The 144,179-nt window shown below is 40.9% G+C and overlaps 3 protein-coding genes and 19 non-coding genes across 22 annotated transcripts; 20 read left to right on the forward strand and 2 right to left on the reverse strand.

Annotated features, from left to right (window-relative positions):
• Window positions 1-37,874: 37,874 nt before the first annotated feature.
• Window positions 37,875-37,946, forward strand: trnaa-ugc (transfer RNA alanine (anticodon UGC)). Its single transcript has one exon. It is a non-coding gene; the product is annotated as a tRNA-Ala (tRNA).
• A 385-nt stretch (window positions 37,947-38,331) lies between these two features.
• Window positions 38,332-38,413, forward strand: trnas-aga (transfer RNA serine (anticodon AGA)). The gene has a single exon. It is a non-coding gene; the product is annotated as a tRNA-Ser (tRNA).
• Window positions 38,414-38,864: 451 nt separating this feature from the next.
• Window positions 38,865-38,936, forward strand: trnaa-ugc (transfer RNA alanine (anticodon UGC)). The gene has a single exon. It is a non-coding gene; the product is annotated as a tRNA-Ala (tRNA).
• Window positions 38,937-39,481: 545 nt separating this feature from the next.
• Window positions 39,482-39,563, forward strand: trnas-aga (transfer RNA serine (anticodon AGA)). The gene has a single exon. It is a non-coding gene; the product is annotated as a tRNA-Ser (tRNA).
• A 2,733-nt stretch (window positions 39,564-42,296) lies between these two features.
• On the forward strand, window positions 42,297-42,368 carry trnag-ucc (transfer RNA glycine (anticodon UCC)). Its single transcript has one exon. It is a non-coding gene; the product is annotated as a tRNA-Gly (tRNA).
• Window positions 42,369-43,512: 1,144 nt separating this feature from the next.
• trnas-aga (transfer RNA serine (anticodon AGA)) lies at window positions 43,513-43,594 on the forward strand. The gene has a single exon. It is a non-coding gene; the product is annotated as a tRNA-Ser (tRNA).
• A 396-nt stretch (window positions 43,595-43,990) lies between these two features.
• Window positions 43,991-44,072, forward strand: trnas-aga (transfer RNA serine (anticodon AGA)). The gene has a single exon. It is a non-coding gene; the product is annotated as a tRNA-Ser (tRNA).
• Window positions 44,073-44,466: 394 nt separating this feature from the next.
• trnag-ucc (transfer RNA glycine (anticodon UCC)) lies at window positions 44,467-44,538 on the forward strand. Its single transcript has one exon. It is a non-coding gene; the product is annotated as a tRNA-Gly (tRNA).
• A 544-nt stretch (window positions 44,539-45,082) lies between these two features.
• trnag-ucc (transfer RNA glycine (anticodon UCC)) lies at window positions 45,083-45,154 on the forward strand. The gene has a single exon. It is a non-coding gene; the product is annotated as a tRNA-Gly (tRNA).
• An 878-nt stretch (window positions 45,155-46,032) lies between these two features.
• Window positions 46,033-46,104, forward strand: trnag-ucc (transfer RNA glycine (anticodon UCC)). The gene has a single exon. It is a non-coding gene; the product is annotated as a tRNA-Gly (tRNA).
• Window positions 46,105-48,427: 2,323 nt separating this feature from the next.
• Window positions 48,428-48,509, forward strand: trnas-aga (transfer RNA serine (anticodon AGA)). Its single transcript has one exon. It is a non-coding gene; the product is annotated as a tRNA-Ser (tRNA).
• A 531-nt stretch (window positions 48,510-49,040) lies between these two features.
• On the forward strand, window positions 49,041-49,112 carry trnaa-cgc (transfer RNA alanine (anticodon CGC)). Its single transcript has one exon. It is a non-coding gene; the product is annotated as a tRNA-Ala (tRNA).
• Window positions 49,113-50,517: 1,405 nt separating this feature from the next.
• On the forward strand, window positions 50,518-50,589 carry trnaa-ugc (transfer RNA alanine (anticodon UGC)). The gene has a single exon. It is a non-coding gene; the product is annotated as a tRNA-Ala (tRNA).
• Window positions 50,590-51,032: 443 nt separating this feature from the next.
• trnas-aga (transfer RNA serine (anticodon AGA)) lies at window positions 51,033-51,114 on the forward strand. Its single transcript has one exon. It is a non-coding gene; the product is annotated as a tRNA-Ser (tRNA).
• A 406-nt stretch (window positions 51,115-51,520) lies between these two features.
• Window positions 51,521-51,592, forward strand: trnag-ucc (transfer RNA glycine (anticodon UCC)). The gene has a single exon. It is a non-coding gene; the product is annotated as a tRNA-Gly (tRNA).
• Window positions 51,593-53,664: 2,072 nt separating this feature from the next.
• trnaa-ugc (transfer RNA alanine (anticodon UGC)) lies at window positions 53,665-53,736 on the forward strand. Its single transcript has one exon. It is a non-coding gene; the product is annotated as a tRNA-Ala (tRNA).
• A 2,447-nt stretch (window positions 53,737-56,183) lies between these two features.
• Window positions 56,184-62,619, reverse strand: map3k8 (mitogen-activated protein kinase kinase kinase 8). The gene is made up of 8 exons (XM_062441499.1): window positions 62,536-62,619; window positions 61,487-61,852; window positions 61,186-61,356; window positions 60,034-60,295; window positions 59,021-59,127; window positions 57,951-58,103; window positions 57,174-57,420; window positions 56,184-57,053 (listed from the first exon to the last, which is right to left on the reverse strand). The coding sequence occupies exons 2-8, from the start codon at window positions 61,823-61,825 to the stop codon at window positions 56,929-56,931; spliced, it is 1,404 nt and encodes a 467-aa protein (XP_062297483.1). The 5' UTR covers window positions 61,826-61,852; window positions 62,536-62,619; the 3' UTR covers window positions 56,184-56,928.
• A 2,086-nt stretch (window positions 62,620-64,705) lies between these two features.
• mtpap (mitochondrial poly(A) polymerase) lies at window positions 64,706-77,238 on the forward strand. The gene is made up of 9 exons (XM_062441665.1): window positions 64,706-64,867; window positions 66,428-66,594; window positions 66,678-66,911; window positions 66,999-67,223; window positions 69,899-70,110; window positions 72,117-72,343; window positions 73,252-73,344; window positions 73,458-73,531; window positions 76,428-77,238. The coding sequence occupies exons 1-9, from the start codon at window positions 64,717-64,719 to the stop codon at window positions 76,746-76,748; spliced, it is 1,704 nt and encodes a 567-aa protein (XP_062297649.1). The 5' UTR covers window positions 64,706-64,716; the 3' UTR covers window positions 76,749-77,238.
• Window positions 77,239-78,170: 932 nt separating this feature from the next.
• Window positions 78,171-78,242, forward strand: trnag-ucc (transfer RNA glycine (anticodon UCC)). Its single transcript has one exon. It is a non-coding gene; the product is annotated as a tRNA-Gly (tRNA).
• A 42,935-nt stretch (window positions 78,243-121,177) lies between these two features.
• jcada (junctional cadherin 5 associated a) lies at window positions 121,178-132,514 on the forward strand. The gene is made up of 4 exons (XM_062441579.1): window positions 121,178-121,702; window positions 123,773-124,726; window positions 125,691-129,301; window positions 130,212-132,514. Exons 1-4 carry the CDS (start codon window positions 121,326-121,328, stop codon window positions 130,244-130,246), a joined length of 4,977 nt encoding a protein of 1,658 aa, XP_062297563.1. The 5' UTR covers window positions 121,178-121,325; the 3' UTR covers window positions 130,247-132,514.
• A 3,609-nt stretch (window positions 132,515-136,123) lies between these two features.
• trnag-ucc (transfer RNA glycine (anticodon UCC)) lies at window positions 136,124-136,195 on the reverse strand. Its single transcript has one exon. It is a non-coding gene; the product is annotated as a tRNA-Gly (tRNA).
• A 1,723-nt stretch (window positions 136,196-137,918) lies between these two features.
• On the forward strand, window positions 137,919-138,000 carry trnas-aga (transfer RNA serine (anticodon AGA)). Its single transcript has one exon. It is a non-coding gene; the product is annotated as a tRNA-Ser (tRNA).
• Window positions 138,001-144,179: the final 6,179 nt, after the last annotated feature.

Raw genomic sequence — 144,179 nt, forward strand, 5'->3', positions numbered from 1 at the left:
GAGGGGGTGAGCAGGGGTGATAAATTTAGAACGGTGCTTTCCCACTCCATCAGCGCCAGCCCAGATCAATCAAATGAAGAAAGTGAGAAGTGGCGGTCATGAGAGGCCAGGTGCAGTGGTGGATAGAGTCAAAATGAAAAGAGAGTGAAGATGACCTAAAAAGCAACAGCAATGAAAATGTTTCTGCTTGACCTCAAAATGACTTACAGTATTTTGGAGTCAATGTCCAGAGCCATGGCTAGTTTTTCATTATCCTAATTCAATTAGTACAGTCACCACTCACACCCTTAAGTGCTGAAATGATAACCTGATATAGAGAAAAACAATCATTGAGAAATGTTATGAACAATTTTCTGGTTTTAGTCATATGATGCGAGTCATTTGGTGGCTAGAGCTTTCACAAGTGTCACAATAAGCTTGTTTTTCTGTGACAGATGAATGTAATACTGTGAGGGTTTTTTTTCTAATCAAACTAAAAAGTAAATCTATCAAAAAGATAGAACTCTTGCCCACTTCGGGTATTCATTTAGAAAAATTAAGCCATTACTCATCTAAATGGTTGCAATTGCTATAATGAGTTGTAGTCCACCATCAGACATCATACAGTACATAATGCCCATATCAAGCAACACTACAGTTTAGCGTGTGAGCACGCTAGTATTTGTTATTTAACACTAAACACAAAGTACACCAGAAGCTGAAGGGAATATCATCAGTTTTGCAGGCACCCAGTCAAAAAACCAAAGTATTGAACAATACTTGATAGAAATTTAACAAATAGTTGCTGGGACATTTCAGTAAAAGACAAAAACATCAACCTGCTGCTGGTAGAAGAGGAAAAGTCAGGGGGATTACCAAAGTCACTACGATTTATCCTTTACAATTCAGCAATTCATCCAATAGTTGTTTAGATATTTCACTCTGAACCAAAGTGCTGGACTAATTGACAGAGCCATCCATAGAGCCATGCGGCTAAAAAAGAAACTGGTCAAATATTTTGCAGCTGAGGCCAAGATATCCTGACTTTAAGTCCCTAAAATGAGCTGAGCTTCAACAAACTAGATCCTAAAATGTAAATGTAATAGCATCTTTGGTTAGATCTACCCTTCCTGATATATTCCCATTATTTTCAATACCCTCAGTTGGTAAAAATGTGTAGTGTGCAAGCCCAGACTGAGATAATCCCGATGACATCATTAGGGATGTCTTATCAGACTTACAATACTATACAACTCTTGTCACAGGCTGTATAGCACCATTTAAGGACGTGGAAAGGTTTTTGATAGCATGCAATATCTCAAAATAGACCTCCAAAATAGACCTCTGCAGCTCTGTTGGCCCAAATCAGCTGTCAGCCAAATTATCCCTCCAATATATACACTAACTGGCTACACCATAAGCTGTGGACCACTTACAGACAAAGATGGTTCTATAAAACCTGAAGCTACTTGTTGGAATCATCTTGGATGGCAAGCTTACCTTTGACACCACCACTGATTTACTGTTTAAAAAGGCTATGATAAAGATAAAATACTTTCATTATTGAGTCAGTTCTGATAAGTTCAACTGAGTTTGAAAACAAAAACCTACTGAGAAAATTGGTGAATGTGTGCTGTAAAGTCACTAGTGTAAATTTAGAAGATCATTGACACTTGCATTCAGTCAGAGAGACAACTAAAGAGGTTAGAGCTGGTACTAACATGTTGTCTTTTATTCTATCAACTATTGCCTTTTAAAACCAGCTGTGGATTAGACTGGTTACCTTCTTTCTGACTGCTTTGTCTTTTGGGAACAAGTGATGATAAGGGGGTCATTGGTATTAACCTGTGTACTTGTATTGTTGTTTTTATCCAGTGCTGTACATTTCTGCATTTATTATTTACTGACTGCTGTCAGTAAGTCAAATTGCTCCTAAGGAACAATCAAGCTTTACTCTACCATATATAAATGCATGACTGAAGTTATAACAGATAGTGGGAACCAGATCAGGCCAACATGGAGGTAGCAGCAAAGTTCAGTAGAGATGCTAGATTGTCATCGTAAAAACAACAACATTTGATCTAACAACTCACCATCTTACTTACAGAGTGATAAAAAAACGGATATGAAAATACTTAAAACAGTCAGTTCAACATGTAGACAAAAGTCTCATTCATTATGTTGATAACACATTTGAGGTTCAAAAGCACAGTGAGGGACAACACCGGACAGATGGAGAGGAAGGAAGGGAATGGTACATGCACAAAGACCTAATGATAAGGACGGGGCTCCGATTCAGCTGGCCACTGAACAAAGGACACAGTGGGAAAAGGAGAGGACACTGGGACGCTGCCAGTCACGCAGAAGACGGTAGAGGTAGACAGAGAGGGCAACGTAGAGCTTTTCCATCAAATGATTGCTTAGTGGATGGCAATCTATTAAAGATATAGGCTACAGAGTCATTAGAGTAACTGGCATGTACTCACCATCATAAGGGACAAACACTGAACTCCACATTGGCTTCATGGCAAACAGCACCATCTAGTGTTGACAATGAGGTACAACCACAGTATTTACTATGGCTTCTGCTCTGCTTTATGGACTGTGTAGGTCTAAACACCACCTCATTCCTCAAGATATTTTGCCAACTGATTTGTTTAAGGCTGTGTGAAAAGGCAAGAAACTATAAATTGGTGTGTGTTTTTCCTTATCTGGTTTAGAAAGCAGGCCCAGGCACAGGGCCAAGCTGTGAGGTTTTTCAGAAGGGGAAAGGCAGTGCTTTGTATTTTGAATAAGCTTTGAAAGTGACAGATTTCAACCACTCCAGAGCTAATTAACAACAGATAAACTTTACTTCTTGCAAAGCCAGCACAGAAATGTCAGCACAAATGTGATTTCAATTTAGGCCTTGTTAGGCGAGAGCTGAATGTTGATCACCAGCATGCTCCGACCACACTGTAGTGTCAGCACAACAGAGACAACTGAGGGCAAAAGCTTGCCTCCTGTTTTCCATAAACAGCTGCAGCTAGACCACAACAGTGTCCTGGGATGCAGGAAAAACTGGAAATATTTGTACTATTAAACCCTTTCCTTGCCTTGCTTTGATGGAGGTCAGCCATGCAGTCAAAGTCACACTCAGTAGTTTTGGTTAGAGGGATTATTCATATAACATGCAGTAGGGCTCAACAATAAATCACAATTTTATTGAAACTACAATATGGCCTACTGCAATTGTTAAAGAGGTGCAATATCTTTTAAAAGGCGAAATGTGTTAAAACACCATTTTAAATTAAGGGTTAGGGTTAGGGTTTTTCTGCAGAGAAAACAGCCAGCACATCATATTAGAGCATCTTTGTTTAGTCCAGATCACTGCAAAATCACAACATAATCATTTTAATATGGTTTTCAATGAAAATAGGAATAATAATGTAAAAATGATCATTCCCTCTATCATAATTGCAATATCAGTCAAAATAATCACAGTTAGATATTTTGTCAGAATCCTCCAGCCCTGTCGTGCACAGCACTCACACCCATGAAGTGGATGGCGCCTGAGACAACAGAACACACCAGACTGGGCCTGTTCAGCCCTGAAACCATCTAGCAGCATGTGACGCCATTCACACGGAGCACCGAGCATGAACCACCAACGCCAATTAAACTGAGACACAATAAAAGTCTGTTTAAAGTGTTAGGAAAAGAAACAACAGATGGGGAGAAAAGCAGCAACGACAGAAAGAACAGGTTGGAGAGTGAAACAAGCAAGAACAACTGTTTATTTAAAACTAATCAATCTCATCATTACCATTATCTTTTAGATTACTATCATGAAAATTACTGTCTGAAAAGAAATTCTGATGCAAAAATTATATAATTACATGAAAAAAAGGAAAAATTGTGCATGTGATGATACAGACAAGAGACACTTGTCATTGTTCTATTATGTTTTTCACTTCACACATCTAATCAACAACAGAGTCTCCAAAGTCTATCAGCAATCATGATATTCTGATTTTCATGTCTCTTAACAAATCAAAATGAAAGTATTGGGTTCTCCCAATCTTGGCAAGGCAACACCCAATCCATGTCCTTTCCCTTTTCCTATCATTTAGATTTATCGGATCCATCTTGCTGTTACAGGTGACCTCAGCCTATGGTATTGCCTCAGAAATTTCACGAAAATAAATTAAAGCAAAACACATGAGTAAGTTTAGGTTTTAGGATCACAAGAACACAGCATGTTCTGCTGCAACCTCAAAAGTTGTGAGGGGCTTCCAATCATAAAAGCCTGTCCATAAAAGTGAAACAATTGAGGTTGTTCTGTTAATCACATCTTGAGTAGCATAGGCAATTGGCACCCAAAGCAGCACTCAAAAACTTGACTTTCATGCTCTTTCACTTGCCATTAGTACCCCAACAAAGTTGATTCAACCAAGCTGTGCTCTCCCTGAAGTGCATGGTAAGCAGCCAGATGTGCCGGTGGTTTTCATCAAAGTTTTTCTTCTTGCTAAAAGACCCCACAAACTCCTCTTTGCACCCTTGATGCTGTGCACATTAGGCCCACACACACACACACACACACAAAAGGTAAAACCTTGGAGGGAGGAAATGTTTGCCCATGAGTACCTTTTAGTGCAGCACGAAACACAAGATTTCAAGGTGTCAATCAGTTTCCACAAATAGAGAGCACAACAGCAGATAAGAGCTTCAGAGAGGGCAGATAAAGAGGTGATGGGGTGAAAGAAATAAGAAAAAGAAATGAAAAGTAAAATGTGATAAAATGCAATCTAGAGAGTGAAGAAAGATAAAAAGATAAGACAATAAGAGGTGTACTTTTATTGGAAGCTGTGTTCATATAGCAGGCACCCTATCTTGACAGCACACATCGACGACAGCTCCGGCTCCACCATTCCCTCCATCCATCCATCCCCCGCTGCTATCAGCCTTTCCATTCTTCTCTCCACCATCCTACACTGCCATGACCTACATGTCTACTCAACAGCAGCAAAATCTCTGTTACACAAACCAGACTCCCTTTTCCATCAAAGCCCGCCGCCTAGGCTCCCAGCAGATAACTAGGCTTTCAAAGCTCATTAATGAGCGGATATGTGCACCACGGAAAGCAATGAGAGCCAGCACAGCTCAAGACAAAATGGGAAATACAAATCAGGGAGTGAGAATGAGAAATTAGATGATGGACCAGAGGAGAAACACAAGATAAAACAGTGCACTGTACCTTTCATAGCTCCGCTTCCTATTTGCCGAATAGATGATCTCCACAATGACTCAATATCCACAGTCAGAACACTTAAGAAATAGCAGGAGAGCAGAAAGAGATAACAAGAACATAGTAGAGAAGCAGAAGACAGAGACAGAGTGGGACTGCCAGAGGGTAGGACTGGAGTCACAACTGGACTGGAAACGACTGGCTCACCAGTAACCACGGCCCACAAAACCACAGGGTGGGTTTGGCGGTGACATGAGCGTTGGACTGTTTAGGCAACAGGACAAATGCTGTTAGAGAGTCAGCTTGGCATCTGAGAGTCACCAGGATCCCAGCCAATCTTTTATCATCATGAAGGAGACGTGCACCTGGAATGTGTCTGACAGTATTAACGGACGTTATGACCACCAATGAATACTGTAGAAATGGGAACCAACGGTCATTTGTCCCTTAATGAGCTCCAAAGAGGGATGAGGATTAAGGGTGGGAGGGATGTTGGACCGAGTCACCCAGCAGAGATAGGAAGAATCTCTTTTTGTTCCTTCCAGCTGCCCTGATGAGTCAAACAGAGGGGCAGTAAACCAGAAAAGGCAACAGCTCAGAGGCAGAGGGAACAACTTTCCCACATGGCTGAAGACCAACGGACATAACTGACAAACGTAGACACAAACTTGATTCCTAGGTATGCTGTATCACTGAGGGGTAGGGGAGGTCAGAGTTCAAGACTTCAGACATAGGACTTCAAGGCTGACTAAAACAACTTCTGACATTGAAAAAATAACTTTAAAGTGCATACAAGGAACATAGAGTCCTGTGACCTGAATAAGTAATTTCCTTTAAAAAAACCTTTAAGCAACATCGATATCTGGAGGCAAACTATTGACACAAAAGGCTTACAGGAGAAGGGGGTAATGCTGTCAATTTCATAATGTTAAACCTTTGTACGAAAAATTTCCAAGGTTTCAAGGTTTTATCAGCATGGAAGAACCTATAAAACTTCTTTTAGACAATGGGACATTAAAGCTCTCCACTAAAATACTAAAAGCAGCACCAATTAAATTCAAATAGTAGTTCCTCAAGGTAGGATGACCCAATGCAACTATTAAAAAGGCTGGAGAAGATCTTCTGCCTTACTTGCGGCCTTCAAATTCAGTTGCAATTTACAAAACACATTAAACTTTTGACCACTAGGGGGCAGCTGAACAAGCTGGAAGTTAGCAACAACTTAACCCTGAAACCATGTTTAGCAGATAGTTGCTTACTTCGTCTGACACTTGCTGCTTGGCTGGCAGCGATCAGTGCGTCCAGAGTTTGCTCACTTAAAAACCAGCTGCCTGCTAATGAGAGCAGTGAGACTGAACCAAAACTGTAAAGTTGCACGCTGTAAAATCAAAACAATGAGTTGGAAGACACTTTAAAGCTCTACACAGCTGGGGGACTGCAGAGTCAGGGGATATAACACTGCAAGTGGTGCTCTGTCACATTAAACATCGTATGTGATCAATTGGTAATAACAAATATATTGATTAGTGCAGCTTTGAAGGCATGGATGTAAACAATGCAGGTTTCAAAATGTTTAAGTTGTCAAATGTTATGACGGAAATGCATTCAACACATTTGCTAAACCTGAAGGGTACACACTGCATTTTGGCGAGTAACACACAATGTAAACATTCATTTTGTTTGTTTACGAGAAAACTCCACATGGCGCCTTTAAATGACCAACATCTACTAGATGTGGCGGTAAACAGACCAAAATCAGTTCAATTTTTTTATGAGCATTTCAGTCAAGTGATTATTGTGTGAGAAAAACGTGCAAACAGAACAGAGACGTTTATCGCCTCAATCAGACTAAGCCGACCAACGGTCCCAAGAGGAGAGCTGCCCGAGGTAAGCCAGAACAGAGTGAATGTGTCAGGCACAAGTAAAGGGGCCAAAGAAGTATCTAGGTAAGTATCTGTTTTATCAATCACTCCATATTTACACACAGTATGTGGGTTTGCTTTGGTCAGTATGACTAATATCCTTTACAACTTTTTCATGCTGACATATAAAGTCATGTTTATAAGTTTTCTGTCTTGCCTAATCAGGTTTTTACATGAAATGCTTTCAGTAAATCAAATTAATAACAGATACACTGCTATTGCTGATGAGATGAGAAGTATTCAGCAGCTCTGCAAGGTCTCAAGGTTATTTCACACGAGTACACACAAACATATGTGCACATAGATACAGCACACGCACTCCCACACACATCCCAGGCATCCTGCACGAATATTTTCCTATAAAAGGCCAACCGTTCACTCCAGCATGGCACCAGACCAAGGCCAGACCACCAGACCAATGATGAGCAGCACCAGGTGTAGGTGTGTGTTCATGTGAGTTTCTCAGAGTTACCCTGTCAGATGTTGGCACTTCATGATGACTCCCTCTTTAACTCATCACCCACATCTGATAAGTGCTAACTGGTTAGGCATGAAGGGGTTTGACAGCACCTGGTACCATCTGATGAAATCAACCACTCAGTGACGTAAGGGTCTCTTGTTTCAATCAGGCATGTGTCAAACATTATGCTGCAGATATTTTCATTGGATGAGTAAATCCTTGCTGAGTACCAAATGGGTGAGGTTTCCTTTCCTAGTACAGGACTAACAGCAACAGGCTGTCAATCAGATGCAATTATGTAAACTGAATTTCAAATATTTGTATTGAAACAACCAGTACAAGTTATTTTCAACCTCTATTTGATTCAAGCCTGCTGTCACTGCGAGTATCCTGTTTCAACATGAGTCATGAGTCCTCTCAGAAGAGCAACAAGGTTCATCAGGAGCCAATGAACCCATCACCAACACAAAAACACACTCCAGTGTAAGATTGATGAGGTAAATGCCTAAAATTGTCCAGAACGCCCAGTTGATGCACGGCACACATATGTTTCTAATTTATCAAGGGGACACTGTGGGTGGATTTTGTTTATTTGTCTCAGAGGTGTGTCAGTTTATGTAGAATTTCTGGAGGAACTCAGGAGGATTACAATGTGGGCAAACAGCAGGATCCTGTAAGAAGCTCATCAGTAGAGATTACTCTGATAAACTGTTTATACGTTTGGGCTTTAAAAGGATCCGTTTTAACCCAAAAATGCAGGAAATTGCGGTATTTTTCATTTAATAGTGTCTGCTGATCTTCTTGTCAGACCGTGTACAGCTGCAACATCGTCCTCCAATGAGTTGAGACAGCCTGAATGTAGCCTGTGAGGCAAAACAATGTCCACAGAGCGCACAGTGATATAGGTAAAGGCAACCAAAATGAACATGTTAACATTTTAATCAACTCAGATCTTCAATGGTGGCTGGACAGTATAAGGACACTGTTTGGAGAGATTAACTGTTTGACCATATAAAACCAGTGGTTCTCAACCTGACACAAGAAGATTAGTGTAAATCATTGGGTGACTCAAAACATTATTATTTGGACTCATCTCTAAGTTTTGAAATACTGGAAACTTTCAACTTTTGGGGAAATGGCTTCAGATGAAATTATCTGTAAATGTAAAAAGAAGCACTAAACACTTCTGTCAATGAGACATTACATCTGTTTTAGGGGTCAAAACAGATGCAGGCAGCTCACAACTGGGACAGCTCTGTTCACACAACTACTGTGTGTATGATAGTCAAACAAAGAAGTCAGTTTGTTACCTTTGATGGAGGTTTAGAAAAGGACAACTTGGGTAATAATTTCTCTCTTCACCTTTTCTTTGACTTACCTGGAGGTTTGTTTAAACAATCCTACCACCAGAAAATAATGTTGATATAAAACCATGGAGGCCAAGGTTTTTACATGAATTTCTTTTTACATCTGCACATGGAAACTCATGTACCGTGAAGGTTAGGGATTGGCACTAAACATAAATCGGGCTCTCGTCCCCTATGAGCATAAAGGATACTGAACTATGGTACCACTTGTGTTTTTTGGCCCTTCTGAATTATTTTTAGGGATGCTGCTGTGTTCCCACGACAACGTATAATATTATTATTACTACAAGAATAATGGCCACAACTACAAAAATAAGACCTAAGCTGTAATAAACTAGAATGATCCAGTTATTATACTTTAAAAAGAACCCTACAGGTGTTTTCAATAAAAACTCTGCAGCTGGAAATTACATGAGGTCACTTGACTACATATACAGGACTAATAGAATTAATTAATGTGTCATTTGCCCCACCCTATGCAAGTAACAGGAGAATGAGGGAGATATCAATCAAACACACAGTCTGTACATGTCTACACAGTCCTGAGAAGAAGTCTTATGAGCCCAAACAAAGGGAATAACCCATTTAGATTTACAATGACCTTCTAACCCACCACTCCCTCTCTTTCATAAATCCCAATATTATGATTGTTTTGAGTATAAAACGCTTAAAAATTCAGACATTCCTATCTAACTCATGTCTACTCAGCTGAGGATAAAAACTATGAGAAGCATTGATGGAGAATCTGGCATCGGAGCTGTTGAAGTAAGAATAAACATGTTGGCGAGTCGATCAAAGTCCATCAGGGTCTCTGCAACAGCACTCAGCGATCTCTACCACTCACTGACACAATTAGGCCACTCAAGCATCTGTGTGTGTGTGTGTGTGTGTGTTCGGGGTGTGTATGTGTGCGTACTTGGCAACACACTACCTATTGTGTCAACACAACAGCTGCTGAGGCCTAATCTTTCTACCATCTACAAAGACATAAAACGCAAACAGCGGAAAGTTTGTCCATCAGTGCCAGTGAGGGGGTGTCGGATTATCTATATTAGCGTGCCTGCAATAATGTTACCTCTGCTTTGGAATGACCTGCAACAGATAACACACACTCAGCCCAACGTCACACAACTTCATCAACAAATATAAGGCGGGACATGAGATATGGCGCTATAAATTCTAACCGGCCGATGTGATTTACATCGCTCAGGTATCCACGTAGAAGAGGAAGAATGTCAGCTCTCTCTGCGGAGGGGAGGGGTTGTTGTTCGTGCGCTCCAGATTCTCCTGAGCTCAGAGGAAGGCAGGGAGGGAAGAAACCGACGGAGGAGACCGGCTAATTGCCAACAATAAAAAAACAAACACGCTGCTGGTTCCAGTTCCTTCAGGTTGTTAAAGACTAACAGACCTTTAGAAAAGCAGGGAGAGAAATGTGGAAGTCTTCTGGCAGGAGATTCCTCCCCTCGGACGAAGAACTAGACACAGCTAACAAGGGCTTGAAGGTTAAGTAGATTTACAAATGACCACTGAGATGCTACTAAATGATTGGAGAAATACTTCTGGATTTTGGAAAATGCAGTTATTTCTTGCGAATAATTAGTAAGTAAAGGGAGTTAGAGTCAGGAGTTGATCAGCTTAGCTTAGTTTAAAGACTGGAAGCAGTTGAAACCACTAGCCTGGCTCTGTCCAAACCTCAAAAATACGCCTTTAAATACTTCTAAAGTTCACATATGTTTAACCCATACACATACCATGTTACAACAATCATTTGTTGGGTTTTCGGGAAAAAAAGCCATCTATCTATTTCTCTTGAGGTACAATCTCACAGTGACAACCAGAACGATGTCTGAATATCTGAGATTTTTTTGGCCATTTTACAAACACTGAGGTTGGACTAATAACTATTTAATACAACTATCTTCAAAAGACTTAACGCTCTGAGGTTCTATCATTAGATCATAAAAATATACAACCCCTACTTAAATACTACATGTTAAAATGAAGCCATGAATTTATGTGAACATTTGCAAAACTAATACAACCAAAACCGCACTAAACACTTGAGGTAAAAGCTATTTGTAAATAAGAAATAATGGAATGTCAAAAGCTATAATATCTATAACCACAAAAAAACCAAACATACACAAACCAAACAAGAAGTTGTTACTATGGTGAGGAGTGTTAACTTTGGCTTTGCACAGCCAGGGTCTGTTGTTGATTCACCTAATCATAGCTGCACATGATGTCATTGACAAATGGTTACCACTGACTGGTGGATGTGAACCAGCAAAACAGAGTGAGGCCTTGTAAGGGTCAGCTAATGTCTGACTGACCCCAGGAAAGGCAGGACATGAGTGTGTGTGTGTGAGTGTGTGTGTGTGTGTGTGTGTGTGTGTGTGTGTGTGTGTGTGTGTGTGTGTGTGTGTGTGTGTGTGTGTGTGTGTGTGTGTGTGTGTGTGTGTGTGTGTGTGTGCACGAAGAAAAACACTGATAGCTTCTCTTCCTACTGCTTGCAGTCAGTGATGCACATCCTCATGGCTTTCTTCTGTTGCTTAAACTACCACGAAACCTTAAAGAACCCTCAAATAACAGTTTGATTTTATTAAAGAAACAACATCAGCTGGACACACTGATGTACTCACAAGATGACTGTCGATACAGAAGAGTTCAACTTCCTCTAGTGTCCGCACCTCTGAAATCAAAAAATCATCGATCTGGAAGTGTGAACCAAGCTTCAAATGCCAACAAATGAAATTGACAACAGTGCAGCATCACCTCTGTGAGCTACATCCATCTACATCCACTGTTCAGTTCAGTCGCTCTGCAGCCCTGTTGCAAAACACTAGTGACCAGAATGTATCAAACATATGCCAACAGCACCTCAGGAGTGTTATTAACACATGCACACACACACAAACACACTGGCGCTGCACCATCACGTTACTTTGATAGTTATCAGCCAACATAAACTTCCCCCTTTTGTCTTTTTACATGCAAAAAAGGAGTGCTACACCAGGTCTGCAGCTAACAAAAATGTTCATTATCCATTCATCTTTTGATTATTTTCTCAGTTAATTGTTTGGTCTATAAAATGTCAGAAAAACAGCGAAAGATACCATCACTGTTTGCTTAAGCCAGAGCTTAAACTGCTGATATGTCCGAAAATCCAAAAAAGTTTACTCATATGACAGAAAATAAGTACAACTCCATCATTAGAAAGCTGGAAACAATGCAGTGTTTATGTTCACAGTGTTTTTTTTAATTATTATTTAATAATATATCAAAATATTTTCTGTAGATCATCCAATTTATTCAATTGATTAATGTAGCCTCTTCATACTCAATTTGGGTCTTTACAGACTTCATAAACAAACTGAAACAATGATTTTTTTAACAGTGTTCTTGTTTCGACACCAGAATAATGTTAAAAACAACTTGTTTATAGAACAGAAGGGAGCTGAGCCCTTCCCTAAATTCAATGAATGAATGAGGGGTGTAATCCAAATGTTTTCAAAAGGTCATCATTGAGAAACTTCTTTATCAAAGCAAAATCAGAGCAGTCACAGATGTATTTGAGGAGAATGTTCCAGAGGGGAGGGGACAGCTATGGAAAAGGCCACCACGGGTCTGCTGCTTGTGCCTCATTGGCGTAAATATCAAAATCTCCAATATACATGCTTGACATTTGTGTTGCATACTACCACTGCTGGCCTTAGACAAATAACCTCCATCATAGACAAGTCTAAACTGTTGAGTTTCCATAGTCCACACCTTAGACCACAAAACACCACAGATGCTCTTAAAGTAGCTATTATGTGTGTATGTATTTTATGCGTAGAGAAGGAAACTGGAGGTAATGCACGAGTTTGTTTTCACAAAGCAGTGATCTGGAACACAATATGGGTGCAGTTCCAAAAAGGACACAGAGCCACTAAAAAACTTGCCGTTCCAGGCGAATGGGCTCGGTTTCTCTGCACTGTTTGTTCACAGAAGTACCAAAGAGCGCACACACATTTACAAAGTCTTTTGATTATGACATTTTGAGGATTTTATTCATGAGTTCATTGGAGATTGATTTACTAGCGGCGAACAAAAGAGGTGGGGTTGTATTGAGGATTATAGGCCTATAAATCATTCCTGTTTTGCATGTTTTTGCCTTTAAAGTCATGGCAACCAAGCCCACCCAAACCATTCCTCCAACATGTGTCAGCTAATCAACTAACAGTGATCGACAAAAAAACACAGAACACATGCAAAAAGACCTCCGTTCCCCCCATGTTCTCCATCTATGTTACAGGTGGAGCCTCATTTCATCACCAGCACCGAGCCATGTCTCCCACCGGGGGGAGTCTCAACGAGCATATGCTTCCAATAGCTTCTCGATCCCCTCCCCACCCCCCACCCCTCCTCTGAGGGGGTCTGTGGGAGGCAGCGGACCCATCTGAAGCCCAAGCCCCAGCTCTCCGGACCGGGCCCCCCAAAACAATGATGTAACACCCAACAGGCTTATGTAACTAACCTCTGCTGGCAGTTTCCTCACTCTGAAACACAGAGCGTGCAGACCCTGGGAGCACTCACACCAGAGGGGAGCACTGTGTGTACACGCACTGTGACTGAACTAGCACGCACATACAACGACACAGTGGAGTGTTAACCTCATCTCAGTCAAGTCACCCAATATTACATCCATCCAACCATGCAGATAGATGAGCTTTATTTTTCCATTTTGGCTTCCAACCTGGACTTTGTTTTTAATGCTCACAGCATTACAATATTCATTTAAAATGACATTTAAAATGTTCGTCAGCAACAGTGTCCCTCCTTAATAATCTGCAGGCTTCACTGTGAATAGAACCATATTCTAACAAAAGGAATCATCCCTCAGTAACTTTAGACAGCATGTTTCTCTAGATTATCCACAGTATCCCTGGAATTGTTTCTGAAAGAGTTGCTGCTAATGGAAGTTTTAAATGGAATTTTGGGGCTGGAGGTGGAAATCCCAGGGACAAATAACACTAAAACTACCTGCAGGGTTATACACCAGTGGTGTTTATTGCAGATATATCAGCATTAGCATATATGTTTGCAGATAAGAAACAAGACAGTGAAGTTGAAAAGTGCCTAAAGATATGTGTGAGGTAGAAACAACCTCACCACAGACAGTTACACACAGTTTGACCACCAGAGAGCACTGACAATTTTAGTTTCTAGCTGTAAAGTGCCCTGCTCAGTGCACATATTGGTCATTAAAAATCACAAATATCAATAACAGAATTTGCTTCAAAACACCAGCATTGGTTGGGATTATTATTTATGATTTGGGTGAACTGACCCTTTAATAGATTCAAAGGCAAATACATGGTAGCCGCATGTGCAAAGTAGAGTTCGTCTTCCACCGATGTCCGCATGAACCCCTGTGCATACACTAAAATAGCAAAGTGGAGTTCTGTGTACTGTATACGTGCTGTACTCTCCATCCTGGGTCCTATTCTTCTTAACACCATTTCCTTTTTTGGGCTTTTTCTCATCACTCAAATACAAACAAATAAAGGATATCTGGAGCACTTTGGTAGCCAAGTGGTTACCGCGCATGCCACGTAATCGCAACATCCCTGGTTAGACTCTGGCAAGCAATCTCTATTGCATGTTATTCCTCTCTCTCTCCCTCTCTCTCTCTCTCTCTCATTTGGCCTCTATGCCATCTACTTTCAAATAAAAGCAAAAATGCCCAAAATCATAATATTAAAAATAACATAACATAAAATAAAGGAGCTCTTCTTCCTGTCATGAAGTTGCCATCACGTTTTTCTAGTGAGCATGTGTGTATACCGTGTAATTCTGCAGATAGGAAGTATACACAAAGCTTACCATTGTTAGAAAAAGGTGCACACTGCAACAAGCCAAACATACATTCTTATCATCCTAAAATGCAAAAAAGACAAAGAACACAACAGATGATCCCTACTATCACCAACCTTTTGACTCTACATCACTTTCTCTTTCACATCTTTACATTTAAAACATCACACATACGACAAGTCGCCGAACAAGCAACAGGCTCTGTGTGTGGCTGCAGGTATGCTGCTACTTGCACCACCAAAATGTCAAATCATCCTCCTAAAAAAAGACAACTGGTAATCTGAAAGTAAAAACTGATAAAACAATAATTAATGTTTGTCTTGTGATGCTTTGATACCACACACACACACACACAGTGACTAGTATAAGCTTCCTATGGTGAAGACAAGACATCTGATTAGAGATGAGCACCGTGAGCCAGCGGTCTGCTGAAGCGGAGATAATGTGCACCCACAGCTTAAAGTCATCACTGCACAGCTAAATCACCACAGACAATTACGAAAATCCAACAACAGCGCACAGGTTGGGTGCATAATCATCACTTTGATCCCACACCCTTGGGATCATCCATTATTATATCTCTGCACAGAAGAATACAGACACTAATCACCAACAACAGCATATCACAGGATACTGCTCTCAAAGGATGATGATGATAAGCGGTTTCCCCACAAGGAATGTTTTAGATACCTTGTTCCTTGTTTTGCAGCTAGGCTCGGGCCATGTGGGACTCGAGGTCAAGTTGATATGCTGATCTTCGACTAGGAAAAGGAAATGTGCGTGTTTTCACTAAAACTGCAGCGAAAACAGACATGTGACATTTGAGGGACAAAAGCTACCCAAGCACATTTTATAAGCCTGAAACTTTTAAGTAGTGTTAAGAAAGTGTCAAAACACTGTGCCGAATGTTGTTCGGCTGAATAATTTCCCATTGAGAACTACTGAAAGTTGTGAAAACACATCAAGACCTGATCCACCACGGTAAAACACATTACCAAGAGCAAGAGCAAGTGAATAGGCCTGACCAATCTCAAGTCATGCCTCTCTCTACCTATTAAAATGATCAAGCACCAGGTACTCAAGTGTTGTCACAATCCCTCTGGGTTGGCTGACCTTACATCTTGAAGGTTTTGGTGGAGGGGCATGGCCGCTAATTAACTTCCTTAATGCACTTCCAAGTGTGGAAAAAAAAACATAGAGGTAGCTTTCCAAATTACCCACAGGTTATTTATTTTGGCAGGTTATAAGCACCAGACAAGAAGGAAAGGAAAACACTTGGACAGCACCATGTGTATATGTGTGTGGGTGTGTTTGCATGTGGTTTGCAATATAATTGGACAAATGATGTATTTACTTAAGTTCTCCGTTTTTTGGCTTACAGTTACACTGACTAACTGTACAAACTTTCAGCGCAATGATGTTTTTGTCATAAACTATTTTCTTTTAAAGATACAGATTAATTTAGGCAAGGGGGCATTTTGCACTGTAAGCCAAACTCCATAAGAAAAATTCTCATTTTAAGATGTTTATCTTACCATCATGAGCACAAAACTAGCAGACGGTAACTTGAGACATTTAAGGAGTCATGGATGTCTTGTGGTATATTCGGCTGGCAGATGGTCTTCCAAGCTGCAATTTACTTTAGAATAACCTCTATGTCAGCATTTGTTTAAAGATGTAATGACAGCCGACTATTGCGCGCTGAAGTAGACAAAACAGAAGGAATTACGTGCGTATCAAACATTAAAGTTGACATTCTAAATCAAAAGCAATGCATGCTGTGTTGGAATAGAGGCCGAAATGAAGACAATATGCAACTGATTGATAATCAACCTCAAACTGGGTTTTACTCCCTACGTATATTTAGCGGTGAGCATTGCAACATTTAAATACCACATTTTTCAACGAGGTTTGGCATTAAATCCTCTCTCTACCTTGGCGCACACCCATGTCCTCTCTGCTGTATTGGATGTCATGTACAGTGTAACATAATATATATCTGGCGCCTTCACCTTAGTTCAGAGATAATAAAACTGTCTATTGTGACCCTGAGTCTCTAGTTTCACAAGACGTCTAAACGTGGACTCATTGATCCACCTTTTACTTTTCTGATGGAGGTGATGTAAAACCAGCCTGATATGGATAGCCTTCACCTGTCGGGAGGAGGATGGCCTCACCTGGATGAACACATTGACTAAATGTTTAAAGCGTTTAACAGTTCAATACCAGACTTAACGTGCGTAAAGGCAGCACATAACCACTGTAGAGTTTCCTCACGCATTAAAACACGCTTCCTCAGTGAGGTCAAAATGTTTTGCTGCAGGTTTTTGGGGTTGACAAACTTTTAAAACCCCGCGGAACTTGCCTTGCACCATTGATTCAATGCTTTAGCCTTCTCCCTCCGGTAAAAAAGCAGCGTGAACTTGGATCATTACGCACAAACATTCAGTCACAGTTCACTCACCTGCGGTCAAACAGCTCCAGCGAGGATCCTGCGGGGCCAGTAACGAGCAACCGAACACCAACTCATGTAATATCCCGCAGACACGCAGACACACATCCAAGCACGCATGCACACACGCACATACGCACACCCCACTGTCATTCACAGCGACCCGCCGCCTGCTGTAAACTTCTTCACTTCTGTCAAGTTCACTGCTGTTACTCAACTGACTGCCGGTCTGAGCTTTCATATTTAAAGTCTCATCGACTGACCGGTAGTACAGACTTCCTTCAGGAACTGCTGACATTCTGCTGACTTGTATTTTGAAGACAGTACAGGTCTGTTTGTTCTAGTGGCTTTTATATAGCATAATTTATAATGATAATTTACATGTGTATTTCCACTTGTACCACATACTCACACTTAATTGTCAAATTTAAACTATCTATATTGTAACTGTTATTTCCCATCCTATCTTATTTTATCTTATCTTGTCTTGCCTTGTCTTGTCTTGTCTTGTCTTGTCTTGTCTTGTCTTGTCTTGTCTTGTCTTGTCTTGTCTTCACTAAAACAAAATTACACCAAAGTCTAAATACGAAATTCTGAGTATTAATAAAACTGGCTACAAAATAAAGCTTATTTTTCAACTCACTTTGTAGCCATTAAATCTACTCTGCATTTCTCACAGTACAACGTTTACAAAATGTTATGTAACTTCCTTTAACTAAGTATGTGAATAAACATAATTCAATGACTTGCGATTAATATGAGTGTGAATGATGTCCACAGTTGTCCTGATAAAGTGTTCAACATCTTTTTCTCCAGTGACTCGTTCTAGGCTTTTATTTTGAAGGCAAGATCGCATTACCATTGATCTTCATAGTCTGATTGCACTGGTCTCACTTGACTCAGCTGTTTCCCTCTTAAAGGAGCAGCCTCCTCTCTGTTCAACTCCCACTGTATTCACCTGCGGGGTCAGATGAGCCTGAGCCAGCATCATCTCTCCTACACCTCTACACCTGTGCACACTTTGTTCTTTACATGATACCCAAATGTCCTGCAGGGCCTCTTTTTTTCTGCAGTAGGTGTCCATTGAAAGTGTAGGTTTCTCCTCCTCCATCTATTAAATACTCTCCAGCCTGACAGTCGTCTCTCTGTTAAGCATGCATGGATGCAACACACATTTAAAGTGTTTTTCCTGCGGTGAGTTATGGGGTCAGCCTCAGTGCAGCGGACAATCCATTTCCAGCATGCTCTAATGGTTAACAGTCCACATATCCTGTCCATTAAAAACCAGCCCAGATAAACATTCAATTTGACCACAGTTATAGTTGCTCCCATCTCTATGGCTCCACAACTGAATAGGCTTGTAAAATGCAAAATGCTGGAAGTGAATAGATCATCCTCTGTTGCTGTCAAGCCCTATTGAAAGAGAGGATACATTATTAGGAGGTTTTATGGCATGGTTTTCCGTCATATGTGAGTCACTGAGAAGAAAAAGGTAACCATGTGACTGTTTGACTGACTTGTCACCTCTGCTCTTTGTTCACATTGCCTCTTTTGAATAGTCTCCGCAGCGGCGAGTTTCGAGGCATGTTGCTAAGGGAAACAGGCCAATGGCAAACAAATGATCCTTCGTCCGCAGTCAGAATAGTCGATGAGGCTGTAGTGAACATGAAACTCAACAGCAGTCATATGGGAAACACAAAGGAGGAGTTCTGAGGAGAGGGGTAGCTGTAGGTTGACAACAAGGCCTACATATTTCAGTCCGTCCCTTATCCACGAATTCTAAGTTATGCAAGCATTGCGGATGCAAATGTATTCCCTATCTTGGCGTCTCAATCGTGTGTTAACCGTGAAAGATAAAGGATGCTTTGTTTACAAAAGAGGAATCTCATACACAATGCTTTTGTTGCTGCTGAACTGCTACCAAATACCTTAAACAATGCTGGAAAGGATGGCAGTTATGTTGTAGAATAGTGAATTCCATAAATTCCACTGACTAAGATATGGATGTTGTAAATCAGGCACAGAGAAGGCAGACAGGCAGACGTACCTCAGACTGCCAACTGACCTTCTGCTGTTAGTTTCTTACTTTTCTCTGAGTACAAATAAACTAGAAAACTTCCTAATGATGAACACCCTGCACTGTATATAACAAGGCAGAATGAAAAATTAGACAAAAACATCAACCTCCTACCCTTTGGAAAGAATCTGTAATATGTCTTCTCACACTGGTACCTATACAGAGTCTCTGCATGAATGTATTAAGTTAGATAGTTTGTATATATTTTCATTTATGGGGGGGCATCTTATGACTTTGATTTGCTACAGTAGAGAGATGAAAGGAAATGTGGGAGAGAAAGATGCACCAAAAAGGCCCTGGCCAGATTGGAACTGGGGTTATTGCAGTTCATAGACAGCATCTTAACTTCTTAGCTGATGAGTTTGTGTTTAGTTAAAAGAAATAGTGGCAAAGTGAAAGAAGAAGTGCATCATGTTGTTTACAGTTAAGAAAGAAACAAGATAAAAACAGGAAAAAATGGTTCAACTTCTTCTATCACATGAGGTCATGTGACAGAGACATGTGGCAGACAACCGATTCAACCAGCACCTACATTAGCAATGCTAGCACTGAAACTGTCTAGATAATAGACCGAAATGTTACACCACAATGTCCTGGCTCTGTTCAAAGTTTCAAAAAATCACACTGACATTTGTAACATGACATTCGTCTATGGGCGAGTCATGAGACCATGGTTAGTTCATGGTTGGTACAGAAATTTCAGATCTAACAGATGTCACATCTGTAACCAACAGCAGTGCTGTGTGCCCAGAGGTTTAGATGTTGTCTGAACAGCAGAGATTACAGCTAGAGAGTTTTTAAAAAATGACTGTTGCGGTGGATATTATTCTAAGGAACAAATTCAAGTTATGATAGCCTATGTGCCATGCTGGTAAATGTCCATGGGAGTTTATTATGTGCAAACAAAATAATCGTTTAACTTAGGCTCTGTTTTCTATGCTTTGCTAAAAAGCTTCCTTTCACATATCATTTGATACATTGTTAACAGAAAAATATTGATTGGCGAAGCTGTAAGTTTCTCCCCCTTTTTTCCTATATTTAGTCTTTTGGGGGACTTTTTTCTTATCTGAATCAGGGGTCTAAGGGCAGAGAGTGGTGTATGTTGTATGGATTGTAAAGTCCTCTGATGCAAACTTGTGATTTTGAACTATATATCTCAGTGCTCCAGCAGGTTTTGAAACAGTGAACGCAAAACATTTTTTACAGCAAGTCATATGAGGTTACAACTTTCTTATCCCACCCCCCTTGTGGCATATTATATTTCCAGCCAACAGATTTATGTGGGGTTGTGAATGTACGTGCACTTAATATCCTTGCAGGACCCATGGTCGATATTTAGTTAAATATCCGTTAATGGTTTCTTGGAATTGGATGAAGACCAGTAATACTAATTTCACTTTCTTGACTCTGGGAAAGCGTATCATGAGATCCCTATTGTTGTTCTAATTGCCAGTCCACTGGTCTGACAGAAATACAGTCTGTTATGCACTCTAAACAGGACCAGCTTCTCCAGCACTTCAGGACTGATTTGATGGCGGTTCCATTTGGCGCTTGACGCACGAGTAACACATGTGGCTCCAGTAGGCCTTTGAGGGCTGTGACGTTGCACACATGGGTTATGCATCTGCTGAAAAGTGCGGACAACCACAGGGTTCTCAGCATCATACGAAACAGAGACGAGCTGAGTGAAAGTCATCTGAAAAACATCATCAAATCATCATTGAAAGGCACAGTTGTGTCAAAGTAGAAGAATTAAGAGTCTGACTAGGATGGTAATGTCTCCACTGAAGATTTCCATTTGATGCATCAATCACTTTAACCTTTACTTTCAAGGGTTATTGGACAATTAAAGTGCTTGCAAGTTTATTCATGTAGCGTTTTATAGGGGGAGGACAGACTCAATACTCAAAGATATCAAAAGTTTGAAGCCTCTCTAGTCAGCTCTACAAGCTACCATTTTATTACATCCAACAGTGGGATGTGAATTATATGATCGGATGCAGTGAACAATGATTTGCTATTCCCAGAGCCTTACTAACAACAGGGCTAAAAATATAATGCTTTTCCTGAGGGGGTCTTTAGAGGAAATACCATAGGGTCATGTAAGTCAAAATGTTAACAAATACCATATCTACCTATGCCTGTGAGATAAAATACCGTGTGTCATTTGGGCTTGAGGTTGGCACCAGTGGGAAGTTCATGGAGTGGGCAAAATAGAAAGGGTTTATCCTCTGGGGACAATACATATGCTCAGAAAGTTTCATTGTAATCTGTCGCTCAAAGTCTGATATTCCTTGTGTACTAGTGGAAAGGTGGTGGAGGTCATGGCACTGGTTGTATAGCGGATGAAGTGTTGACGTAAATGAAATTTGAACTGTTGGAAAATGCTATGATAAAGGTTACAGACTTGCTGAGGGCCTTTGTCTGGGGAGCACGAGTGTACATAACGTATTTCATGGCAGTCTTACCATACGATATTGCTCTGGACTGATCGACCAACCCATGCTTAGGCCCCACTGCTAGCAGGAAAAAGTAGCCTTTCTAACAGTTTTGCCAGATGGTCCATCCGTCATGTCTCAGAACTGCACTCCAACCAAAGACTTATAATTTTAAACTGTAATGCCTTAATTTTATCCATCTAAAGATCCCCTGCGGACATGTATTTAAACATATATAAAAATACTCTGCTTGGATCCAAAATGTGCATCTTGATATGTTTTTTAAACCACAAGAAATGTAGAATTGCCATATTATAACCCTTAAATGGCATCCACTCCTTCTGCCTCATTAAAAACTAATTTTGTTTCAGACGTTTAACTGTTGGATACAAGATGTCTCCTACTTCACTGTAAAGTCAATACTCAGTGTTTGTGCATTGGAGGCTTCAAGTTCATCACAATTGTGTGAGTTGTTTATTGGACCAGGATTGGCGTCCAAACTAGTTGTAATGTCACAAATTTTGCTCAGAGGCCGACCCCTTAAAACCAAGAGTTCAAACATCCAACTGTAGGAACAAGAAGAAAAACATATTGTTGAGTGGAGGGGGGCTTTAACCATTGTCAGTAGTGCATTACACAACAGCTTTCTGTTTTTTATTCAAGGAAAGGACTGTTTTATTGAATCATAGAAGTTCATTCTTGAGATTTATGAACAGTATATGTAAATCAAATAATGTTAGATCAAAGGTCCACTAGTAAATAGAGCTTTCAAGCATGAGTGTTTTAAGTTTTTTTTTACATACATTCACTGTACACATGGTGGACTGAGCTCTACAGAGAAAAAATGAACTTAATGAAATGATCTTGTAGCTTTGCAAGAGACATGTTGTCCACATCCAGACTGTTTGTTGGTAGATAAAAAAGTTTACGAGCTTTAGCTGTAAAGCAGGCAGTACGTTTATCTGGTTCCTTTGGCACAAAGATGCTGAAGAGATAAAAAAAAAACCTATTATCACCCTTTGCAGAGGTTAGAACAACGCTGTGCAAACTCTCCCTGGATGATGCATCTACTACTACACCATACAATCAACACAATCACACTGGTGGTGAATATGGAAAAACAACAAAGTTATTTATTTGTCTGACACTTTGTTTGAAGCAAGTTCTTCATGCCTGAATTGCAAATAGCCCTGCTTTGTTCATTTCTTTTGTTCCCAGTCTTGCATCGCATTCAGTGAGATCGCATGTCTTTGTTGAACATACTGATGTTTGGGAGGATATAGGGCAATAGGCGAGCTGGTTTTGCGTGGGTCTGCCTCATTGCTGCATGCCAAATGAGTATGCATTCTTAGAGGGCATTTAACTGTGCCGCTCCGCCCGCTCGTCAACTCCGTGACTAGTATAAGCCCCAGTAATGAGGTCAAACTAGCAGTCTACTCTGGCAGCTCCAGATACACTAACAAGACCTCTTTTATCCCATTGTTCTTCGTATTTCAGGACAGACTGGGCCTGGACTCTGATGATGTTGTAATCATGTTTGTTTCCTGCAGAGCTGATATTTCAGATCCCTCGCCATTAAGTTTAATAGCATTTTTGCATTGTCAATTCTGAGCGGCAACGTCTTTTTGTGTTTCCTGATGAGAAAGATGCGATGCGTGCAGGAAAGTGCTCATCAAAGTGAAACAGAAACTTTCTTCACAATTCATGTGTCTAATAATGTATTTCATCAGCCTCAAAGCAGGAAAACTCGCCTGCTTGAAAATTGCAGAGTTGTCAACAATACGCCATTTAAATGCTTAGAGAATTCACCCACATCTAAATCTTGTGTTTTAATTACAGTGGATGCCCAAGATAGCCAAATGAGATGTTATTCAAGGCCAACAAGGGTCTCTAATGAGTATAATTTTGGACGTCAGAAACGCTGTAATTGTTCAGCTCTTTGCCTGGATTTGAACTCTGTCCCTCTCACTGTGGTGAAGGCCAGCTGAGGTCTTGTATATTTGAAAAGAATAAGAACACTCAGTTTTCAGAGTTTAGTTTCCCACAGCAATCATATTCCATTCTCTCTGCGGGGGCTTGTACACCCCTGAGAGAAACTATTGGATGCAAGCCGTGTAGTGTGACCCTGAACCAACATACGCAGCCAGGTGAACTTGGCCTCGCTTTGATTTAAACCATGAAAATGAGATCTGTGGAGGCAACAAAGTTAAGCAGTTTAATGGGTTTTAAATCATAACAACATGTGCTGTAGGTGATATTTGACTCAAAATGGACCACCTTGTGCTTTAAGAAGGCGCCTTACTGTATGAGTGGAAGTGAAGGCTTAAATGTTCGGTTCATTCAAATGATAAAAGAACCCCACAGTTGTGCTGAAAGTTGTTTGAGGTGGTCAAAATAGTATTCAAATGATTCAAAATAATATCTCATATGAGAAACCATAATTTCCTCCATAATTTACTTTCTGTTGAACAAATAGTTCCTATTAACAGGGGCAATGATATTAGAAATACTGAGTCCAAATTAAGCTGCAGAATCCCACCCCAAAAAAATCACATATTTTAATTTAACTGCTCAATCATGAATGCTTTAAAATTGTATCTCTCTATCTGATATTCCTTTGTTATATTTGATCTTGTGGTTTTGTTTGATTATAACCATCAATACAAATGTGTATCTTTCTGTAAAGCATTTCGGTCAATGTCTTGACTTGACTTGACTATGGCCTGGTGCCACATGTATGTCATTGCGTTGCCATTGGAGAATACACACCCGTAGAGGTATGTGAGCAAATATAACTATGTAATTTGGGTGAACTGAACCTTTAAAGCTGTGAAATGTTTCAGGAGTAGTGCAGTCTCTTTCTGTTTCTGTTTGAGCGTACATTAGTTCAGCCTGAAAAATGCTTTATAATTGAAAAAATGATAGAAACAGTTTTCTACGACAGAGTTTGGCAGATATTAAGTTGACGGGTCCTTTCCTTAAATGAGTGTGACTCTGACTGGAATGTTTGGAATGGCCACTTTAGACACATATCCATGTTATAATTCTCACTGCACGAAACAGACATGTTTGAAAGACTGCTTGTACAATGATGTGTGTGTGTGTGTGCATGTGTATCTATGTGCGTAGGATGACCTATTGCAGGATGGATGTGGTCCTGGTACAATTCAATTCCAGACTGACCCCATAAATTTCTTCAGCATATTAAATCCTTACTAATTACAATTGCATGCTTTCAGTGGCCTCTGGAAACAGGCCTTGGAGGCCAACATAAAAAATGTCCATGGTAACATGTTGTTCAGGCCAAGCTGAGATTATTTCACTTGTTTCTTGGTTGATCCACTTCTTCATTTGAACCACATGACATTGCACAATAAACTTGTGGTGGAGAAGTCATTTATGTAACAATATTTGCTGATATTTCATATGAGTAGCAGAAAACCGGTCAATACTAGACTAAATGACATTGTACAAGTATTTATGCTGACATGTAGAATCAGTGTACATGTGTTTATTCATTAAAATGTAAGTATCAATGTTTTTCTTGGCTTTATTGCAAAGGAATAATGTGACATCTTAGAAAATTACCTTATCTACACTTAGTTGAGAAAACTGACACTCTCATCTTTGTTCGATATAAAGGTGGAGCGCAGATGCGATTAGCTTAGCTTAGCATAAAATGCACACACCCACACATACAATTGTACAAATTTGTCTTTGTACACTTCAGACATTTTGTACAAATTCAATAAAACAAGATACATTTAGTTCATTAGTAGGCTTTAGCAGTGCTGGGGTTTTCTTTTCTTTCCCTGTCTCCAGTTTCTATGCTATGCTAAGCTAATAATAAGATTGCTGGCTGTAGCTTCATATTTAACAGACAGAACGTTTGTTCCACTCAGATTCTACCCCTGATGTGATTTTAGAAACACTAGAATTCTCACAATAATGTCATGAACATCAGCATGTGACCTCAGGCACATGGTTTTGTTAGCTTGTCATCCTTTGGTGGAAGTTCAGATGAAAAACAGGTGTAAAAAGGCCATGAGTCTCATGTGCTATTGAATTAAGGAAACTGCATGTCAGAGAGGTTTTTTTTTTCTCCTAGGTTCTGTTTTTCTAAGATTACCAGGACCTGTGATGAGGCCAGATATTCACATCTGCAACTGATTATTGTGAAATAACAACAAATTATATGAGACGGTTTGGACGTGGGCCAGCAAGAATGATATAACGCACAGTAATTTTTAATAAGGTCATGGTTCACGGATAATCATAGACTTTTGAGCAACAACTGTGGCCGAACACATACTATGTCTTTCAGCAATTGAAACAAACCAAACACATTCAAAACTAAAGCAGGGTTGGTCTAAACTGTTCAAACAAAATGTTGGCTTTATTTGAAATTACAAGAAAAAGAGTGCTGCTTTCAGTCTTTAAACAACATTTTTGAGAGTAATGTGACGCAGCTGGGTATACTTTTAGTCTGATCTAATGCAAAGGGGTGCATGGCATTAATTAACTGTGCCATTTCTGCCACATTCACAACCTTTTTCTGCTTTTGTGACCTTGCAGACATGCCATGATGTATCAATATCTATCCAACCAAGAACCACGCCTGTTATTCTACCAGAGCCATAGCAAAGTCACATGGAAAAGTGAACAATATTTGTGAAAAGACATGTGCATCAGTCGCACAAAGAAATAATAATGACAAACATATAAATAATGCAAAAAGCAGCTGTGAGGATTAGAAAAAGAACAACAATCTGCTTGTTGCTTACGAGGCGGACTTGTGTTGATGGGAGGCTTTGCACGCAACAAAAAGAGGGAAAGAGAAAACATGAAAGAATGGATGGGGATAACAAGATGAGAACAAGAAAAGAGGGGAGGGAAAAAAAGTGAGAGATGGATGTTTGAGTGTGTTTATGTGTGTTCTGGTACTTCTATAATTGTGAGAAGCAAACCTGACACTGCACAAGTCATTAAAGTGAGGCCTTTTTCCTCTTTTCCTTTACCTTTCAAAGGATAATGGTTATGTCTGATCATGTAGCTGTGAGGGTTAAGGTTACTATCAAAGAAAACTCCACAAAAACACAGCAATAGTGGTGTTTTTTTGCACTAAACAATCAGTAGCCTCATCCATCCTGCTAAGGTCATTTCCCGTTGTCATGTTAGCATGCTGTGAGCCATTAACTTAAAGCTGCTTTAATCAATATATTTATACCAACAATGGAGTAAATAAATCTCTGTAATTGGATAGCTGTTCCCCTCAGCTACTAAAGCATTTTATCTTCTTTCTTAGCTTAGTGTTTTGGGTTATTTTTGTCTGTTTAGTTCACTCTCGCTGTTTTCATCAATCTCGTTTCCATTTTTAGCAACAACAAAAAAATAGTTAAGATAAACTACCAGAATGCTACATGCTCAGGACCACACAACAGACTGACAACATTAATGGCTAACTAGTGCATAGCGGAGCTGTGGGAAACCAAAACCGAACTGTCACCAAGTGGTCAAAACCAATTAATAGAAGCGTAAAGAGTTTTCAGTCAGTGCAAACAGTGTAACTGGAACACTGTTTTTAATTGACCACAAGCATGTCTGTGATGCAGTTGCTCGCAATCCTGTTTATTTGTCCTTTCAATATACGACTCACAAGCCAATATTGATTAATGTATCAGCCAGGCCAATTCATCAATCAAAACAACCCTAGTGAGTAGGTGAGTTTTAGCCTGATAATCAATAGTGATTAGCTAATTTCATTTCACTTCATTATCTAGTCTTAAAAGTTATTTTTAGTAGTTTTTTGTTCAGGTTGGGTTGTTTTTTTCCCCACATAACCAGTAAGTAATGAGTCAGTTGCATCAATCTCACACACACTTTTTTTTGCCATTTTGGGTGGACATTTTTCACCTTTTAGTTTTCTGGTTCTGGCCCCATATTTCAATGCTCCAACTGGCAAAGTATTATTTTTTCCCACTGGAGACCCCACACCCATTTGAATTGCTGAAAATGTCAAATACAGACAGTGATTCAGAGGTCAGTAACAATGCTGGAACATCTGCAAGGTGTGTGAGTACGCCAAACGCATCTCTTTATCAATGTGTGTGTGTATGCCTGGATCTATTTTGTGCATTTTTTTCATGTCTCGATTGGTCTGTTTATGTGAATTTGTCTCCTCTGCCTGTGTTGGCGTGTAAGACTGTGTGTGAGTGTGCATGTCCACAAAAATTCAACCGCTCTGGCTTCACAGCTGCTCTGTCACTGTCAGATCTTGTCAGCAACACATCGGAGGGCCCTGCCTCTCCACCGCTGACTCTCTGTCTGTTGGGTTGCCAGTTCCAGGGTGGTCCGTACCACTGCACTCATCCCTGCCTGCATGTCTGCCCTTGTTGTCAGGGGGATTATGCAGATTTAGAAGCACTACCTCACTCCTTCCCTCCTCCTCCTCCCCCCTCCTCCTCTTGATCCATCCGTCCATCAGTCCGTCCTCTCCTCATTCTCCCCTTCTCATCCCTCTCCGCTGCTACTCATGCCAGTCATGGAAATGCCCTTTCATGAATGTCTCAGCAGCTGGCTCTTCACTGAAAGATAAAGTGCTCGTTCTTCTTGAGATAAATGTCAAACATAAGGATGATAAGCTACTCTCCTGTGCAGTACTTTGTAGAGAGACACATACAAATGGAGCCATAATTCTTGAATTTTACTCCATAACACAAAAAAGAGAAGTCTTTTGAGTGAAGGAAATGCTTCCCTGGCTGAGAAGAGACTAGAGAAGGTCACGGTTGTAACTTAATTGTGACTTAGCTGAGTTATTGTGGCCAGACACAGACAGCACTTGAATCGGTCGCCAGCCAAATTAGAAGGCTTTAAGATGAAAAGAAAACAGTATTCTTGGCGCTTGTTGTCCTTACAGAAGTTACCTATACATTAGTTTTAAGGCTTGCAAGTCTCATTCATAAACAGGATGTAAACATTAGGATTTCTGAGCTTTGGTGCTTTTCTGAGTTGTCTCTGGAGTGCAGCAGACGGGAACTGGTCATATGATCAACTTGAGGAAGGCTCAGACTGTCAACCCAGATATTGGCCAGTTATGTGGAAAACAGTCAAGTCTAAGTCTAATCACCACACAGCCCACAAGTGGTGGAATTTACTCATGGCACAGCATAGCTCACCCACATGGATACATGATACACATCCACAGTAGCGTACTGTATGAACATTATGCAAAGATGCATAAACTGCAATGAAAAAATAAACAAAAGAGATTGTGAAATGAATAGATCTATTAATGAATACAGACCAAAATGTAATATAGTCTTTCAATTGTGAAATGATTCAATAAATATTTCAGCCTCAGCTTGAATCAGCAGATCACTTTTATTCAATTCCAGCACATTTTATTTCCAAATGTCCTTTATGAAAGTTTGTTTTTATTTCACAATGTTATTTTCCCCAAAGACTTGATAGCACTTTTCAACAGAGCAGAACCTATTATGTGATTGGTTGTTGCTTTGGTCTGAGGGAGCAGCCCTGCTGTTTTTTCTTGATTGACAGACAGAGACTTATGAAGGAGGCATTTTTATTTTGAAATAAAAGCTGCAGAAAAATTGTTATGTTTCATAATAAGGTGCTGAGTTTTCAAAAACTATTTTTTGGGGTCTGTTTTTACTGAAATGTATTTAAATTAATTTCCTCATATATAGTTTTTATTCAATTAAAACAGTACACTCCATACATGCCTCCATACATTTAATGTGAATGTATTAACCATTACGTGTAGCGTGACTACAGCAGATGTTTTTGGCGTTAAGTATGTATATTTCATGTAAGAGTTGCTTTTATGCAATAAAAAACAAGGCCAGAACATACAGATCTAATGCATTTCCCATTCGTCCAAGCCAGAAAAATGTTTAGGCTGTTAAACCAATATAGGAAGTTTAGCACAATAGTATAAGTTTGAATTTGCACCACTGTCTTGGTTTTGGAGTATTCTCATTATGTTTTGCACATTTTAACAACCTGAAATAGCCCCTATCCTGGTTTGGAGAAAAAATGGATATGTTTACTGGAGTATCCTAATAGAAACCAGCCTACTAGTATGACATGTAAACACACCTGTGCCATTCCTACAGGTGCCATCAACCCAATTCACACAGCCAGAAGTATGTTCATTCTGTTCAGGTAACTCAATCAAAACACACCTGCAGTGCACACAGCTGATCACCTGGATACTGTTATGTTCATTTATACAAAGACATGAATAACCAGCTTTCACCTGCTCCATGTAAACACCATGACTGATTGTATCATGCAATATGTAAAGCACTTTGAACTGCCACTGTGTATGAAATGCGCTGTATAAATATGTTACTTTAGCTTACATCCAATGTTTTCTGTTATCCTGGGTATAAAGCAACAGAGCGTGACAGTAACACAATGGAAGTTGCTTTTTTCACGAGTGGTTATGGGTCTTGTTCCTTTGGGAGTAAGAAAAGTCAAGTACATTCATTTAAGAAACTATGGATTAATAGTGTTGGGAAACCACACTACTTTCTTTATGGGAAACCCCTCAAGCTGTGGCTCATGCATGCATTGAAACTGCTACAGATGTATAAAAGAGCAGCAGTAAAACTGAGAGGAGTAAGTTGGATTTGAGCATGTCAAGACTTTACATGTTATGATTTTGGAAAAAGGAAAAAAAAGAAATTGAGTGTTTTGATCCATCTCCCTGTACTGCTGCTCCTGCCACAGGTCTCTCTTCTTCATCCATAATTCATGGTTGAGCCCGTGCTGGCTGGCTGGTAGACTGTTTGTGGCCCACTGTTAGCCCAGCTGAATAATTAAAAACAGAGGTTTCCTCTCCATTGCCATAGAGTGTGTGTGTGTGTACCTTGGTAATTTACGCAATCAGTCAGGTGGAGATACAAAGGGAGAGTTCTTACAAGGTAGCAGCTGGCCATGCAGGACTTTGAATCCACCAAACAGCGGGTTCTTAAGAGTGTGGCAGCTGGTGTTGGTACACAGTATATTATATAAAGTTTCTCAGCTGGCCAGGCATTCGTGCATTCATGTTGCTCATCTGGGTGTACTTTCCCAAAGTGAGGTAATGTTTTTCACTCCTCTCTCCCAAAACTCTCAAAGCTAATAATTTAGCAATGTCATTTCAAGTGAAGCTGTTTTGCGAGCTTTCATTCCAGAAAATTGAAACAACTCTGTCCTCCGTTTTCTACGTTTGATCTGTGCCAGATGTTGCCCTCACTCTGCATTTTCTCCTTTGCTCAGTCTGTCCAGCTAATAAAAAAAATGCTGCTTTTCTGCTCTCACCAGGGCAGCAGACTCTGTGTCGCGTTGCTTAGCCATGGTGAAGACCAAACAAAAACAAGTTATCTGATTTTTTGGCCACATGTAAGAGAAAGGGTGGAGAAGGGGGTAATGATGTCAGTTAAGTGGGTTGGATTGCTTCTTCCCGAGGCCCTTGACCCCTCTCATTGAGACGCTGGAAACATTCAGTCAAATTCCTCGGTGGAAAGACCACAGTGGTTTAACAACAGCTGGATCACCGTGGTCAGCCGGCACACTGGATGTGGTCAGTCGGCACACTGGAGCTGGAGCATCATGTGGAGAGACAGATTGTGTAACGATGACAAAGTAGCTTTAGTAGTAGTTTGTAGCTATAAACTATAAGATACAAGCTATCTGATGCATGATCATCCTTCCTTTTGAAATTGTCAACAGACTTGCAAAGTTATTGCAGTGTCCTCAGCGTCAGTGCTCCTCTCAGTGAAAACTTGACTTGCAGCCAGTTGCTTGCTTGCTGTCCAGGTGTTTGGCAGTGAAGGAGTGTTCTCACCACAAACTTGCTGTTTTTTTCTGATTCTCAGCCTCCAGACGAAACAACAGTTTACATCTGGAATCGTAATGCCAACACCAGCATGGGTGGATGGGTGGAGATCATCATTCTATGCCAGTGGGAGTGACTCAGGAGAGGAACGCAAACCTGTGCCCAGTGAAGCTTGATTGCATTACAAGATTAAAGGTTAAGATAATTGAACCTCAGTGTTACTTTTCAAAGTTACTCATAAATTAAAATTAGAGGGTGTAATTCTAACCAAATTACGGTGGGTGTTGCTCAAATTTGGACAGGCTAAACATCTATGTAGTCTAACCCTCAATAATAGAAAAGCTTGTTAGCTGTGTACTGAAAACAACACAGACACTACATAAACTATAAAAAGTCATCACACCAGAGGCGGAGGATTAATTTGCCATTTACTATACATGATGCAACACAAGCATGTTTAGGTGCAGTCTGATAGTAATGGTATAAGGTATTTTTTCAGTGCAAATGTATGCTTTTAACTTGATGTAATTAATAACATTAATAACGGCTACACACCATTTACATCTGCTGGTTCCATGGCCTTGGCATTGGGCTTGCTGGCTTATGAACAGAGCAGAGCCATTTTTAATGCCATTACTTCAAAATGTCGGTGTAAAAACACTTGATACACAAAAATGTATCAAGTGCTTATAGTTTTCAGGGTAGATGAAAGTGTGTTTGAATCAATTAACTATATTCAACAATGTTAACTATATTAATTTAAGATGTGCAGTAAACTCCAACAAGGAGATACAGGATATAAAGAAAAAACTAGGAGGAACTTGAAAATGAATGAATGCCAATAGTAAGAGCCAATAGTAAGAGCTGACACTACAGCGTTGGTTAAGAAGGCACAGCAGAGACTCTACTTCCTCAGGATCCTCAGATTGAACCACCTCACTCAGGAACTACTTGTGTCCTTCTACCGCTGCTCCATAGAGAGTGTTCCGACCTACTATATCTGTGGTTTGCTAGCTGCACAGTAGGAGAGAGGAAGGCGCACCATAGGGTCGTCACCACCACCCAGAAGATAATCAGGTGCCCTTACACCTTCCTGGAAGATCTCTACAGCTCCCATGGTCTCAAAAAGGCCTACACCATCCTCAAAGACCCATCCCACCCAGTTCACACTCTGTTCGAACTGCTGCCCTCAGGACAGTTAAAACACGGACAAGCAGGTTAAAAAAAACAGTTTTTATTCAAAAGAAAAATAACTGCTCTAAGTGATCCAAAAACCTGATCCTGTAATAACAGCAACAGTAAGTTGAGTGGAATATTAAGGGGAATTGTGCAGTATTGATGGCAGCGAGTGGAATGTCTTGTGTGTGTGTATTTTGTGTTTTAGTTAGTTTAGTACTTAGTTAATTTTACTACTAATTACTCATTTATTTTATTCTTTTACAAACACTTTCTTTCTTTTTTTAAACTTATGATACCATAAGGATTGCTTTCAATTTCGTTGTACATGTACAATGACAATAAAGACTATTCTATTCTATTCTGTTCTGTTCTGTTCTAGTCTATTCTATTCTAACCGCTAGGGGTCAGTCTAAAGCTACAATATGACGTCACACCAATCGACTCTGACTCGACACGCCCCCGCAAACACGTTTTTACGCTTGAGTCAATTTTAATGTCCTGGCGTCGAAACTCAAATAAATACAACAAATAAAACACTTATTTTACACGCAAAACAAGCGACTATTGGCTGTGCTGTCGAAAGGTTAAGCTGTCAGTAAAAAAACAGAGCTCGTCTACAGGTAAGTTAACACTGCAAAGTAGAAGTGAGCTAGCAAACATTTAACAAACATAGCGAGCAAACATTAGGCTGCTAGTTTTAGCCTGTTAACTATTGTATGTTAGTGTTTAGAGGCCCGCTACTGTTAATGCTAATACTTAGTGTTGTTGTAATGGAAAGTTTGGAATAAGGAGGAAGCTTGGAAGGTTTAATATAGGCTATGTTAAACTTCAAGAGCAAATGACGGTGGTTAAGCATCTTATACATCAGTGTATAAGACTTCGGTAAAGTTAGAAAGAGATGGCAGATTCGAACTTCAGCGATCAATAGCTCACAAACGAAACATTGTTAAAACATAAAAAATGCCTCTTTCCTATCGTGGTAAGGTAGACTATTGACTACAAACTCATTTTCGCCAAAACGAGTCTGCAGGAAATATATTGCTCTCTATGCGCTGCGGGCGGAGAGGCGAGCGCTTAGGGACCGTCTACAAAGTGCAATACCAAAACGAAAAATATTCAATATCTCCACTTTTATTCACTGTAGTCTCACCAAATTCACTCCACACACCAACGGTCATCTGATAATCACACTACAACAGTTATTTTTACAAAATGTGCTTGTGTATAATACTTCAATATCATCACTGTCATGTGCTGTCGTTCCATTGATTTCCCTTCAATAGCATCAATATTATACACAGTAGTCTTCACTATATTCACTCCACACAACAAGGGTCACCTGATAATCATACTACAACAGTTATTTCAGGGGGGGAAAAATATCAATATTTTTGGAGAATGTTATTGTGAAAAATCGTCAATAGCGTTAATATTATACAGTGTAAGATGACCAAAGTCATGCTACACAACAAGGGTCACCTGGTAATCATACTACAACATTTATTTTGGGAAAATTAGTTTTGATATAATTTTGGGGATTTTTTATATTTAAAAATATTCAATATCGTCAATATTATACACTGTATACTCACCAAAATCATGCTACACAACAAGGGTCACCTGATAATCATACTACATAAGTGATTTCATAAAAAGGTGTTTTTGTTTATTTTTGGGGAATTTTATTGTGAAAAATTGTCAATAGCGTTAATATTATACAGTGTAAGATGACCAAAATCATGATACACAACAAGGGTCACCTGATAATCATACTACAACAGTTATTTCAGGAGAAACATTTTTTGCATATTTTTGGGGAATTTTATTGTGAAAAATCGTCAATAGCGTTAATATTATACACTGTATACTCACCCAAATTATGCTACACAGCAAGGGTCACCTGATAATCATACTACAACAGTTATTTCAGAAAAAAATGTTTTTGTTTATTTTTGGAGAATTTTATTGTGAAAAATCGTCAATAGTGTTAATATTATACAGTGTAGGATGACCAAAATCATGATACACAACAAGGGTCACCTGATAATCGTACTACAACAGTTATTTAAGGAGAAAAAAAATTGCATATTTTTGGGGAATTTTATTGTGAAAAATCGTCAATACCGTTAATATTATACACTGTATACTCACCAAAATCATACTACACAACAAAGGTCACATGATAATCATATTACAAGACTTATTTCAGGGGGGGAAAAATATCAATATTTTTGGGGAATTTTATTGTGAAAAATCATCAATAGCGTTAATATTATACACTGTATACTCACCCAAATCATGCTACACAGCAAGGGTCACCTTCTAATCATACTACAACAGTTATTTCAGAAAAATGTGTTTTTGTTTATTTTTCGGGAATTTTATTGTGAAAAATCGTCAATAGCGTTAATATTATACAGTGTAGGATGACCAAAATCAAGATACACAACAAGGGTCACCTGATAATCATACTACAACAGTCATTTCAGAAAAAAAATCTTTTTGCATATTTTTGGGGAATTTTATATTGAAATATTTTCAATAGTGTTAATATTATACAGTTTAGGATGACCAAAATAATGCTACACAACAAGGGTCACCTGTAATCATACTACAACAGTTATTTCAGAAAAATTAGTGTTTGTTTATTTTTGGGGAATTTTATTGTGAAAAATCGTCAATAGCGTTAATATTATACAGTGTAGGATGACCAAAATCATGATACACAACAAGGGTCACCTGATAATCGTACTACAACAGTTATTTAAGGAGAAAAAAAATTGCATATTTTTGGGGAATTTTATTGTGAAAAATCGTCAATAGCGTTAATATTATACACTGTATACTCACCCAAATCATGCTACACAGCAAGGGTCACCTTCTAATCATACTACAACAGTTATTTCAGAAAAATGTGTTTTTGTTTATTTTTGGAGAATTTTATTGTGAAAAATCTTCAATATCGTCAATATTATACACTGTATACTCACCAAAATCATGCTACATTTGCACAACTGAAACATCTGTACATAGTTTTTCATTATTTGATAGGTGATGGCAATCTAACCATTTATTAAGCTTTTCAAAGGACTCTGACTCAGGTGTGAGCTCCTTTTACAGTATTGACAGTATTGTCTGAAACAATAAACTTTTTTTTTTCATAACTGGTTATATTTTTGAGCGATTTAAATATTTGCAACATGGGCATTGGTTTTTGTCTACTATATTTTCTTATTGGTGGATAACATTTGACTTTGAATATAAAAAAATAGCTTGAGGAAAAATTATTAATAATTTTAAAATTATTAATATATATTGTCAACATATGTTGTCAAGACTACAGTGAATAAAAGTGGAAATATTGAATATTTTTTGCTTTGGTACTGCACTTTGTAGACGGTCCCTAAGCGCTCGCCTCTCCGCCTGCAGCGCATAGAGAGCAATATATTTCCTGCAGCCTGGATAACGACTCGTTTTGGCGAAAATGAGTTTGTAGTCAATAGTCTACCTTACTACGATAGGAAAGAGACATTTTTTATGTTTTAACAATGTTTCTTTTATGAGCTATTGATCGCTGAAGTTCGAATCTGCCAATCTCTTTCTAACTTTACCCAAGTGTGTATAAGTACATAGGAAAGCCCCTTATTCTACAATGAAAATGCAACATTATCAGTGAGCTGGTTGACACTGTTTATTATCCATTTGTCTTTTACATGTGCAAATTCTACAGTAATGGCAACACGTGGAAGACTTTTGGAGGATGGCTCTAAATCTGTTGAGGAGAAGAGGCCTGGAAGACATGTAAGTGCGTCACTCTGCAGCCTTAATCACTTAATCATACATCAGCCTGTCCCTCTAAATACACTGTGACTGCATAAGCATGCATCAGAGGTGAGTTGACTTTTAGAGGAATGAGAAACACTGCTATCTTGTGGTCAAAAGATGGAAGGAAAAATGATGGAAGCATTATTATGTATTTGGATACACTTGTAAGAAGGAACAAAATCCAGACATTTATTTCATATAAACCATATCTAAAATAGCTGATTAACCTGACTGCATGAGGATTGAAGGACACATATTGTAACGTTTTACTGTCACTATAAGATAAATATAATTCCATTATGCTTTGAATATATTCTGTATGCATTCAGAGACTGCAGTCTTTCATTTACTGTATGCTGTGCTCATAGTTTAAGTAGTTTCAATGGTTGTCATTACCTCTGGACCTTCCTGCATTTCCCCACTTTTTTTTATAATGCATCTCAGTAATGATCAACCATCTCCAAAAGTATGTCTCTGTCCACTCAGCTGCCATGTGTTTGTACTGTGTCTTTATCAGCAGCTTAAATCCTTTGTTGATATGGTATTCAAGCTGTGTCAACATTGAGTAATATTAGTTGACAGAATGCAATGCTTGCAAAACAGAATGTGTTCAAGCACTTATTGTGGATTGAAGTGGCTGAGTAGTTAAGGCAATGAACCATCCATTAGGTTCTCGTCACACAGGTTTTCTTGCTGACAACCTATGTTTTTCTTTTCATGTGATGAAAAATTCTCACCTCCGAGTTCATGTCAATCTGATGACAGTCTTTGTTTTAGTTTCTCAGTTGTGAAAATGTGTTGCTTCTCTTTCTTTGATGTTATTCTGAGTTGAATATCTTTTTTTTGGACTTGGACATGATGTAAATGATATAAAAGGAATTTGGAGACATCATTCTGAGGTTTTGAAACTCGTGATATACGTTTCACTATTTTGTGAGATTTTATAGACTAAATCATTGATTGACTAAATGAAAAAATAACCTATTTTTTTATTTGATAATGGAAATAATCCTTTGTTGAAGCCCTACAGGTGACCTCAACAAATTTCCATAATCCAGATTAATTGAGAATTGTTTTACACATATCTGTTAAATTCTTTAAGACTTTATTTTGTTTGCAGGGCAGGTTCTACAGTCAGAGATACGTCTGATTAGTTACCACTTACTAAAAGTACATTTCTTTGTTTGCTCTATTACTCTCTTATCTATGTTGTCAGTATCTGCTGTCAGCCCCTTTCTCACCACAGGGGATGTAGCTCAGTGGTAGAGCGCATGCTTTGCATGTATGAGGCCCCGGGTTCAATCCCCGGCATCTCCATGAGGTTTTGTGTTGACAGCATTTGGTATGCCTGTCAGTTGCTAGAGTGTGTCAAGATATTCGATTTGTATATCAAAATATGCATTTGCGTAAGTATGTCAGAAAATAAAATCCTATACACAGGCAGCGGGAAAATATTTCTTATAAAGTGAATAAATAATGTTTTTTATTTGGTGGTGACGTTCTATAAATCTTTAGCTTTTTGTCTGTCATATTTGCAGCATGGTGGCTTTTCTTAATTGAAACATTCATAAAAATGTGTGAGTAAAACTGTTCATATAAACACAAGGCTGTCTGACATAATGCGCTTAGAGTTGTTTTGTAGTGAAGTATAGGTGGCAAATGTATGCATTTTATAACCTGACAAATGAGTAATGGCAGGTTGGTTGTCGTGGCCGAGTGGTTAAGGCGATGGACTAGAAATCCATTGGGGTCTCCCCGCGCAGGTTCGAATCCTGCCGACAACGGCAGACTATTTTGAGCAGTGGTAGTCAATAGCATATTTGTAAAAAAGAAGCATGGTAAACAAGCCCCCACCCCTCCCTCTAAGTTGATCCAAGGATTTCCTTAACTAATATTAGAACTAAATATGTCTTAATTGTAGCACATAAGTCTGATTTTATCATTCATTGTCATACATCATTGTATCATCTGCACCTTTTCCAGTGTACATGAAGGTTACTATATAAAACATTAACGTAACCCACTGCTAGTACTCACTTATTAATCACTAGTTTAACTTAACAATAAATTTAATCACAGTTAATACATTTTTGAATCATCTGTAGCCCATGGTGTATTTTCAGAGATTACTCAAGTAGCTGTTGTTGGTATGGCGTATCCCCTTTACACTGAAGTAGAGAGCCATTCTTTTCATTCTCTTCTAATATTTATGCTGTCTTTATTATTTGGACCACAGGGGATGTAGCTCAGTGGTAGAGCGCATGCTTTGCATGTATGAGGCCCCGGGTTCAATCCCCGGCATCTCCATGAGGTTTTATGGTGACAGTTGGCTTGTAGTGATACCATAACATCATCTTACAAAATACTTCACACTGTGAAGAGGCACTCATTCACACACTTTGTATGCCACAGCTTGCAGATAGTAATAACATAGTAATAGAACAGAATAATTCAATTGTTGACATATTTCTTGCAGGCTTAAACAAAGACAATAGTGTTTTTTATTTGTTTGTTTGAATACACAGTTACACACAGCACTGTAAAAAAGCTGCTCTAAGATCTAACATTGTTATCAGAAGTAAACGGTAATTTCAAAACTGTGGGTTAAACTGTATTATCGTCTCTTATGGTGATAAGACATATCTGCTACATGCTTGCTTGTCTTTTATTACCTGCCAGATCTCTGTCCATACGGTCATGCACCAAAACTGAAGAGTGACACTGCCCTTACAAACCCTCTGTGTAGTTTGTGGGGTGATTATATGAATGTTGTACTACAGTGTAGAATAGGTGGAACAACACATGTGACATCTATGCATTTGTTGCCATAGCAACACATTCTTATCACGGTGGTTGTCGTGGCCGAGTGGTTAAGGCGATGGACTAGAAATCCATTGGGGTCTCCCCGCGCAGGTTCGAATCCTGCCGACAACGATAAACTCTTTTAATTTCTGCTATTGGCAGCTAATGAGAGTAGTAGAGGAAAGTCTGTTTCATGGAAATGTACTGAGTTGACAGTTAATTAGTCTAGCTACATGCTCTTGCACATTCATGTGCCACACCACAATGCAACACTTATGCTATTGTCCTGTTTTCAGTGGCCCCTGCCCCTGAAAAAAATCCCTTTTTTCAGAGAAAAAACTGCTTTGCAAGTATAGTGTTGGCCCAACTGCAGACATTATTTACTAGTTTGTTGCTTGCTTCACTGTAGTTTTAATTATTGGCTATTCATGTTGTAACTGGAGTGACATACAGGCAACTATTATATTGACAATTATGTGCATTGGCAGGACAGTGTATTTTATCACCAGCATGCACACATGTGCATGTGTGTCCCCAGACAAAAAAAGGGGGACCCGTCCCACTCGTATTAAACTGCTCCATATCGCTACTAGAAACTGCACTGGGAACCTTTAAATCTAACTGTGTGTAATTGTGGGAAGGCCTACACTGATTTAAAGAATAACTAACCTACATATTTAAATGCAGAATGATTTGTATAAGACTTATGTACATCTTTCTTTAGATATACGAGTCAGACACTTGAAAATATTAGATGAAAAGTGCTTATAGATTGTAATAGTGAAGATACAACTGATCCAGCAGGTCTTATATATCTTAGATTATTTGTTAATACAATACATCAAACTGTAGAGAATGGCGAACTGTAGCCTTGTAATTATCATTATAAAAGAAGTAAAGCTTAAGTAGTATATTTACCTCACTCTGAAGTAAATATGCACATATGTATACAAAGCACAATAAAATAAGACCTTCAGAACAGACATAGAAACTAGATCCTGATATACTTCCCTCTTTCTCTCCTTTCTCCCTCCTCATCTTTTCCCTCCTTGCTCTCTGTTGAATTTCTGACATAAACAGCTGACTCTGCAAAAAAAACCTTTCTCCACCATAATAATGGTGGTATAGTGGTGTGCGTAGCATTTGCCTCAGGTTTGATTGCCAGCTAGGGGTGTGACGGTACACTCAGCTCACGAGACGAGACACGATATTGGGTTCACGAGATCGAGACGAGACGAGATTTTTAACTATATTTTTAAGAAAACTTCAATGAGGAAATACATGACTGTTTTTTTATTTGAAATTCACAAAATGGAAATTGAATTGAAATGTTTTAACTAATCATCTTGTAATGAATCACTTTAGTTCTACTTTTTAGAACTATATGATATTTTATGATATATGATATTTTATACATGGATAATTTTGGTATTTATGGAAATAGCAACCATAAATACAAAAGTTAGATACAATCACAAATACCAAAAACTAAATTATAAAGAGTAGAAAATTTGCATCATTAGGCTTCCATAGTTACGCTAGATTCCCTGCTACTCCTACCTCAGTCTCTCAGTATAGAGACCTGAGGTCAATTTATCACTGTTCCTCTCCTGTTCTCCTACTTCTGTGAGATCTTCTCAGCAGGTAGAAGCTGCAACAAGGTTAATGATCCACACGTGACATTATAAAAAGAAGGCATGAAGTGCGAATGAGCAATAGAAAACCCATCGTCTTTTTTTTGTTTTTTTTGGTGTGCCCCTTAATTATAGCTTTGCGATACAAAATTCACTTCGACGAGAAATATCGTTGCGTTTCGTCTCCCGAGGTCTCGTGGCACGAGATCTCGTCACACCCCTATTGCCAGCTGTTGCAGACCCTTTCTTCCTTAGCTGTATTTACAGTAGAAGTGCTTTGCTGCTTTTCTGTTTTCTGCTGTCTTGTACCGCCACAATAATAAAAAGAGGATTTCCACCTTTCAACAATGTAGAACAACCAGTAGTCTTTACATTGGTTGCTTTGGTGTAGGGCTGGGTATCATTTAAAAAAACTATAATACCAGTACCCTCAAAGTGATACTGATACCAATAGAGTACTTTATTCTATACCTTTTTGTTTTCTACCTCATTCAATACTCATTGTGTAAATGGAAGCATACAGTTGTGTAAAATTCCACCACTTCTCCCCAACCAAATTATTTTTACACACATATATTGTGAAAGTGTTCAAAATGTAAATGTAAAGGCAAAACCATACAAATAGCCATTTTTTTTCTAGATCTGCTTACAGAAAGAATAAAATGCAGGTATTGTTTGACTAGAGATGTTTCCATAATACTTCTTACCAAGTTGTTTTAGTCGATACCTTAAAGGTACCTAGTACCGATACCCAGCCCTAGTATTGAGTTAGTAATACCACTGTGTTTCTTCACATATTTGGAAAAGAGGAAAGGAGTGCTTCTTGTTGGTTGCCGTGGCTGAGTGATTAAGGCAATGGACTAAAAATCCACTGGGGTCCTTCCATGTAAATCTGGATCCTGCTCACAACATTAGACTGTTTTTTGAGTTGTGACAGTCAAAATCAGTTTGCAGAAAACATTACTGTGATTTCAGTCATGTTAGATTTTGATTCACCCTGTTTATAATTGGCAGTAACATACGATTTCTTCTCTTCTCTTCTCTTCTCTTCTCTTCTCTTCTCTTCTCTTCTCTTCTCTTCTCTTCTCTTCTCTTCTCTTCTCTTCTCTTCTGTGTACCTCCCTCTCCCTTGCTTCTGCTCCTCCTCCACTCACACTCTCCTCCCCTCTCCTAGTAGATTCTTATGCTGATGCAAACTGCTGAGATGGCAGTAAATTCCTTCTTTTCCACAGCGATGGTGGTATAGTGGTAAGCATAGCTGCCTTCCAAGCAGTTGACCCGGGTTCGATTCCCGGCCATCGCAGCTCCGTTTTGTGTTTTGAAAAAGAAATTCTATTATCCAGATGTGTGTGTGTTTATCTGGTCAGAAAACCTGTTTTTTTCCCTCACTTCATTCTAAGTTTCAGAGAATAGAGAGCTTTGGGTTCAAGTGCATCATTTTATTCTCTTCTCCTCTTGGTGTACCTTCCTCTCCTCTGCTGGTACAGTAAAGCGTATAGAACCACACTTCAGACTGCAGCCTATGCTAATAGTGAGAAGCAGGGTGACATCTGTTTCATGAGTGGGTCCAACACAGGACACAAATTGAGTACATTTCTGTTATACTGACAAATCTGCTGTTTGAAAGTGGTACTAGCTTGGTAGTCAGTTGAAAGTATTGTAAAAACCAAAATACTTCACACTGAAATGAAGCACAAAATGTGTATGTCAGAGCATTAGGGCTGGGTATTGGTACTCAATACATTTTAAGGTATTGACCGAAGTAAAATGATACCAAGTAGTGTCGAAACGTCTCCTGCAATCGATCCTTTTTGCACCCAGAGCTAGAAAATATGACTATTTATATATACTTGCGCACAGCCAACCCAACACAAGTGTCCTTCGATTTAATGTGACATGTGATTTGCCCACTGCCACAGCAGCTACAACTTGTTTGTAATAGGGAAGTTGCAGTTTAATACTCCTATTCACACGATGGGTATCGAATGAAGTACTCAATTGGTATAGGTATTACTTTAAGGGTATTTGCTCTGGTACTGGAATTGTAATTTTTAAAATGATACCCAGTCCTACAGAGCATATGCATTTGCATGAGGGGGCCAGAAATTTACAAAAAAATGAGAAAGACCCGTTAATAGAAAATTGCAGTAAAAGAGCACACAGAAAGTGGTTGAATATTTCTGGTTTTGTAAAACAAAGACAATAGTGCTTTTAATTTGGAGCTGATGAGACATTTTCTGCAACATGGTTGTTTGTCTTTTATTACCTGTCAGATCTCTATCCAGACAGTCATGCACCAAAACTGAAGAGTGACACTGCCCTTACAAACGCTCTGAGTAGCTGTTTGTGAGTGGATTATATGAATGTTGTAGTACAATGTAAAATAGGTGGAACAACACGTGTGACGTGTGCATTTCACACCCCAGCCACAGGTGTCCCTCACAGTGGTTGTCGTGGCCGAGTGGTTAAGGCGATGGACTAGAAATCCATTGGGGTCTCCCCGCGCAGGTTCGAATCCTGCCGACAACGATGTTTTATCTTCTTCACGCGCTGTCTGATATAATTCCAAGAATCATCTCTCCCCACCAGCCATGAGAACCGGAGGGACCTCTTGGATGAGTAGTCAAATTTCTTCAAAAAGGAAAGAATGAGTCTTAGTATTGGAATGCACCTGTAATAGTGGTAATTTGGAGGTCATGGTGATGTGACACACCCATGACATGGTTGATTGTCTTTTATTACCTGTCAGATCTCTATCCAAACAGTCATGCACCAAAACTGAAGAGTGACACTGCCCTTACAAACCCTCTGTGTGGCTGTTTGTGAGGTGATTATATGAATGTTGTACTACAGTGTAGAATAGGTGGAACAACACGTGTGACATGTATGTATGTGACACCCCAGCCACAGATGTGCCTCACAGTGGTTGTCGTGGCCGAGTGGTTAAGGCGATGGACTAGAAATCCATTGGGGTCTCCCCGCGCAGGTTCGAATCCTGCCGACAACGATGTTTAATCTTCTTCACACACTGTATACTTCTGAGAATTCACATGTCTCCCCACCAGTCATGATAACTGGAGGGACCTCTTGTATGAGTAACCAAGTGTCTTAAAAAATGAGTCTTAGTATTGGAATCCACCTGTACTCCTTACACTTATGCAGAATCCTTTAATTCGTAGAAGGACTGCATACAATATTCTCTCTGTTATCATCTAGTTTTTGCAGTTTAGCTTTTGTAGTCATTAATGATATTAATGTTACAGCTATTAGTTACAGATATATCAAGCTACATTCTTCTCTCCTAGGTGTGCCTCCATCTCCTCTGTTTCTCCTCCTCTCCTTGTCCAACTCTTACAATGATATAAAATAATGACTGGGCACTAAAATTAAGCTCTTCCACAGCAATGGTGGTATAGTGGTGAGCATAGCTGCCTTCCAAGCAGTTGACCCGGGTTCGATTCCCGGCCATCGCAGTTCAGCTGTGTTGTTTTAAAGCAAGCGGCAACCTCCTGGGCTGAATAGTGAAGCCCATGTGGAAGTGCCAAATTGCAGTTCCTCCAATGGCGTTTCATTGTCTTGAGCTGCTCAGATGCAGTTAGTTAGCCAAAAGACACTATTGAGACCGTAGGAATATCTGATTCTGAATCACCTCCTCTACATCTGGCACTGACATGCCATCTGTATGAGGACAAATCATAATGAACTACTTAAAATGCTCAATAACACAACATGTGTTCAAATGTAAATAAATCATTTAAATCAAGCACTGTCTGATCTGTGCTTAGGTTTATATCTGCATCAAAAATGTGTGTTTAATGTGGTTAAGGCAGGGACATGGTTAAAAAAAGTCTGCACTCATCTGTATTAGATACTGATCTTCTCTTCTCTTCTCTAGTTGGTGTACCTCCCTCTTCCTCTCTTCTGCTCCTCCTCCACTCACACTCTCCTCCCCTCTCCCAGTCGATTCTAATGCTGATGTAAACTGCTGAGTTGGCAGTGAATTCTTCCTATTCCACAGCGATGGTGGTATAGTGGTGAGCATAGCTGCCTTCCAAGCAGTTGACCCGGGTTCGATTCCCGGCCATCGCAGTTCTATTTTATTTTTTATTCTATTATTCAGATGTGTGTTTGTTTGGTCTGAGCTCATTCTAAGTTTTTAAATCTTGAAGTATTTAAATCTTGTTACTAGTTTGTAGTCTTCTTCCTTGCCTTTGGTGGTGTATTACTGTGTTTCTTGGTGCATTACAGCCACCTGTAGAACAGTGTACAGGGTTTCTGCCAGAAAAGTAGTGAGAGGGTGGGGGGAGTGTAACCACAGAGTAACAGAGTGAGCTATTCCTTAAAGGAGCTATACTGCTCAGGCCCAGCAGGCTGACGGGCTTGCATTACACTGGTGGAAACCCTGGTGTATCACATCACCAGTGTGACTATGCATGGGAAAAATGAGAAACCGCTTGTAAAAACTTCTCCATAGCGCTACAAGAAGTCAAACTCCACAGGGAACGTTTAAGCTGGGACATTGATGAATCTTTTATTAAACCTTTTATCCTTCTTCACTGTTTTATCAGCAAAGTGCAGCAGATACTCTGCATCCTCTCGCATTTTCTCCGTCTGTCACTTTATGGACAGCCTCTAGAGCTGAAATAGAGATCTCTTTGAAGACAAACTCTCAGGGGTTTATAGCTGAGTGGTTAAGGCAGTTGGGTTCTCTCTGGGCAGTGCATCCTGCCAATAATGATTTTTTTCATGCGCTATCTGCTGGATTGTGTGAATTCTGTACACCAAGACTAAAGATTAAGTATTCAAAGAAAAGGCACTTATTAATAATTCACTTTCTCTGAAGTTGTTTGAGTTACAGAATTTATATAGCTTTCATCTCTTGCTGATGTGATCTTCCTGTCTTTCCTTCCTCTGTTGAATATTTAACCTTAAGTGGTGACTGTGCAGAAGAATGTCAGGTCAACACGGCGATGGTGGTATAGTGGTGAGCATAGCTGCCTTCCAAGCAGTTGACCCGGGTTCGATTCCCGGCCATCGCAGATGTTTTCTTTGCTGTGTTTACAGTAGAAGTGCAGTTTATCTGAGGAACCAGAAGAAGCTTAGTTTTGCTGTCAGAGATGTCCGGCTCTCTCATGATAGTTTACAGTTAGAAATGAACTAACAGCTTCATGTTTTTTTCAATTTTCTCTGCTCATAGGGGACCAATCTAAAAAAATAATTGCACCTTTCCACAACACACAGCTAAAGTTAAAGAAATTATCTTTTTTCCAGCAGTGAATTTGTTGTTTAAACAGTTTTCACATTTGCTCACTTCTCTTATCGTGGCCAGCAAAGTACAGTATCAGTTTTATTTTACAACTACTGTGAGTAAAACTGTTAATTCTCCACATTTTTGGAAAAAAGGGAACAATGACATTTGTAGGTTATCATGGCCTACTGGTGGACTAGAAATCCAACGAGGTATCCCTGCACAGACTCAAATCCTGCCAACAAGTGGTTTGAGTAGATACAGTCAAACTTTTGCAGAGTTCTCTACGGACAGACACTACTGGGTCTGGAGAAATAGCAGATTCTGAATCACAAAGACAAGTAACCCAAGGCATATTTGAAAAAAAAAAAAAGAATATTTAAAAATATATATATTAAAAAAAATATATCCTCATGGATACATAGGGTGTCAGGGTAAATCAACAAACAACCACTCAGTGAATCAGTGTCCAGAGGAGCTTTGACAGTCACTAGGAACACATTCATTCATTTGTTCAGGGTAATTTAGGGTAGGTCACTCAGCACTTTTGAGTCGCGCAACATTTTCAGTTTACACATTAGGGCTGGGGCGATCCGCGATCAAATCGTATATTGGCGATTGGAGGGTTGCCAGGCAATTTGCTGTTCATCAAGGCGATTTTGAGAAAAACAAAACAAAAACAGCGCTCTACTATGCATTAAGAGATGTTTCTGGAGGAAATACATGACTGTTAGAGAAGCCCCGTTACAAAAAGACCTACAATCCACTTTCTCTCTTCTCTTCTCTCAGCGCAGGGTACTGTCAGCAGCCCTGTGCTGACAGTGACAGGGCGCATCTCTTTGATCCGAACTGAGGCAGCCCGTTTGCTCATGCTTCGGGGTCGTTCAATAGAGTAATTGCAAATTCATATTGTTTTAATGTGTAACTATTGAAATGTTCACACAAGAGCTTTCATAAATTCCCACAGTGTTACAGTTTGCAGGTAAAAAGTTAATGACAGCGACTTGAAGTGAGGAGGAGCAACACGCCTCCGGCTTGTCAGCGCAGCGGTGTCACTCACTTTTTCATGTGATGCAAAACATTAAAAATAACGTAATTATAACAAAAAATATAAAAGTGCGGTGGTTGGCCTAGGCTATAGGCTATAGCCTATCTTTTAGCCTATTGCATTTAAGTTCCTACTGACACTTTAGGCATGGACTATCATTATTCACAGTAATTCAATCTAACGTCAATATAGACCCAATGCTGTTCATAAATTAATAAAAAATGAATAAATCAGTCCACTTTGTATGTTGAGCCTTTTGTAAAAGCAGTGATGGAGGACTGGCGAGGTGTGTTGTGAGCAACAGCACCTGCAGTGCTTGAAGTGCTAGCTTTGGGGAGCGGGAGTTTTGTGGCCTCAGCGGGATGATGAAGATGAAGGTGCGCAAATAAATTGGTTGTCTGAAAATTTTTTACGGACACAGATTTGTTGCATATTTTGCAGATAGGCTTTGTTGTGTCCTTCGGCTCACCTCTGGCATCTGGGATAAACCCCAAAAAATCCCAAATTGGAGATGTGGCGTTTTTCTTTGCCACCAAGGCCCCAGCGGTGTCAGTGTTGGCAGCCATGCTGATTGGTAGTGATCAACGTAAGACACGTGCCAAGGACACGTCACATGTGTTTTTGAAGAGTAAGAACCAAACCAATGGGATCACAGTGACATATGCTTACATTCACACAAAGCAAGAAAATTGAGCCGTATGGCTGTAACGCTGTTGCCGGTATTTAAAAATGCCGGGTTTGATTCTTGTGTGGGACGGATTATGACTCTTCCAGCGACAACTCTTCTGACCAATCAGTGGCCAGCAGTCTGTTGACGTCACATTTAGTATCAGCTCGTCTCGCTTGGAACCTCAGTAGAGCAGGTACTAAAAAAGTACCAGGTACCAGGTACTATCCCTAGTGGAAACGCAAAAAAAACAAGTCGAGTCGTGCTGGAACTGTGTAGTGGAAAAGCGCTATTTGAAATGCACTTTTCCCTGGTGAATGTTTCATCTATTCACTACGAGGCAGTTTTGACACTAAATAAAGGTTAAAATTCTCTGTGAGGATTGTGTTGTCACCCAGAGTTGTCGTGGCCGAGTGGTTAAGGCGATGGACTAGAAATCCATTGGGGTCTCCCCGCGCAGGTTCGAATCCTGCCGACAACGGCTAACTGTTTTGAGCTGTGGCAGTCAGATGCTATCGAGACTTCAGAAATGTATGATGGACATATATTGTAGATGCAATGTGACTCAGTAGAAGTGTCTGAAGTAGTCAAAAGCTCCTCAGTGGATGTCACCTGTTATGGATTCTCCTTGAGATGGATAACCCTCTAAACATTTTTGAGCTGTCATGTCTGGGACTGGCAGACTGGGGTGGTGGTTCCTATTTTTTAAAAAGGGGACTGATGTGCCCCAACTATTGGGGGATCACAAAACTCACCCTCCCAGAGAAAGTTTACAGCAGGGTGCTGGAAAGGACCAACTATGTTGTGACAGACTAGTTCTCAGAGGGTCTCTTGTCACTGATTCTGTTTGTGATTTTCATGGACAGAATCTAAAGGGGCAGCTAGAGGAGGTTTTGGGACTTTTAGTCTACCTACAGAATGACCATATTTTCTTGTGCAAGGCCAAAGCTTATTGGTCAAGTTATCTATGTTCAGTCATGAACTATATTAATGTTTCTATTAATGATAAACAGGGGATGTAGCTCAGTGGTAGAGCGCATGCTTCGCATGTATGAGGTCCCGGGTTCAATCCCCGGCATCTCCAGTAGGCTTTATGGTGACAATAAGAGATGGGTTTTGAATACCCACACATTATAGGAAATTTCACAGCTGTAGATATGAGCATTTCTTCACCTGTGCAATTAGTGTAATCATGACATAGCAAAGTTTAATGTCATTTTATATATAATTCAACCCACATTAAGACCACAGGAATCAACTTGAAAATTGATGAAGTTGTCCTTTAAAGGATAAATGAATAGCTGGTAGATTTACATACAGAGAACTAATCATTCAAGAAGCCTGGTTACACTGATGATCTGCAGTAACCTGGTTACTGTAAATAAGTTTATACATGCAACAGATCAGTAACCAGATTTCACCTTTTACCCCCGAAAACTTTTTTTTGTTTTGTTCTTAATTTATGATAAACTAATTACTAATTTTAACTCTTATTGTGAAAACGTTGCTTTCCTACTTTTTTGGTTTATGTGGGTCTCAGTGCAGTGAGAAGACAGAAGAGGCAGACAGACAGACAGACAGACAGACAGACAGACAGACAGACAGACAGACAGACAGACAGACAGTGTGTTTCCTAAGTCTGAAGTTGAACAAATTGAAATTGCATACTCTTACAGGTTATTTTGTATTAGTTTCAGTTTTTGTCAAACTTTACCTCTCATTTCGTCCAGCTGCTCTATTGTGCTTTCCTTGTCAGCAGTCTTTTGTTATACACATATGTACTGGAGTTTAGAAACCTGGTAATGCGTATACCTGACAAAATCTGAAATCTGGTCTCTCCAGGAGCGCAGGGAATGTAGCTCAGTGGTAGTGGCCCTGGGTTCAATCACTTGGCATCTCCAGGAGGCTTTATGAAGACGACAAACTTATAGCCATCTTACAGACACAAAAGACTTAATACTGAAAAAAAGTACACAGCTTACTTATGAGCTATACACAATGTTAAAAACACTCCTTCATGAAAGAAAAAAAAAGGTGTATTGAGAAAGGACAGAGAAACCTGTTGAATATTTCTCGCAATGTTAAACAAGCACAATAGTGCTTATTTGGAGGTTATGGTGATGCAACACACCTGTGACATCCCCTTTTTTAATCCTCGTCTCGTATCGGTGCTGTCTTTTTCCTGTCTTCTTTCCTTTAAAATGCGTAATGCAGGTCCTCCGATGGCCACTTGAAGCCGGCTCCAAAATCCAACCAATCCCTGTCGACCGCCACGTAAAAAGTGCCAAAATTGCGGCAGAAACAGTTCCCGGCACGGCCTCCTACTAGCCAGCACCTAGCGTAAGGCTCTCGTCCGCTCACTTGTAGCTCAGGTTTTATATAGACAGGGACTGCATGACAACACACTGCATTCCAGCTTAGTTTAATCGAAATGCCCTTTGTTTACTTGTCTTTGCGTGTCGGTGCTGTCTTCGATTATTGTGAGCACAGGGGATGTAGCTCAGTGGTAGAGCGCATGCTTTGCATGTATGAGGCCCCGGGTTCAATCCCCGGCATCTCCACAAGGTTTTATGATGACAACAAACTTGTAGCTATCTTACAGGCACAAAATACATCAGACTGCAAAAAACATACACACAGCTTGCTTATGAGTTAGACAGAACATTAAAAATGCTTCCTCATAAAAATAAAATTACATGTAAGAGGAAAGACAGAGACCCCTGTTGAATTTGTCTTGCTACGTTAAACAAGCACAACAGTGGTTATTTGGAGGTCATGGTGATGCGACGCACCAGTGACATGGTTGCTTGTCTTCTATTACCTGTCAGATCTCTATCCAGACAGTCATGCACCAAAACTGAAGATAGACACTGCCCTTACAAACCCTCTGTATAACTGTTTGTGAGGTGATTATATGAATTTTGTACTACAGTGTAGAATAGGTGGAACAACACGTGTGACATGTATGCATCTGACGCCCCAGCCACAGATGTGCCTCACAGTGGTTGTCGTGGCCGAGTGGTTAAGGCGATGGACTAGAAATCCATTGGGGTCTCCCCGCGCAGGTTCGAATCCTGCCGACAACGATGGCTTGTTTTCTTCATGGAATTCTGACAATTGTAATGTCTCCCCACCAGCCATGACAACCAGAGTAGTCTTGGGTGAGTAGTCAAATGTCTTCAAAAATCAAAAGAGAAGAACCTGCTTGCTTTCAAGCCAGCCATTCTTAGAATTGGACTTGACCTGCAATACTTATGCTTCTGCAGAGTCCTTTATCTCAAAGGAGGACTACGTACAATATTGTCTCTTTTATCATTTAGTTGTTCCTACATAGCTTTTGTTGTGATTAATGATATATTTGTTACAGGTATGTCAGACTACATTTTTCTCTCCTAGGTGTGCCTCCATCTCCTCTGTTGCTCTTCCTCTCCTCATCCAACTCTTATAATGATATAAAATCCTGGCCGGGCCCTGAAATGCGTTTCTTCCACAGCGATGGTGGTATAGTGGTGAGCATAGCTGCCTTCCAAGCAGTTGACCCGGGTTCGATTCCCGGCCATCGCAGTTCAGCTGTGTTGTTTTAAAGCAAGCGGCGACCTCTGGGGCTGAAAAGTGAAGGCCTTGGGGAAGTGCCAAATTGCAGTTCCTCCAATGGTCACTTGAAGCTGCCTCAAATAGCCATTGGAGGCCATTTCACGTTAAAATGCCCAAAATTACGGCAGAAACAAATTTGTGTACGGCCTGCTACAAGAAAGAATATGTGTGACATGTATGCATTTGATGCCCCAGCCACAGATGTGTTTTACGGTGGTTGTCGTGTCCGAGTGGTTAAGGCGATGGACTAGAAATCTAATGGGGTCTCCCCAGTCATGATCTGACGCACTTGTGACATGTTTACTTGTTGTTTTTTTTTCTTTTCCCCCATTTTAAAATGAGGTGTCCAAAACAGTGTCCTTTTCTCTACAGTGAATGTCCCTCTTCAATATAACTATATGAGGGACATATTTTAATATAACTCTTCCATTTAAATTTCATTTAGCCTTAAACCCATGCATAATTAATATCGTCACGGCTTGGGAAGTTAACTGGGTGCCATAACAGACAAGTCACTACCATGTAAACATTACATAACCACAGCATAAACCCAGATTAACTGAGTATTGGCATACCCATATGTGTCGCAATTTCAGTGTTATTTCTGTTCATTAAATTCAACTGTAAAATTTTTCACCAATTGGGTTTAATAAAAGAACATGTAAGGAGTCGGATGTACAGTTATTACTGGTATTTTGGCCTGATTTTCATTAGCGAAACAACTTTGTCACAGTGAACTATACACTGCCATAGTGCTTATCAAGCTAGCAGATAGCATTAGGGTTAGCTCCACCTCATCGTTAAAATATGGTCACTTCTGGCTCCAAAATTCCATGATACCGATGGTCAAAATGCAAACTCAAAATGGGAGTCCACAAACCAATGGGCGGCATCACCTTCATCTCAGAGATAACTGTTGCTTTTGTTTTAATTGCTGTTTATTGTTCTTGGACCATGAAGGGTTAATCTTGTCTTGTCTCTTGACTCCATTGTTTGTTTGAACCCTTTTCTACTACGCAACACTCGCTAGGATCTGGCTAGGTTAGCACAGTGCATTTGCAGTCTATGCTTAATCGTAATAAAATATGCTGACCAAAAAAATTGACCATCAAACTCCTTAGAGAGTCTTTAAGTAGAGCTAAATGCTAAAAAATATTTTTTTTGGGAACCAAATTGTTCAAATTAACTTTCATGAACTGATTATGCACTGTGAAATAGTGGCAGGTACGCCTGTACTGTGTGAATCTGGGGTTACGCCGTTTTATGTTACATATATTACATTGTCGCCATGGTAATGGCTTATCAATCACAAATTGTTGCTTCATAAAGCACACCCTGCTTTATCGTGTATTTCACTCTAAATGGGACCATAATTTACAAAATAAACATCTTGCTGTATTGAAGAAGACTTGAAACTAGCAATTGATTAGGAACGTATTTAGTGGGGTAATAAATCAAGTGAGAAATAGGATAATTTTCTCATAAACGTCCATACAGTCAGACTTCTCTTTGGAGCCAAAGGATTCGCCCCCTGCTGGCCACTGCAGGGCACTTAAGGCATTTCCTCATTGGTTTTACTTATCTTACAGGGAGTTATGTAAATTCCCCTGATGTTTGCTGTGGTTGCTTTCCTTCCTGCTCTTTTTATGTTTCATAGTGGCTGGTAAACTATGAAGTGACTCACTACTGCTCCCTACTGCTATGAATTTTGGCCAGACAAAAGTATGAGTAGTTTCACTCATTTTTTTTCTTGCTCAGAAATCTAACCTGTTTTTCATGAGAAAGAACTGACTTTTTGATACATTTAAAAATGAACTAAACATTGTTGGTTTATGTTTAGTTGCTCACATTACAACAATGTTTCACAAAAGTGTCCGGCTTTCACTGCAGTGAAATGATTTTATGCTTTGTCCTTATCAGGAGTTAGAAAATGCTCTACAATGCAACCAAGATATATTAATATTACATGGTGTATATGTAAAGCTACACACTTTATTTTTCCTCTCAGCTGTGGACATGTCTTGTCTTTATTGTGTTGTCAAGGGGATGTAGCTCAGTGGTAGAGCGCATGCTTTGCATGTATGAGGCCCCGGGTTCAATCCCCGGCATCTCCATTACCTTTTGTGTTCAATTATAACTGTTAGGATTCACAACCTGTAACCTACAGTAGTACTCAGGTGTAAAATTGAAGTTCTTTACTCTGCTCTGCTAGAGGAATAATAACCTCATTAACTAGCCCCTGAAAAACGATCAAACATGAATTAACATCTCTGAGACATATTGAAAACAAAAATGAACTTTACAATCTTCACATAGAAAATAGAAGCAGATGCTGGGCTGTTGTATTAAATTACACCACAATGTACAATTCCAAGGAGGACAATCAATTTAAAGTTGAGGGAGTCAGTACAAAGAAGTTGTAATTTTACCGCCATAGTTGAAACCTGAGAAGACTGGATGAGTCTTTCAGAGTCCGCAGTTAACATAAGATGAAAGGCTGAAAATGGGATGTACAGCAGCTGAGGTGAGTTCTCTACTGTTGACTTACAGAACATAAGACAAAATAATCTTTGCATTTAATGTGACATATTGGATACTTTGACCTCTCTCGGTGTCATACAATAATTTAAATGAAATCATCTTGACATGTCTATACGGTAAATCTCTTTTTGGTGAAACTGCTGAAAGATGACAAGACTCCAATCAGCCACTGTTCTTATAAGGTGTAACAAGCAAAGAGGGTTTGGAACCATTGGTTTCATCTTTAATAATGTGTTGTATTTTACAAGCTTATCACATTTGTTTTTCTGTAAAATCTTAATCCGCAAAGTAACTAATATTTAAAGAATAAAAATGTTTGCCTTCTCCATTGACAAGAGGTGATTAGATAAATCCCATTACTAATTATGAGCGTTCTCACTTCATTGCAACTACTAGAAGCAAAGAGTTGTCTCTTCTGTTACCAGCAGATGGTAGTATGCAACTGTCACTGCTACCACTATGAGATCAGACTCAGAGGCAAGCCCCTCCACAGCAAAGCTTACCGCCCACTCACATATGACAGGTTTAGAAAGAGGAAGAGTAGGCCTGAGCTGCTGATAGGAGAGTAATACCTCACACATTTTAATCACTTGGGTTTCCCTGATGCAAAATCAGTAGTAGATACTGCCTACGACTAAATGAGAACAATTAAAGTCTTATAATGGAGTACTTCACTAAAACTGTATTCACATCTCATCTGTGTTGCTTTATTACTGGGGAATAAAGGAAAACCCTCTATGCTGTTTCCAATGAAATGGCTCGGGGGTTTTCACCATATTATTGCTTTTTCTTGCTGACATTCTGTAGAGTATGTATCAGTCATGCAGTCTTGCTTAATTGGGGGTAGTTAGTATTCATTCTCACATCACTATTTTGGACTTCAAAATTCAGCAACTAAAAATGCATTTATTTTGGATGTCTGATGTGGAATCTCTGCAAAATATTAATATATTAAAATATTAAATCTTAAATAAAGAGATATGAAAGTCCTTCATTTTAATCAGGGAGAACACAACTTGGTAATTTACTCAAATGTTGGATGGCTAGCCATAAAATGTTGACTAATGACTTTGGTAATTCTCTGACTTTTCTTCTAGCACTGCCATAGTAGGTTGGAATTTCCATTTTTTTGTGAAATGTCTTATCAGCTACTAGATGGATCACCATGCAGTTTGATACAGACATTCATGTTCCCCTCAGGATGAATTGTGATAACTTTGGTTTGGTTAACACTAGTTTTACATCTAGTGCTGTCATCAGATACATTTTTTTGTACCTCAGTACTTGCAAAACTACACAGCCTCAGCTATGAAGTTTTAGTGCAAATTAGCAAATGTGTGCATGATAACATGCCAAGATAATGAACATGATTAACATTATACCTGCTAAATATCAATGTTTTAGGATTGTTACTGTGAGCATATTAGCATGCTGACATTAAAGAGAAATGAACTCAAAGCAACAGTGTCTAAGTACAGCATCACAGAGCCACTAGCCTGGCTGTAGACTTGTATTCTTTTTATAAAACAATGAAACGTTCCGCATCAGCCTATGTGGGTGCATTCAGTAAGCAGATGCTGCACTTTCCAGTGTGACTTCTGTATTTACTTTTATAGTAGAGAGAAAGAAACAGAGAGGGGGGAAGTCAAGTGTCCCCCACCCACTCTTATGTCACCATGGAACTATGTTCCCCAGCTAGCAAACAAAAGTCATCTGTCCTTTCCATTAACACTCATCAGTGATCTAGAATGTCATTTCTGTATCAAATACCACATCTCTGCACATAGCCTCTGGTTTTACAGCTGGAAATCATGAAAGGATTCAAGCAAAAACCCCTTGTTGCTCAGAAATATTACACTGATGTGAATTCATCTTATTTATCATTCAATTTATTGCAGTTTATACATTGAAAATGACTGTCCCTGCATAATCTTTTGCACTTGTTCATGTGTTCAGTGTCAATACAATGCATGTACTGTGTCAGTGTTCAGTGTGGCCTTTACATGAGTCCAGCTGTCAAATAGTGATGACACAGTTTAGTTGTGAAGTGGAAAATCCAAACTGAGCAATCTGTTTAAATAAAGTGATCTGAAAGAAATCACAGAGTACCAGCTCTTCATTTTATTGTACCGACAGCAAAATGACACACTTCCAGTTTTGAACATCGTTTAGTCAAAAGCACACAGCCGACCTCATCTCACAGGATGTACAAAACACAAATCAGATATAGCATGCATACCACAGAAGCGTCATTTGCATGATCATGATATTAATATTCCACAGGAATAAACGAGGAAGTCTATAAAGACCTACATGTAATCATGTTTGCATAGTGCACACATGCTTGAAACAGTAGCTTACATTGTTAGTGAAAAAATTACTTTTAGTTTCACGAGGAGAAAACATAATGGAGTTGTTACTGTGTACACTGAAATAAAAGCATATACAAACATCCCCTTAAAGAGCTTTAGAATATCATACAAAAACGTAATGCTCAACAATACACAATGCATTTCATTCAACACTGTCCTGCAGTGTTGCTGAGTTACATCAGCCCATTTCAGCGTCAAGGCACAGCGTATTCCATTCATTATAAGTCATCCTGAGTCCTATAAACAGCCCATCAGTGAGCAGTGTCACCTGCAGCTGTCCATCTGTCTGAACTGTCCTCCACACTGAAGAGTGAGCCAATAAAAGGATAACAGTAAATTATCAGTTGGCTTCAGCTGAAGTTTAGAGAAATAAATGGTCATGATGGTCCAGTGCTAGCCATATTCTGATGTGGGGGGGCCTGTCACCAGTTTAGTGTAACCTGACAGGGCCCCCAGGTCAATGTACAAGGAGCCTTTCCTCCTCATGTGTCCAGAGTCTACAGAGTACAGCGAAGATTCTGCAGAAAAAAAAGAAGTTTATGTTATAAAATTATTTGTCACTCTTTCTAGTGGAATTGCATTCATGAATGTGTATCTCTGGAAATACCATAACCCTCCCCACCTATGTATGTCCTTACCTTGCGTGGTGTCATGGTGTTGACTCTGCTGGCGCAGCATGATATGGTTGGCCTCCTCCATTGCTGAATCGAGGCTCCAGCAGCGCGGCTGATCCTCTCTGGGTGGGTTGATGGCTTCGTCCTTCAGCAGCTCAGATGCCGAGCTCCGCAGACCAGGGTTCCTCTCCAGGGCTCGCTCCAGGAAGGAGCGCATGGCCAGGCTGCAGTCCTCTGGTATGTCCTCCAGAGGGGGTGCCTGCTTGTGGATCTGTGGGGAGAGAGACAAGGAAAAACTGGATTAAGAGAAAGCTTCATTGTGAGAGACAGAAATAAAGTTGTAAAGACAGTCAACGCCTGTGATAAAGCAAAAACAACAGGGTAGAACCGTGACCCAGTTTTTCTTTTATGACTGACACTGAGAAGCATCTTGTAAAACAAGTTTGTCTATAGTATAAGAGAACAAGGAAGGGCAACAAAGAAGCTTTACCGTATAACATTACTTCTCTATAACAGCAGTTTCATGAGGAAGTGAGTAACATTGACTAAATGATAATCGTTGCCAAAACAGAAAAGGCACTTTTTAAAAGCATAAAACCCATGTAATGGAAAATCTGTAGAAGAGACTGACTAAATGGGCGATAGGTCACATCGTGCGAACATGCCGTTTTACTCATAATAATCTACGTTATGGAAAACCTGAACAAGGTCATGAAAAAATGTGTCACTCTTTTAAAGCTGCAAGGCACAAGATACAATCTCAAAATAATGTAAATATGATTCTTTTAAACAAGTGCTTACAATGTAAAGGTAGGACGGGTAGGCAGTACGTGGATATCTCTTCACCCACGGAGGGCTACCTGTCTGCATATGAATGATAGTGGTACCCAGGCTGTAGATGTCTGTCTTGGTGTTATGCCCGCGACACAGAACCAGCTCTGGACTCATATACATCTGGAAAAAGAAAGAATAACATGATATGATTTGAATATAATCGTGTAACAGAACATAATGGTGTGAAAGTAGTTCCTCTTTTTTTGTTGTCTTTTCTTTCAGACACCAAACACGAAAACAAGCTCTTGCAGTAAAAGGGGGTTTTGAAACCTTTAGACCCACCGAATGTGTGTCAAGGTAATGGCAGTACACTCTCTCTCTCTCTCTCTCTCTCTCTCTCTCTCTCTCTCTCTCTCTCTCTCTCTCTCTCTCTCTCTCTCTCTCTCTCTCTCTCTCTCTCTCTCTCTTTGCTGGAAATTCCAGCCTGCTCTCCTATATTCATGTCAGCATGAGCGGCCCAGTGTATTTGCTAGCTGTGTGTCTCTCGTATTATTACTGCTGGGTGTCTGCCCTGGGACTTTCCACAAGCCAAGCCATGAGAGGCCCAGGGTGCACGTTAAAAGACCCGCATATGCAAATATGCAAACACACGGGGCAGAAAACATGGGAAAACAAGGATGCAGGATGGGAGAAAAAGACCCGTGAGAAAACAAAAATTTCCCAAGTGCTGATTAAAAGATGTGCAAGTGCTGAGAACCCCAAGCAAGAGCAGACTATTATTAGCATCTTTGATGACCTAACAGATGAGCACACTGACTGCTCTGCACACAAAACGCTTGACAATCATTGGCTTTTCTATAATTATTTTGAAAAAGAGAGATGAGTGCTGACAAGTCTTCAAGACTAATTTCTTAAAATCCCCAAGGAGGTCTAGCCTGAATGACTGCTGCCTTTTTTTTAGCAGACAAGTATTGATTATAGTAGCAATTACAAAAAAAACAGCAATCCATCCATTTGAGGCTTTGGCTTGAGGCCTGTGACAACTGTAAACAGCATTACCACAATGCACGTATCAGGTCCCTGGCTTATTGTCTTACCTCTGTTCCTCTCATGTCTCTGGGAATATATATATCCTCTGTCATCTGCACTGTGAGGCCGAAGTCCACCAGAACTGCCTTGTCTGACATCAAGACAATGTTGCTGGCTAAAGACAAAAGAGAAAGTAAAGAGTTAGGATTTGCAGATGTTAAAGAGTTACAGTGTATCACAGAGGCTGTTGTGTTGTGCATGTGCAGGGCTTATGCCATGCTGTGCAGGCTGGCGTTTGATAAAATAAAAGGATTAATTAGTGACTTGTCAGACATGTGGAACTGGCTTACACTCAGTTTGCATTGATTTCAACTGGGAAAAGGCGACTGAGGCTTTCCAAGTAGAAGTCCCATGGGTTTTGCAAAGGAATTTAACAGATAATTTGAGGGCAAGCCTTTTGTGACAAGTCTAATCCATGTGCTTAAAAACCCTAACCGAGGTATAATTACGTATTTTGGTTACAGGCAGGAAATACTAAGAACCACAGCAACAAGTTACAGAGCTAGGCTGGTCATCTTCCTAAGTCACTCGCCTCTCTAGACCCTACATTTAACCCTTCTGCAGAGGAGACAGCATGAGAAACAGGCTGGAATTTCCAGACACCAAACAGCCTTCAGGACATGAGGCTGACAGATGGCTCTGGAAAATGCTTTGAACCTGACCAGTGTGGAGCTACCTAACATCAAACCTCAGCTGAACCCCACCTACTGTAATAAGCCTGTTTTCTTGTAATCTCAGTCATTAGCTACCAGACTCTGTCAGGGCACCTGACTTCCTTTGATCACTTGCTCAGAAATAGTCTTTCAAACCAACACAAGAGGAAACTGTTAGAAAGCCCTTTCTATCAATTGCATTACAATCTTGTCAGTGTGAGATTTTCTGTGGTATTTTTGGTTAATCTCCTTCCTTCCTTCCTGCCACTGAAGACTCTCTCAAGAATTATTCACAATAACTCTGTGGCTTGATTTTGACGTAAAACTGACATCATTCTATTTCCATATACATATAGAATCTCTCTTACGTTTGATGTCATGATGGATGACATTGTGTGAGTGGAGGTACTCCAGGCCCCGCAGGACTTGCTTGGTCACCCAGATGATCTCAAACTCCCTCATGGGCCCGCAGCTGTCCAGCTTCTCCAAAACTGAGCCGCCCTCTCCGGCCTCCATGAACAGGTGGATGGTCTGGTCCCACAGCAGAGCGCCATACAGCTCAGCGATGTTCTCATGGCGGAAACGGGCCTGGAACTCCACGTCGGCTGCTTTGAAGTTCTCCATGGGGATCTGTGAGGGTGATAATGAGATATATTAGATAATAGAAATATTTCATTCTATTTAAAAGTGGTAGTTTGACATTTTGAGGAGATATGCTTACATGTAGTAATTCTGAAGCTAGAGCTAGTTGATGGTCTGGAAACAGCTCAAGTGTGTTTGAGTGTGGTATCAATCAAACCTAACCCTCCCCAGGAAAAAAAGGGGGCATGTCTTCCCGAAATGTGGAAGCATTCCTTAAATGTGTTGCAACATTGGCCAATCAATCACGGTTATTTAACAGCACTGTTAGATAAGGCTATTTGCTGATAAGCAGGAAATCTGTCGTAACTCCAACTGCTTTACCAAACACATAAACTGCTGCCGGTAAGGTTTCGCCAGTCTTTTGGTAAATGTGTGTACTCTACACTGTGTCAACATAGTCATTTTATGATAGCACCAGACTGGGAAAGTACTTTTTCTTCATCTGTCAATATTTTTTGTGCAGAAAAAGGGTAAACACACCTCAGGTGCAGAGGAGGAAAAGAACAGAGTGTGTAGTGAGGAGTGTGCCAGGAACTGCTGGAGTTAAACCAGGGCACGCTATAAATTCACTGTAGTATGAATTTAACATCAAGTGTCTAAAAACATCCAGAGGAGCTGTGGGGAGTTACTGTTGAATTTCCATTCTTACATTATTCTTAGCCCATTTTGTAAGTTTGTTTCAGAAACATGTTTTTTTTGGTGTTTTTTTTAAAAGCACGGCTCTTCCTCTTTCACTTTAAGGGAAAATGTTTTGCATGTCATTCAAGAGCAGTTGCTCCATGAACAAATAGTTCCTGGCAGACTCTGGCACCCAGGGGCTAAGAGTTTGCGAGAAGTCAGCATAGGTTGAATTCCAAGCATTGCTCAGCAGTACTCACCAGCTTGCAAGCCATTCTTTTCCTGGTTTTGGTGTCTTGTGCCAAGTGGACTTTCCCAAATGAGCCCTTAGGCACGAGGCCACAGCCGTGATTCTTGTAGGTCAATTTCCATGGAAACAGGAGAAAGTCCATGTTGATCTGGTAGCGACCTTTTTTTATAGCAATGTCTTTCTGCAAACACAAGTCAGTTTTTTGTTTTTTTAAAAGGGGGAAAATACTGCATGTTTTTATAATCTGATGGTTAAAGGTCATCTGAGTCAGACAAATGGTCATGCACACTAACAATAAGTAAGCTTCTCACCTTATTCAGCAAGACTCCCATCTCCTTTTGCAGGTGCGGCAGGGCTGCTGTGTCCATGCTTGACAGCAGGTTGACAAAAGACAGGAGATCTGTCACCTTCCCATACCTAACACCACCACCCCCATCAGCGTAGTCCTTCTGCTGACTCCCTAATTCCCCGACCTCCTCATTCTCATCCATCTCCTCCTGGGAGAGCCCTTCTCCTTCGAACGACAAACCCCCTTCCTCCTCCTCCTCCTCTTGTTCCAGCTGATAGAGAGTCTCTGCAGCGTTGATGATGTCCTCCATATTCATGTGAGCCAGCAGCAGTTCAATGCCATTGTCATATTTGTACTTCATCTTGGCGCTTGAGTTGTCCTCCTCGCTCTGAAATAAAACATCTGGAGTTCAGTTTGAGGGTTTTTTTTTTTAGTGTAGAAATACAGGAGATCCAATCGGTCGGTGTATCACTAAAGTTCATCTGTGTGTGTGGAGAGCAGGATTTACAATGACACTGCTTTGCTTTGCTTCAGTGGACTGGAGACGCAGGGAGGGGCTTAAAACACAGTTTTCCAAGCAAATGCAGGGAGTTTCTCAGTAAAGCTGGGTAACCCCCCAGGGAAGCTCGGACATTATTTTTTACAACTATAAAACACCCACAATTGTGATAATCTCTTTATGAAAAAAAAAAAAAAGAAGCTCATTAACGCACTCTGTTGGGCGTGTTGTAACTTGTTCATCACTGCGTGCAAACATCACATCACACATCTGCAAAACATATTTTTAAGACAGAACAATTTGCTTACCAACCAAAACCCACTTTATAAATATGAGAAAATAACCGAGATAGATTTTTTTTTAACACAGTGTGAAAGTAGCATTCATATTCTGAATAACTGCCTCTAAAGCAAAACAATCGCAGTAACAATTCGGGATATTTTTCAGACTTTAAAACAATCTCTAAACTGTGTAATCGCTCTTTTTGATTTCAGCAGACACGCTGCCTACTATAATATATTAACCTATACTACATTATTACGTCATTTGAAATACAGACAGGCAGTACTCACCGAGCGATGGTTAACATGTGTATGCGAAGCTTAGCGAGGTTGTCTCCTCTCCATCGTCCAACACAGACTGAGTGAGAGAGGGCGTCTGACTGACTGTTTGAAGGAAGTAAACAGAGGAAGTGAAGTCGATCATTGCGGGGGCTGACTGGCTTTAATGTCAGGTGGCAGCGCTGCGCTCGATGTAGGTTTCGTTTTCCCTTTCTTCCGTATTCTCATATGAAAAACAAATTTCATGTGATTCAATCGCAGAATCACAGATCACTAACTTCCACAGAACCTCTGGGTGTTTTCCTCAGGAAAAAGTGGCATTTTGTGAACTCACAATAACACGTTCACGTTCTTTGCAGCACATTTCAATTCAACTGTATGCATCCATCCATGGCTGCACTCTGTTAACAGTGACCTACTTATACTTAACTAGGCTAACCTCAGTATTTACTGGTACTTGCCCTTATTATTTCAGTTTTGCTGTTTTATTATTCTACTCCAGTTTATTTGTGAGATAAACTGCATGTATTTGAAAACCACTTAACTTAAATATCACATTTGACATTAAAAATATATCTGTTATATATTCTGGAAATGCCCCAAAATACAGACATTATGGAAAGACATTAAGGAAGAAATAGAGAAAAATGTTAGGAATTTTCATCCCTCTGGACACACTACTTTTTTCATTGGAAAAAGCATCTGAACCCTGTTTTACCATTGATCAGTGCTATATAATGCATATTTTGTTGATGATTGCAAGAAAAACTATTACTATTAACTGAATGAAGCCTAACCCTTGGTGAAAACTTTCATTCTTTATGTGATGTATGGACTTATGGTGTCTATTTATGTGGCCTATATATATATATATATAAACACACACACACACACACACATATATATATTTAGTTTGCCAAATACATATTGAACAACATAGCAGCAGGTCAATTTAGCCAGCAGCTGCAACAGTATGCAATATACCTGTGAATGCACCAGTGACAGCAGTAATTACACTAGCATATTCTGCTAACGATATTTATATCATTTACTGCAGGACATTTATATAGAGAGAATTGTGATAGTGTTTATTTCTGTTTCAGTAACTTATCTAAATACTTCTTCCACCACCGCATTACAACTTACATACTTTTCATATTCTGACTCACAATTAGTCTTTACACCAATTCACATTCATAAATTCCCCATCAGTTTGGGGAAAAAAGACATACACAATTAGTTCAAGAATGGAATCATCGATTTTCACAGATTTTTCACATTTTCTCTCAGGAAGTTAAAAAATGGATTTTAAGTAAGCAGTCTTGTCATCATTAATATCACATTCTATGACCCGTTTTGTTTTTTTGTTTGTATGTACTTTTATTTCTAAATTCTGTTATATGTTTGTTCCCATGAGTTGTGTGTGGGTGTGTGTGAGTGTGTGGGTGTGTGTGAGTGTGTGTGTGTGTGTGTGTGGGTATGAATAGTATGTTAGCTTATTTGAGTGGTGTTAGGTTTTTACTCTGTGTTCTATTGTTTCCTTTACCTGCCCAGGGACTGCAGATGGAAATGAGCTGTTCTTTTCTTTTCTCATAAACACAAGTCACATTTGTACATTTGCATATATAAAAATGTGTATCAGCTGCACAGAAAAAAAGATGCTTTTTATTTCCAATGTTGTATAGCTTACTGTGTGTCACATTAGTAAAGATCCAGCTAAAACGAATGTGTATATGGTGCCACTCAAGACTGTGACCTTAAGACAGAAAACAGACAGAAAACACTTGAGCATTAAAATGACATAGATAACATAACAGGCATGACTTCACTTTTCAGTTGGTTGATACAAACATGGGCACAGGACAAAGGGTTAAAGTCACAACAATAAAAAGATGATATAAAATAATAATTAAACAGAGAAGGTTGGCAATAACATTAGATTTCTCAAAAAAAAAAACAACAACATAAAACATATATGCACATTTCCTATTTCTACAATTTCATAGTATAGTATTACATCCCTGTCTTACACATGACATTAGTTTGCGTTTCATCTATTTATCATGTTTATCCATAGACTGTATATAAGAAGGTTATAATTTCAATCGCCATAATGACGTCTTGTCTCGCGCTTCTCGCTAGCCGTAGAAACAGCCTTGCGCATGCGCCCTTTGCATTTCTTTCCCAGCAGCAATGGCGTCCTCCTCTACGGTGTGCAGGTTACATATGAGGGGAAGGGGCAGGCTGACGACGTGCCTACAGAGGGTCGACACATTTATTGGTAGAAGTTTTGGAACAAACGTTGTCGCTGATCAAAGTGAAACACCGCGGAAAGACGAAGCCGGTCAGTAAATACACAAAGCTGTGCTACACCGCTGCTCCACACTTCATTCATCAATCTTTATGTTTAAGGAAACTTGAATGTGGTTGAAAATTAGGAAGTTATTTGATAGAAAATGAAAGTTTCAAGACATCAGTAGAGCCTTAGGGAAAATTCGGCTCTTTCTGTATCAGCTAATGAGTATTAGTTTAACCACTAATGAGTACTGGGTTATCCACTAATTATTATTACTTCTGTGAAATTTCCCAAGTATTTCCCAAGATGCTGCTTTGTGGCTGATATGTATGCTGACCGAGCAGTTCTATGACTTGCTATGATTCATATAACGTGTGTGTGACCTGTGACATGGATGTATTTACTTGTTAACATTGCCACATAATATGTTGAGATTCTCTATGAAGTTCTGATAACACCACTCTTTGCCTGTATCAAATGCTGCTCACTTCTGTCTGATAACAACAGTATTATAACCACAGGTTGTTGTGGGCTCTATGCAACATCTTGATTTTCAAGCACTCATGAATACACATCAAATCTGCATCATATTCTATATAAAATTAGACTTTGAATTGACAGAACTTTTTACATAAACTTCTTTTAATTTAAGGGGCTCAGCTGCACCGTTAACATCAAAATCAAAACAAACAGGCAAATTACAAATTATTGTAAATAATGGACCAATAAAATTACTTTAAACTTGCAGTTGGGAACTTTTATACATACGTGAATGTCCATTATATCCAAACCCTTGCCAAACGAGTTCACACAGTGCTGATTAGGCTTATCACCACCAGGTAAATGTCTCTGTATTTCACAGTATAGAGGTTTTCAAATCTAATATCAGTTGCAACATTCCTGTGCTGGCAGTTTGGCAGTTAATTGTGCTGATCTGCTAGACTTTCCACATGTTCTTGGACCAAATTCCAATTCTGATAGTAAATGGAGTCATTTTTGGGGGGGGGCTGTGTGACGCTCAAAACTTTTTATCAACCATTTTAAAGCCGTAACAGTAGATAGCAGCCAGTGGGGGCATCAGGCATCAGACAAATCCCTGTGGTCTGGGGGACCATCAAGACATATCAGTTTACCGGCCCTCTCTGCACATGAGAGTATACAGCATGCCTGTGTCAGTCAATCACAGGCGACGGCTCTGCTTTATTCTCTCTGCCAGAAGGAGAAGGAAAGACATAAAAGTCCTGCATCCCAGCTTTAAGAAAACACATCTTGAATAAATGATACATTTATGAGCACAAATAAAGATAATACAGTGCATACAATATCTGCCTAACTGTAGTCTTTGATCTGGCAATCTCACTGTCAGACTGTCAGACTTGACTGACTCAGCCATCATCGTCAGTACATCTTTTAAGGCAAAGAGCTCTCAGAATAAAAAATACTTTTTGATCTCTACATAAAAAGAGGCATAGAAAGAGCTTTGGCCTTTCCTAACCACACAGGGATAAATAAATCCCTGGCAATAAATAAATAGAAGTTTCTCCAGGCAAAACTGAAAGTGAATATTGCATTTGTTGATTGTTATGCTTTTTTATTTTCTGCTTTCAGAGGAAAAGGATGGGCGGAAGTCTTTTTACGCTGTCCAGGCGGAGAGACAAGAACAGGCGGAAAGATCTGTTCTCTTCAGCTGCCCCTCCAGAACCAGCGAGAGAAAGATCCTCAAGTATTTATCAAGACATGGAGAGATCAAGAAGCACTTCTCTTATGAAAGCTATGTAAGTAAAAGACTCCTCAGCATCAGCATTGTTCACCATTCAGTTGGATGTTAAAGTCGTGTGTTTTGGTGTTTATTCTCCAGGGCATGTATGCGGTAGCAGAGTTTGAAAACCGGGAAAGTGTTGATTCGATACTGGAAGGCGCTGCGATCCCCACAGCCAGCCATGAATCCACGGTGCCTTTTAAATCCAGGCTGCTGTCGGTGAGAAACCTCGGCCCGGCGGACTCATCAAACCAACAGTCGAGCAAACATGATCAATCGCAAACCACCATTCCCATCAACGAGCTCATGAAGAGGCTGTCCAGAGAGGGGAGCGTAAGTGGTGAGCCGTTTCAAAAGATGGATATGCATGAATCCATGAACGCATGTGTGATGTAAACCGTCTCCTCATCCCCCCCTCAGATAGCCCAACAGATCACCTCCCTGACAGAAGCCTACCAGCTAACAGACGAGAACATCCGACTGCGGTTCCTCGTCTGCTCTCTCCTAAGGGACATCGCCGCTGCTTATTTCCCAGAATGCACCATCAAACCATTCGGATCATCTGTGAACGGCTTTGGGAAGCTGGGCTGTGATTTGGATATGTTTCTAGATCTGGATAGCATCAGCGGAAGGAATATAAAGACGGTAATAGGCCTGTCACAATTATTATCATCCTATAGTACAATAACATAATTATCAACATCATCATGTCTACATATGGACTTATCGTATGATACATGGACATGACCTTTGACCTCAATATTGCAACACTTCACATTAGCAGCTAAGAGGCTATTCATGTCACATTGGCTAAGCAATGCTAACCTTGCATTATTATGCTATTATATTATCATTATATCAGTGGTATAATATGATCTTCAGATGACAATAATATTGTTTATCGTGATTATTTCTGAGACAATATATCGTCCTACAAAAGTAGTTATTATGACAGACCTAGACAGTAATGATGGATGTGAGGGGGGTTTAGGTGATGTCTTTAACTAGAATTGGTTAAGTGTTAAATAATGACTACATTTATATAGCTGAACACATTTTTAGGTCGACAAAAATGTACTATACACGAAATCTATAAAGCAACAAAGGAACAATACATCTGCTAGCAAAGTAATATACACATTTTTGTATCATATTGCTCTCCAACTGCAAGTCTCTCCAGAAAGTGAAACTGCTGATGCAGTGATTTGAAGTTTCTGAGGGGTTGTTTACTCAAAGCAAAACTGAAGACACCCCGAATGACAGCAGCTTTCCAAATACAGTTGAAAGGGGTTTTTACAAGAGAAAGTCAAGATTTAGAGAAAAACTAGTTTCAGGTTCCCTTTCAGATGGTTGGAGAATGAAATGGAATAAAACATGCAGCAATTAAAATGAGAACAAATGTGAAATAAACTAATAGGGCCTGATGAAGGATTTTCGGAGCCGATGCAGATATTAGGGAATAAAAAAATTCTGATTTTGATATATTGGCCGATAATAGGGTACAGAATATATAGATAAACGCGCGTTTTGGTAGTGATCCCTCAAATGTAATGTAATCAGTGCACTTAAACATTAAACTTCACTGGGAATTTAATTTAAAAAACATGGGGAACAACCAAAAAAACAACAACATATGCATATATTAAACTTGAATTAAGAACAATTGTCAAATATACACAAAATACTGCCTATATAACTTTAAACAAAAATCGACACATATCAGAATAATATTGACCTTTATAAACAACTAAAACAGATAATACACATTATACCTAGAAAAATAAAAGAGGTGTTGCTCATTCTGCAGGACTCAAATGTGTCAAAGACTAGAAAATGTTTTTTAAAAATACACTGAGCTGAGTCACTGTTTTATAAAGGGTACTTCCACTTTTTATTTGACATTCAAGTCAAGTAAAATAACTTGCCTGCTGTTCCATGAAACACTGAAATACATCTGTAGCAGAGCTACGGTATGTCTTCTAAGAATCCAAATGAGTCATTATATGGATATAATGTGGATTTTATTATTAATATGCTGTAAGAACAGAAATCTGATCACTTGCAGAGCTGCAACCCTGTATTATCACATGATAAAACATTCCTTCATGAATTAATCAGCAGGAAAATAAACATAGTAGCCTGAGTAAGATGCAGGGAGTTGTCTGATGACGGTGATTACTTTGTACCTGAATCATTAAAGTTATTATTAATTATTGTGTCAGTCATGTGAGTAGCTGGACTCTATTTAACTATTCCTATTGTATGTTCTAATTGGAGCTGTTTATGCAGTACAATTCGCTGATGTGTCACACAACATCATTAAATATCATACTGGCATTTCAAAACTACTAGAACTACCACAGAACATCATTTCAGTCTTTTTGACCCGTCATATATTAGGGTAGAGAATGTCATTTTATTCACACTCAAAGCCTCTGAATGAAGCTTCACGTGTTTTTCGTCATATTCTATGACGTCAACCCACCACCTCCCCACACACACACACACACACACACACACACACACACACACACACACACACACACACACACACACACACACACAAAAACTCAAAAACCTAGGTACTTCTAGTGTTAAACTAGAGCTGAAACAATTAGTCAAATAATTAGTTGCCAACTGTTTTAATTGGCAACTATTTGATAATTGTTTGATATATACTTTATTGTCATTGCATGCAGGAAAATAAATATATATACATGTATATAAAAATACATGTATTTGTATATTATAGATAAATAAATATATGGATGTATAAATAGTAAGATGCAGCAGAAGCATGTATGTTCCACAATACTGTACTTAGTCCCAGGATGTGTGTGTGTGAGTGTGAGTGTGTGTTGTGAGCAGTTCAGGGGTTCAGGGGGGGTTCAACAGTTTGTCAACAGCTCTGGGGAAAAAAAGCTGTTTGGCAGTCTGTTTGTTTTTGCACTCAGGACCCTGAGCCTGCCTGAGGGAAGAATGGTGAACATGGAGTGACCGGGGTGTTAGGGGTCATTCATGATGTTTGGAGTCATTCTTTGAGAAAAAAAATGTCCTAATTCTCTGATTTCAGCTTCTCAAATGTGAATATTTTCTGGTTTCTGTGGTCTTCTGTTATAACAAACGGAATATCTTGACTTGTGGATGAATGAAGACATTTGTGGACGTCGCATGAGGCGTTTTTTACCATTTTCTGACATTTTATGAACCAATAGATGAATCAGTAATAAGACATAATCATTAGTTGCAGCCCTACATTAAACCCTCATTTTTATCCTCCTTCAACTTCAAAGCTGACATCATCGTCTCTTTTTCTGCAGCCAAAATCAGGTCTGCTGCTGGAGTACCAGATGAAGCGGACCAACTCGGAGCGGGCGGTCACCCAGAGCATCCTGTCCGTCATCGGGACGTGCGTGGACCAGTTCGGTCCCGGATGCGTCGGGGTGCAGAAGATTCTCAATGCCCGATGTCCCCTGGTCCGTTTCGCCCACCAGCCCTCTGGTTTCCAGTGTGACCTCACAGCCAACAACAGGTATTCCCACAGGCCCAGAGACCGAAACTTGTTTACCATGCACACACAGCAGGAATACTTATGTGTCATGGCTGTTGTGGTTTTTAAAAAGAAAGGGTCAGTTTCAGACAGTACAAGGGGTCATAACTCGAAATGTCAAATTCAGTCCGTCATAGCCCTCTCGCTTCACAGAAACTGCTAGTTCTACATGGTCTTGTATATCGTTTTGGCCTCACTGGTGTTGCAAAAACCCCAAATAGAAACTAGACTTTGGCAGGAAGTGTTGCGACGGTTCAGTTGCACAATTGCCACTGTGAGACTAAGTAAAAGGGCTCAAGAGGGGGGCTTGTTTGTGTTTCACTTCTTCCTTTTCAACCTTCAAAGAAACCGATGGCAACACACGCATGCACTTCCACACCTGCTAACGTACAGAAAACCACTCACCAGTTTCTAAGGAAATGGACTTGAACCGCTAGATGTGGGTGGATGTGAGGGGGACTTTTCTCCAATCGTGATCTGAGATCTATGAAGCGCAGCGTTTTCCTGTCCATGATGTCTGTGTGACAGCAAATGACAGCAGAGTGTGACCCCGTCAGTCACCGTACAGACTGAACGCTGCTCTCTAGTGGTGGTTAAGCTGTAATTACAAGCAAGCAATACATTTTATGCTCACATTTTATACTCATAGGTGTTTTTTATTAATCAGGTCTGTAGGAAGATGCAAAACTGCAGATATTTTAGAGGCCTACACTGGAAAGGTCTTGTTAGGGAATAAATCCAAATTTTTGATGCCCACACGCGGGTTCAAGGATGGTTGTTGAGGTCACAGTAAAGTCAACACTAAAATCCTGGCAGAGAGACAAGGCAGCTGTTGGTGACGGTGGCGCAGCATTGATGTGGCAAACAAGGTCGGAGGATATGACTGTCTGTCTGTCTCCCTAAACCCACAGATGGGTAACTGTGTTTCCTTGTTTGTAGAATAATAAACCAATAGGCAAATTCCATATGCTGTAGATGCATTGAGTATGACCATTTATGGGCATAGAGTATCCGTGATACTATCTGTGAAAGTTTAAAGTCTATCCACGTAGGAGAGGTTTCTTAGAATGGTGGTGGCATCATGCATCAGACGGATGTATTGCTAATACTTTGATTCTCCTCGGCCGCGCTTCAATAAACATTTTCATCGTAATGGGCTCCTGTGCAATTCTCCTCTGATGAGTCAACCATTGACAAACAAATTATCCATTACAGGTATAAAAATGAAGGCTGCAACTAACGATTGGCTTTCATTATCGCTGAAGCTGTTGATTGTTTTATTGATTAATCAATTAGTTGTTTGGTTAATAGAATGTCAGAATATGGTGAAAAACGTCCATCCACTATTTCCCAGAGCCCAAGGTCTTGCTTTCTCCAAAACCCAAACATATTCAGTTTACTGTCACAGAAGACTAAATAAACCAGATCATATTCACATTTCATAAGATGCTATAAGATAATGACTCATAGTGATGAATGTAATATTTGGCAACTAATTTATTCATCGACTATTTATTGCAGCTCTAATAGAAACATGTTATGCATTTTAAGCAGTGGTGTAGTCTTCTTGTCTGGATGGTATTAGTCAACAGCAGTGGAGGAATTAGGAATTATAAGTACATTAACTCAATTGGTGTACTTGTGTACTAATTTGAGGTTATTTTCTAATGCAACTCTGCTACAGTTCAGAGGAAAATATTGTACTTTCAACCTCACTACCTTTTATTAGACCGCTTTAGTCACTAAGATACACATGCACTAAGTATGATGAGCTTTTAATGTAATGCACTGTTATGAGTACTCAGCAGTCGCTTATCTAAAGTAATTTAAAACAGTTTCACCTCGACCTAGTACGACAGTAAAAGGCTGCTTGCACATTAACGCATGAGTAATAATAATCCATTAATATGATATGTAATACTCAAGGGGGCCACTTTTCTGCATTATTCATCCTTCACTCACTCTGCCATCCTGTCTGTTCTCCACAGGGTGGCGATGAAGAGCTCGGAGCTGCTCTACATATACGGTCAACTGGACCCGAGGGTGCGTTGCCTGGTGTTCACCGTGCGCTGCTGGGCCAGAGCTCACGGCATCACCAGCAGCATCCCCGGAGCCTGGATCTCCAACTTCTCCCTCACCGTCATGGTGCTGTTCTTCCTGCAAAGGAGGAACCCCCCTATAATCCCCACCCTGGACCACCTCCGAGACCTGGCAGGTACCAATCTGCACCAGTTTTAGACATTGTAAACATTGTACAAACTTAAAAATGAGAATTGATCGAATTACATCCCTACTTTGGCACATCAATGACTAGAAATATAATTGTAGCCAACAGCTGCATTTCAATGTCAGATGTGACCCAGCAACCTAAACCGGCAAGCATGTCCTTCATCTATAACCCCAGAGTGTGTGCAGTTGTTTTGTTTAATGACTTGCATGCATACGTTACCTTCTGTTAGCATGCATACATGTGTAATGAATGTGGAGCCTAGCGTCTTGTGATAATGTAAGCACCATCACATCAGTGTGCTTGCGAGGCCACTGCACCTACTCCATCTCCCCCTTCTCCCTCTCTCTGTCACCTTGGCTGCCTGATAATTGCCTTCCAAAAGCAATCTACCCCCCTCCTCTTCTTTCCCTTCCTCCTCCTCCTCCTTCTCAGACCCGTTTAGCGCAGACTCTATCACACAGAGTGCTTACAGGACAATAAAAGACCCATCACTCTGGGAAGGTCGATGACCCCACCTTCTCTGGACACACGCACGCACGCATGCAGGCAGCTATTTAAACAGTGGCATAGCACACATACACACACACACACACACACACCAACACACCAGCACCAGCCTCATCACGGTGAAGGAGACTGGTAACAAGGGCATTGCTGGAGAAGTTAACCAGCCCAGCAAGGACATGATCCCTGCTCTCTTCTTTCTCTTTCTTTGACCACCTACATACACACACACACAGACACAGATAGGCGCTGCACTCTCCCCTTCCTCTTGTGTCTTTGTGTTTCCTCTCCACGAACACACCGACGCCACCCAACTGTGTCTTGTTTATGGCCGTCACAGACGTGTAAAGGCAGTCATTCACCTTGTATCCCTGTCCTCGTCCCACAAGGTCCCGCGGACAAGTGCGTGATTGAGGGCAACGACTGCACATTTGTCAGCGACTTCAGCAAGATCCAGCTCCAGAGCAACACAGAAACACTAGGTGAGCACAAGAGCGTGGAATCAGAGCTGTAGGGCGGCAGTTCACTTTGATCAGTATCGATGTTTCTGTTAGCGGCCCTTCATGCTAACGTGATTTTTCCTTCTTTGTTTCAGAGCAACTGCTGTGTGAATTCTTTGAGTTCTACGCCACTTTTACATTTACCAAGTCGTCGATAAATATCAGAAAGGTATGTATGATTATTCTTATCAACAACGTAACCAAAGAATTTACCCAAATGGTGACAGTTTACACACTTTTAAGTATTTAGCATGTAGCAAGTTGAAATGAATTCACACATTTGCCCATTTTAGACATTCACCTTGGTGATGACAGTTGTGTGACATGTATAATGACAGCTTTACACGTTGGGCTTGGTCTAAATAAGGCGAGAGTAACTTTTAAGTTAAACAGCTGAGTAATAACATTTCTGTAACACTAAGCACAAGTTTGAATTGAATATCAGATTACTGTAAATTCTGCAGCAGCATAAGTTAAACCATGCATAGAACTAAATACATGTTGAAAAAGTACTGAAATGAAGTTATCACTTATTATCACCTCATTCTTAATAGTCCATGGAACAATGTCAAGTTTTCTCACATCAGTTTAATCTACAAAATGATAAAAAATTCTCTTTATCAATCATTGCAATAATCAATGCTGCACCTCCTTTTCTATATTTTTTTATTTTCAAAACCCCTTTACAAGAGCTCAATGTCTTGTCATACTATGCTGGTGATTTGTTGGACCATAAAAAACAGGCAGCAGAATTCTCTAAGCAGAGTAGAGGTTTCTGGCACAACTTCACCTACTTTCAAGGTGCATGGAGAAGAGGGAAAAAGTCGAAGAAGGTCAAAGCTCCATCAACACTTGTAGTAGACAAAACAACTTGATTGTTGGACCAACTCGTTTCAGCTTGCGGCCTTCATCCGGCTCATACTACAAGTGTTGCTGGAGCTTTGACCTTTTTAGCAGAATTCTCTAATAAATGAAGAAATTAATTATGGCATTCACTGTGAGAAGAGGGTCGAGTGTCCCCATCTTAAAATCAACAGTGATGCAGCCTGTGAAAAGAAAACGCACTTCTTTCTTCTTTTTATATCATAACGTTTTAACTCTGCCAGTCCTTCTCATGCACCAGGTGTCAAATGTGTCTTAACATAAATATTATGTCATGTGTGAATAAAGCTGCAAGGAACGTTTACATAAAAGACAGCTGTTTGAATGACAAAAAGCATCACTTTAACACTCTTTTAACAGATTGATGAAGGTAGTGTTGCATGTTGCATGTCTTGAAAGAGCTGCAGTCTCTTCCTGGTGGATGTTGCAACCAGGCATCCTCACAAATCAAGATATAAATATATTAGCTCATTGCAAATATATCAGTGTCATTCTATATGTTTGCAAATAACTAAAATGCAATGTTGTCATTACAGAAATGCTAAAAATATGGTTAAAATAATCCAGAAAAGTGCTGCAGTTGTTGTTTGTCCACTTGAGAGCACTGAAGTTTAGTCTTCAACCATAAAACGTCACAGTCAGTAAATATATTGCACATACATTTTATCAACAGCTGTACATGAAAAAAACAAAAACACTGCATATCACCAATATATCATTATCATATATTTTGTAGCTCTCAAGTACTGATAACGGTATTGGTCACAACAAAAACAGTTGCAGTTGGTCCATCCAGGCCTCAGACGATGCTGCTGTTTGGATGTCTTATAACTGTTGCAGCAGTGAAAAAACAAAACATAAAGGAAAAGACATTCGGCACATTGTGGAGAGCCAGTTCAACCTCCTTTCAACTTTCCTCCCAGTCCCAGAGCTGAGCTCCAACAGTGCGAGCAACAGAGAGTCTGTTGGTAATAAAGGCAGTTAGGTTGGATGGCGTCTTCCCACACACACAGATGACAGCTGTCCTTGTCATGTGTGATTGATGTTGGCCCCATGGGACCAGGCGCCCTTGAGCTGAGATCCCAATTAGAAGCTCCATCAGGCTAAGTGTAAACAAAGACATATTTATACACTGATGGTACGTCTTACTGTTTTAATGAATATAGTGGCGAGGGAAGTTCAAGCCAGAAGAGTCGTAAAATCTCTTTCCAAGTCACGCTTTATCTGAAAAATGAACATCAGTGGAGCATTCAGGACAAATTTCCCCTCTCAAGCTGGACAGGATAGTAAACTTACCTCACTCTCATAATTTGTAACGTTGAATAATATCCTGTTCGTCACCTACTTTTTCTCCACGTAGAAATGTAGTTGATAAAGTCAATTTTCAAGCTTTGGTGGCATATATTATTATATGAGATGCAGGAACTTTGCTCGTCCTCTGACTTTAATGAATGGACGCTGTTGGTAAAGAGAGACCCTGCAGTCTAATATATGAGACTAATATCAAGTTTGTCACAGCAGAGGAACCCTGCAAGTAGACTGCGGCCGTGACCCGAACCTATAGGCTTTCACAAGTGGAGAAACAGCCATAAATCTGCTTTACTGTGCCACAATTCTCCGGTTCGCTCCTCTCTTCTGACGGATGGCTTTATGTTGCCGTCTTCTGTCCCTTCCACCTCCCACAATTCTATCCCTTTATCCCTCCAGCCCCTTTACCATCCGGCTTTAGCCAGGATATGTGCATGCAAAGTACCATGGAAGTATCTTGACTTCTCTCTGACCTTCGTATTAATGGTTCACGTGCTTGCCAGGACTGCTAGATGAAAGCGAAGGCCATATATGCATCCGTTCCTAACTCATTCAGGGTGAATCACAGGTTTTTTTTATATCAGCGTGACATATTTCATTCCCCATTTCGGAATTATTTTCCTTTTTACACCTCCAAGTTAAAATGTCTTCCAGAGCCATGTCCGTGTCTGTGCCTCTCCCATCTGCTCGCCTGCAGAGAGGTGTTCCAGTCAGCTATAAGTGCCCCAGATACAGCAGCAAAGCGCTAAAAGCATGACAAACAAGATAGATGGACCATAACGTACAGTACATGCAGGACTGCACTTATGGCTGCCACTGCTGCTGCTCAGGAACATATTTTAATCTGCCAGCATTGTTCCATTCCCTCTCTCCAGGGTAAAGAGCAGAACAAGCCAGAGGTGGCCCCGCTGCACATCCAGAACCCATTCGAAACCTCTCTGAACGTCAGCAAGAACGTCAACGTCACACAACTAGAACGCTTCGTGGCTTTGTGTCAGGAGAGCTCCTGGCTGCTCCAGCAGACTGAGACCCTCACTCCCACAGGTGGTCCCACACCTTGGGGACTGACTACCCTCCTTCTGCCGTCCCAAATTGCAGGAATCAAAAGTCGCAAGAAACGGGGACGGGAAGCAGCCAGTGAGAGGATCAAAGGCTTGCTAGAATCCCTGAAGAATAAAAATCAACAAAAGAGCTAAGGACTCTTGGAGATCTCAGAAACATCCTCCATTTTATTGTTATTAATTTATCTCATGCACTGGTGGACACCCTTGGGCGATGTCTGATGTCTCCTCGGAAGTGAGGAGAGAGCAGCAGCTTCTGCAGAGGATACATCTGCCGGACTGTAGTTCCAATCACAGACACCGGAGGGTGCTGCTGAGGCCTGTATGTGCATATGTTTGGGACCTGGAAAAAGAGAATGATTGATGTATAGATGACTGTACACCTGTCTGCTCTGTTATAATTAAAGACAATACTGTGGAAACGAATACAGGGCCTTCCAGGTGATCATTAAGGAGAACTGTAGATTCACTACTATGGATTCAGCATTTGTGTGCATGGATTTTATAAGTTGCACTGATTACCAACATCATGTGCTCCCCTCAACCTAAATCTTGATTTTTGTATGACATTAATGTTTCATATGAGTGGAACAATCAAGCCTTTACTATAAACTGACAACACATGGGTTATTATGGAACGCCCAAACTGACAAAAACACAAATGAATACTGTACATTAGTAAAAAAGGAGTGTCTAAAAAATGTAAAACTTTATATATATATATATATATAATAAGTTGATCAAAAAACAAGCTGTTTATGTTTTGTTTTTTTAAATTTTCTTTTACCTTCATTAAGTTGATAAAATATATGAAAATGTGATGCCAAGGAGGGCAGGTCAGCTATCACTGCCTAGCTGAGACTAACTTTCTTCATAAAAGTACACAAGTGCAAACAGTAAATAGTGTTCATCAATACTGCATACTGCTGTAGCCTCACTGCACTACCTCCCTCAGCATTAAACCTGGCAAGCAAACACTAACAAACAGAGACTTTATGCCAATGAATGAGCTGTTCATAGACACTACGCTTGCATTTCCATAACATCCTCCATCACCTGCAGACTATTTATTTGAGTCATTTAAGTTTGTGATAACTAGCTGGCTTTGGTTCAGTCAGCCAACAACCGAGCTCCACGTGCTGCATAAACAGTTATCTTCTTTGTAGCACTTGAGTGACGTTTTTTGTAAATGTTTGCATTTAATGTCTCTCAATGTTTAATAAACTAAAAGCTACTGTTACTGCTGCTCGACTTTATACAGTGATGCTAAAATAGTATGCAGTACCCAGTATAATTAACACAACCTGTATTATCAGGCATCTCATACAAACGAGTGATTAAAGATGTGGTCAGCACAACCGCATAGCAAAGTTAAAGTAAAGAAAAATAAATGAAGATGGTGATATATCAAGTTATTCTAAATTCATGTCTTTTCCTCTTCTCTTGGTGTACCTCCGCCTTCCTCTCCTCTGCTCCTCCTCCTCTCCCAGTGCGCTCATACAGCAGTTTAAACTGATGTAAAGTGCTGAGCTGGCAGTACATTCCTTTGCTTCCACAGCGATGGTGGTATAGTGGTGAGCATAGCTGCCTTCCAAGCAGTTGACCCGGGTTCGATTCCCGGCCATCGCAGTATGATTTTTGTGTATTGTTAGATTTGCGTTTGATTTATCATATATGTGTGTCTTCATCAGTCTGGTTAGACATACTTTTTCTCAGCCCATTCTAACCTTTTAGAATACAACTAACTAGTGTAGATTATCTTTAACACCTGCACTGTGCAAAATCATTCTTCAAAGAGTTGTCTAGAACATCATCATTTATTGCAGGACTGTTATATTAAATAGAGTTTTTTGTACTAGTAGATACTACATAAATAAATAAACAGTTAAAAAAATTGTAACCATCCATTTGGAGGTTAAACAAAAAGCATAGACCTTTATATGTCTGTTTACAGAAGCCATTAGAACTATTAAAATATTAGTGAATCAAGATACTTAGTTACTACCTTCACTTTAAAAAAAACAAATTGATAGTAAAAAGAATACTGACAGCATTTCTTTAAATTTTACATCTGGATTAAAGTTTTAACAGCAAATGATCTATGATCTAACACAGTGACATAATGGTGCTAGCGTGTGTTTCTCGGATTTATATAGAACTAGACATCCCATCAACGTGGTTACCCAGCTCATTGGAGCCACAGTCAGACAGTTTTGCGGTGAAGTCTGTCGAACGGATTGACCTCCCTGAAAACCCACTGGTTGATCTGTCATGTTAAATATGTGAAAAGAAACACACCACTTTAACGTCTTAATTCAGCTTCCAGAGGATTCTTTCATTCTCGGTGTCTACTTATCACGTAACTCAAAATGTGGGCCAAGCCAGAGTAAGAAGTCGACACGCTGAAAAGGTCATTTACATCCTGATTTTGATTGAAGTTACATAACCTAAGTGTATGTGTGTGTCTGTGAGTTATAGAGGAAAGAGAAAAGACCAAAGGGTGTGTGTTAAGAGTGCATCTGCAGGTTCACATCCTATGAGTCTGCCTAAGTGTGTTAGAATGTGTGTGTTTCAGGCCCATGGGACAGTGTTTGAGGAGCAGGGAGTGTGCAGCCCACAGCTGTTTTTCTGCTCATTGCCGTGGGAGGTCAGGAGGGTGAAGGGATAGACTTTTAACTACCACCTACCACCCATCCACCCTTTGCTACAAGGGCACAGCACAGATGGGAGGAAAGGTTTTGAGGCAGGAGTCCGCCTCACACACCCCCCTTGCCTTTGAACTTCACTCACTGTCCCTGCCTCCTCTCTTCTAGCTTACATCTCTCTTTCAAATTCATCCCGGCCCTCTTTCTATCTCAGCCATCTCTTCCCTCTCCTCTCAGAGTGGCAGAGTTCTTTGAGGTTTTGCAGAGTTTGTTTATTTCCATGAGTGAGTTTCTGACTGATGGATCCGCTCTGGTGGAGCAACAGAGCGGTTATGAAATGTGGTGGTTAGAGAAGCACTGGGTGGGGAAATCAACACCTCAGGGGAATTTGATGAAATGGGACTGCTGGGTGTTGTGGGGTTCATTTGAAAGGGCTAGATGTCAGCACTGTGAATCTTCTGATTTGTTCTTGGTGGTTTGGAATGTGCAGTACTTTTAAATATATAGACCTCCCTGTGATGGCACCCTACCCCATTTATTGAAGCATTTATGGGGTAATTACAGGGATAGATAGAAACTGTGGCCACTTGCCAAAAGGTTGCTAAAGGTTAAGGTTAATCACGTTTTTTGCTGTCCCATCCCAGCCACTACAAAGTGTTTTATGTGACCGTCTCGCAGTGATAGAGCACTTAAGTTTGCGAAGGGACCAAAGATGTGTTTTGCTAACCTGCCTAACAGTGACCTTCCTCCGGGGTGTTTGCAGGCGGCACACCGTGGGCTCTGATTTATTAGGAAAACTGGCGAAAAGTCCAAGATGGATTGGCCCTCTCTTGGGAAGTCCAGAGGTTCAGTGGGGCGATGGCCAGAGTTTATGTTGCTGCCTTTTTCTTGGCTCCTAATGCGCCTTCAGAGCCTGAAAGAATGTAAAAAGGTGGCCTGAGGGTTCGAAAAACATGGGAGGGATTTGAGGAAACACGGGGAGGGAGAAAGTAGGAAAACAAAAAGGAATGAAAAAGATCTTAGCATGTGTTTGAGGTTGAATACCCCTTAAAAGTTTAAAACTCTTGAGCAGCCAGTTGCTGTTAGCATGTGAGGGAAAGGATTTTGCTTCAGGAGAACATGGTGTTATGCCGTTTGATGTGGAGGCCTTATCAGTTGGCGCGCTTTCAGAAGTTATTTTATCAAGCCATCTGATCTCCACAATGCCACTCCTTCCACTTACCTCCACGGACTCCACAAAGACCTGTGAGCCATGTGGAGAAAGTAATCTCCAAACCACTTCCCTTTGCAGTTCCACGAATTGTCCCAGCAACATTGTGAGAGGTCTTTAAGCTGGTTCCCGTGGTTTAGGGACAAGCGTCCTGAGGCCCCTTGGGGATCCAGTCTCCCTCTTACTCACAGGTTTCCCACTCATCAACACCACCATTGGTTTAGCTTTTTCTCAGCTTGTCTAATAGGACGTGTTGAGAGGGAGCAGGGAACACTGGAATGTATTTGCTCCACATTGAGGCCCCTAATGTTATCGCTGTGTGTATCTGTGGCTGTAGAGTTCCTACTGTGTATCTGTAGTGGTGTGTTCTTGCTGAAAAATGCGGTCATTGAAAGCCCAAGTCTGTATCTCTGACACCCCACATCCCTCCATGAGGTAAACTGCTGGCGTCTAGCTATGTTTTGACGCTGTATGGGAAGTCCTGGGACTTACAGTACCCACCAACAGTACCATTGTTTCAGTATAGGATGCATGGATGCTTAATTGGAGCCTGGCACAGAGTTTCTGGCAACCAAAGCCTCCGAATGTCAGCAACCGTGGTGGTTTGCACATTCTTTTTCCCACTGGATAGTAGAGTGGTTACATCCATTCAAGGTTAGCCAGATCAGGCCCCTGTTGAGACAGTGACTGCATGCTGGGATGGAAGATGAGCTGTCACATGAGCGCACCACACACAAGCACACATGGCCATTGTTCCACAGTGATTGGGGCATGGGTGGGTATCCATGGAAACATACCCGGTTCATCCGCAGAGCTCCAACAGGCTCCCCTGGGTGCCTTTGCTCAGTGATGAGAGAATGCATGTGTTATGCCACATATATACATGTGACACTCCCCAGAGCCCATGGTGCTACAATTATACCATCACATGTACGTTGTTGGTTTATTAAAGCTGCTAGTGTGCTTGGAACAGGCTGGAATTGACTTGATATTAATACATATTCCCAGCTTATTTGTTTTATGGTAAAATCAAAGGGGAACCACCAATACAAATAGACATACAGCTAAGTTTACTCTTTGTAAAGAGTGCTACCCAGTCTGTAAGAACAGCTGTGTGTTGGGGTTATTCCAAAAAAAGATTATCCTGATGTGGCCGAAAATATTTATAACCTCCAACCTTTTTTTTTTTTTTTTAACTAAACTTTCCCTGTTTTAAGTCTTTCGAGGCAATAATTGCAGTTAAGCACTAACTCTGAAAAAGGTTTCTACACCTCTCCATTGGTAGTTTGGCACACTCTTTGACGGGGGTCTTCTCCCAACTGCAAGTTTCAGCTCTTTCCACAGATGCTCAATGGGATGCAGATCAGGACTCATAGCAGGCCACTTCAGAACGGCCTAACATTTTCTTCTCATTCACTCTGGAGTGCTTTTTGATGTATTTTTGTGGTCATTACCCCACTGTAATATCCATGACCTGCGACTAAGACACAGCTTTTTGAAATTTGGCTGTATGTTTTGCCTCAAAATGCCTTGATAGTCGTCTGATTTCATTGTACCCTGCAAAGATTTAAGGCACCCAGTGCCTGAGGCAGCAAAGCAACCCCAAAACATCAATGAGCCTCATCCACATTTCATGGTAGGCATGATGTTCTTTTCTTTGAAGACGTCAATTTTTCTTCTGTAAATATAGGGTTGGTGTGATTTACCAAAAAGCTCTAGTTTTGTTTCATCTTTCCGAAGCCTATTCTCCCTCAAGGACTGAGACTTGTCAACACGCATTTTGGCAAAGTCAAGTCTGGCTTTTGTGTCTCCCTCTTAGATATTGGGTCTTCTTGGGTCTTCTATCATGGAACCCATTTCAATCAAACAGCGGCCGATAGTGCGACTTGAAACTATTGTACCTTGAACTTAAAGATCAGTTTGGATCTATATTGAAGTTTTCCTTTGTTCTCAACCATTCGTGCAATCCTTCTGTTCAATCTCAGGCCAATTTTCCTCTTGCGGCCACATCCAGAGATTGGCTACAGTTCCATGGGCCTTAAACCTTTTAATAATATTGGGAACAGCGGTCACAGGAACATCAATATCTTTGGAGATGGTCTTGTAACCTTTACATACTAATTAAAACAAAATAGTCTGCTTAAAGTATCACTACAAATTTTTTTTTTTTTGCAACTTCTAAAGGTATCAATAATTTTTTCCAGGCTATTGTAGAATGTCAATTTTTCTAATTTCAACACTGTTCAAGGAGAATGGTGTATTATTTCAATACAATACAAAGGTACCAATAATTTCGGCCATATCTGTAAGCTGTAAGTGTTGGATTTGAAAGAAGTGGTTATTTAGGAGTTAATAGAAGTGTAGGTTCCAGTGTTTTAGGAGCTTGACCCATATGCATGAGTAAAAGTTAGGATATGTCAGTGTCTGCTTCACCAATTTTGATGGATCTCTTGTCAGGTACCTTGTTTTAATGGAAGTGAGTTACTAATTCTCTGGAGTACACCTTTAACATTTATAGTATTTCTGGAAATCCACCATTTTTCTAAGATGAGGCCAGCCTAACATCAGTCAGCATCACATCTGGACTAAAACTCCACTGTTGTTAAAAAGTGAGATCTCAAGAATCATAATGGATGGAGTCCTTTTCACATGATCTATATTCAGGGCCAGGCTACATTAGAAAAGAACAAGTATACGTGTTTGACGTGTTGTCAAAAGTGATTATAATTGTTCCGAAAGGCCTCACTTATACAGTGGCGAGTCGTGATCATTTTTTTAAAATACGAGCATAATTGTGCACATTTTCAGGAAGTCTCTCCTGCAAGGAATGCATAGTGTTGTACTTGGTTGTGGACATGAAAGTGACAGAAATAGTTGTGTAATGAAATTAAAGACAAAAGCTAGAGAGAGAGAGACATTGTGTCTCTAGTTTTATCTCTAAATTTCGGTTTTGGAAAGTTAGCAAAATTGTTGGCTGCAACCCCACCTGAATTCTGGGGAGTTGTTTCTGAAGCAATTCAGCCATCAGACAAACTGGTCGAGTATACTGGAACCTTTATCCTGTTCAAGGTCTTATGGGGTGGAAGTTGATTCCAGCTCACACCGGGGAAAAAAAGTTATTTCTCTTTTATGCTCACTTTGAACTCACACACACATTCTTGAAATCTCTTGAGCTGGTGTTGCAAGGCTACATTAGGACTCAGTAATAGTGTTTCTATGAATGTAGCTCTTCAAAAATGTCAAAACCGCAAAAACTTCTTAACTGATTTGAACTAATTTGGTTTATTAATGGTACATAATTCTACGGTGCATTAATTTCCAAACAGTTGGAAACAAAAATTTTAAACAAACTGATAAAGGATTTTTAGTAAACCTTAGTCATCCTGACAAACCAGCAAAGCCCAGTGTGTCCAGATCAGAGACCCTGAACTGAGCATCAGGCCTGTGTCTAGAATGTTTGGCCATCTGCAGGCAGCCCCCTGAAGGAGGGTATAGACAAGGCTATTCCGAGGATAGTAGAAGTGGAGGGGGTTGAGGAGACACTGTTGGGGCTGTGGAGATAATAATGTTGGGCCTGTGCCTGGGGGGGGGGGGGGGGGGGGGGGGGGGGGGGGGGGGGGGGGGGGGGGGGGGGGGGGTGATCACTTACATCCCTCTCTCTCCCCTCATCCTCATGAGCCAGATTTCTCCTCCCTTTCCTATAAGAGCTTAATCTACAGTCTGCACTGCAGCCAGCGAGGGCCTTATCAGCTGTGTGAGAGCCTGCATGTCAGCCCCAGTCTTGGCTCCCACCACTGGACAGACCTGGCTGAGTAGATACACACTCATATGGACTTGCATATGCACAGCTGCAAGGCTAGTCCAAATTCACACTCACCTCGGAAACAACCACAGCATATATAGTTGTTGTAGTACATACATTATCTTTCAAAATCTTTCAAAAGCATATATGATATGTTTGAGAGAGTCCTGATTTTATCGTTACAGAATGAAAACCAGTACCAGCCATAGATTCCTGAATAATCTACAGGACTGTTTCCCAACATTTGGAGCCTGAAGAGGTAAAACTCCTCAACATTTCATGAGAAAACACAAAGTTTGAAAAAGTTATAGATATTTTATGTACAGGGTTAGGGTTAGGGTTAGGGTTAGGGTTATATGATATTTGTTCTTCCTCCTTCCTGTGTTATATATAATTTTGTGACCTCTTAGATTTATCTTTAACACTTTAAGGAGTTCTGACCTCCAGGTTTATCTTTATAATTAATTTATAGTCACCAATACACTGTTGTAATTATTTGATATAGGACATTTGTTGGATCTTGCATCCACGCCAACAATGCTACAATATAAACGTAATTTGACAATTCATCCTAGCATCTTATGTCTCCATTAAAAGTCAGTTTTAGGAAGCGTAGAGGTGCATGTTCACCAATACTGAACAGTGTTGCACAAATATAATATATGTGCATATGTTAAAATGGATACCAAACCCCTAATATCTTTTCTGGACTGACTCTTCTCTGTTTGGGTTCCTTTGGCTCCCATCCATTCAGACGTAATGGCATTCATTCCAGGAAATCATAAAGATACAATTCAGAGGCTCTGTTTTTATAATCAGAAACTCGGGGCTCCTCGTTTTTTTTTCTATTATTTTTCCAATCAAAGCCGCAGTATTTCATTCCCCCTCAGTGTAAAAGATTGTTTTCCCTCAGTGCTATTGCTCATGCAATATAGACTCCGACCTCCACGCGTTTCACGTCTATGGAAAACATTTTCCCCCTTCTACTCCTCCATGCACAATTAATTTCAGATGTCACTTGTAGGTGGTTGGTGAATTCCTGAAATACTGGAGTGCTTTTTTTCCCCCTTCCTCCTCACTGTATTCCAGTAAGTACAAATTGGAGATCTGTACATAAGAAAGAGCGACGGAAATGAAATGAGACAGACTGAAAACAAGCTGTGCGCTGCCGGTGCCCCTACAGAGAGGGACTTGTTCAGGCTCACCATCAAGCTGCTGCATGGAGCTGGAACTTAAGAAATGTTAGAAGAAAAGTAACATTTGGCATTATTTTGGTTGTATCCACAGCCACAAAGAAAAAGCAGAAGGGAAAAGCTGAAGTTGAGAAGTTTTGAAGTTTACAGGCTGACAGAAAACAGATGGATGAGATGCCTTCATTTCTTTAGGCTACAACAAAATATTACTGTATCTTTGAAGACTTTGAAATAGAAAAGTGAATATCCAGAGTTTAACCACTCCAAATTGTGAATTTCATTAGAGTCAAACACTGAGATGATAGCTACAATGACTCTGCTAAGCTAGGCTAGTTACTTATTTAGCAGACTAGTTGAATGTTTTTGTACTCCATTACTAGATTTAACTAATGCCTTATTTTTATGGGATAAAAAAAAGTAAATGAGCAAGTTTGCAGTTTATCAAAATTGAGATATTATACAACTAAAAAGTGAGAAAACTTAGCTTTAGCAAGGCTAGCAGTGGCTATATCCAGCTAGCTTGAACTGGATTTGGCTCTCCTGCTTTACCTGTGTAATTGACTGTGCTGTGTTGTTCTAATTTCACATTTAACTTGCAACTTCATTCAAATTTATACATTTCAATGATATAGAAATGTGATCTGGCAATATGTCAATTGAGATTCTGGTCTAATTTTGACAAATTTGTTCATTTTAGCTTTGTCACGCAGTTTGAATCGCAGCGGAGTTCCTGGAAAATGGAGATGCTTCATGGGAAGGGTGGGAAAAAGGGACTTAACTTGGTGGGCTCAGCTCAGGTCAGGACAATATGGATGTGAAGGCGGAAGCCACAAAGGCAGCTCTGTGTTTCAGCATGAGCTCTGAGTGGCTCTGCTGGCAGGCACACATAGATCAGCATTGTGTCTGCGGATAGTCGGATGGGACCCAACGTTCAGTCACACCCCCACAATGTCACATGAACTCATCCAGATGTGTATGCATCACAAAAACAGTGAAATGGGACTGTATCTCTTTGATCACAGTATCACTACAAATATCTGTTGTTGTTCTACTACTACTACTACTACTAGTCCTACTACTCATATAAAATTGAGAGTGCACATCTTGTATCACCTCTTGCACTCTGACATGAAAAATCTACACTGAGAAGGTGGATAAATATAGGCCCTGAACTAACTATAGAGGTACCATACTTGGAATCAACACAAATTCCTAAAACATCTGAAAATACCTTCCCGATCCTGCATCTGCAAGCAGTACAACTCCTGATGCATGCCATCAGCACAACAGGAATGAGGTTAGCTGTGCAGGAATGAGAGAAAGGGAACAAACATAAACTCATCCTCAGGAGTATTATCCTATTTTTGCGGCACATTTCTATTCATCTCTCCCTTCGCCTCCACCTCTGATTTCCTCAAGATCAGGGAGAATAGTGGAAAAGACAGAGATGAAACAGAGATTACCGCCTCTCTTCTCCTCTCCCCCTCCTCCTCCTACCATCTCCCACCCTCCTTGTTGGCTCCAATTAAACTGGCCCTGGTACCTCTTGCGTAATAAAACCCTAATAAAACCCCCTATCGGCTTCCTGTGCAGGTTCATAGTGTGGTTAATGAAGCCGCTATCAGCTCACGGAGCGGGACAAGGTCTTATTAGAGCCGATGGAATGTGGCGAGGCCCACTGGATCTGAGGCTCCCAGCTCATTAGAGAGCATCTGTTGTGGCCCACTGACATGGGAGACTGACTGACTGATTGGGTGATAGACTGGCTGACTGACTAGCTTACCAGACTGATTGACCTGTACTTAAAAATGTATCCACTTTCTCTCAATGGTTTTCAGTTTCTCTTGGTCATTTCTAGCAGGGGATGGTCCAAAATAATCACCTAATCAGGTCTACTATAAAAGTCCACAAGGCATGTTTCCATTATTAAACCCCTTTGTGTAAATTTTTTTTTGACTATAGCTTTTTTAAATAGATTCTGATGGCAAAGGCTTTTTTGGACAAAGTGAAATTGCTCTCAATTAATTTTCAGCATCCTCTGGTTCGATCAGTGGAGCAGGGTGGAGCTGTTCATTTTACCATTAGGAGACACAATTTAGTTCTTAGATGAAACCTGCATTGATTGATTTTTAACCACTTGATGGCAGCACATTAAGTTGTAAATATTGCGACGTTGACATATTATCACTTAAAGATTTTATGGCGGTTGTGGTAGAGAACGGTTGCCTATTTACGCATCCAGTAGACATAACAGCACTCATTTGGAGTTATGTTTCCAATATTCATTCATAAACTTTAGTCTCCACAAACTCGTGAGTAAAATATCCGGCTTCCTAGCTGCTAAATGCACACAAGCAAGTCACAAACTTAATGTGTCTGCTGTGTGATGCTGGACAGGTGGTGTACAGCGCTTTTTTTGCTTAAAACAGCTGCTGCTTGAAACAAAGTTGATGAAAGCAGAGTCTGAAAACAGGCAATTTTGCGGCTGTCAAACCAAAACAATAAGCTGAAAGACACTAAAATGCTCAGTAGTGCAGAGGTGGATGCAGATGTGTTCCTATGAGTTACACTTTTCACATTTGATACATTGTTAATATAAACCCTAACCCTAACCCTAACCCTTAGCCCCAGTTTTTGCATTTCATGTAGGATTAAAAATCATTTATCAGACAGATAAATCCCTGACAACCTTTGCAAACACCTGTGGTTTAAAGAAAGTTATTGCTTTCTTGAAGTTATTGCCAGATTCCTCAAAGACTCCTCGAACCATCTGGATAAAGAAATATTGCTGCAAAATATGATAATAATTTTAACCCATTTACCATGCTTCAAGCCTATTTCTTAATCCAAACAAAGATGACAGGTAGAAATGGAATCTCCTTGTTCTTTCTGTACAACACAACTAAAGTACAAAGGCTCTATTGTGCTCTAAGAATATTAAATAATATAACGTTAATCCTTAGCTCTGTGACGAATATAATGATATAAGTCCAACATGGGTAAAATGTACTAATTTGAAATATGACAAAAGAAGAATTTGCTGTTTTATTTATAAATTGAGTGTGAAGTAATCAACATTCTGACTCAAAATCTTGAAATTGTGTGTTTTGTATTCAAGGTAGTCAAAATGAGCCACCATACAGTCTAATTCAACTATTGGCTTGACTGAAACTAATCAACCTTGACAAATGTGACTTTGCATGTCCCTATCTCTGAAGAAATGGGAGTGAGGATTTCATTTATGAGTTACTGTGCATATGGAGGTGGAGAGAGCTAATAGCATTGAAAGTGCGAGCATATTTTTGTTCCCATCCCTCATTCAGAATACCATGTCTTCTGACAGCATACTGTGCTGTACACAGCCAGCGGATGCTGCTGTCAATGGAGTTGTTGGCATCTGCCTCTTTGATGGATCGTTGATTGTTGTAACAGTTTTTTTGGAGGGTGAATTATTCCTTCAACTACCTGAGCAGGGGTGAAGCTGCCCTGCAATAACCAACAGTTCGAAATGCAAGTGCAGGAGCATTGCTCTTTAAAGATTATGCCTCAGCAATGAATCATTCAGTGAATCACGCAGTGTTTTATGTGCTCGGTATTATCGCTGTAAACCCTTAAATATGGCCGTAATATCAGCATGCTTTTAAATTTCACTCCGTGCGCTGCTGTGTTTAATAGTAGCAATCAATCTCGTGCATGATACCTCCTTGCATGCCCCCCTCCAGCAAAGTCAATAGGTCATATAGAGAAAGGTTACGAGGGTCAAGCTCCCTGGGGCTTCCACGTCCTGCAAACCTATTAAACAGCCTATTATTGTTCATTTCAGTCCTTAGCTTTGGGATCTGTTTAGGCTTTGCATGTCTAATACCTCTTGGCCCGGTAGCCCTTAGCGTGAGGAAGCATCCCATCATCTGTTTGAAGGGGCCCCTGAAAAAGAGCATCATTGTCTGGGAGTAAGGAGGAAGCTGATGTTGGTGGGTTGCATTTCCGCTGCTGATGGGGTAGAGTTCATTACAGGCCTACTTTAAGGCAGCAACAGACAGACAGAGGCTGGAAAAAAGGAGTAAAGTGAAGAGAAGAAACCCAGAGATCAGACGAGAAGTGAGAGGGGGATCGGATCCTGACTGGGGGCCCGGGAGAGACGGGTCTTTTCCTCTAAAGGGATTCATTATGGTAACACGATAGCCCTGTCTGGGATAATGGAGCAGAGAGGAGAGGAAGAGGCCATGCCGGCAAAGACTGAGAGCAGCGTGATGTTGATGCTTTTTTCCTGGACAGAGGCCGCTCTCCGCAAAAAAATCCAGCTTCCAAATACTCTGTAACAAGAGCTGTGTTGTGGTTCTGCAAAAGTCCCAAAAGCTGTTGTGTCAGGATGGAAGGTTTGTATGAATTCAGCTGATGTGGAGGCAGATAGGAGTCCTTGGAAAGTGATTACTCTCTCGATGCTGGAGTGCGTCGAGTGCTCGGTTGCTACGGCGGAAAAAGGATATATTTGCTCATTTTGGGATGCGAAACAAAGCTGAACATGAAACAGATTATTTTCCTTATCGTATTCCATTATCCTTCCACATGCAGGAAGGAAATGCAATTCCATTAAGCAATTTATTCTAAATTGTTATTGATAAGAACACAAATCAAGAGCCATATTTTCATTTCAGTTCATTTTCTCAAAGATAATATATGAGCTGAGAGCAGGGTGTGCCCTCCTCCGCTGTGTAAAGGTAGCAGGCGTGGGGGTAAAGAGGCACAGGCCAGAAGCCTCCCTCCACACTCCAACAGCAGGTTTCAATCTCCACCAGCAAGGCAGGTTAACTTACGCAGGCACCAATATGTGAATATGGCCAGGTTTATTTTCTTTTGATTAAATAGGCATTTGGGGCATGTGCAGCCGGGCTTGAGCCTCTATAATGCCTTTATTCTCTGAGTTCTCTTAGGGGGGGGCGGGGTGGAGGAAGACGAGGTGAGAGAGGAGCCGGATAAGGGAAGAAGGAGCGAAAGAAGAGGTGGTGGTGGACTGGTTCATGCTGTGACTTCTTTTCCTCTATTCCTTCTGACATCTTCGCCCTCTTCTTCTTCGTCTTCCTCTCTCTCCCTGTCAGGGCTCTGGCATGAAATTCCACACATGCCTTTAATTTTGGAATGAGGCAGCTCAGGAGTGAAGTTATCTTACCGCTGTGGAATTTTCCACTCTTGCCTCCGATGTGAGCCCAGAAGCAATTAAGCAAAAGTAGGAGTGGGGTGTATTATCGGATTGAAAAAGAGGGGCGTTGGCTGTCTGAATAAAAGTGAAAGTGAGTCTGTATGCTCAGCCCTGTTTACTGCAGAGTGCCAGTGATAACGATGACAATGGGATAAATACTGCTTTGTGGCAACACACACTGAGGATGAATTGAAAGATGCGATCAAAAATCTCTAAACCTAAATGACCCCTGCTCATTATCTCACCCCCCCTTACTCATTCAGAAAATGTCTGCCCATTACCCCTCACATGATGAGCTCAATCTCAACTGAGTCATGCCTTTTAATAGGCTTTGCAGCCCCGGCTAAATAATGACCACTGTTACATAAAAATGGAAAAGACAACATTTTTCTCATCCCACAAAACAACTCCTCTTCGCCCTCATTCGCGCTCCTCTTGGGAATCTGTGAGCCACGAGTAACCCAACCGCCACACGATGGATCTGACAGATATGTTAGATCCCCGCTTCTGTGTTTGACCGGCTGGCCTGTTTTTGTACTCACGTCCTTGGTTTGATTTCTACTTCTTTTGTCTAACTGCTGTAGAGAAAGCTGGGGTTATAAAAAGAACAGTGACGGAGGCCTTTGAAGTTTCCGCAAAGAAATTGCGGAGAGGAGTGGGGAAACAGTTGGGTCCCTTCTACTTGAAATAGTAATTATGCTAGGCTAGTGCTTTGATATTTTGGATACTGGAAGCATGCGTTCAAGCCTCCTATTCTCAGTGCTGTAATAGAGAGAGAAAAAATGTCCTATTCTACTGAATAATAACCACATTGATGTTCAGAAAAGATCTTTATTCCAAAGTGACTTCAGAGACACGCACTGCTTTTTTTTATCCTCTCCCTCTCAAAATCGGAGAAAAAAAAAACTCATTTCAAACACTAATTGATATAGAATCTAATGAACAGCTTCTGCTTCTCTCTCAGTAAATGGCACTGAGCCAGCTGCACAGCTAAAAGAAGAATTCACTCTGTGCAAATCAGCATTGTATGAAATATAAGCTGTGCTCAGGACTCGCTCTAGTTTCTGTTTGTCCAGGTCATAATCTTAGAAAAACCCTAAGCTCATAAAATATATTACATCCGCAAAAGGGATTCTATCTTGACATATTACAAATAGGAAGGGTATCCTCAGGGTGCAACAGCAGTTTGGCAGTCAGTCATCCTCTCTGTCTGTAGTCACTAAAATGTATGACTGTGCTGCAATGAGCTATTAACAGGAAGTAAGGAAAGTACGACTTTGAGCCCTTTGCACCAGTTTCAGTTACATGAAACCCACCCCTGCTGTCTGGCCAACTCCTGCTCTCCGCCCTGTGCTGCAAATGAAAACATGGGTGTGTGCTCGAGAAAGAGGGAATGAAGGAAGAAAGAAATAGCCATCTTTTTTTTTTCTTTCTGGAATCTCTTCTTTTTTTCTTTTTTCTTTTTTTTTTACAATCTTGCTATTGAGGATATCCAGATATTTAAAAGAAGAAAAAAAACCTCACAAAGCAAAAGCAATGTGATGACAAGCTGGGTTTTTCATCCTGTATGATCATGGTGACAGAGTGGGAGATTGAGAGTGAGATGACAGGAAAGAAAAAGAATGAAAGCTAGAGACGGAGGAATAGCCGAGAGCAAAAGAGTAAGAGTGTTTGCAGGAAGTAAGAGGTGAGCAGTGGCGCAGAGGGGTTGTCTGGGCCAGCTAGCGGATCGTTGAGAGTCCGTGTCCTCTCCCTGAACTCACACACAAGGAGGTGACACTGCCGTCTGCTTCCCAACAGTCGATATCAATGACCGCATTAGACGTCACCGAAGGATGAAGGGGTGTAAGCTGTTTGTGGGTTGGGTAGCAAGTGTGAAACTTTTTTTTGGCGTCTTGTCTCAAGTCAAGAAAAGGACATTTAAAGGTGGGATCAAACTGTTGGTTTAAATTTAGTGACTAGAACATGGACACAAAAATGTGCCACTGCTGGGTCATTCATGTTGTTGTACTTTTAACATATAGTATATAACGTGTAACAAGCATTATCCAAAATAAGAAACCTAGGAGACCTTTTAGAAATTGATGTTACCAACAAGAACCAACCAGGCCTGCACAGTTTATCAGAACTGAACTGAAAACATGGACTACTGTAAGCACAAAATCCTTATATCAGTTTTATTGCCCCAGCAGGGAAAAGAAACTTACTGTTACTGTGAGAGTCTGCAAAGAAAATACCGGAAATATTTTGTGTTTGACCTTGGAGCTTCATCTGGACGGTGAACAGTTCCTTTCTCAGACTTCACAGACCGCAGTAGCTTTGCTTCAGTTTGTGTGGTTGGTCAGTTGTTGTTTTTTTATGTAACTTGCGAAGGGCTCCCAGCATTCAAAAAGCTCAGTATGTGGCACTGTGTGGCATTTAGTGGCCGCACTGGGCCATATTTTCTGTTTCTTTCCATAGAGTTATTCTAGTTGTTATATACATGTAAAACATGCTCGAGGACCTTGTAAAGTCATGTCTTTACTATGTTGTGCAAAACTCAGTCATATTCTTTCTGTGTTTTCTTGTCAGTTATTGAAAGCATTTTCTTCGCTGTCCTTGCATGTAGAGGACCTACTTTCTGTAAACTGTGGTGAGCAGCGATTTTGTTGTTTTTTTACAGCAAGAAACAGAACAATGTTGGATTCAAAAGACAAAATGGAGACACAATCTAGGATTAAATCAGCCAATTTGTTCTTTAAATCTGCACTAAAATGTGACAACGGAGCTGATAAGAGGTGTGAGACTCAACCAAAATAGTAACGTTGACCCCTCAAATCAACTTTGAGTCAGTTGAAAATGTGGGTTTGCCACTACAAGCAATCCCTCTCACATTACACAAAGTCGTTATTAATATAAAATATTGATTAGTGGTTTAAATTCCAGTAAATCTGTAGTTGGTGATCTACTGGCATGTAACCTCAGTCACCTATACAACTGACAGGCTGAAATGATTGAGTATCATATCATCGCAGATCCAATTTCCCAGGACGAGTGATACAAATTCTAATTTCATTCCTTTTAAGGAAATTGTTTTGCACAATATAGTTTATAACTGTTAGCATGGGGCGGTCTTACATATAGATAAGTTATTCTGTTCTCATCACAAAATGCGTAAGCTGGCCAGTAAACAGAGTTCAGTCTCCTACAAACTTGAAATCCAAACTGAATTAAAACATTTGTAAGTAATCACAGTTGATCTGTTGGCCCCATCTTACAGCTTGAGAGATTAATTAGTTTAATTCTGAAAATGTTTCCCCCCAAAGTTTGTTTTCCTAATGTTTAGTTTGCTTACAGCCAGCACTTGAATGTTCATTTAGGCAGCAGTGAATGAACAAATGGTGGATACAAGTGATCGAGCAAACCCAGGAGAACTGGCAGGATCTAGTGGAAGCATGTGGTTCAGGGAGTGAGGGACTTAAACATTCAAATATCTCTGGGCTCTTCTAAAACTAACATACCCCAAAACCAGTAATGTAGTCTCAGGCACCCAGTCTCACTGAACCGTACCATTCATCCCGCCATGTGGCGATCATCCAGAATCTGGCCCGTGACCTGTTTCTGTGTCTGGACCGAAGTTAAAGAAGTGTTCTGCCGTGAGCGATGCAAGGAGGGCTGCCGTTGTTGTTTTTGGAGGCCGGAGTTACCCAGTGTGAACCTCGCTGGTTCAGGCCAGAACGGGCCTGCTGATCCATGCTCTGGCTGTCTCACCAGACCCTCATCACACCGCTCTGCTCGCCTGCCTGCTGGGCTTCCTGTGCGGGGGTAAGAGAGCGAGGGAGGCGGGTGGCAGGCAGCCAGGAGCCACGAGCATGTGTGAGCAATCTAGAGAGTCAGACGAGTTGAAGAGGGTGTGTATGTGTGTGTGTTTGTGTGGAGGATGGGGCTGCTGTGCGTTTGCAAGGGTAGGAAGCTGTTGCCTTACCTGCCCTGTGTAATCATGTCTTAATCATATCATTCCATGTCACTTTCTGCATGCGGCTGCACACATGTAATCGTCCAGTAGACAGTTTTGATGAGAAGTTTCAGGTTGAGGTGTATTGCTGTTGCTAGTCCATCTCTTATCTTCATTGCTTCCCAAAATCTCATTTGGTTTCCATGTAGAACACGAAAAGGACAAGAGGAGGATTTCTCTTCAGAGGACCTATTTGTTTGTTTTCATAATGCATAGATTAGTGTAAAGTGCACTATTGCTCAAGCACGCAAACCAGTGACCCTGATCCCTCTTGGTTCGCCCCCCCCCCACCACCACTGCTCCTGAGGCCTGGAGAGCCTGATCGCTGACCCATGAAAGTGACCGCCCAGCCCTCTTAGATTAACCCCTGACCCCTACCTTCACTAACATTTGACCTTCATCCAACCCCCATAGTGACACAACAGAGCCCCCATTCAGATGATAGACTCCGTGGCAGCTCGTCAGACACACAGACACTCAAAGCAGTTTGAGGCTCACGTTCGGGCTAGACCAAACATTGCACTTCAGATTGCTACCCTGAGATGCACTTAAATTCACTGCAATTTACTTCAGCATTCACAAGCTGCGGTACTTCAGACATGACTCCGTTCTGTTTGTCCCAGAGCAATTTATTAGTATAATTTACTCTCCACCTCTGGGACAACACTCTTCCTTCATTTCATAACGTAGCAGAGACTCGGATCACAGCTGATCCAGTTTTCCCTCCAAATAAGGAGCACCGAAAGGCTGTTTGTTGTGGACGGCCGGTGGGGGCTGGTACAATGTTTACGGAAATGGGGTTTCTTTCATCACGTGGCTGCTCACTGTAACATACAGTTGCCAACGTGGACTTGAGACTTAGCGTGAACTCCTTAAGTCCGTTTGCATCTGAGAAATGTGTGGAGGTGTCTTCCAACAGATGTGATTACTGCATCAGCCCAAAACAACAAGCCTCCCCCTTTCGACCTACATGGTAGCCTATTAAATCGACATGACAAATGGAAAGTCTTTGCTCTATAAACAATCAGCATGGGGGTGTAAACTTAAAAAGCTACTGCTGTAATTATGATGGATGCCTTTTGTTACTGTACTTTTTTCAAAGTTGCTGTCAGTGTAGCCCTCGAAGTTAAAAAACTGCATAATGATGGAATCAAGCCGTCTTGAAGTCTTGTATTTATAGTGTGCTATCAAGTTTGTTTTGGAATGCTATCACAAAGACGTGCTATCGGTTTTCCCATGCTGTTATCTTCTGGAATGTGGATCACCACTGGCTGGTTTCCCACTGAGATGAGAAGGGTGTGTCTCCCACTGGAGATGTTGTCCAGAGCGAGCATAGACGCTGCAGGAATCACAGTTTGCCTGGAAATCAAGAAGTGGCAATGACGTGTGGATGTGGAAACTGACTGCTCTGAATGTGTGAGATAAAGAAAGGGGAGGGAGAGAAAGGACACACTACAGACAGGAGAATGCACTCTTGTTAATTTAACAGCAAACAAAGATCACCTTAAAAAGGTTATCCTTTGAATGACTTTGAGGTTAAGCAATAAAATGTCATATTTCGTACATGACAGACTATGCTCATGACCGTGACCAATCATTGCCGCTTGACCAAGCTTGATGTCTTACACTACTTGTGCAATAGTGTACACATAGTGTAGGTGATTGATTCACCTCCCTGCAGAGAAGAACTCATTGCAGCTATGAAGGCAGAACATGTTGTAGAAGTTGTCAAACTATGCAAAAGGTGGAAAATAATTCTGACACTTTAGGATTTTTGTCCTTGTTAAATGTTCCAGATTCTGTATATGGAGGAGTGTCTGTATATGACACCCATTAATGAGCTGATGTCATGTAATATAATCCCATCACTAGTGATCAAGACTGTAGAAATAAAGCCAGGTGACAAATGAAAAACAAAAACCAACATAAAGAGTGGCATTGATTCTACAAGTTTCTGTCAGTTCACGTCATTTTCATACTCATTAAACCATTCAGTGCCATATGGATGGGGGCATTGTCATCCTGGAAGAGACCACTCCCATCAGGATAGAACTGTTTCATCATAGGATAAAGGTGATCACCCAGACCAACATGTTATTGATTTGTAGTGACCCTTCCCTCAAGTGGATCCAAATCACGCCAGCAAAAAAACCCCGGCAGCATAACAGTACCATCAGATCCCCTTACTGTAGGCCTCAAGCATTCAGACCTGTACCAATTTTTCCTTAAATTTGTCACCCATCTGTACTTTGGTCCCCCAAACCTGAATCCCACCACCTGCAGACCCCACTAAACAGTCTCATTTAGTTTGAATTCTTCAAATGAATTGCTTTAAGTTTTTAAATATAATTTTGGGCCCATCTTGATCCTGTGTCTTTAAAGCTTTCTCCAAGCCAAGACAAATCTGGTAAGTGAATAGCTTTTTGTATTTCTTTATTTTTCTTAGCCTATGATAGTCAAATACAATCATATTTGAGTTAATATAATGTATAATAATCTGTAAATATCTGGCTCCTTAGCAGCTAAATCCTCTACCATGTTCACAAGCTAGTTGCTACATTTTTCTTTCGGCAGTTTGATGGTGGGTAGGTATACAGCTGGTTTCTCTAAGCTTTTGCTCAAAATTGCTGCTGGCTGTGGCTGGACAACAAGGAGACTGAACCAGAGCAGTTAAGTCTTGGGTCGTAAAGCAAAAACAATGAGCTAAAAGATGCTCAAAGTCTCCATACAGCTAATGGAAACTGCAGACTTGGGAATTGCTTATGGCTGACTGCTTTCACATCACAGTAAGGAAATATTGATTAGTGCATTGATTAGTGTGTTGCTGTTATTGATTTCCCTCAATTCCCAGAGTTCTCAATTTCAAAGCTTTTATAAGAAGTTGTAGTGAGCAATGATGACAGTAGGGAGTTTTTTTAGGTGATAAAAAATGAGAGGTTGTGTCATTCTGTTACATTGGTATTCTGAAGAACTGGAGTAACTCTGCCTGTACTTGTAGGGTTTTTTTGTTTGTTTTTCAAGACCAGCAAAATGTTAAATGGTGGATTTTACTCTTAATTCACTGATTAATGTGTAGGTGTTCAAGCATTCGCATTAAAATACCAGCTAATTTATTCTCCAGGACGCAGAGTTATCACAAAATCTACCTCACTCACACCAAACCACTTGGATCAATATTTTCATAGTTGTCTTTTACCTTGTCTCATTTCCGCAGACATCAGCAAGGTTGATGCAGCCAGATGGTAAAACCCTGTAATACCCATTAACTGAAGGAGGGTGGGGAGGCGATATAAAGCGACCACTAAACAAGCCCTACGATGGGCCTCAATACGTTGGTGGTCCTGCCTGCCTCACATGTTATGGCACAGTCTAGTCAGTGCTTTCAGGGTCTTTCTTGGACAGCAAAAGGGGCAAGTAAACGTGGAATGCTATAATGTATTGCATCTGGGAAAACACCCTGATTTGTGTGGAGGTCTATTCTTCTTCTGTTGAACAGAGATGGCACTGAAGCCTCCTGTAAAGCAGGCACTGCCTCTCTCAGCTGACACAGAGCCAGCTGTAGTGGGATGACCTGCTTTGTGTGATTTTTTTTTTTTTTTTTTTTTAAAGAAAAAGAAAAAAGAACCAGGAAGAACAGGATGGAGAAATAATAGTGAGAATAATCATGTTAAATATGTGCAGGCACATTGTGAAGCTGTTATGAATTATTAGCTGCATTATACATTGTCCTATCTCCCCTTCAGTGCCTAGGCTCCATGGCCGCCTCATGTCCCTGACTCCCACTGCTGTCCCTGAGCTGCAGCTGGACTGTAGATTACTGTGGTTGAGAGGGAGGTGGTGGAGGTGGTTGGATGGTTGCTGGCTTCAGATCACAGGTTGTATGAATACAACCCTCAGAGCAAAACAGACTGTGCCAGGCAGCCCCTGATCTGCCCTGCAACATGACTGAATGCTTAACCTGAACTGCTCCATTCATGCTTTCACCAGCATTCACGTCACTTCATACGTGAACAAGGGTTGTCATTCAGGGTCTTCCAGCTTATTGTTTTGGTTTTTATTTTCCACCTGCAAGTGTTGTACTTGGTAGTTGGTACATACAGTATTATGGACACAGTTCTTTGAAAAACAACTACCTTTAAAAAAAAAAATACAATATATATTATTTGAACAGCTGATATCAATATCTGTTTCAGCAGCCTCATCAGTCCAGTATTGGTCAGGCTCTAATGTGATGACAGAAGAGGGACTTATTCAATGCACAGGACAAGAAGACTGAACATCTCAGCCATCTGGCCTTCATCTGCGCCCAAACTGAGGAGAACATTCAGTGTACCACAAAAAGACACAGATGAACCAATCTAAGGTAATTGACATTTTGAGATATAATATAAATAATGCAGAAGGCTTTCTCTAGAGTCAGTGTTTGATTTGTCTCTTCTGGGCCACTGTAGAAACATGGTGATGCAAAATGGCAGGCTCTGTGGACAAGGACCCATTCACTATGTAGACATAAAGGGCTCCTTTTAAGGTAGCAAAAACACAATGGCTCTTATTTTCATGTGATTATAAACTAATTAGAACATACTTATGAATAATATATTCAATTTCTGCCACTAGATACCCCTAAATCTTACACACTGGTACTTTAATACTTTCAGTATAAGTTTAGATACTGGAGCACCCAGATGCATTCATTTGCATACTAATGAGACCACCATTTCTCTTGAATGCTTTAAGATACATTTATATTAATAGTAGTGAGCATGTTGGCTTGGACATGTGTGCTAATTATTGCATTAATGTGCAGGATTAATGAATTCTGGATTAACAGGTCCTGTGTAAAATATGGTGATTACAGTGAAGATGGTAGGCAGCTCTGATGCATCTGCATGGTATTTCAGAGCTGAATAGGCATGTTTTAACCCAAATTCCATGTCTCCCAATTAACTTGTGCGTAGATTATACTCTGCATACACCTTAAAAAGTTAAAAAGTGAGGAGTTCACCTTGAGGCTGGAGCAGTTGGGGAAGCAGCACTTCACTACAGCTACATCTGTATTCTACAGCCTTGGTCTTATGGCTTTGAGTACGCTCTGGAAGAATGATTCAGTGTCGTTGCACTGTGTTTGACCCTGTGTGCTGCCTCCAGTCCGCGTTGATGGTCTTGCAGTGAACTGGGCAATTGCTGATAATGTTAATAAATGAGTTGCTGGAAGTCAGTGGAACGTGTCGCGCTGTGTGTGTATGCAGCTGCATAGTAGGAGGTCTACGCATTGTTGATTGCAAGCAGACCTAATTGGGTGGGGCTCGTTGCACAATGAAGCATCCAGATTTAGACCTCGAGCTTCCTGCTGTCCCCTGTCACGTTGTTTATACGTACACAAACTACTGTAAAGGAGCAGTCAACCAGACACATGAATTATAAATCTGACACAGATGACACCCTCCCCGGCTCTGTCCCACAATGTGCAGAGCTGGAGGAAAAATGAAGCAGGGACGGCTTTTGAGATTCACAGACTGAGCCTTTAACTTCATCCTTGAGTGACTCCTTGCAGCAGACCTCCACCATCGCATCACAGAGAGGTTAGATTCCACTCAGGATCAACATGCTGAAAAACAACAAACGCTTTTAGTCCTCTTGGCTCAACATCCATGCTCAGTCTTTACCTCTTAAGAGCGCTTGCACCGGAGCTCGGCAAAAATAACACTGTGTCATATTTCCCTCGCCCAAAGTGATTTAATGTTCAATTGAGCTTGAAAAAGCCGAGCAGTTTTGTTTTGATACACTCACGCCACACTTCTCCCACTCACTCTTCCCCATGCTGTACCTCCATGTGCCTCCTTGCACATATATTTGTCTCTAAGTCTATTTGTCTCTTTTTTTCTATTTGGCTCAAATTCTCGTTAACTTCTGCATCAGCCTGCCAACAATATAGTCCAAATTATATTGCTTCCAGCAAAACACACAGGTAAGTTGCTTTTTTAAGGGCAATGGGACTTGTGTAACATTTTCGGAAGTGCTTTTCATGCCATGGGCTTCCACTCCACTCCCATGGAACACATCCATTAAAAGTAAGTAAGAAATATGAGTTCTGCCTTGTTTTTTGGGGCTTTTTTTGCATTTAGAAAAAGTTAAGTTTTCTTCACTATAGTCAGGGGAATGTGTGCATGTGGAACAGCTGGGTGTAGGAATGGGTACAGATAGGCTGACACTATAATTAGTCACTAGGAGGGTTCTGTGAAAAGCTAACAGTGGCCGCTGTGAGTCCTTGGAGTGGAGGAAGAGAGTTCCTTATCCCCTGAGCAAAAAACATGTCAAGAGAGGGAGTGAACCTGCAGAGGAATCCAAACCATGTCTACTTTGTGTGTATGTGTGTGTGCGTGATTGTGTGTGTACAAATGCACTCTCCATCAACCCTTGTCACTCATCCATCTCTCACGCCTGTTGGCCCCCACAGAGCGAATCATACTGCTAATGTCTCTTCTGGGAAGGATGGATGTCGTTATGCGTGTTCGTGTGCATGCTGAAGTGTGTGAGCGATAATGGAGACTGTACGGCATGCACTTGAGAGCAAATCATTACTTTTGCATATATACCATCTGTGGAAAAACAAACAAAACAACCGGCACGAAAAAAGGTTGCAGGTTTCAGTTCAATAAACATGTTATCATCACCCTCAGTTATATTGGAATTCTGTTTTAGTTTTGATAGGAAAGACTTTACAGACATTCCTCAATCCTGTGGTTTTGGTCGGTTTCAATGTTCCTCTAGGCCTCTTGTTAACTGAATCACTGAACAATGAATAAGGAGACGTCCATCGTAGGAGACTAGACGGCGAGCTTTACTCAGAGAGAGTATAAGCTTTACAGCTGACTCAACCAAGGGGTTTTTTTTTTGTCCTCTTGCCAGTGCCTTAGTGACTCCAGAGAAAGCTGAACGGAGACCCTGTTTGTGGCTCCAGATGTGAGTTATCTCATCCCATGTCAGTGGCTCAGCATGCTCATCATCACCCCCCTGCTGGTGTATGCGCTTGGTAGGGGGAAGGGGTTGAACTGGGGCTGGATGGGTAGAAATGGGTGCCTGGTACTGGTCAGGGTAGGACTTGCATCATCCTCCCAGCACACAGTTATCAGGTTTAAAAGGTTGGTTCACAAAAATAACATTTATCATGTTCTACTAGCCACGCCGCTAGTTTTGAGGTATATCAAAATCACACTGATATTTGAAATAATGCAAAAAACGTCAAATCAAACCTTCAAATATACCCTTACTCAATACTAATCCATATCTTTAAAGACTCTTTATGTGTAGATAATAATGGTAATTTAAAAAACCTTACCTAAAATAGTTCTTTCGTCATTGCTGTTTGTACCAGCCTTTAACAAACCGCATTTCCTATAAGCTCATGACATGCTGGGCTTAAATGTCACCAGCTCAACCTAGATGCCATATTCCAATATGCCATACCATCTATTCCTTCCAGTTGAGAGCATGCACTGACTTCCAGTTGCCTCCTTGTACACATACTTGGCATAAAATGAATAATACCACTATTCTTGACTTTTCCATTCGTATTGTACAAGTTAGATCACATTCCAGTCATTTTGGAGTGTTTGTGATGCTCTGAAAAATGTATTCATTGTATTACAGCTGCAAATTTTGTAATGATTGTTTATGGGGAGCATTTTTTGGCAAGTGCACATCAAATAACACTTTAATGCAGCGTGTTGCCAGCACACCTAAATCAGATCATAGTCCACAGCTGTTCCTTGGAGCTTGAGCTAAGCACAGGAGGCCAGTCAAGTAGTTGCAAGTCCAGACATGCCTGTAGCAACAGCCAGACCGAGAGGGCCAAACGGCACAGATATTTTTTTAGACAGAAGAGATCGCACTTAAAAAGATGGAAAGGTAAAATTAGCCCTCCTGTTGTCTTCCTGTCGACTGTACAATATTTGTCCCACCAGGTCAAAATTCACCCAGTCTGACTGTTTATGAATCATAAGGTATAACTTATCACCCAATTCTGTATTAGACCTTTTTAGCCAACTTTATTCCAACTTATTCCCACAGGTTTTACACATATTTGGAAATGATGGTCAATAGACCTCATTTAAATGAAATGATAGCTCATTTTTGAGGTATAATTGTCCTCCTGGGTCAAAATTTGCCAGAGGACAACTGGAAAGTTAGAAGCCATTAGCAAATCTTCACTGAAGCTAACGTTAATAAATAACTGTTCTTTAACTTTGCTAAAATCATGAAAGGTTTGAATTCTAAAAGCAAGTCCTGTAATAGGTTCTCACTCAAATTAGAATATGAATAGAAAAACCCAGAAAAGTATATTTTGTCAGAAAAAGACACGAAAGAAACCCTGTTTGATGAGATCACGTTAGCAACAGCAGCTAGCCTGGAGGAGATGTCAGGACTTTAGCGCTCTACACAATAAGTGAATATAGTTTTGGTTGTGGACCACACAGCATTGAAAAATAGTTTTTAAACTTACGGCAACTTTTTTTTTGTGTCCAGAAACAGCTTTTCTTCCCTTCAGAACACACTGTAAACAGTCTGTGGTACGACTATCCCTATAAAACTGGTTGACAGTGTTGTCTGTACACTTTGTTTTTGCTCCTACACCTCTTAGCCTTTACAGTATATCATCCACCACTTAGCTCTGGAATAACGCACTTTCTCTGCATTGTCAGACTGGTAATTAGGTTAACTGTGGTGTAATTACACATTACTGCAAACTTATAAAACTTTTTTGCAGATTGGAAACACTGGGCTGTCTACACGATAAGCCTGTATTTTCCCTTTGGCACTCTTCCATCCTCCTTCCTTCTCTTTTCCATGTCTGGCTCATTGGGGCTGTCTGTGTGTCTGCTGCACTCCAGTCAGATCCCATGAGAAATCGGGGACAGCCTATATTGCTCCGACCATGTGTGTGTGTTTGTGTGTGTTACTGGAATTGTGTGTTTTGCCATATAACAGCCCAGTGATACTTAGAGGGGCTAGGAGGAGTGCAAACAAGACACTGCGATGGCAAAACACACTCACACACAAAGTGATTCATTGAGTTGTCTACCAAGTCTGGCAAGCATTTTCAGAGAGAGAGAGATCCATCTGAGTGCACACAGTCAGAGCCGATCTGTCATATGAATGATATGTGTGGTGAAATGAATCAAACATAATGATTTAAGGGGGACTGTTTTGTGCAGTTAGATTCAGCATTCCCACTGCAGACAGTTCATGTGAATTGGAACACCATGACTCTGCTATTATCCCCCAGCATCTCATCTATAAGACCACAGCAGAAGATCACCATCGGTCTTGCAGACTTTCTAACGTGCTGTCCTTCTGCTAAGTGTAGCTACTGATGTCATCTCTGGCAGGAGCAGTCCAGATGTGGACATATCAAATTAGCCGTGATGTCTGCATAAAAGAACTTATATATGTATGACTCATATACCAAACAGAGGTCAAGTATCTTGCCTATGGGCACCTCATGTCCTGCCGTCAGGAAGCATCAATATCTTATCTAAATTCAGATAGTGGAAGACATACTTTTGCATTCAAACAATGTGACGTGTCACAGGGGGAGCAGCAGGCGATCTCCCTGTGTTTTATCAGCTCTGCAGGAAAGTTGTGAAGGGTCACATGTTTGATACAATGATACACCCTGTTGTGCCTTTGAGCAAAAACTCCAAATTGTTGATCACCCAGGAAAGTAAGAAGCTCTCTCCAAGTGGGATCTGGTGACCTTGCAGGCTCCTGAAAGAGATCTCAGGCTGGTAAAACAGCAAAATGAGGAGCAGATTATTTTCATTTACCAATTAGCACGAGGAGAGAATGAGTGTATCATTATTTCATTGGTTCCACTCCCACCAATTATTTCACCACTTTTAAGCAAGCAGCTTAACACAGATTAAATGAAATCTTAGGAAAGCAAAGAGGAGAGGCTGATGAGGTCGGCAGCCAGATGGCTCACTATTTTGCAGTCCTTGGCTAAATATCTGAGATCCACTGAAATGAGCAATTAACTACTAAGGGTTGTATTGATGCAAACTGCTTCCTCAGTGCACAGCAGTATCTCTTTTCCTGAGCCATATGTGAAGGTTCTTTCATTGACAGAGAGCTGCTTGGTGGAGTTCCCTCTGAAAAATAAAAAGCAGGTTTTTAAGGATTACCGTACAGTACTTTGCATTCCTGACATAACCCACGGAGGCAGACGTTAGACCACCAGAGTGCAACATAGCTACAAGACTTGTTGCATTCTGAATGAACCTTTTTCTCAACTGAAAAATACTTTCCTGCTCTAACCACTGCATTGATGATCAGTCTCACAGTCTTACTTCACACCTATAGCTGAATGAAAACTTTCGAGAATGATTGATAAAAAGCCAATTGTTAATTGTAGATCTGTGACAGGATGTAAATTCTGGTCTCCTGCATAAAAACAGACCATAAAACATTACCCAATGGTGAAACATTTCTGAGAATGGCACTAAAACATTTTCTAGAGCTTAAGACGATGCCCAGAACCACACATATTTGATTGACTATAATACAATGCAAGGACAAGCAGCTATTTGAGAAGCTAAAACAGGCTCATGTTTGGCTTTTTGTTTTTCATGGAAAATGAGTGATTATCAAAATATTAGCTGATTCATTTTCTGACAATCAATTAATTACTGCAGCAGCCCTAACCATTATCATTACTTTCCATCTAAAGGGCACACTTCTTGAATTGGAACATTTGTGATGGAAGTCAATTGTGAGGAGTGGTATCAATCAATATGAATGTGATTCTTCAGACACCACTTCTCACTTGTGTCTTGTACAGTAGTGCTGTGTCAAACTATATTTGACATATTTTGTAAATTTTAGGTAATGCTTTTTTTTTTTAAACTAAATTGGGAAACACCGGTTGGGGGTGGGTCAATAGGGGTTCACAGTTCACTTTTTGCCCTATGGCTTGCTGGCAGGTTAATCAGGTCCTGATGGCAGAATATTTCTTAAATATACCTAATCATACCAAACATACCAGTGTGCAATACCCAAAAGCAACTCCACTACACGATATGAACACATTTGTCTGCTTGAACCCCTATCAAGGTGGATCAAAGTGAATCTCTGCATCAACACGAGGCAGCTGTTCACACCATTGGATCAGAGGTGAGGGGGCTTTACATGATCCTCGTGTGTTGAGAGTGGCCTCTGTGCCCTCTTCCCCACCGATCTCTTACCTTACAACAATAACCACAATCCATGGCTGGACCAAAACACAAAAAAATCCCCGGTCGGTCTCTCAGATCTCCTGAGCAGATGCCTCTGGGTGGAGTGATACCGCCGCGGAGGCTCAGACCTCATACAGTCAAGACCCTCTCCACATCTGTCCTGAGTTACGGTAGGCACTTCGTCAAAACCCAGCTGTTTAGGGATTTGCTTTGCTGGTGTCGAGCTGGTTTGATCATGGCTTTGTTACGTGGAAAATGGCCTTAGAATCCTATTTGAGAAGATTCTGTACTTCTGTGTGTGAGCATGTGACTGTATGTGTTTGTTATTGCCTTGGACGTCATTTCTTTTTCCCAAAATGTCTCTCTGCTGTCTCAGCTTGTTGCTGACCAGTTGCTGTGGGATCACAGCTTAGAAAAAGAAAAGTTTTCCGGAGGAAGAAACTGAGTAGATTAGATAACCAATGTTGGGACATGATGTAGTGACCTTGTTCCTTCACAGAGTGTATCATCTCTGAGCATGTGACGGATGAACACGTTTTGTTTTCAAATGAGTTTCAAATTCAGACATTTTGTTACAGACAAAAGACAACAGTGTTACCCGGCAGTAAACAAGGAGCACATGTGCATAATCACTGCCCAACAATACCCCAAATGCTGACAATGGTTTCCTGCTGTTGATTCACAATTTCAGTCAAAGTAGTGGTGATGGATGGAGGAATGTAACACAGAAAAGGTTTTGTGTTTATATTATACTATGGTGCAATTGTTTGGGTTCAGGGCAGCTCCTGTGGTTCTGCAAGATAGATCCAGAGGATGCAGTGACCACTGGATACTCTGGCGTTCTTAAAATAATCCTAATTATAGGTCTGCACATGGAATCTGATGGGAAATGGACAATTTTGGTCCATGCGGCCCACAAATGCGCAGTTATTATAGCCGAGCCAAGTTTAGCACATTCTTTCTTGTATGAAAAAGCATCCAACTTTTGCAATAAGCTAGGTAGACGGGAAGCAGCATCAAATCATTCTTTGGCATTCTCTATGAGAGTGAACCATCAAGGTGATGTTAAATAAAATCTGTCTGGAAGCGGTTTCAGAACCCCTGCAGCTTTTAAATGGCCTGGCAAGTTTGCTTTTTTGTTGTCAAGGAGGAAAGTTAAATCATCATGGGTTATTTGTCAAATATAGAACTCAAACCAAATGTTGAGACAAGAGCGTGCAAGCCAGCTCCTGGATGACCGGTGCCCGTAAATTAGACCGATCACAGAAAGGATCATGTTTGCCAGGTGGCACAGCAGCCCCCTGATGGTAATCTGTCTGGCCCATGCCAAGCTTTAAAAGGTGGCTGCGCTCGCTACATTAGGATTGCTACAATTACAGCCTTCCAAAGCCCATTACCTGCTGATCTATTTAAAGCCACTGTAGCAAACCTCTTTCCACAGCAGCCTTTGATGTGAGCCTCACCTCAGCAGAGGTAACTTATAGGCTACAATACACCATATACACTGATTGCACATAATGATAGGGACACATAGTCTTTTCAGGCAGGACTGTAGCTATGATTGAGGACACCGAGGTAATGTCATCTGTTTCTTTTTCCAAAGGGAACATTTTAGCAACCTGATGTGAAGTTTACATTCCAAGCTAAGGATTTTTAGGTAGGTAGCTTGCAGTATATATATTTTAACTCTGTATATTTATATTGGACTATTTCTTGTTAAAAGCCTTAAAAGTAAAATAAAGTCAGACTTTTTCAAGCAATATAGAGAAGACCACAAAACAGTACTGAGACCATCCAGCAAGGAAAGGAAACGTGCAGTAAATAAAATGAAAAAGCTGATTTGTTTAAATAAATACTGCAAAAAACTCTAAATGAACTGAACATTTCACAGACTTTGTTAAGAGAACTTAATTAATCCAGTATTACAGAAAGCCTGCCTATGCTTTGCCTAAAGACTGATTGTCAACCAAGGAAAAATGTTTTCACTTATTAAAGGAATAGTTTGACATTTAGAGAAATACACATTCATTTTTTGCTGAAAGGTACACCATAAAAGGTATACTACTCTTGTATCTGTTTGCTAACTATGACGCTACAGCCAGCAGCCGCTTAGTTTAGCTTAGCTTATTTTAGCATAAATACTGGAAGCGCAGGGAAGCAGCTAGCCTGGCTTTGTCCAAAGGTTTAAAAAAAAAAAAAAAAAAACTAAACTAAACTAAAAACTAATTAACTAATTAGATCTTATTTGTTTAATCTGTACAAAAAACAAAGTGTGAAAAGGACAAGTTGTAGTTTTACAGTGGGTTGTGTGTGGGACTATGTGGTGCAGTGACTAGCTTAGAAGTGCTGGTAGAGATCTTTGGGCAGAGCTAGGCTAGGTATTTCCCCCTGCTTCAAGTCTTTTTACTAAGCTAAGCCAATCAGCTACAAAATGTACTTTAAAGAACTAATAGATGAATATAAGAGTGGGTGATCTTCTCATCTAACTCGTAAGAAGAATGGAATAATCATATTTCCTTAAAACCTGTACTAATCACATAAGGAGATATATAAAGCATACAGCAGAAGAGTTATAAGAGGATTTTCAAGTTTTGAAACGATTAAGACATTGATGTGGAAATGGACTGCATCTCCACCAAGGTATCCCTAATATGCCTGCATACAAAATGTTTTATCTCCAGCCATATAAAGTGCCAGATTTAGTTTTTCTAATATTGTCTTCCGTCCAAATTCCAGCTTCTGATGTAAACATACAGTGCTGCTCTTAAGAATGAATGAATGAATCATGAATTCAGATTTATGTTTTCTCCCTGGTTGGTATTGCTGAATCACTAGAAGACCAGGGATTTATCTAAAGCCCCCTCTCACACCTACACAGTCAAGATGTTAGACCAGAATTCTGGAATACTGGGGAGCAGCAACTGCAGCAGCCCACAGCGGGCAGCGCTGCTCACCAAGCTAAGAAACGCTCAACCACAAAACCACAACTGGCAAATGGAGCGGTGACATCACCGTCTCTGCATCACATTGCAGTGCATTGCATATGGGCTGCATATGTACGGCACAATGGAAAACAGGCGTGGACAGATTGTCAGATGCAGAGCAGTACAGGCAGCGTGCACTTCATGAACACAGGGAGCAGCAGAAGTGCTGACCTTCAGTGATACTGAGCAGATGCCAGTGAGTCACAGGCCAAATTAAATGATATGCCTTTCCCAAACTACTGTAACACAGCAGTTACAGGATCTCATATCACTCCTGTTGTTCTTGTCAGGTTACTTTTTATCTTAACATGTGGCTCAGTGCAAAGTCATAACCTCTGCTATCTAAATGCTTATTGGACAAACTGTGTACAAGCACCACCTGCAGGGAACTAAAACACTACTGTCCCTTTGACTCTATTAATTCATATGGATGTTTTTGCTTCATATACTAAGGGTAACAGGATATGCTATATCAATGACTGGAACAATAGCCAGCTTTACCGGAAAAGAGATAATAATCAAGTAGGTAATTCGAAGTTATGTTGTCTTAATGTAAACATGAACATTATTGTTGGGAGCGTATTGCCCAGGGAACACATTAACAGCTGTGATCAGGCAAAGGGGACAGCCAAATTACAAATAAATTAGAGGATGTATTTCAATAGGAAGATAGACAGTCCACTGAAATCATTTCCACTGTGGGAAAACAAAAGCAAGGGCAGACAGAAGCCTACCAGCTTCACTTTGTTTCAAGGGAATTCAGTTATATGCAACATCTGTGTCAATATTATGGAGATTCAGGGTCCTCTGTTCTTTTTTAAGAGGTGGAAGGGGAGTACAACTTTCAGCTTGGAGGGCTTGGAGCCAGACGGGCGTAAGTAGGTTTTGGCAAAACTTCCAGGACAACCAAAACAAAAGCTTTAACGACCATATAACTGATCAACTCCTGAAAATACTTTTTATAATAATAATTCTGGAAAATGACTGTGACTCTTATACTGCAAAATAGACCTCCTTGAAGCAATCTTTATGAGGTATAGAGTTTATTGTGACCTGACATTATTCAAACTGTGAATATGCAGCAACTAATATGCAGTAAAACTTTTTCAATAGTTTATAAACATTGCAAAACAATGATATAACCATTCAAAAATGCATCAGCTCTACATATGTAAACAGAAAGAAAGCAAGTTTGGAATTGGGGAAGAATAAATACATCATCATCGTGCAAATACTTACATGTACACTCACTGGCCATTTCATTAGGTAGGCCTGTGTAAAATAATGCAATCCAATACAACAGCTCTGCCATAAATTCCATATTTACAAAGTTTATACAATTTCAGCTTTTGTTGACATTGTCATAAAGGTGTTAATTCTACTTAAGGCTGATCATTGTGGTCATAGTGGGTGGTGCTATGGGAACACTGTTCAATATAATGCACTCCAATACACCACCAACACCCACTATGACTACAGTAATAAACAAAGTAGAATTATCACCTTCCTGACTATGCCAACAAAAGCTAAAAAATATATAAACTTTGTAAAAGTAGAATTTATGACAGAGCTGGGCTGCATTAGATTGCACGTGTGTACCTACTGTGGCTGGTGAGTGTATATATAAGTGTCAAAATACATAGGACTATCTATACAGTAGTTTGGGCTAGACATACTGTAGCCTATATATTGTACACATTTCATACATACAGTCAAGGGTGTGTGGAGGTGATGGCCAGCTTGCACACATTTTTATTTGCAAGTAATCAGCCTTTATGGGCTGCCATTAATCAAGCTGATGTTAATCATTCATATGTGTCATAGTAATGACACTATGTAAATTGTATGAGAATTTAATTTCTGCTGTCTGCCCAGTTTAGGACAAGATAGATTGCTGTGAAACGCTGGTGTGAAGTGACCTTAATGCTGAGCAGCATCCAGCTGCCTCCCCGCTGGAGCAGAGGGATGTTTCCTCCTCAGTGCTGTGCAGTAGAGGGGCTGTAGAGGGGCTGTTCCCTCACAGACACCCGAGCTCAGTCCGTCCAGAGCAGCGGCAGGGATGAGCGCCGGGGACTAGGCAGCAACGCAACGACTCATTTCACAGGTAAAAAAAAAAAAGTGGCTCCAGGTCGAAGGATACACCAGCGTTTACTTCTGGCGTTTCTTGGTTTTCTGTTTTTTTTTCTTCTCTTCCTCACATTTCACGACACATGCGGTGTGCTGTGTGTGGGAGGCGAGCTGCTGTGTGGAGCAGACAGAGGCTGAGAGTCGCATCTGCTCTGCGTTCAAACATTTCCAGCGGTCCCTCAACTTGCAGCCGAGACGAGCCAAGCTACCTCGGCTGTCTCCTGTCCGGCTGTCCCTGCCTCTTCTGCCGGGAATACAGGATTTAGGACAAATACTGTGGCACTCTCGGGACGCGACACTACAAGGTGAAGGAGCGGGAGGATGGCGTTCCTTATTTTTTTTTTCTTAACTTAAAGTGTGCGTGGTGGCGACTGTCACTATCCGTGGACGCGCTTCTATCGGCTGAAGGTTAAAGATTAGCCAGGCTAGCTAACGCGCCTTTACGTGCGGTTGTCTCTGCTGTGGAAGAGAGAGGCCAAACTCCATCCAAATTACGCAGTTTTATATCTCCTAGCTTACGAGCAAAATATTCACCCCGAGTAAAACAGTGTGTAGGACATAGACGAAATATTGGGGCCATGGCTTCTGTCCAGTGGACATTTAATGCTACTCCAATAGTTATCTGCAATTATAACTTGTAGAATTGTTGCCTTATATTTCCACAGTGCTGTTTCACCCACAGTGTGCCGCGGTGGGCGATAGAAAACAGTGAGCGTTTAAAACTGAGCTGTCATTGAGACACGGGACTGTATGGTGGGTCGTTCATATGCCGAATTCAACCAAGGACCTCTACATGGTTCCTAACAAGGTCTTTAGTGTTGTTCAAACAGACAACACACATCCCTGCTGTAAACAAACTAAAAAACAGACAGATGTTTAAGGGAATTTGGTGTGCTCTCTCCGTGCCACAGTGTCTATTACGCGCATCTGGGCTAGGCTAGTGTGCTACGGCTGCAACCTGCATCAGAACCAGCGGGGCGAGCATCTTGCCAAGCCTGTCAATCAATTTCATAACGACATGATGGCAACACAAGCGTTCAGGAATGTGTAGCTCTCGCTTGTGGTGGGATGCTCGGGATCACCAAAAGGCGATGGATAGGAGCTGTGAATAGCTCTTGGCAAATGGTCCGCCAAGTTTAGGCTGCTTTGATGTTTGCATGTTGTCACTTTGTCACACCTGCAGCATGTTTGCATGATGATGGCTGCTGCTTGACCTCTCTTCTCCTTCCTCCACCCCCCCTTTATGCAGCCTCCTCCTGCACGCACTGCCTTACAGCTGACCTTGCATTTGAACACTGTCAGAGCAGCTGTCCTGCTGTCAGGTTGCTTAAACAGGTAAAAAAAAAAAAAGGCAGTTATGTTTTACATTGCAATACTAAGTGTTGAACTTAAAGGGGTTTTACAGCGTAGTTATATTTAATAGCCTACAAGACTGGATGGATAAAACAGTCGCCTCTGCTCTGCTCTTTACTCATACCTTAAATAAATGATGTCACAGTGTTTGCAACTGCTTAATGGCTTTAATTTATGAAGGTCTTGCTCATAAATTGTCACTGTCACTTAGGGACCTCTAGAGGCCACATTGTCATAGGCAAGATTTCACCTGACCTGATCAAGTTCAAGCAATTTTTAAAAAATGAGTTAGTTATTCTAATGTGTTTGGAGGAAAACAAACAGAGTACAGTCAAGTTCAGGTGAAGATATCCTGTTTTAACCTGGCAGATGAGGTTTCTTATTTTAGGTTGGTCTGTCGTGGCCTGGGGTCTGCTTATTTTAAGGAGTGTTGTTTATAGTATTTATAGTTTTGCCCAGGAGTGATCTCTTTATTCTTTCATAGCTCAGTGAGCGTACATTGAAAGCTGTTAGTAAATGTCAGTAAAGAGGCTTTCTAGACAACAGCAGCTGGCAGGTTAAAAAAAGCCAAAATACTGCAAAATGTAACCCAGACAAGCACCAGCTAACATGTGGTTTCACAGAAAAGGGCAACAAGAATCTGTGTGTGTGTGTGTGTGTGTGTGTGTGTGTGTGTGTGTGTGTGTGTGTGTGTTATGCGGTTGGTCTTTCACACATCCCTGAGATTGGGGCGGTGTGTGAGAACACAAGGCCCTGCTAGATGCCCAGAGGGGGGGTGAGGTGAGGTGTGGCGGGACTGGGAGCGTATTAAGGAGGGAAGTAGCTCATTAATTCCTTCCAGCAGTGGAGGAAAGGGTTGGTCAGCGAATCTGGAGGGGCCCTCCACGGTTATGCAAAATGAGTCACACCAGTTCCAACTTTCAGGAGAGGTCCAAACTGCCAGCGATAAGTCAGGGCTGGGTTAACTTCCTGGTTTTGCAGGCAGTCTGGTATCCCAGGGCTAAACCTTCCCTTTCCACTCATAATGTGTATGCTTTGGTTGTTTTTAGCAGCATTGACAGACGGTCCTCCTCTCTCTGTCCACTCTTTATCTGTCTTCAGCGTTATTTCTAGGCCAAGTGCATCAAGAAAATGAGTTTTTCTGCCATTGGCTAGCTGTAGCCGAAGCCTTTGAAAGTCATCAGATGTTTGCCCGGCTACAGGGATCCCCTCGGAGGACCTGCCTGATGTCACATGTGATGTCAGAGCAGAGGTGACGCAGGCAGGCAGGAGGAGACTGGTGGATGAAGCCAGCCAGAAACGTGTGAAAGCCACTGACATCTGCCAGTGTGCCTCTCAGAGCGAGAAAGGCTGTGGCATGAAATGGAGTGAACGTTTGCTGCGCATATTCTTCAATCCTGACTTAGATGCCGGCCGATGGACGTCCATATGTTTGGCAGATGGTCGAGCCTGCCTGCTTTGTGATTCCTCTGTGTCGGCTTTTATGCCAGTGCGGCGATTAAGCCCTTGAGATAACCCTGACCGTGCATTTCCACATGTTTACATAGCAGTTTTCCACATTCATCAGGCCGTCAATCATGACACTTTAACTACATTGTGGGGGTGAAGAAGCCTTTTCATCCCACCTGTGATCTACTTCACAGTCATCCCTTAACACAACTCTGATGCGCTTGCTCACACTTTCTTGATGCGGCGTTGTCTCTTGGATTTTGTCTTGGTAAAAAATAGTTTGTTAATGTTGGATACATCATGCTCAGCTGTCTGTTTATTTATCACCTTTCCTTCTATAATATTGAGCGAGATGCATGCAGAGTCCACATCTGATTAGCGGAAAGCCAGAGCGTGCTAACCCTTTGATCACTGTGTTTGTGGCTGATAAACCATGCCACTGTCATCTCTAGCAAGGCCCCGGACCTTGACAGACACTAATTACCATGAAGCTAGTTTGGCAGGCGCAGAAACAGCATGGGTTGAGAATAGCTTGGCGCAGGTGAAGCTTACTGTGTGTAGCAGAGCAGCGCCTCAGTGGATTAGCGTGCCTAATAACCTCGCCTTTATGATTTTTTTTTTTTTTTTTTTTTTTTTCTCATACTGAATGATCATTTTCAATCGCTGGCATGAGCCGCAGCTTTCTGGAGAAAACCTTCACCCCTGAATCCTGCATCCTCCACATACACAGTATGTATTGGATGCATTCAGTCGAAGAAAATCTTATGACGTCAAATCGCTGAACTGAGCTAAGCCGACAATACAATGGAAAATGAGTCCATTGATATAATTACCCCTCACATCATCAGTGTTATTGGTTGCAGCGCAGCTTTTCCCTGTGCATTAATGAGCTATTAGCTGTACAGTTTTTGTACGTGAGCCAGTTGTGCTGAGAAATACTGATGCTGGAGGACACTTTTTTTTGGCTGGACTACTTTTTGACAGTCTGAAATGAATCAGGACCAGACCGTAATGTTACAGACTGTGATTTGTTGGAATATAGTGGAATAAAAACATTCCCCCTCCCCCTCACCCCCCCAACACCCATCCTGCCTTTGATTTCGCTGCCAGTAGAGTCTGACTGTAATAGGTTTTAGACTGTAGCAATGCAGCGAGAATATCTCAGCAGCCCACATGCTATTGTCTGTGAGCTGCCATTCACAAAAGCAAAACAACTGTTGCCATGGAATATGGTCAACAAAATAATGTAAGCGGGTGTTTTCTTTTTTTTTTTTTGTTGGCTAAACCTTTCCGTATGAGGTCATTGACTCACAATGCGCGGGCCCTGCCTGTTGCTACTTTCTCCACCAAGAGGGCGTGGATGTTAGAGAAAGCACATGGGTTGCAATGTGGTGATGTGCTCTGTTTTGTATTGGACAGGGAGATGTTGTTGTTATTACCCAACATTTAAACACATGTTTTCTTTTTTTACTTTACAAACCTGTTCCAGAGATTCTCAGCCCTCATTTTTCATTGTTGCAAGAGGTCATAATTGGCCTAAACTGTAGCTGGATGACTGCTGAGCCCAGTGGGGTTTTTGTGATGTATGGCGAGTGTCCAAAGGCCAGATTACAGCTCCCCAGATAATATGCCCACACTTGATGTTGCTGAGTTACTGTCTACCTGAAATCGAGAACATTATGCTTTCTAGAGGTCAGTGTGGGTAAAATATGGCCCGGGGTCGGCTTGGCTGTTTATTCCTCTGGCCTCAGCCAAACACGGGCCTCCGACTTGTTTCCCCGGGACAAACAGGAGCCCGCAGAGAGGCTGATTGGAAACACTTGCGACACCGTCGGCTCTCCTCCGTCCCCACAGCGACACACTTCCTCAGGAAGAGACGGCCCCTCCGCTGGACACAGTGATGTCACATAGATAAACAGTCTGCGGAGCGCTGCTGTTTGCTGAATGTGATGGGCTGTCATCCCTGAGAAGCCCCTGTGCGTGCACAGTCCTAACAGATGCAGGCCAGAGACTAGCCAAGTACACACCCTCCCGGGTCAGTTGTTATAGATCCAAGGAGACTGGGAACAATGTGGTGGAGAGGTGCGGCTCTTATGGAATATTTTAGGAAGCGGGCTTATCCTCTTTTTGGTTCCAGGCACTGGTGTATGAGATTTCTTTTGTTGTGGCGCCTTTATGCTGGAGCTGTTTAAATCCAGATTTGTTTGTAGTTTTTAATTTTTGGAGGGATGTGCTATTTTAACACATCTGTGCCTCCTTCAGGACAACATAAAGCACTGTTACTGCAGAAAAAGTCTTTATACTTTTTATACCTCCTCTCAGAGACTTATCACTGCTGCTCACTACCTTTAAAGTTGATTTATGCAGTCTGAATTATCCATGTCAGGCCATGCAATCTGGACTATTTACTAACACCCTCTAACACAGCAGTTCTGTCCTCCCCGAGGCCTGATCTAGGTCTCTGTCCTGCATTGTCTGCCACCCCTGCTGTCCCTCTGCTACCCATCCTCCCCACCTACCCACCATGCCCTCATCTCAGCTGGGCCATGAATAAGGAGCTGACACCAAACTGTCAACCTGCAGGCTGTCATGGCCTTACAGCCTGCCGCCGGTGTAGCCACCAGTGAGGGCGCAGGCCCCCCCCCCCCCCCCAACACACACACACACACAGCTAAAAATTCTTGTATCTGTTTTTAATAAACAAGCTGCGGCCTTGACAGAAGTTCACTCGACCTCAAAAGGAGCTTTCTCACATATTTCCCTGTGTAGTATATGTAAATGATGTTACAGTAGTAGTGTACAGTGGCTAATGAGAGAAAAGGAGGCTGGTGTGAGGGTCGTCTGGAGGGAGATGCCAGACCTCATGTGGTTCAATTTATTTTTAGCTTACTTAGCAGCATATGTTATCCATAAAATATATCATTAATTTCTCTCTTTGAGTGAGCCGTGTCATTAAAAATACAGCCGATCTGCACTTTTTTTTTTTTTTTTTTTGGTCACAGTTGCCAAATTCAAGAGCCCGTAATGCCAGTCTTTTTCACACAAGAAGGCATTGTAGCGAAACACAATGTTGTTGTGTTTTCGGGGATGAAAGCCGACCATTGTTGCATAGTGTTGCTTGAATCCGAGGTTTTATTTGATATAAAATGGGTAATTCCATTGCGTAACAGCATTAACGGTATTTAAACGGAGCTTGTCATGGGAAAGAAGGGGTGGGGGATTGGGGGTTTGGGTGGTGGGGGGCTATATGCGGGCAGGTCACTTTACAGGAGGAAATCCTCACTTTCGCCGATGACGGTGATAATCCTCATTAGCGATGACACCAAAAGATTAAGATTAAGGATTTAGCTAGATTAGATAGGATATGGATCTTCAGTTTAGGTCCATATGTAAATATTATAACAAAAGTGAATTATCATATTAATGCACATAGCCCTTGAGGCTAACTGTATTAAGCCTGTGCCTTTTTTGAAGTATTTGCTTCATCTACAGGAAGGAAAGGATGCTGATACCAATCTGTCTGTGATCTCAAAGGCTGACGTGCTGTTCGTACACCGTCTGACCTTTGGGAGACTTGGTGTTGATTTCTAATGTCAAGTATAGAAGAAAGAGCTTTAAGTTTTGGGAGAAAGTCTTGTTCATCACTTTAGTTAGGGTAAATAGTCTGTAATGACAAATAGCCACAGATAAGACCATTTATATCCATTTTGCAGACATATATCTCCATGATGTGACTTATTGAACATAAAAACTGGCCTGTTGCCCAGCATAAGTTCAACTTAAGTTCGTGAAATAACAATCAAAGAAAGATTGCATATGTCTCATGTCTGCATGCTCTTCTGGAAGCAAACGAAGCAATTTTTTCCGAGCTGACATTGTTCACAGGAACCTTCTGAGCAAACTCAGATCAAGCCTCTCTTCGAGGAGATTACTCAAAACGCAAAGTGGAAAGAGTTAAACTCAACAAAAGTATTAACTGGGTAAGCGCCAAGAGTCAATCCTCCAAAACTAACAGGTTTAAGGTTTTAAATGAAAAAGATAATCGTATTAGAGAGCCAGACATACAAAGAGAGAGGCATTTCACGGTCTTGGATCCTGTTAATCACCTAGTAGGCTATCCTAGGGTTCAGGTACAAGAGGGGAGGGAGGGAGCAGGAGGATATGGAGAGGGTAGTGATGCTACCCTCTGAGTCAGGACTCCTTTTATAGATGGATTTTTTTCATTTCTACGAGGCTATCATGGCTAAACAAACGCTAAGAAGCAAAACAAATGCTAATCTGTTTGCAGCTGAATACATTTCAGCACGGCTGCATCAGGCTCCAATTTGGCTCTGCCATTAAACAATCATGGTGTGATTGGCTTTTAAACTGTCTGAACAGCATTTGATTCTGGCAACGAGTCTCATACTGCTGCTCCTGAATGCCATTTCTTATTAAGGACAGCCAGGTTGTTGGCAGTCTGTTCCACTGGAGAGTATTGAGTGAGTGGGCTGCAGCAGCATCTGTCCTGTTGACAGGGCAGCAAGCATGACTTCATCAAGGGCATTACATCATAACCAGATGCACCATAGGTATCATCAGTTCAATTCCTCAAATACTCATAGTCATTTTGGACAGAAAGATGCAATTTTCCCTTTACAGCTATGTAGATTATAAGGGTTTAGCCATTTTTATTGCAATGTCCCTTTGTTTTTATTACGTTCCTTGACAGCTATGAAACACTATAACAACTTCAAGCTTGGTATAACCCTTTAAAAATCAGTGTTCACTTTGGCTTAGTTTGCTTGTTAATTTCCCAATATATCAGTTATTATTTCCTCTATAAAATGTCATTAAATACTGAAAATGTATGACAATTTCCCAGAACCCAAGGTAATCATCCCACAATACTTGTTTTTTTTGACCAACAGTCTAAAAGCCAATTAGATTCAATTATTAGGAGTTTAAAAAAACACTGGAATTAAGAGAGTGAGAATAATGTTTCGCCTTTTTTCTTTAAAAAAAAAAAAAAAGGGGGAAAAAAGCTTAATCAGTAAATTACTATCAAAATACCAACTTGCTTGAAATTGACTACTCTATTAGTCTCTTTTAATTACAGCTCTACACACCATAAAGAAGATTTGGGGCATGTTGAATCAAATCAATGCCTTTCATTTCCTGCTTAAATATCTCAATGCAGATACTGCAATGATACCACAGCAAAAGCCTGAAACATCAGAAAAAGTGAATAATACATTAGATGACAGAACATGGAACTTGAAATTCTCTCTTTCTCTCTTGCTCTGTTCACCATCTCAAAGGTGGAGAGAGAGAGAGAGAGAGAGAGATGTCTCCATGCTGGCTAGTCTGGGATGATGTTGCAGCTTTGTGGGGGAAACAAGAATTGGAATGAAGTAATTAAAAGAAAAAAAACGAATGCTCCCATAGCTCTACGGGTTTCCTTTGGATTCCAGTGACACGAAGCCATGCCGAGATTATGTAACCTTATTTTACATTAATAGCTCACTGCTCGTAGTAGAAAATACTTAACAGCACGTTAACCACCATATTATGGAGCATAAAAATAACAAACATAAATGTCATTAACTGTAAATCTGGCACTTAATGATGATAAAGGTCAAACCCATGATTATTAGCCTGAACACTACAGTAGTGCACTGTAGTAGACTGAACACTGATGACTCAATCAATACAACCCCTTCTATTGACTGCATTTTCTAGTGATACAAATAAGTATCACCATAGCCTAAAACAAAAATATACATGCCACGATTCATGATTACCACTACCAGCACTGATTGAGGATAAACGGATCATTTATAACTGGTGTTGTTGATCTTCATACTTGTTAACGCCTGATTTTTAGCAGCTTGCAAATTACGGTAAAGTTAACGTTAGCAATGCGAAAGTTGTGTTTGTATTTAGAGGTGTTTGCCACATTTGTTGTATGTTATCTAAATAGCTAGAGGCAGATTAAACCATTATCACCCTTAATTGCCTCGTCAAACTTGAAAAACTGAAAAAATGTTCATTTGTCACAAAATAAATCAGACGTTTGATTTATATTTGAGGGCACGTAATTATGTCTATCACACTCGCTAACCTATCGCTTTTTAGCTTCCTCGAACAGTTCGGCATGTCTCTCGGCAAGACGCTTTAAGTTGAAAGTGTCGGTTTTCTTGGTCTGCATGGGGTTAAAAAATATTTTACAGACAGGCTTTGAGGCTTTGTGGTGTCAGTCAGCTTACCCTGACTGTCAGCTATGTAAGCAAAATAATACCATGTTTCACTCCGTGCGTCTGCTTTGTCTACAAGCTGTGGAGCACTTGGTACTTGCAGCCATGTGTTTGGGTCTGTCATCATGAAAGCTGCAGCGTGTATATGAGAGAAAAAGAAAAACGGTCGGCACGCCCACCATGCCTGCAGGGCGTGGAAGCAGAGCGCTTCACATGCACGCTGCCACGCTGTTGCACGTCGATGCAACTCATAAGAAATACGGCTCTTATTACAACACTGTCATTCTTAAAGTACCAGTACTAATAAAATTAAGTATAGTATCATATTTAATGGCAGGGTATTGTGATACCTTTCTATTATCTAGTATACTATGCAACACTAACTTTCTATATTGATTTCAGTCATATACATTTCTGGCAGATTCAGAAATTAACTTGGTATTTTTAGAATATCCAGACTAATCCAACACAGAGATTTTTTAGGACACATGGCTGAAAAAGGTCCTCCTTTCAGACTATAACCAGAAACTTCTGAGATTTAAAAAAAGAGAAAAGGAGGACGAGAATGTGAGCATAGAGAAATACAATCCCCCTGTTGCCTCATTGATGCAAAACACGAGCACTGGTTGGCTGCAAACAGCTACCTTACAGCCACTGTATGGAAGTCTACCGGGAGCTCATTGTAAACAGTGACATTTTGTGGTTTCACTGCACAACCAGCAGCCTTCTGAAACTCTTGTCGCCACTGATGATCATGCAATGTTGGGTTCGTTTCGAGTGTGTTTGTTTACCCCTCCCCTGCCTGCCATGGTTCTGGGAATGGACGGGTTTGGTGTCGGCGCTCTCTGAGTGAGATGGAAAGAGGGTTGTTGCTAGGAGGACTGGAGAAGAGAGGAGGGAGGGAAAGGCAGCTAGGAAGGCGGGTGATCTCGGTTTTGTCGTGGCGGCTCACAATTTGGGTTCGGGGTTTCTCTTTTTTTGTTCCAAGCTCTCAACTGTCCATATGAGTTGGGATCCTTGACAGAATGTGGACACGGGTAGCAGGGATAATGGTTTTACCGTCACCTTCTTTCTCAGTTTCTCGTCTTGTCTCTTCATGTCGTCCCCCTCTGTCTGTTTTTTCTCAGTGATGGCCTCAGCTGCGCAGCTGTGCCGGTGATCCTGCCGCTGCACGTAGGGAAGAAGCAGAGACGCCTTGACAACCGACCTACCTTCCTCTCTCAAAAAAAAGAAAAAGAAAAAAGAGAGAGGAAAAAAAGAAAACACACCAGCATTAACAAATGCGACCATGTACAGCGTGGAGGACCTCCTCATCTCTCATGGATACAAGCTGCCCAAACATACCACCCCCTCTTCCACCCCAACCCCTACCCCGGTCCCCACATCCTCGTCCCACCAGGCTTCCTCATCCTCACCACCGTCTTACAGCAAACATCATGAAATCCTGGAGAACAGGCCTGGCCCCAGGACAGTGAATGGCTATGAAAGAGGGTCCGCAGTACCCTATGGGAACAGCGGCGGAACCAGGCAGCCCCAAGTGTACGCAGGCAGCTGTCCCAGCAACAACAACGAACCCAGGGACAGGAGCCAGTCCAGGCGGGAGGGTGAGAGCCGAGGCCAGATAGACACCCACTCCTTAGGAGAGTCGCTGACCTCAGACAGCGGGTAAGATGTAGTCTGCACTGTACCTTGAGACTAGTGATGTGTTCCTGTCTGGCGGACCCCTTTGCATGCCATCAATACTGAATAATGGCAAAATCATTCATTGCTATGGTGCCTTGATGGAGCAGATTCATGAAATGTTATAGCTAATCAAGTTTTGCATGGGGATTTTGCATCACATTTTAAATGGAACTGCCTCACACTGTCTGTCGGTCCCTCCTGCTGCCTCTCTCTCTCGCTTCTGTCTTTCCCCTTGCGTGTCCCTTCCTCTCATTTCATCTCTATTCCCCTCTCTCCTCCTCTTCCCAATCAAGTCTTGGGCAGGGGAGGAGGGATAATGTGTGCTGGAGTCTTAATCTGCCACACGGGACCTTGCAGTTGTAATCAAAACAGCTTTTGGGCAAACCTATGTGTCCCATTTGAGCATGCCCAGTCTTACACACACAGGTTGCCAGGTTTGTCGAAATATTCCCCTACAGATACTACCCCCAAACATGACCCACATGCCCAGCCATCTTCAACTGTTTCACAAGCATTATACCTAATATATAATTCATACCGCATCAATAATACAAGGCTTTATATAGGGTTTATTTGAATATGTATATGGAGGGAAGGCTATATTTAGCTTAGTCTGGAGTTATGCAATTGAAACCCTCTCGGGTAAGGGCTGTTGGAACGTTTGATAGCTCCACAGATATCGCCTGGCTGCAGCCAATCTGTTTTCTCCTGAAAACAGTGTTGTTTAGTTTGCATATTTGCACCAGTTCTGGGGGTTAGTGTGCTGTAACTGAGACAAAGTCAATACAGCTGTTCCCATGTCCACACAATTAGACAAGCTTGTCAAATTTCTCCCCCCCTTTTCCTTACATTTTGTTTGGCGGACTTTCTTTTTTTCACTAATCCCTTTTTGCCACCAGCCAGTGACAGAGCATCTGAAAATAGTCAAATGACCTTGAATAAAGTCAGTGGATGTGTTAGTGGGGTTTTTTGTTTTTTTTTTCAATTCCTGGTTTTATTTTTGAGAGGAGTAATCCGCATATTCATGTCACTGCTCTGCCAGTGCTATCAGAGCATTCTATTGGGAATGTGGGAATAGCTAAGACATATGTTCTGCGATTTCAGTCTGTTGTTTGTTCATCCTTCTTTTTTTACCCTCATCCAAATCCGTTTTGCCTGGCAGCTTTAGTGTAGATAAGGAACAGGCCTATCTTGGCACTCCCATTAGGCAATGCTACTTAGACCCAATTAGACTAATGATGGTAACTCATCTTACATGAGATGTCCTCAAAATTAGCAGATTGACATGGCTGCTCCCCCCATTTTCCCCTAGCAAACATCTCTGGCCAGTGATGATCATGGATGGAAATGTCAAGGACGCTCAGTGGCCTCAGCCTCAAGGGGCCGTACACATGTGCATGCATTTTGTTTACGTTGTCAGTTAGTCACTCCAAAAATAGCCTGAATTCAGCTCGATCGAAAGACAAATGCGCCCTGTTGTAGCCCATCAGGTCTGCCATCAAACACTCTCTCAAGGATATAATAAAAGCTTTCCTTACACTGGTGCAGTGAGAGGCATCTCATTTCCTCACATTAGGATCTGAGGGACAGTCCAATAGAGATTGTCAATGAAACGTCCTCTAAATTGTTGATCTGTCTTGGAGGACATCCGCGACGAACAGACATAGTGTGTCATTGTGTAATGTGTTCATTATACCCCATAGAAAATCACAATTACCAGGCACTGCACTGCTACTCATGGTCATCTGTCTCCATCTAGTGGGAGATGAATTCACATTGTAGACTTATTTGGCCTCTTTTCCTTTCAGTAATACTTATTTGTTGACATTTAATGGTTCTGACTAATCACACCGGTAACTTATCATACCTGGCCACATGCTGTGTAAAGTAGCTGTGCCTGTCAGATTGTTGGTTTTGTAGAGCCATGCTACTAGCCCCACTAAGAACTTAGGAAAGCTGGGAGAATATGGTGCTTCATTGTTGAACATTGTTCAACCATCTGACAATAACTTTCTTGACACATACTGACACCTGGTGTATTTTTCCTCGAAGGTTCTGTGATGGCAGCAGAGGTCCGCAGTCGCAGTCCAAGGATGTGTCCTACTGGAGAAGGAGAGGCCAGGACTTCACTGTGCTGTTGGACTATGCTGACCTCAGAGAGTCCCATGGAGCAGGGCAGGGGGGTTACAACAGGCCAGAGGGGCCTCAGCAAGCAAGAGGCCAAGAGGTGCCTGCGGAGGAGCGTCAGAGGGCAGCCCAGGAGAGGCAGCGCTGGGCAGCCCAGGCGCAGGCCCATTCTCAGGCTCAAGCCCAGGTCCAGGCGCAGGCTCATGCTCAGGCTCGCTCGAGAGAGAGGGAGGCAGCTCTCCATCAGTGGAGGGTGGCGAGTGAGAGAAAGTGCCAGAGCCTGGGGACAGATGAGTGGCGACCAGCCGTGAGCTTTGGCCGCCAGCTGTCACAGAGTGAGGGTGAGCGTTGGGCACAGGAGCAGCAGCGGCTCCATGCCAGGACACCAGAGGGCATGGTAGTCCACCCCAGGACCAAAGCCAAATCCCAGTCCCTGCCAAGGATGCTGCAGCCTGAGAGCCTGCAATATGTGGATATAGCTTCATCTGGTCAGGAACTGTACAGGCGGGTCAATGGCCACCCACTGTCACACCACAACCTTTACAGGGCAGCTCACTGGCCGGAGAATGGGAGGCCAGCCAGCGCCAACCAACTCTTAATGACACCAAAGTCCCGCTTCACCCGACCCCCTAGACCTCCCTCCTACGAGATGCACCAGCAGATCAGGGGAAGCTGTGAGGTGTTGTCTGGGAGAGACTCAGTTATCCCCCAGGCCAGGGATAGAACACCACTTCCCTTATCAAGGACAGGTGACACCCAATTGGACTATTTTGCACAGGACTCTGGACCTCCAGGATACATCCCTCCCCCATCATATAAGAGAGCCCCAATGATGGGAGGGGGGCGCCGGGGATATGGTGAAATTGGTGTTGACTACAGGTAAATTGCTCTTTTTACAAGGATTCCTAAGTTAAGGGTATTTGTAATGTTTATTGGTATTTAGCTTGAATCTTTAATGTTTGACAGCTCCCCTCATTTAAGAGACAGTTGTTGGTTATTTGTCTTTAATTGATGTATTCAGGAGTAAACAAAAGCTGCATTTTAGTTAAAGTCTGTGTAAAGTAAGAATAAATATGTGTTCTGAGTTTGACATACCACAGAAAAGTGTGTTGTTAACCACCCTGCCAAATTTGAATGATTAAAAAAATCAAATATATGAAATTAGGCTTCAAAGTTGTGTAAAAATCTGCCTATTTCTCTTCTCCCAAACGCTGTGGGAGTAGCCGCCGAGTTCGCTGAAACCCCGCCCCCTACCGACCTCACCTGTCAATCAAAGTCACCACCTCTACCAGAAACATGGACGCTACGTCTGAGAGCTTTCTGCTGCTAACTCAGCTGCTAGTTCGGCGGCTAACTCAGCTAACTGGCTAACTGTAGACTGTAGTAGTAGTAGTAGTGTGCGCTGAATGTATTTATACCTCTACAGCAGCGTAACGCGGCAGTGATTTTCAGACCCGCCCACTAATTCCTGAACACAGAAATCTTGAAGCCTAGCTCCACAATTCAAATCTAAATGGTTGAAATGCTTTTTATAGACCCAAGTCATAATCACATAGATCTTCTCAAAAAGGTTTTATGTTATGCAATGGAGTTTCTCCAGTCTTTCTCTATTCTTTAGTGTTTGTTCTATGGTCTCTGGAGATACCTGTTTATGTTTACAAATGTAACGTTCCAGTGCAATGAACTCACCAAACACACACTGGAAGAGAGCAATATAATTAGGTTGCTTGGTATCACTGTATTTATTTTGTTAGCCTCTGCTCTCCTATTTTAATCCTGTGCATTATGTCTTCTTAAGCCGTCGTTATGTAAATAAAGTGTAACTGTGCTGTTCTACTCTTAGGTACAGAGGAGATATATACCAGCAGATACAGGTAGCTCCAGATGGATCTCACTGGATCACCAGACATCCAGCAGGTTCCTGGCCTGATCCCCAGAGAGAGAGAAGCATGTCCAGCCAGAAGCAGCTTTATCCTGTGTATACTACCCAGGAGCGCCCCGGTGGAGGGGTCCAATATATCCCCTTCGATGACCCCCGCATCCGCCACATTTCCTCATCCCTGGGTGGCAATTCTCTGACGGACGCTGACAAAATCCGCCACATCCGCAATGAGCTTCCCAGCGTCACCGTGTCGGAGCCTGTATCCGACGACAGTGCCTTTTTGCCCCCGCCATTGGGGCCTTTCATCGCTGCCAAACTGGCAGATGATGCCAACCAGACGTGTTCTAGCGACTTCGACAATGACAATAACAGGTGGCACAGCAATTTGCACAAAGAGACTGTCGATAACTTCCCAGCAACTGACCAAAACTGCAACAACAGATATCCCAAAAACCAACGTCCTCCTCCATCGCCCTCTTCAGCCTTCCACGCCCCATTAACAAGAGCATCATCTCGCCAGGGGTCCAGTTCAGATCAGGTCTTTGCAGAAACCATCACTCAAGTAAAGAAAATTGTCCCAGAATCGGGGCCTGAAAACAACAGGAACAGCAAGAGAAGAGTGAGTGAGACCATCTTCTGCCTTGTGTCTGTCCCCGTTCACACACCGACTAACATCAACAAAGACTCAGCGGCAGATCAGAACAACAATGAGACAATACCAAGCCTGACTGTCACCAACACAGATACTTTTGCTGTAGGCCTCAAAGAGACACACAATGTGCGAAGCAAGTCTGTGAACGAGATGCCCATTAAACCCCACTACTCTCACTTTCACACCAGCAGCACATCCTCCATGAGGAATTACAAGAGAGCTCCTTTAAGGAAGGAGATTATCGATGCCTGGGCACTTCAAGCCAGTGAAGACAAAGAGTTGTGTTATGCTGGGTCCTGGCCAGGAAACCAATATCGTAACCAGGAAACTCAGACTGGCTCACCTTTGACGGTGGTAAAAAGTCCAGAACCCCAGATCCCTCCTGGAGTACAAGAGCCTGTTCAGTCTGCCTCAGATACAACCACAGACAGTGGTATGGGGGCAGACAGTAACTCCTCTTATGGTTACCCCATGACTGGCCAGAAAAACCTTCATCCCTCCAGCAACAGCGCCTTTTCCCGTCTCAGCCTCAGCCCAACACAACCACCCTTGGTGCAACCCTTACAAGACCTATCCTCCCCATTTAAGGACCGGCATCAGGGAGACCTGCAGCCATCGTCTCCCAGGAAAGGCAATTCCAGTCCCCCAGAAAGTGCGGAGCAAGTGGCCTTTGGTCAGTTCCTCTTAAAGCCAGTAAACCGACGACCCTGTGATGCCATTGGTGAACTGGAGAGCATTAATAAGGAGATGGAAGACACCATCAGCAAAAGACCCAATGTGGGTCAAAGTATTGATGATTTAGATGGAGTGAAGATGAAATCAGATCGGTTTAAATCAGGAGCACATTTCAATGCTGGTCCAGAACCAGGCAGGGAAGCTATCAGTCTTCCACCCATGCACATGGAAATACCCAACAACATTAAAGTAAGGTCAACGTCTTTTGCTTCTACTGCTGATCTAGACTCTATGGTAATGAGAAGTGCTTTCTCCAGGCCACAGACCAATAACTTACCCTCAACAAATGAGGTGTCCATAATCCCCTGTCCAGGCCCAAGAGACAATTGCCTCCTGTCCTCACTGTCCCTACACAGTGAATCAAACCGACTATATAGGCAGGACATCCCAGTCCCTCAAGAGTCATTGCTGAGGGATGTGGGGCTAACAGTCTACACAGAGACTCCTGGTGGTCCTGGGGAGCCAATGCAGCGCTCACTGTCTGTCCCATCTCCACTTGATCACAAGGAGCTCAGTCAGTCAGCACAGCTCTCGTGGGAGAGCAGGACAGCACTTGTTAAAAATAGTGGTATCCCTGAGCACAATTTGAATCAAGAGCTTCAGGCTGAAGGGGGGACGGAGAGAAAGGCTCAATCAGATGACAAACCACAATTCAGGGGTGAGCTCAGTTTGGGCATCTGTAGGACCAGGAGCGAAAGTAACCGATCACCTAAGAGTGAAGGTTCCCCACATGTCACCAGGTTGAGAAGGGAGGTTTCTTTTGTGTTTGAGGGTGATCATGGCAATGATAGATACAGCATCTCTGAGCCTCTGAACTATAAGAAAGAGTCAACAATAGCAGATAAGCACCTGGAGAATTTACTGATTCAGGAGAAAGCCAATGCTTTACCTGCAGAGGACCTTACCAAACTGTATGAGGTCAAATGTGCAAAGGGCATCCCTGAAAATGAGTCCATCGAGCAGAGGGCTGCCAGAATCCTGGGTATAGCCGTTCCAGTGGAGGCGTTGGGCGTGGCTGACAAACAATCAGAGGACAATGAGGATGATATTGTAACTAGTGTAGCTGAGAATTTTCCAAGTCAAGACGAAGAGAAACAGCAGGTGATAGGAGAGTGTGAGCAAGTCAAAGAAGACTCCCTGATTGTCCAGGGAGCAGAGACAGAGGAGGTCAACGAGACAAGATCGGGAGTGGACCATGGAGTGGAAGATGACAGACAAAAGCACAGCAACAGCCATGATGGTGAAGACAACCAAGATATTGACACTCAGTCAGCAGCAGTGCTGGACCTGCCCGAGTTTCCACCCAGTAACCTTCCCCTATCCCTACCCGTCACCCCTGATAAAAAGCTAGCACTGAGCACGTGTACTGGAGAAAAGAAGGGGCGTGGTGGAACATGCAAACTAATCGAATCCCTGCAAGATAAGCTAAGCTCTTCTGCTTCTTCATCTGCCACATCTCTGGGCAGGTCAACCCCAGACAGAATGGCCCGCTTCAAAGAGCTGGACTCAGTGTCTCGAATAAGACGCCTCAGCCTCAAAGGCTCAGAGTCCGAAGGAGAAGCTGATTCTGTAGAGCGAGATGGCGACAGAGACGAAAGCGAGGTTCAAGAAGAGACAAAGGGGGAGGTTGTGGAGAAAAAAGAGGACGAAGAGGACAAGAAAGCAGAAAAAGAAGACAGGAAGGAGGAGGAAAACCTAGATGAACATGAGAATGCACATGAAACACATGACAAGATAGGAGACCCTGAAGAAGAATGTAAAGCTGAAGAAGAGAATGAAGGGATATGCAAGGGAGAGCAAAGACAAGAAGAGGAGACAGAAAACGTGAATGTTGACATTGCACTAGATGTAGGGAAGGAAGGAAGTAGAGAAGTAGATATTGAATTAAAAACAGAAGAGGCAGAAGAAGAGGTGGAACTGGAAATTGTGGAAGATGACAAAGAAAAGCCTGTAGAGAAGGTGAGAGATGGACAGAATGGAGCAGAAGTCAGCGGAGGAGAACCGACACAAGACGCTGAGGGAGAACAGATACCCAAACCAAAGCAGCGCACCAGGCTCCAGAAGCCTCCTCTGCTTCCTAAACCTCGCAGCGTTCCCAAGAGAGAAATAACTCTGCCACTCAACTTCAGCACTGGGACCTGTGGCCCCTCAAATATGGAGGATGAGGAGATGCTCTCTGTCTCAGGTGAGTGTGTAGGAACCATTTTATTTTGCTTATGTTGTACAATTTGGATATAAGCTACTGTGTAAAAAGGTACATTGTTGATTGTGATTATGTTGCAATAGTTCACATCTCAAGGAAATATGTTTGTTTGCTTTTTTCTGAGTGAGTAAGATTATAAGGTTAATACTGGTATCATGTCTGTGTGTTAAGTATGGAGCTGGAGTCAAGACTTGATTAGCCTAGCTTAGCATAATGATGGGATGTCGTGGGAAATTGCCATCCTAGGCTATATTGACCCTATCGTCCCTTTCTGTCATACCTCCATACTTAAGCTGGCATATGTGGAATTAAACCGGTCTTCAAAAGTGTTAGATTTAACTTGGTGGGCCCAAAAGTTTTCATCTATCTAATGGTATGATGGTACCACATCTGGCAATCTCACAGTAATGACAAGACCTCTGGATGCTGTGCAGTGTCACAGTCACTGGATACGGCTCTTGTCGGTCAAGAAACAGTTGCAGCACGTAACCCAGCTTAAACCACAAATTATAGTTCTGACCATTCTTTTTGTGTACAGATGAAACAAATGAGATGCAACATGTTAGTTGGCTTATTTTCTCACTTGGATCAAGCTAGACTTGCTCTATCCCACTGCCTTTAGTCTTTATTAAGACTTAAAAGACAAGTGTGCAGGATTTTGTGGCATCTAGCTTTTAAGCTTGACCAACCAAGTCTCTATCATCAGCTTCATACTTAATGCACAAAAATGAGATTCTTCTCATCTTACTCCAGGAAAGACAGAAATTAAATGTGTTTCCCAAAAATGTTGAACTATTCCTTTAATTTCCACACTTCTATGGCCAAATAATATAATTCCCACTTGTTTTCAATTGTGTTGTCTGATCTTTTCTTTCCTCTCTTTTCTCATCAGACTCCTACGACCCCAGTCGAGTGGAGAGAGTGTAACCTCTGACTCTGCCTTCACCACTGTGGAAATCTGTCTTTCTCGAGTTAACAGCTTTTTCCAACAACAAAGGCTTTCATCTCATCTCATAGCTTAGTCAGCTGTGACCCGTCCAATATTGCTACACATTACTCCTCACAAAACTGTCCTGGTGCTGCGGGAGCATTTTTACAGCCAAATAAAGGCGCCGCTGGTGCCAATTCTCCAGGCCTTCTCAACCTTGTCCTTCCATTCCATCCACTCCTCAAAAGTTTATCTGCTCACAGCAAGCGGACTTCCTCCTTTTTGAAGTTGTCTTATTTTGCTTTTGGAAAAATGCATGTCATTATTCCCGTCTGCACTCGGGCTCCGTGCTGAGCTTCAGTGTTGAAATATGAATGTAAAAGTGCTTCTGCTCTTCAAACAAAAGAAATGTAACAGAAAAAAAATAGAAAAGATGGCAACAGTATTGCATTACAATCAGTATTAATCTACACCAAATGTAAATAAGAGAAAGGTATAAGATTTTATTAAGAGTATTAAAAAAACAGTTTAAGACATTTAATTGCTGAATAAATGTATATTTTCTTATCTATGTTAAGAAAAGACTAGATTTTTGGAAGTGTAGTCTTTGGGTGTATTACTAATAATGAAACCCCCTGCTCTTTATTCTTATACTTGTGTGATATAGAATGTACTCAGAGCCCGGATTGCAATGAGAAACACTGTGGTCCTTGAATAGTTTCACTCAAGAGCAATATAGTCGTCGTACACAGGGCGTTCGTGACATGATTTGAGTAGTAAGTCTCCTTTTCGAGGAGCTGATCTCATTTAAATGTCTGCTTTAAAGCTTCTTCTTTCGGTACAAGTGTTAGATTGGCACTGCTGAGATGATTGGCTTTATGTTACCAGCGATGCACCTGGTAATCTCTTCAAGTACTCAGAGATTAGACCCGGTGGGATTCATGTTCGCACCCTCCCCTGTTCCCCGGCGCCGTCAAACTCAGCATTAGCCATCGCAGCATGTATCAGAACTGTCTGATTTGGGTGTTATTTTTTGTTAATCCTCATACTGTTCAAGAAGAAAACTATATTTTGTGGCATTAACAGAAGTCTATATTTAACCGTGTGGTTTGCTTTGTTCACATCTTAGTTTGTGTGTGATTTCAGAAGTGCTTCTTTTGCAGGAAGTGATAGATGTAGCTATATTGATCGCAGTGTGCCTTGTACACACTGTTTCTGTGGAGAACTTCATTTGTGTGTCATACATCCAGTATTCTAATTTAACTCATTTAAACTGAACATCAGTAATTCAGTTTACTTTCATGAAAAAAAAGAAACATTTGAAGTTGTTTTTGGCAATAATATTGAATATTAAGCTAAATATGCTTAATATTGATGCTGTACAGAACATTGCTTTTGGAATACTAATCACAGTATCTGAACATGTTCAGTAATTTAATGTTGACATATCAGTGCTTTATAAGTTGTGGGCATAACTGGCAATTGGTTTAAACTCACTTTACTTATGGGGTAGCAATACAAGAAATTTCAAATCATACCAAACCAAACTTTACGCTATGCATTTGGACATCAACATTTACTGGGTTTAATACCAAATTCAAAGCTAAAACTGCAACTTCTGGTTTGCTTGTTTGACCGTGTCACCTGCAAGATTGTTGCTGTTGTCCGTAAAGCCCATGTTTGATCCAGCTGTATGTGACGTTGAAGCCGTTGGATCTGGTTGTTGACTTGTGAGGAAGCAGCTCTGACTCAAGATCATCAGTAGAAGCTCCTCACAAGTTTTGTTTTTGTCCTGTTATCAACCCAGTCCCTGTACCTCTGTGTTCCAGGTAATGTGTTATCTGGTCATTCTCGTAGGTCTTTTTGTACTGCAGGTTCTTTGTAACATATAGACTATTGGTGCACATCTTGCTTTGATATTTTCTATTTTCATACAGGAGTATGTACAGCTTCTTTTGTATGCGCGGCATCTTTTTTTTTTCTTTTTCTTTTTTTTTGTGCATGAAATGCGTAAGACGTCACAGAGAAGGTGTATTTGCATATAATTGCATTTGGTACTATATAGTCTATCCAATAAACAACTGTTATATTTCATATAATGTATATTTTATTTTCAGAAGTTATGCTACATATTTAAATCAGAAATCAAGGTATTTTTAGATTATTGTGAAAAGGGAACTGTTTTTGAAGGCACAATATTTGTCTATATTTGAAATGATCATTATGAATGATCATGAATAGAGACAAGTGTGTGCTATTGTACAGTACTGCAGACTATTCATAAATAAAAGTCTTTGCATGAAATCTTTTGTCTCTCATTTTGCTCATTTCATTATATTATACCAGACACCATGCAAAGACAAAGATTGGACAGTTATGGAACTAATAATAAATGCTACTGCTTTGATTTTTGGGGATGAAAGTATATAATAGTATATATGTGTCATAACTAGGGCTGGACTATAACATAATAGTGGCCAGTAACCAATGAAGCAATGACAAATTATTACATTATTGGTCATTATTCTATTATTGGCTCCAGTTATTACATTTATAAAGAACGTTTTAACCTAGCCAGTAATGTAATAACAAGCCAATAACTTGATAACTTATTACATTATTGGCAAAAAGTTATTACGTTATTTGGTCAGAAATTGTATTAAGTTATTGCAAATGATTACGTTATCAGTTATGTTATTGGCCACAGATACTGGATTGAAGAAAGACAAAACATAATAAACAATGGAATTAACACAGATGTGACAGAACATGCATTTATCAGACATTTACATTACAGTGACTCAGGCAGGTGTCAGATTCCTCTCAGAGGAAAAAGTAACCATGTATTTACCAGCAACGTAATACAAATATACTAAAAAGGTAAAAGGAAAGAGAAAAAGTAGATACATGTGAGTGTCATTACTTAACAACAAAATAAAATGAAATAAGTAGACAGATGTTGTGCAGAGGTGCGTTTAAGAGGGTCTCGGTCATGCTCATTTATGACATGGAGTCAGTCTGTTATTCTCCTATTCCAGCCAGCAACACAGATGAATTCTCAGAGAAGAGGTGGGAAGAATTCCTTCATGAAAATCCAACATATCAACAGTATGATGTGTGCCCACTGAGAGAAACAAGAGCCACTCATGTCAGTGTAGAGCTACTATGTTTAGTTATGAGACCCACTTTTATCCTACAAAGATCCTGCTCAGTGAAACTAATTCCCATTTATTGTGTTTTACATCAGCTAATAAGCTAAATGAATCCATATACAGTTCATAATATGGTTGGGAGATTAAATTAGGATTGATGTTGTGATGCCCTCAAAAGATTAATGGCAGCGTTTGCTCCTGGCTCCGTCCCAGCCCCTTGAAAGCACCGAAACATGAATCATGCTGACACCCGACATGGAACTGGACCTTTGATTTAGCTTTAAATTGAAATTTGAGGCACAGTTCGTTCCACCCGACTATATTTTATAAGTAGTTTAAGTAGCCCAGATGAATGATTTGGCAGTTATTGCCACTGTGTTGTATTGTCTGATCAGAAACTTGTACAGTTTCTACTTCAACAACAAATCCACAATTTACATTACATCATTTTCCCTGTATACTGCTGAGTCAGTATGGACTGAATAAAACAAACCCATTATATTTCAAATATTTTCTAATTGCTTACATTCTGATCATACTGAGTGTTATTTATCAGTATTGTAATTCAGAAGTTAGATTAAAGATTAGCATGTGAAATGACAAAATCCGCTGCACAGTGGTATAATGTAATTGTCCAGGCATTATGAAAGAAGAGCCTAGAAAACATTAATACCAATATAATCCTGGAGCAGTGGAGACAGATGTGGAGAAAAGCTCGCTATAAGTACAGATACTTTTCAATTTGGAATAACTGATTAATTCAGCTTCTTGGGAAAAATGTATGGGAATTGTGGCTTGAATATAGAATATATTAATATTAATATTATGATATATGTGATGTATGTTAGTGATGCAGTGAGTAAATAAACACACTAGATATTATAAACACTGATGTTATTATACAACAGTTGGAAATTGGAAACATGGATGATAATTACCGCTGAAAATGCTTCTTTGTCTCTGTTTTGAAAGGTTTTAGAGAGCGATTAAGCCTGAAGCTGTGTTTATATGAGAAGATGCTGTGCAGTATGTTGTTCCTGTCATCAAGTATATCTAAATAATTATTTGGATTTGCATTGGCAGGCTTTACTGGTGCTTCAAGGATTAGAAGAGTCATCCAAATGCCTACATTTGCCTACAGACATTGGCTCCTGTAAATCTCTGATAGCAAGTTGTAACATTTCTATTGTTCCTACTTACTTACTCTAATGTATATGAAAAAGAAAGCATCAATTGAAACAAATATTGCAATTATTTTTATTGTGTGAAAATGTGCTGGCCCACTTTGGTTGTATTTATGCTGTCTTATATTCATTCTTCTTAAGTTGGTTGTTTTGTCGTAATTTAGTCGTATTAACTACTTTTATATGTTAGAAAACGGAACAACTGAGAGATAATATTTCAGTGTTGTTGTCTCCATACTGGTTATGTAGTCCATCATATAACTTTTTGTATATGTGAGCTTTTGTAATCTTGCTTGAACATTTGTATACAATGTAACCATCAAACCATCTCTGAGGCACATTAAAGAGTTCCAGTAGGCTCCAGGCTCACCATCCCTGTGTGATTTAGTGTGGATTCACAATTATTATGTTATGTTTTCATTGTGAGGTTATTCATTAATTTGTTCTTAAAAATAAATTAAGATGAGAGTTTGGAGCTACCAACCAACACCAAACAAGAGCTGTGTTGAGAAGACTGCTGCACATACACACTCTCAGTATCACTGTTCACTATAAACTAGTCAAAACAGAAGTGAAACTGCTGATCATACATTATTTCACACCATTCCTACTCAGTTTTGGGCAGGATGTGCTGGTTTATGTGTCATTGAAAGGGAATTGGGTGTTGCCGCTCTGCCCTGCTCTCCCTCTTACTAAAAACACCACAAGTGAGGAGGGTGTTTCAAGTCTGGTGTTAAAGCTTTCTGCATACATACAACTTTCACAATGGTCATTCTTACAGGAAATTGACATAGTACAAGCGCCATCTGCTGGAAAGATTGAATATCTATTCTGTATTTTCTAAATATGATATATTGATCATACCTCTGACAATACAAAATAATAGATCCTAGTGGGTAAAAGTAATAAGAAGAAAGCAGTGTTTAATGCTGGTGTGCACTCTCTTCTCTTCTTCAGCTTTGCCATGTTTTCTTGTTGCTTAGCAGTATATTACTTGGCAGCACAAACTACACATCTGCACTTCATCATTGGTTAAATGCAAGAGGATTAATTGCAGCCGCTGGTATATAAATAACAGGACATCCCTGATATCACTTAAAGTCATCAACATCAAGAGCTGAAAACAACTGTTTCGTGCCAACTTATTTCACTTTCAGCCGTTTTTTCACCATTGAAAAACAAATGAACTCACTGCATGAGTAATGATCGCGCGTAAATCTGCCAAACCCATCCTGACGCGCATCGTTACGCTCGAAATAAAGAGTTATTATACATCAATGAACGCGTGAGAGCTCTATGTTATACACGAACAAGCAAAGAAAAACACTACCAATTGCGTGTTGCTGTGCAGAGACAGATGATGCACAATGTCTCCAGCTGCGTTTACAAAACAATCATTACGTTTTCAAATCATGTTAAATAGAAGCAGAGGTGTGAACGCATGTTTAAACTAAGTTGCGTCAGTGTGAGGAGTTATTGTAGCTTTATTATACAGACATCATTCCAGATGTGTACAACATGAGAGGGGAAAAGAGAGCTTTGCGATGGCCGGGAATCGAACCCGGGTCAACTGCTTGGAAGGCAGCTATGCTCACCACTATACCACCATCGCTTTGTAACAAATACTTATACTGCTTTGAACTGAACCAGAATGTGAGGAATTCAAGAGGGAAAGGGGAGAGAGGAGGAGGAGCAGAGGAGAGGAAGGCGGAGAAACATCTGTAAGAGGAGAAAAGTAGAGAGTAACTCCTGCCTCTGTGACCATTTTTAACTCCATGATAACTAACTGAGCTATACCGTATGAACTCTGCACTGTACGTAGAGTAAATTTAAAGTATAAACACTAACACTTCATTTTTTAAAGTATTGTATGTTGTGTTACAAAAATAAGAGCATTTAGCATTAAAATATGAAGATCACACACCTGTACATTCCCCCTGCACACTTGCCTGTTGTCATTTTTGTAGCAGAACTGAGGACAGAAAACTGATCTTATACTCTTACTGTTAGCATTCATTAACCCAGTAGGACCTCTGTTCTCTGTAAATATGGAGGATCATTTCACCCAGACAGCAACAAAAAACGGCACATTAACTATCATTATAAATACTGAGATAATCAGGGTGTGATTACGCTTAAAAAGGGAAAAAGCAAACTGAAAAAAAGATTTGCAATTTAATGGATATGTGAAATCTAGACTGCATGTTTAAAATACATTATGTGTCTGTATGAATGTGCATTAAGTGCTGGTCACACCAAACTGTCCAACTATCTATTAATTTAATATCAGGCTGCATCTAATTAACTGGATTTATTTTATGATTAAGTGATAACAATGCTGAAAGTAGCATTAAGCCAGTCTTAATTTTATAGATTTGTATTTATTTATTGTTTTTTGCTTTACTTAAACACATTTTTTAGTTATTTATAAAAATAAAAATAAATCTCCCAAACTTTAACTGTAACTAGCCTATTCAATGAGAAACATAAAAAGTTTACATACAGTAATATAATAATGATTTATGTTCTTCATAAGAGACGCAAATGACGCAGTGACACGTGGCATTGAATAACTTCCATACCATTGAACATTTAATCTATTTACAGAGCCACAGTTCACACAGTTGCATACGTGATGCAGGAAACACACCTTCAGTCAATTATGTGCGGTCTGAAAAGCCGCTAACGTGGGCATAAGTCTATGATTGAATGACATGCGATTTACTTGGGTAAAGTTAGAAAGAGATTTGTTTTGTTTTTGTTTTTATGTTGTTATAGTCATCAATATGTTTCTGGTTGTTGAAGTGGTTATGATCTCATTCAGTTTCATGTACATAACAGATGACTTTAAGTTCAACAAAGTTTTAAACATTGGAAAAAACCTTTTACATACATATGGATGAGAATGACCTCGTTACACATCAAAACACACAGTGAATGACTTTCATTCAAATGTAAGATCCTGCTACAACTGCCCCATCTAGTGGCGTTTACATGCTACTCAGAAACGTGTTAGTCACTGTCAATGAAATCGACCTGATTACATTCTGTGTTAAAAGAGAGGACACACACATGAATTGCATGTGCTTTGTTGCATGTATGTGTCTGCTACTTTTATTTCACCATGATGACTTCTTATATGTTCTGATGCAAACACTAATTATTCTGCCAACAGACGTACACTTCATAGTTTCACTTTAGTCTGTCTCAATCCGCATTATAACCCGCATTATGTGCAAGCAGGTATTACATCCGACTAAATTTAGAATGCAATTGTAATATATATATATAATTTTTTTTTAAATGAATTACAACGTTAAAATAGAGTTTTGCAGGTTGTCGTGGCCGAGTGGTTAAGGCGATGGACTAGAAATCCATTGGGGTCTCCCCGCGCAGGTTCGAATCCTGCCGACAACGAAACTTTATGTCAAATCGCATACTTGGGTAAAGTTAGAAAGAGATTGGCAGATTTGAACTTCAGCGATCAATAGCTCATAAACGAAACATTGTTAAAACATAAAAAATGTCTCTTTCCTATCGTTGTAAGGTAGACTATTGACTACAAACTCATTTTCGCCAAAACGAGTCGTCCTCCAGGCTGCAGGAAATATATTGCTCTCTATGCGCTGCGGGCGGAGAGGCAAGCGCTTAGGGACCGTCTACAAAGTGCAGTACCATAGCAAAAAATATTCAATATCTCCACTTTTATTCACAGTAGTCTCACCAAATTCACTCCACACATCAACGGTCACCTGATAATCACAGTACAAAAGTTATTTCATAAAAAATCTTTTTGCATATTTTTGGGGAATTTTATTGTGAAAAATCGTCAATATCGTCAATATTATACACTGTATACTCACCAAAAACATGCTAAACAACAAGGGTCACCTGATAGTCATACTACATAAGTAATTTCATAAAAAGGTGTTTTTGTTTATTTTTGGGGAATTTTATTGTGAAAAATCGTCAATAGCGTTAATATTATACAGTGTAGGATGACCAAAATCATGAAACACAACAATGGTCACCTGATAATCGTACTACAACAGTTATTTCAGAAAAATGTGTTATTGCATATTTTTGGGGAATTTTATTGTGAAAAATCGTCAATAGCGTTAATATTATACAGTGTAGGATGACCAAAATCATGAAACACAACAAGGGTCACCTGATAATCGTACTACAACAGTCATTTCAGAAAAAAAATCTTTTTGCATATTTTTGGGGAATTTTATTGTGAAAAATCGTCAATAGCATTAATATTATACACTGTATACTCACCAAAATCATGAAACACAACAAGGGTCTCCTGGTAATCATACTACAACAGTTATTTCAGAAAAATGTGTTTTTGTTTATTTTTGGGGAATTTTGTTGTGAAAAATCGTCAATAGCGTTAATATTATACACTGTATACTCACCAAAATCATGCTACACAACAATGGTCACCTGATAATCATACTACAACAGTGATTTCAGGAAAAAAAAAAAGTTTGCATATTTTTGGGGAATTTTATATTGAAATATTTTCAATAGCGTTAATATTATACAGTGTAGGATGACCAAAATCATGCTATACAACAAGGGTCACCTGATAATCATACTACAACAGTTATTTCAGAAAAACGTGTTTTTGTTTATTTTTGGAGAATTTTATTGTGAAAAATCGTCAATAGCGTTAATATTATACACTGTATACTCACCAAAATAATGCTATACAACAAGGGTCACCTGATAATCATACTACAACAGTTATTTCAGGAGAAAAACAATTTGCATATTTTTGGGGAATTTTATTGTGAAAAATCGTCAATAGCGTTAATATTATACACTGTATACTCACCCAAATCATGCTACACAGCAATGGTCACCTGATAATCATACTACAACAGTTATTTCAGGAGAACATTTTTTTGCATATTTTTGGGGAATTTTATTGTGAAAAATCGTCAATAGCGTTAATATTATACACTGTATACTCACCCAAATCATGCTACACAGCAATGGTCACCTGATAATCATACTACAACAGTTATTTCAGGAGAAAAAAATGTTGCATATTTTTGGGGAATTTTATTGTGAAAAATCGTCAATAGCGTTAATATTATACACTGTATACTCACCCAAATCATGCTACACAGCAATGGTCACCTGATAATCATACTACAACAGTTATTTCAGGAGAAAAAAAATTTGCATATTTTTGGGGAATTTTATTGTGAAAAATCGTCAATAGCGTTAATATTATACACTGTATACTCACCCAAATCATGCTACACAGCAATGGTCACCTGATAATCATACTACAACAGTTATTTCAGGAGAAAAATTTTTTGCATATTTTTGGGGAATTTTATTGTGAAAAATCGTCAATAGCGTTAATATTATACACTGTATACTCACCCAAATCATGCTACACAGCAATGGTCACCTGATAATCATACTACAACAGTTATTTCAGGAGAAAAAAATGTTGCATATTTTTGGGGAATTTTATTGTGAAAAATCGTCAATAGCGTTAATATTATACACTGTATACTCACCCAAATCATGCTACACAGCAATGGTCACCTGATAATCATACTACAACAGTTATTTCAGGAGAAAAAAAATTTGCATATTTTTGGGGAATTTTATTGTGAAAAATCGTCAATAGCGTTAATATTATACACTGTATACTCACCCAAATCATGCTACACAGCAAGGGTCACCTGATAATCATACTACAACAGTTATTTCAGAAAAACGTGTTTTTGTTTATTTTTGGAGAATTTTATTGTGAAAAATCGTCAATAGCGTTAATATTATACACTGTATACTCACCAAAATAATGCTATACAACAAGGGTCACCTGATAATCATACTACAACAGTTATTTCAGGAGAAAAACAATTTGCATATTTTTGGGGAATTTTATTGTGAAAAATCGTCAATAGTGTTAATATTATACACTGTATACTCACCCAAATCATGCTACACAGCAATGGTCACCTGATAATCATACTACAACAGTTATTTCAGGAGAAAAATTTTTTGCATATTTTTGGGGAATTTTATTGTGAAAAATCGTCAATAGCGTTAATATTATACATTGTATACTCACCCAAATCATGCTACACAGCAATGGTCACCTGATAATCATACTACAACAGTTATTTCAGGAGAAAAAAATGTTGCATATTTTTGGGGAATTTTATTGTGAAAAATCGTCAATAGCGTTAATATTATACACTGTATACTCACCCAAATCATGCTACACAGCAATGGTCACCTGATAATCATAATACAACAGTTATTTCAGGAGAAAAAAAAATTGCATATTTTTGGGGAATTTTATTGTGAAAAATCGTCAATAGCGTTAATATTATACAGTGTAGGATGACCAAAATCATGATACACAACAAGGGTCACCTGATAGTCATACTACAACAGTTATTTCAGAAAAATGTGTTTTTGCATATTTTTGGGGAATTTTATTGTGAAAAATCGTCAATAGCGTTAATATTATACAGTGTAGGATGACCAAAATCATGCTACACAACAAGGGTCACCTGATAATCGTACTACAATAGTTATTTCAAAAAAATGTGTTTTTGCATATTTTTGGGGAATTTTATTATGAAAAATCGTCAATAGCGTTAATATTATACAGTGTAGGATGATCAAAATCATGCTACACAACAAGGGTCACCTGATAATCGTACTACAAGACTTATTTCAGGGGGGAAAAAAATTGCATATTTTTGGGGAATTTTATTGTGTAAAATCATCAATAGCGTTAATATTATACACTGTATACTCACCAAAATCATGCTACATTTGCACAACTGAAACATCTGTACATAGTTTTTCATTATTTGATAGGTGATGGCAACTTAACCATTTATTAAGCTTTTCAAAGGATTGACTCAGGTGTGAGCTCCTTTTACAGTATTGACAGTATTGTCTGAAACAATAAACTTTTTTTTCAGAACTGGTTATATATTTGAGCGATTTAAATATTTGCAACATGGGCATTGGTGTTCTCCTTAGGTCCACTATATTTTCTCATTGGTGGATAACATTTGACTTTGAATATAAAAAAATAGCTCGAGGAAAAATTATTAATATATATTCTAACATATGTTCTATATCGTGTCAAGACTATCTCTCCATCCTACATATTCCATATGTGGGGGGGGGGGGGGGGGGTGTTTAGACTGCTTGTGTGCACAATATCCACTTACTTTGAGTTTGGGAGAGCTGGTCTACGGGCCCCTCTCTGGATTGCTGCGACTGTCTTTGCTACCCGGGCTGTTGAAAGCGTGGCGGCTCGTGACACCGGTTTGCCGGTCACACAAGAGATGTCTGGTATGCTCCGGCGGGGGCCGGTACCAGCCCCACAGCCAAGACCACCTCAATTAGGTTCTGCTGCTTCCAGTGATCTACGGGTCCTTTTGGAGGCCAGCCAACGTGTGTGCTCGCTTGGAGGGGCAGTGCCGCAGAGATGAGGCTCCTCTCCAGCAGCACTTAAAGTACCTAGGCCTGCACCTCAACAGGAAGAAGAGCAGGCTCCCGCCCTCACAGTCCACGGAGTTCCTAGACATGTGTTTGGATGCCAGGGCAGGGACTCTTTACTTGACTCCTGTGAGACAGGCCGCCCTCAGGGCTTGCTTGTCCCAGTTCCGGCTGGGGGCCAGGGTGACCTGGAGGCTATGTCTCCGCCTCTTGGGGTTAATGGCAGCCACAGTGCATGTCATACCCCTGGCTCTTCTGAACATGCGCCCAGTGCAGCGCTGCCTCCTGGGCCTTGGATTTTGCCCACAGAGGAATCTGCAGGCCAGCGTATTGGTGATGCGCAGACTGTGTGTGGCTCTCCGCTGGTGGCGGCCGACCAACTTGGCACGTGGGACGGTACTGGGGCTTGTGTTGCGTCGCCAGTTGGTGTCATCAGATGCATCCCTGGTAGGCTGGGGGGCTGTCCACGAAGGCAAGGGCATCAGCGGCCTTTGGCATGGACCCTGGTTAGCGCAGCACATAAATGTTTTGGAGCTGCAGGCTATCCATCTGGCTCTTCTGCACTTCCTGCCAGAGCTACAGGACCGCCATGTGCTGGTGAGAACAGACAGTACAGTAGCGGCGGCATATATCAACAGGCAAGGGGGCCTAGGTTCCCCTCGCCTGTGCAGATTGGCTCGGGCAATATGGGAGTGGGCTCATCCCCAGTTCAAGTCCCTGAGGGCCACATACGTGCCGGGTCGGGAGAACCTTGCTGTAGATCGGCTCACTGGGGGGGACCCCTCCCCGGAGAGTGGCAGCTGCATCCAGAGGTTGTGAGTGGAATATGGGATCGCTACGGCACAGCCGTGACAGATTTTTTTGCATCCAGGGAGAACACTCATTGTCCCCTCTTTTTCTCCATGAGGAGGGACAATCCTCCCTTAGGGACGGATTTGATGGCACATCAGTGGCCACTGGATCTCCTGTATGCCTTCCCTCCCTCCCTCCTGCTGCACCAACTTCTACAGAGAGTCCAGCCTCATCCTGGTGGCCCCCAATTGGCCCCAAATGATTTGGTTTGCCGAGATTCCGCCCCTTCTTCAGGGACAACCGTGGGAGCTACCCATTCGCCGGGACCTCCTGTCCTAGGCCGAGGGAACTCTTTTTCATCCTTTTCCCCAGGGCCTCAGGCTTTGGGCCTGGCCCCTGAGAGGGCCGAATTTCTAGCCTTGGGATTCCCCCAGTCTGTAGTGGCTACTTTGCAGGGGGCCCGGGCTCCCTCGACCAGGGTTGCTTATTCCTATCGTCGGGGGGTGTTTCAATCATGGTGTGCCTCACGACACGTGGATCCCCTCTCCTGTATGGCCCCTGGTATCCTTCAGTTCCTTCAGGAGCTGTTAGAGGCAGGCAAGTCTCCCTCGACGTTGAGGGGGACGGTGGCTACCATAAAGGCGGCCCATGTTGGGCCTCGTAAACTGGCACAGGGTTGTTGTGACCTTATTGCTCAGTTCTTTAGGGGGGCTTGTAGGGTTGCTCCCTCTCCCAGGAGGCCGGGTGTACCCCCATGGGATTTGGAGATGGTTTTGTCAGCCTTGCGGCATGGGTCGTTCGAGCCTCTGGAAACGGTTGAGCTGAAATGGCTTTCGCTCAAGACTACATTCTTGTTGGCTATTGTGTCGACAAAAAGGGTGGATGAGCTACATTACCTTTCCGTGCATGAAGAGTGCTGCCGCTTCTTGCCTGGGAATGCTGGAGTGCTGCGGCGCCCTAATCCTGCATTCGATCCTAAGGTCTGGTCTGAGTCCCACGCCAACTAATCTCTTGAGCTGCGCCCTTTCCGCCCTCCTCAGGATGGGGTATACAGTGTATAATATTAACGCTTGACGATTTTTCACAATAAAACTCCCCAAAAATATGCAATTTATTTTTCTCCTGAAATAACTGTCGTAGTATGATTATCAAGTGACCCTTGCTGTGTAGCATGATTTGGGTGAGTATACAGTGTATAATATTAACGCTATTGACGATTTTTCACAATAAAACTCCCCAAAAATAAGCACATTTTTTTTCTCCTGAAATAACTGTTGTAGTATGTTTATCAGGTGACCCTTGCT

The sequence above is a fragment of the Scomber scombrus genome, chromosome 20 (assembly GCF_963691925.1).
Source record: "Scomber scombrus chromosome 20, fScoSco1.1, whole genome shotgun sequence".
Lineage (NCBI taxonomy): Eukaryota > Metazoa > Chordata > Actinopteri > Scombriformes > Scombridae > Scomber > Scomber scombrus.

Excerpts from the sequence above, each read along its gene's own strand:
- jcada (XM_062441579.1), top strand. The coding sequence starts at position 121,326 with ATGTACAGCGTGGAGGACCTCCTCATCTCTCATGGATACAAGCTGCCC. Across the intron at positions 121,703-123,772 it reads TCGCTGACCTCAGACAGCGG|GTTCTGTGATGGCAGCAGAG; the intron begins GTAAGATGTAGT and ends TTTTCCTCGAAG. Across the intron at positions 129,302-130,211 it reads GGAGATGCTCTCTGTCTCAG|ACTCCTACGACCCCAGTCGA; the intron begins GTGAGTGTGTAG and ends TTTTCTCATCAG.
- mtpap (XM_062441665.1), top strand. The coding sequence starts at position 64,717 with ATGGCGTCCTCCTCTACGGTGTGCAGGTTACATATGAGGGGAAGGGGC. Across the intron at positions 64,868-66,427 it reads ACCGCGGAAAGACGAAGCCG|AGGAAAAGGATGGGCGGAAG; the intron begins GTCAGTAAATAC and ends TTCTGCTTTCAG. Across the intron at positions 66,595-66,677 it reads ACTTCTCTTATGAAAGCTAT|GGCATGTATGCGGTAGCAGA; the intron begins GTAAGTAAAAGA and ends TTTATTCTCCAG.
- map3k8 (XM_062441499.1), bottom strand. The coding sequence starts at position 61,825 with ATGAAGTACAAATATGACAATGGCATTGAACTGCTGCTGGCTCACATG. Across the intron at positions 61,357-61,486 it reads TGGGAGTCTTGCTGAATAAG|AAAGACATTGCTATAAAAAA; the intron begins GTGAGAAGCTTA and ends TTGTGTTTGCAG. Across the intron at positions 60,296-61,185 it reads AAAGAATGGCTTGCAAGCTG|ATCCCCATGGAGAACTTCAA; the intron begins GTGAGTACTGCT and ends TCACCCTCACAG.